This window comes from Thamnophis sirtalis, unplaced genomic scaffold (assembly GCF_051295495.1).
Source record: "Thamnophis sirtalis isolate CommonGarterSnake01/CBP01778 unplaced genomic scaffold, rThaSir2_p1.2 scaffold_3, whole genome shotgun sequence".
Lineage (NCBI taxonomy): Eukaryota > Metazoa > Chordata > Lepidosauria > Squamata > Natricidae > Thamnophis > Thamnophis sirtalis.
The window spans coordinates 10,457,527-10,599,564 of record NW_028261383.1 but is presented as its reverse complement, the minus strand read 5'-3'; the positions used below and the strand labels follow the sequence as shown (position 1 = coordinate 10,599,564).

Here is a 142,038-nt window from a genome sequence, read left to right as displayed (position 1 = left end):
GACGTAGATCTCTTGTGAGTGTGAAGGGATTCAAGACTGATGACATGCTTGACCCCTCCCTTGGGCTCAGCCAAATCATCTCCTACAGATTCCTGGTTTCATACCCATGTAATGATTTCAATATCAGTTAAGTCTCCATTCAAGGACTTCAAAACCTAAATTTCCCCAGCGAACATTTGGCTTTGTTAACAGCCACAGCTACTCCTCAATGTGTGTTTGTGTGTATGTGTCTAAAGGTGAGGATGGTGCTCTGAGTAGCATTTCCAACTTTAGGGTTTAATGGTCCCATATTTATATAGAGGGATAGATCAAACTTCCAACTCTTAAATATTTCAGAAGGTAACTTCCATCACAAAATGGTATCATGTCTTTGAACCTGACCTGATGACTTTTATTAAAGCAGTTTATTAGGTTTTCTTAAAAGATAACTTTTTTTAAAAAAATGTGATTCATTCAGAATGGACCTGAGGTGAGATGGTAGTCACTTACTTTCCCTACCGGTTCACAAATATGAGTGTGCTTACACACTTGCTTCACTCACAAGTGCCCCGTCCGCACATGCGCTCAGTCTTCCACCATGTGCTTTGGCTTGAAAGCATGCCTAAATAGGACAGCATAGAGCTGGAGCAAGTGGATGGGCTGACCCCTGGTTTCCACTATCAGTTCAGCTGAACCGGTCTGAACCGGCTGAATACCACCTCTGGACCTGAGTCAATTATGCATTTTATAATAAAAAAAAGTGAAATCAAATGCGTTTTATTGATTGCGTTCTAATATGTTGATATTTGCAGGAGAGCATTTCCAGAATACTGGAAAAGGCTCTCCTTCCTTTTTGCTGTCCAGGAGATCAACAAGGAATCCAATCTCTTGCCCAACATCACCCTGGGTTACAATATTTATGAACAATATTTCAGTGCACAAATGACTTCGGATGCTCTGCTGGACCTGCTTTCAGATGGGGAAGCCAATGTTCCCAACTACAGCTGTGGAAGACAGAGAAATGTCATGGCCCTTCTAGAAGGGGCTGAAATAGATGTTTCTATCCAAATTTCAACCCTATCAGGGATCTACAAAGTCCCACAGGTGTGTTTGTGCTGGGAAGAGAAATTTTAGTTCTGTAACAGTCACTCAGAGGTCTATTAAAAGTGAACAAAAGGAAGAATTAGGAGTGATGCTAGGATGTGAGGTAGTTTAAAAAGTCAAAAGTCAAATATCTTGGAGTTAACATTTTAACTTCAAATGGGAAATTATATAAGCATAATTATGAACCACTTTGGCATAGTATACAGACGGAGATGAAAAAATGGGAGAAATTGCACTTATCTTTGCTGGGTAGGATAGCGGCAGTGAAAATGAACATTTTACCAAAAATTTTATTTCTTTTCCAAATGTTACCTATACTTAAAAAAGATGCGAATCTTTTAGAATGGCAGAAGGGTATCAACAAATTTGTATGGGCAGGAAAGAAGCCGAGGGTAAAGATGAAAATAATGCAAGATGTACGTGAGAGAGGAGGATTGAAACTACCTAATTTAAAACTATATTATGATGCAGTGGCATTATCTGTAATTAGTGATTGGACTCATTTAACCAATGATAGAATATTGAATATTGAGGGACACGATCTGGTATATGGTTGGCATGCTTACCTGTTATTCAACAAAAAATTGGATAAGAATTTTAAAAGTCATATTTTAAGAAATGCTTTACTGCGGGCCTGGAAAAAATACCAATATAAATTAAATGACAAGATACCCATGTGGGCAATTCCTAGACACGCAATTGAAAATATGAATATAGCACAAAAACAGGATAGAATTACTTACAGACAGCTTCTTACCTCAGAAAGGGGGGTATTACAATTAAAATCCTTAGAGGTATTAAAAGAGGAGAAGGTAGTACAAACATGGTTCCAGTATGGGCAATTACAGGCTAGGTGGAAAATAGATCAAAAAATTGGTTTTATCCAAGTTGAGGATAATTTGTTTAAACAAATAAGAGATCAAAGCTTAATGCATATAAAGAGGATATATAATGTATTAATACAGATGGATTCGGAAACAGAATTAGTCAAAGATTGTATGATAAAATGGGCTCAAAATATTGAAGAACCAATAATGTTGGAGACATGGGAAAGAATCTGGGTAAGAAATGTGAAATTTACACAAGCTCAAAATCTGAGAGAAAATTTTTACAAGATGTTCTATAGATGGCATTTAGATCCTAAAAAGTTGGCTTCTATGTATCCGAATGTACAGCCTAAATGTTGGAGGTGTGGTTCTCTCGATGCTACATACTATCATATATGGTGGACCTGCCAAAAGGTTAAGGCATTCTGGATAAAAATATGGTGGGTTATGCAAAATATCTTTAAAAGAAGGATAAAGTTTACTCAGTTATTTTTACTAGGTATATGTACTGATTTTACAGTGGTAGAGACTAACTTGATTCTGCACCTAATAACGGCAGCAAGACTGTTGGTGGCGCAATACTGGAGGAAGGAAGACTTGCCTACAATCCAAGAATGGACATTGAAAGTCACAAACTTAGCCGAGATGGCTAAAATATCGGCATATCTTAAAGATCACTCAAATGAGAGATATAAACAAGACTGGAAAAAATGGATTGACTATATACAAAATAAATATGGGACCAAGAAATTCCAGTTAGCCTATGCTTAACATCAGAAATTATTTAAATTGTTTAAAGTTAGTTCAGCAAGAAGAAGCTAAGGTCAAGGTAGAATGTCATTGATTTCTTTATTTCTTTTTTCTCAATAGATTTTAGACTGTGTTAGTTAAAAATCCACACCGTGTACAGGTTCTGGGAAGTCAGGGGGGAAGGAGGAGGGGGGTTGGGGGGTGGAGGGAGGGAGGGGCATACAAAAAAATTGTACTTCAATGTTTTAATGATTGACGAATGATGAAATATTTGTGTTTTTTTAAAGAAATAAAACCTTTGGAACAGAAAAAAAAGTGAACAAAAGAGTTATATTATGTACTGTATTAAGTATAACGGCTCAATATGCAAACGGAGGGAAGGATTAGAAGAGACATATTCCCTCTCACTCCAAGAGTTTTCATCCTAATTTAATCACTGGAATGGTTTGCCATCAAAGATTGTAGATGCTCAATCACTGGAGGTTTTAAAGAAGAGATTGGATATAAACACCATTTATATGGTACAAGGTCTCCTGCTTGAGCAGAGAACTGAACTAGAAGATGTCCAAGGTTTCTTCTAATTCTGTCATTGTTAGTTTGAAAGATTCTCCACCAGAGAAGCTAAAGCCAATGAAATCAATTCATAAACATTTGCTAGGAATCAAATCGTTGTTTCAATCAAGCCAGAATTCTTTTCTTTAATTTTGGATGGGCATTAAATAAGAGACACCTTTTGTTGCTTTTCAGATCAGCTACAGTTTTGTTTCCCAGACCTCAAGTGATAAAATTCACTCTCCTTTCTTCTACCCGATGCTCCCTGCTGAAGGACTCCAGTACCCAGGGATGGTCAAGCTGCTCCTTCATTACAGGTGGACTTTGGTTGGCCTGATGGCTCCAGACACTGACCAGGGAGAGAGGTTCAGGAGGATATTAACTTCTATGTTGCTAAGGAATGGCATTTGTCCAGTTTTAACACAAACGTTTTCCAAAACAATTTATAAGGTGTCCATAAATATTGATCCATACAAAAACTGGAGACAGGTGAATGTGTTTCTTTATGGGGCGGAGGATTATTCATTCAATATAGGGCTGAAGATCATACAACTAGTATTTGAAACTTTGAAGGAGTCGGTTAGAGGAAAAGTCCTGATCACGACAATACGATGGGATTTCACCATTTTCTTGGCACACGATGACTTTCCCGTTCAATTCCTTCATAGCATTTTTTCCTTTCTGATGAAGAGGAGCCACATGGGAAAATACGGTGGGTTTACACATTTGTACCCCACCATGCATTACCTTGCACAGACATCTTTTATATGCTCCTACATCACGGATGCCTTTTCTGTGAAAGTTTGGAAACGGTGCAGAGAGAGAGAAGAACTGGAGGTTGTGCCCCTGCAGGAGATGGATCAGATCCTGTCTCTGGATAATTATTTCATTTACAACACTGTCTGGGCTGTAGCCCGGGCCTTACATGCAACCTATTTATCCAGATCTAAGAGGGCAAGGATCAAAGGGGGGAAGCGCTCAGAGTCTCCAAGGCTGAAGGCTTGGCAGGTATTTTTTTCTGCTACTCATCATTTTCTGCAGATAAGAATCAGTTTTATACATGGGAGAACTATATATATTCTCATGTATGTGTGTGTCTGTGTGTGTATTATAATAATTATATATTCTATATATATTCCTATATTGAAAGATAAACATTAAATTGGATCCCAACTTTCCAGATCATCTCTCGTTTGAATCCCTTTCTCTTGTTTCCTTTCTTTATCAATAGGTTCTTTAATAAAGGAGAATATTTGTAACTCAGGGTTGAAATGAGATAATACAATACAATAGCAGAGTTGGAAGGGACCTTGGAGGTCTTCTAGTCCAACCCTCTGCCTAGGCAGGAAACCCTATACCGTTTCAGACAAATGGCTATCCAACATCTTCTTAAAGACTTCCAGTGTTGGGGCATTCACAACTTCTGGAGGCAAGCTGTTCCACTGGTTAATTGTTCTAACTGTCAGGAAATTTCTCCTTGGTTCTAAGTTGCTTCTCTCCTTGATTAGTTTCCACCCATTGCTTCTTGTTCTACCCTCAAGTGCCTTGGAAAATAGTTTGACTCCCTCTTCTTTGTGGCACCCCTGAGATATTGGAACACTGCTATCATGTCTCTCCTAGTCCTTCTTTCTATTAAACTAGACATACCCAGTTCCTGCAACCATTCTTCATATGTTTTAGTCTCCAGTCCCCTAATCCTTTTTGTTACTCTTCTCTGCACTCTTTCTAGAGTCTCCACATCTTTTCTACATCATGGCAACCAAAACTGAATGCAGTATTCCAAGTGTGGCCTTACCAAGGGATTATAAAGTGGTATTAACACTTCACATGATCTTGATTCTATCCCTCTGTTTATGCAGCCCAGAATTGTGTTGGCTTTTTTGGCAGATGTCAGACCTGCCTCAGTTTGAGTCTCCATATGAGAATGAGCCTTAACTCCATTTATCAGGAAAGGTAGGGGGGGTCAGCAATATTAAGTATCTGAGGGTTCAGATAACCAATAATCTGAATTGGTCTCTCCACACGTCATCTTTAGTGAAGCGTGCAAACCAGCGTTTCCATTTCCTGTCTTGGATGAGAATAGCAAATCTTTCTCCTTCTCTCCTGGCCACTTTTTACAGCGATATGACTGAGAACATTTTAACAAACTGCATCACTATTTGGTTTGGTGGTAGCAGTGCCTCAGATAGAAAGTATATACGGAGAGTGGTGAGGACAGCAGAGAAGATTACAGGAAGCTTGCTTTCCATTATTCAGGATGCTGCTTATAAGCGCTATGCACTTAGAGCTCAAAGCATCATTAGAGACCCCACACACTCACTTTATGGTCTGTTTCTGTTGTTCCCCTCTGGGACAAGGTTCCGAAGTATTTTGAGCAGGACTACTAGATTCTGTAACAGCTTTGTTCCCTATGCCATCCGTGTTGCAAAATTCATTTTTCTTGCCATGTACATCTATACATCTGAACTAGACTGATTTATGTTCCTTGCAGCCATCTAATCATTAGCACTCTTTCTGAAAGCTTCTGCCTTAGTGTATTTTTGGGTTTAAAGTGTGTTTATATATTGTGTTGGTTGAAAATCCTCCTGAGCTTTTCAGATATTCATGCAATGTATGGACATAAAGTTTCTTTTTGGGCTTCATTTTACTTGGAAAATTTATCTGATTATCTTCATTTGGTATGTAGACAGTGAGATCTTCTGTTTATCCCCAACACACCATAGAATGTTGGGTATCCATTGTAAGAATAATCATTCTATCTTCTATGCCAGCTTCACTCCTTCCTTCAAAGTTCTCAGTTTTACAATAATTCCATAGAAGGAGTTTATTTGAATGAAAATGGAGACCTGGCATCGGACCTGGACCTTATGAACTGGGTGATTTTCTCCAAAACCTTTATTAACAAAGTAAAGTTTGGAAGTCTAGAAAGACAAGGATCAAAGGATTTCACATTTATGATCAATCCAAATTTGTCCTCTGAGATGGAAGGGTTGAAGGTGGGAATATGTTTATTTCATGCTTGCTGAACCTCTTACCAATTAGATTGCATTCTTTGGACAGGAACTGTCCAATTTCTCTTGGACAAATTGAATCTCATCAATTTGTCCAAGACAATTCTTTGTTTAACTGTCTAGCTTTTCATAAGAAATGTACCCTTATGTATTTATTATAATTAGAAGATAGAATAATGGAGTTGAAAGGGACCTCAGAGGTCCTCAACCTGCTGCTCGAGCAGGCAACCCCATATTATTTCAGACAAATGGTTATCCATTCTCTTTTTGAAAGCCTTCAGTAATGGATCACTTGCAACTTCTGGAGGTGAACCATTCCACTGGTTTATTGTCCTCACTGTTAGGAAGTTTCTCCTTAATTCCAGGTTGCTTCTCTCCTTGGTTAGTTTCCAACCATTGTTTCTTGTTTGGGGGCTTTGGAAAATAGTTTTGAACAGTGCTATCACTGTTCCCTTAGTCTTTCTTTTCATTAGACTAGACATACCCCAATTCCTGTAATTGTTCTTCATGTTTATTTATGTTTATTAGTTTCACTAATTTATCTATTAGTAGTTATTATTTGGTTTATTTATTTATTATTTATTAGTCCTGTTAAATGTAGTTAGATTTGATTCATGGGCAACAGGATTAATTTTACCAAAGCAAAATATCCATTCTATTTTTCCTTAAGTAATTACGTGTATATAAATGTAGAGTGTGAATCTAAAACTTGCAGTCTGAAAAATGAGGATAACATGGAAGCAATATCCACCTGAATCTGTTGGATGAGCTCCAGCATTTTTATAGCCTTCAAAATAAGTGAAACTCAGTCTTGAATTTCAGATCACCAAGTCCTTCTGCCTTCTTTGTCTCCTTTCATGAAATAAATTTATTTTCTGAATGTTTTTCTCTCTCTCTCTCTCCTCAGCCCTTACCTCCTTCCAGATGTGTAGAAAGCTGTCATCCTGGATTTGTGAAAGTAGCCCGGGAAGGGGAGCCCATCTGCTGCTATGATTGTCTTCCTTGTGCAAAAGGAACCATCTCCACCCAGGAAGGTAGGTAAGACTTTAGGAAGAAGAGAGACTCTAGTCATTTTCTGTGCAAGGTCCTAGTACGGAAGTAATAAACAAGTTTGATGAACACAAGTTCTTTCTAAGGTATTAATCTCATGGAGTTTATCAAACTGTCTTCTGATTTCAGATTCTGGGTTCCCCTCCTGGGATCTCCTCACATCTTCTCAGCATTATTTGGTCTTCTAAAGGTTTGGTAACTGAGATAATGATTTTGCTTCCTTCCTATCCTTTATCTTTATCATCCAATCTATATAATGGTCTTATGACTGAACTGACAGTTTTGGTTTCTTTGGAACATAAAGTTGTGTCAGGGAGTTGTTTTCCCTGGAAAGACATCTTTTGATTTGTTGCTTGGGTCTAAAATTCTCCTTCCTTGCTCATGGTGGTGGCGCAGTAGTTAGAATGCAGTATTGCAGGCTGACTCTGCCCATATCCAGGAGTTCGATCTTGATCTGGTCAAGGTTGATTCAGCCTTCCATCCTTTCAAGATCATTAAAATGAGGACCCAGATTGTTTGGGGTAATATACTGACATTGTACACTTCTCAAAGTGCTATAAAGCAGAATTTTTTCTCCTAGGTATAATACCGGAAGAGTTTAAGAAAGATACACTTTATCTAATTATACATGTACTAACTGCAGCACGCATAACTTATGCACAATATTGGAAAAAAGAAAATATACCATCAGAGCTAGATATAATCAGAAAAGTGTTGGCCTGTGTGAAAGCAGATAGTCTCACTCTTGAACTTAAAAATAAAGGGGAATCAGAATATTTTAAAGTCTGGAACAGATTTTATGATTGGTATAAGACAAGGTGACAACTGGAACAAACTGTATATATTGTGATTGGACAGAAGGATAGACAATGTATTAAGTAGGCTAATAGTTAATGGTTGAGACTAGTTGTATATAATGTGAATGTATGGTCACTTCGACTTCGTGGTACTGCATTGTTTCAAATGTAAAAATAATAAAAATATATTCCAAAAAAAGTGCTGTAAAGCACTGTAGAGTGGTATATACGTGTTTTTGCTATTTCTGAAAACCAAATTAAATATACTCAGCAGAAGTTCATCCTCTATGTGAACAGCGGAAGACAGTCCCCATTTTTTTCTTATTGCACATTCATTTCCTTCACATACAATTATTCATGCTTTTCCTATTTCCCAATACATTAAAATATGTGACTTATGAGAAATCTTACTTTTACTTCTTACAGATGCAGAAAAATGTACCAAATGTCCAGAAGATCGACATCCAAACATCCTTCGAGATAATTGTATTCCCAAGATTAAAACCTTCCTATCCTATCAAGAGAATCTGGGGATCATCCTGGCGTTTTTTGCTTTCTTCCTCTCTTTCCTCACAGCCTTTGTCTTGGGAATCTTCATTAAATTCCAAGACACTCCAATTGTCAAAGCCAACAATCGGGACCTCTCTTACATCCTCCTGGTCTCCCTCCTGTTTTCTTTCTTCACCTCCTTCTTGTTCATTGGCCAGCCAATCAGAGCCACCTGCCTTCTCCGACAGATAACCTTCAGCATCATCTTCTCAGTTGCCATTTCTTCTGTCTTGGCCAAAACAATCACAGTGGTGCTGGTTTTCTTGGCCACAAAACCAGGGAATAAAGTTCAGAAATGGCTGGGGAAGAGCTTGACCATCTCTATTGTCCTTTCTTGCTCTGGTGCCCAAATAGTCATATGCAGCAGCTGGCTTGGCACTTCTCCCCCATTTCCTGAGTCTGCTCTGCACTCTCAGCCTGGAGAGATCATCCAACAATGCAATGAAGGATCCATCACCATATTTTACTGTGCCCTCAGCTATATGGGCTTCCTGTCTGCTATCTGCTTCGTGGTGGCTTTTATGGCCAGGAATCTGCCTGGGGCCTTCAACGAAGCCAAGCTGATCACGTTCAGCATGCTGGTCTTCTGCAGTGTCTGGATCTCCTTTGTGCCCACCTACCTAAGCACCAAAGGAAAATACATGGTGGCCGTGCAGGTCTTCTCCATCTTGGCCTCCAGTGCTGGATTGCTGAGCTTCATTTTTTTTCCCAAATGCTACATTATTTTCCTAAGACCAGATTTGAATACAAAAGAACATTTAATGTCAAAATAAAGTAATCAAGTGCATTTTGTATAGCTGGTTCCCAAAAATTCATATTTTACCAGTATTGGACACTTTATTGAGCTTTTTTTTTTTTTTAAGTAAACGAAAGCTGAACAACATTGTTTTTTCCTCTATTTCTCCATTATTTCAACTTTATTATGTCTTCAGATGATGGAAATAGTCTACCAGCTTTTTAATAAATGTGATTTTCCCTTTCTCTTTGCTACTGGGTGTTTAGAAAAGTTCATAGGTGTGTATGGATGCTTTGGGTGAGCGTGTAACAGAATTTTCTCAACCAACGACACAAATATTTTGAAGCACATTTTTTAATTTGATTGCAAAAAGTGGGGCTAATGTGATCTGGAATCCCACCTTATGCTCTTATGTAAATTGGAGCAGAGTGGTGATAAGATAAAGAAGCAAGTTATCTGAACTGCTAGAAACAACAAGAATTTGATTGGATATAGAATCAATATCTAGTGAGGTTGATGAAACAATTGATTATGTGTCATTATGCCAGCTCTTATAAAATTTTCTCCATGACAAACCATGCTTAAAAAATAGACTCCCGAGCTCCAATTTTGACTGTGACAATCTCCTGCAACCCTCTGCCAGCAAAAACAGAGCTTGGGAATGTTGCCCACAGCCCTCACGAGCTCCAGTTTTAGCTGCAATGTCCTCCTGAAACTCTCTGCCAATGAAAACGGAGCTCAGGAGGGCTGTATGCAGCTCTCACAAGCTCCATTTTTTGCTGTCAGAGGCAACACAGGCTGGTCCACTGTTTCCAGGCCAGCCCTGTGGGCCAGAACTAACCACCCCATAGACCCCGAATCTGGGCCCCGGGCACACATGCAATAGATGCTTTGCAGATTCCTCAGCATGGTCCTGAATGTGAATCTCAGGATCCCCTTTACCCAAAAGGATCTGGGTCATTTTCAACAGGGCTGCCAATTGGCTATCTGTAGGTGTAATAAGGGAGGAGAAATATTTGTGCTTTTCCACATTTAGCACCATGAAATAGGTAGGCATTAACAATGGCTGTCACTTGTGTTCATTTTTTTTGTTCTGTGCCAGCAGTACTCCAGACATCTTGTAACCCAGAGATCTGGAATACCTAACTGGTATAAGACATTAGAATCAGGTTTCCCGGAAACATACTGCCCCATCACCCACCCTACCACCCCTGATCTTTAATCACTGAGATGATTTATGGTTCTTGTAGATCAGGGGTATCAAACTCAAAGCCTGGGGGCTGGATCCAGCCCATGAGGTGCTTAGATCCAGCCCACAGGGCTGCCCTGGAAATAGTAAAGGACCAGCCTGTGGTGCCTCCACTAGCTAAAATGGAGCTCGTGAGGGTCATGTGTAGACCTCTCCCAAGCTCCATTTTTGCTGGCAGAGGGTTTCAGGAGGCTATCACAGCCAAAAACAGAACTCAGGAGCCTGCTTTTTCTGCCAGAGTGCTCAGGCCACCACAGGCACCCCTGACACAAGTGACATCATGCTAGGCATGGCCACAATCCTGATGCAGCCCTCAATGAAATCACCTCTGTTGTAGATTCTTAGGAGATCCTAATCAAAGAGGAGGTGACAGCAAGAGTGGGTTCTTAGTCACTGCCACTCACACTTTGATCACCTCCTGTCTGGACTATTACAAGGCACTCTACATGAACTCTGACTATCCAGATCCTAGTTTTGAGCAATCTTTTACATGGTCAAAGATCCTAATATTTTCCCCCTATCAATCCACGTCAAGCCAAACAGCATTGCATCAGCAAGCTCTTGCAAACATGTTTTTCTCCAGATGTACCTGTGACCATGGAGTGACAGAGAAAGTTGGCGATGTCACCAAGGAGAAGCTTCTCCTTATAATTAGCAAAACCATAGCAATTGCTCTTTCTCCTGGTCCTCACCAACCCTCCAAAGTTTGCCCAAAAGAATCAGACTCAAGAACAACCCATGTGGCAATTTGCATCAGCCTGTAAAGCAAGGGAATAAATGTCTCCCCTCTTACTTAAGAGCCAGGAACAAGTTGTTCAAAGGTAGAATTGAGTTCTTCCCAAACCCTGAAATATGTGGAAACCATGAGTGGCTCCATCTGCATTGAGAAAGACACCTAATGTGTCTTCAAGTGGGCTTTACTTGCCTCCAACTTTCCTTCTGATTGAGAAGAGGGGTTGCAAGGCCATAGAAAGGATGAACCTGCAGCATTTGTTTCTGATGCTAATTCTGACCCACACTGCCTATGGGGTGCAGAGGGTAAAGTGTCCTTTGACATTGGAACAGTATGGAATGGAGCTATTGAATCACTACAGGACAGGAGATTATCTCATTGGGGGCCTACTCTCTCTAAGAAAAATTCAGTTCCGACTGTACAATTTTGACATCTCTCCCTCAAGCATACTTCATATGTAAGTTTCCCATAGTTGCTACTGATTTCAGCTGGTTCAACTATCAAGAATCATTGCCTCAATTCTCTGCCTGCCTTAGATAGCAGAATTCTCTGTTGACTTTAGGGAAAATACATTAGGAACATACATATTTCTATGAAAGCTATACAGGAATGAATGCAGCACGGAGGAAGAAGATGAATTAAATCCTGAGGAATTGTGAGATCATTCTGCTCTTATTCTGGTTAGGATCCTCCCTCTGTGAATCCATCAGAGTTGCCCATGTTAGACTAAGGGGAAAAACATGTTTTGAGAAATGTTTCAAAGAGCAATAGTTAGTTTGGCAATGAGAAGGAACTGCTGGGTCTCCACGGTTCATTAAAGGGATGGAACTGATTTTTGCTCTAACAGAGCAAAAGATAGAAGTGCAAAAGGTAGAAGTGGATCCAACAGGAATAAATATAAAGTAACAGATTTCTGCAAAACATTCAGAAATCCTTCATCATGATAGTTGCTCAGATAAGCCTAACAGATGGATATTGCCACCATTTCTTTCCACCGGTGAGCCTGTCTTGGATGAATACAAGCTGGTGTTTGATATGATTAGGAACATTGTGACACTGTCTTCCCAGGCCTTTAGCAGCCTGAAGTGAGGTGCCATTTAGTTTCAGACAACCTCTTTCCTACCATTTGATGTTGATTGCTAACATACTTGTTATTTTCCCAGACTCCCCATAATCTCCTAAATGGATTAGGGGCTGGGAAACACAGGACCAAGTCTATCCATCACCCTGGAAGCTCAGTGGGTGACTTTGGGGCAATCACTGATTCTTACTCAAACTACTTAGCAAGTTGTTGTTAGGAGATACTGCTACATGTGCCATTCTGGGTTTCTGGGGTCAAGGTAGTATTGTAGTTAAGGTGTTGGATTGACAAGAGGGATGGAAGACCAAGGTTCTACCCTCATTTGTGGACTGAATTACTTTGAGCCAGTCCTTGTCTCTTAGCCCAATCTAGCTGATGGGTTTATTTTGCAGAAGAACTGCCAATATACATGTGAACTTCCTATCCTTCTTATTTGCCCTGCGAGGTGTCAACCAGGATCCCCAGATCTTATCCAATGTCACCCTAGGCTACAGCCTTCATGAGAATTATTTTGACACAAAAATAACTACGGATGCTTTGTTCAACCTTCTCTCAGCTGGACAAGCAAACATCCCAAACTACAAATGTGAAAGAAGTCAGAATCATCTTCTGGCTATCCTTGAAGGAACTGACTCTGAGATCTCCATCCAGGTTTCAACCATGTTGAGCATCTACAAAATCCCACAGGTATTTTGGGGGGGGGGGGGATTTACAAACTAATTTAGGTACTCATTAGGCATCTCTTTATACTCCTGCATCACAAAGTATTCAGGACTCTCCTCCAAACTCCTTCTAGCTGATCAATTTCCTACTGGAAAGATCATGTCCAGAATCTTACACAATACTCCAGACTCATCGAGACCTAGCTTTACATGTTCCAAGAATGGGCCACCGATATACCTTCCCTCCAGCACCCTTGAGGTAAGACTTTGAGTCTTCCTAGGGAAAAAAACTAATAAATAGCCACACTGAAGTGGATGGGCAAAGAAAAATGAGATTGCATAAAGATTTTCCATTACAAGGGCAAAATAAGATTCTGCAATGTTTTTAACATATTTATTTTTCTTTTATCACCAAAGAGAAAATGCAAAAAAGAAAAAGGGAGGAAAACAGATTAACAAACATCCAACATTAACAATGAAAAAAGGGATCTTATGTACAAAAGAAAAAGTAACATTAGACAAAAAAAATCCATCATGGCTGAATGCTGAAAGATACATCAAAAATTAATATGTATTCCTCTCCTTATCTAACAGGTCTACAGATAATTATAAACTTTCCCATCTCTATTTAACCAAAATTCTATATTAGATAAACGAATATCCCAGATGTGGAAATCTATTTGTCTAATAATTGAATTGACTCAACATGACTATATACAGTATGTTAAAAAAAAAAAGCCAGTGAACAGATTACCGCAAAGGTAAAATTAATCCCTCTGTTAGCCATCTGCACCATTTAACATGTAGAAATCCACAAATGGCTTCCAGTCTATTATACAATTGTCTAATCCATTGTGTTTCAAAATTTTCTAATGCCTTGATCTGCAGTACAGGGGAGATGGATGACATAAAAATTTAATTCATTCATTCATTAATATGCAATCCTCCATCCATGGCAGGAATCTTCATGCTATTCTAAACAAATGGTTTTGTTTGAAAATGTCCAGTGATACTATAGGTCCTCATGGCTTCAGGAGACAGGCTGTTCCTCTCTCATGGTCCTCCTTATTTCAAGTCTGAATCTCCTTCTGCAAAGATTCCATCTCTTGCTTTTTGTCTTGGATCCATACCTTCTTCCCTGTGATACCCCATCAAACATTGGAAAACTGTTATCATGTCTCCCCTTAGCTTTCTCCTTGATCAGTTCTTTTAGCCATTTTAATAGGATCCTGACAGTTGGAAAACATGAAGAAAATTCTTTAACTTCACAATATATGGACAGATTTAACCAGAGTTTCAATTGGGAAAAATCTGACCATCCTAGACCAGGCCAAGTCCAAAAATGTGGAGCATCATCCAGATGAGAAGGACACTCCCAAGCAAGGGAAAAAGCATTCCCCACAAAAGGAAAGAAACTCTCTCCTTACACTCATGGTCTACCTAGGAATGGAAGAATCTTTCCTCCTTCATAAAGATCATTATTTTTCCCCTTAAAAATCTGAATCACCCATATGTCAAAAATGTGGATCAACTTTCCCTTTCTTTGTCAGGTGACTTATGCTTTTGTTTCTCAAGTTCTGAGCGATAAAAACCAGTTCCCCTTTTTCTACCGGACAGTTCCTGAAGAAGGAACACACTATTGGGGTATTGTCAAACTGCTCCAGCATTTCAAGTGGACATTAACTGGACTAATCGCTGCTGACACAGAGAATGGAGACCGATTCATAAAGTCCTTCTCAGCTCAACTGGTCAGAGTTGGGGTTTGTGTGATTTTCTCAAAAAGATTCTCGAGACTGAATAAGTACAGTCTGGTCCAGAACCATCCCATTCTATTTCACAAGTGGAGGCAAGTCAATGTATTGATTCATTACACGGAAACTTATGACTTCTATGATGGATTGCTGATGATTCAACAGTTGACGGTTGGCTTGATAGAGCCCATAGCTGGTAAAGTATGGATCACAACAGCTTTGTGGGATTTGACCCGTGACTTGACTTTTTTTGAATTTCTACTTTTCCAACACATCCATGGTATTTTTTCCTTCATGATCCAGACAAAGCAAAGGACAACATACGACTTATCCTTTTATTATTCTTGTGAAAGGTTTGCAGATCATGCATTCCATTGTTCCTACACAAAGCACCCTCTGTCTGTGAAAGCTTATAAAAAATGCACGGAGAAAGAAGTGGCAAACATCCCTCAAGAAGAGATAGAAAATATCTACTCCCTGGATAGCAACCGCATTTACAATGCCATCTGGACTGTGACACGGGCGTTCAATGCAGCCTATTCCTCTCTTTCCAAGAGGATAATCAAGGACAATGGAGACGGGGAGGAAGTTCAAAGGATGCAACCATGGCAGGTATTTCCCTTCTCAGCACAGAGACTTCCACTGAATAAAGACTCTAATTGTTCTGACCCAGGCTTCCTTAGAAAGCAAGAAACTAAGTTTGGTCCCTGCAAAACCTCTTTTATTTACACGACAGTGGATTCCTTTCATTCACAGCCAGCAAGGCTTAGCAAACAGTCTTTCAGAGGAATGTTTATCCACATGCACCTTATCTCATTTGGAGTGCTGCCAGATACCTAGTTTTCAAACTCAGGCCAAGGCAAACTTGGCACAGAGTCTCTTAAAGTCACAAACAGAATTTTCCACTCTTGAACTGACCAAATGAACAAATTGGAAGGGTCCAATCACCCCCAAGGTGTGGCTTTACTCCTAAGTCCACCATTCTTTCTTAATTGTCCTTGTTTTCCTGCAGTTCAGCATATGCGCACACTGGGAACAGGCTCCAGCTGTTCTTCTGCCTCACTGCTAACTCCCTTTTTGCCTCTGACACAGAGCCCTCGTCTGAGCTTTCCTCAACCCCCAGGTCTGGCCCATGTTCCTCCCCAACCTCTTCACTGTCTGACTCTGCTGCCAGGTCCACTGGCTGTTGGAGAGCCATAACACTAATAGCCAGTTCTATAACTGTGATCTCAAGAATCTAATCAACTATAACCTTCAGGTCCATACTAATCACTGAGCTGAATAAGGACATGCTTCCCAGCCCACCTCAAATTGGACTGAAAGAAAAAAGAAAGTCATTAAGGTGAGAAAAATAGAAGGCACAACATTTAGGGAGAAAAATAAATCAAGCATACATACAAGAGGAGAATTCTTGGCTTGGAAACACCATATCTGAGAAAAGCTTGGATGTCCCCATTTACAACAAGCCCAAACATGAGTCAGCAGTATAACAGAGCTGCTTAAAAGGGCTAGAACAGTTCTGACCTGCCTGAGAAAAAACATTATATCAAAGAGAATTCATCTCCTTCCTTTCAGCACTAGTGAGTCATGCTTGATGTATTATGCACAATCATGGGCACCATATTTCTAGAGGATTTTGATGGGATAGTGAGGATATGGTGTTGACCACTATTTTAGAGGCTTTAAGGTGTGTACATTCATAAGGAAAACATATATCAAGGGTTCACTATCTTGAAGAGTTGAGGTCAAATATTAGTTGGAGGCACCATATCTCCAAATGCAAATCCATGGGAACAGAAAAGTTTTCTATCTTCTACTCAGCTTGCTTATTTGTTGAATTATTGGTTTTAACTTAAACTGTGGCCACATTGAAGCAGAACACACTCCTTCAACCAGTAATTGCACCAGAGCTTCAGTGAATTAATATGTGATCTGTTCCACCGATTAATTGTTTGTAGCTATTAGAATATTTCTCCTTAATTCCAGGTTAGTTCTCTCCTTGATTAGTTTCCATCCATTGTTTATTGTCCTGTCCTCTAGTGCTTTGAAGAATTATTTGATGCCCTCTTCTTTGTGGCAGCCCCTAAAGTACCTGAACACTGCTATCATGTTACCCCTAGTCCTTCTTTTCTCTAGACTGGCCAAACCCAAACCCTGCAACTGTTCTTCATATGATCTTTCACTTGTGGTGGGGGAAAGAGACAGATGGAGCCCCTTGGTTGTTGCAGGAGATCTGAACCATCCAAGATTCAAAAGGGGTATTTGCAGAAATAAAATGTCAAGGTTTTTTTTGTTATTTATTCCAACTTTCTTTTTGCTTTGCTTTGCCAGCTTCACCCTTTCTTGCAAAACTCCCAATTCTACAACAGCTCTATGAGTGAAGTGTATTTGGAGAAGAATGGAGAACTGGTAGCTGATTTCAACATTGTGAACTGGGTGAGGTTTCCAAATAGGTCTGTTGTTCGAGTGAAATTTGGGAGTCTACGAAGACACAAATCCTCAGGACTCAAGTTCACTATCAATGAGGATGACATTGTGTGGCCAAATTGGCTTAACCAGGTGAGGGGAAATTATTTCAGATCATTTCAATGCATTGATTGTATCTGAAGGGCACAAAATTTTATAGTTCAATTTCTGTTGATCAGTTTTAGCTTTGCTAGTTTATTGTGGGAGGAACCAATCCCGAGCAACGTTCAGATAAGTGAGAAAGGGTGAATTATATGGAGGAGATAAGAGGTTCTCAACCTGTGTCTGTGGACTCCTAGAGGCTGTGATGTCATCACGGGGGGTCCACAAATGTTTGATAAAGCAATCTAGCACTTTAAATCTTGAGTTACGTCTTGGTGGTCCATGGACATGGTCCCTGGCCATAAAAAAGTATTTAAAAGGGGTCTGTGGTGAAAAAAAGTTTGAAAACCATTAGCATAGATGTCGCCTAACTGAACAGAAAAAGTGGGAGAAAAAGCTTTTAGATTTAAATCCTAGAGTTGAGACAAATCTCTATGAGATAGAGAGAAAATCAGAAAGAAATGATTAAATAGAAATTAGATGATAGGGGAGGGGCTTAACATCATTGTGAAATGATGGACTTTTCCAGGGCTCTGGGATCACCGTCAAATTCAAGTTGCCTGGACGGTCCAATTGGACCTAAACCGTCCCGTAGAGACGGTGATAGGTAGGGGTATATCCTGCTGATCCCAGAGACACCCGCAAAGTTTGTGGTGATCCGGGAAAAAGCCCCTCTTCCCAGTGACTTTGAGTCAGCCATTAGGCTGCTGAAATGGCAGTCAGCTCTGTAACGCAAGGGCAGGAGAGAAGCATGTCATTTTGGTGAGAGTTTTAATTTTCTTTTTCTATTGGAGAGAGAACACCCTAAAATTGGAAATTTTATTTAAAAATAAAGACTGATGAGAGAACAAGCAGCTTAATGCATAGATAATTGAAGGTTTCCTTTTTTCCCTCTTTACTGCCGGAAGCCGGATTGTACTTTCATTGCAACTTACTTTTTAAAATGGACTGATACTTTACCTTTTTCTTTTTTCTTTAGTGGGCATTTTGGAAACATTGATATAATTAAGTTTGAACTGTTTAAAAATTTCCCTCTTTTTACCTTTGCTTAATGAATTATTGTATTTTTCTTTTCTCAGCTTTCCTTTTTTTAGTTGTTTTTTTTTTTTAATAAAAGGTGGAGTGTAAGAGAAAGACTGAGAGTGGGTAACAAGTATCACTGCCACCAAGTGGATTTGAAACAATGTTTTTATTTTTATATGAATGTTTGGAGAGAAGCTGTTTCCTTGTTCAAGGTTGTCTAGTTAAGACTTGATAGTGAGAGGAACACAATTGTTTATACAGGTGTCCCTTGTGAAACTTTCAATGTCTAGAAACCTACCTTGAAAGAATTTTTTTTTTTAAGGGAAAGCCCAGAGTGACCTTGGAAAGACTTTCACACTACAAAAGCTTTGAACTCCTTTTTTTGGTGGCAGTATTTACCTTACTCTGTTATGGAAGCTGTGACTCCTTTCTGTCTCCCTCTTCATTTTTGAATTTTTGATATATTTTTTTGAAGCATTTTGCGAGCTTGTTTTAAGTGGATTGGACCAAAGCAACACTTAAATATTTTTTTCCTCTTTCTATCTACAATTTTTGCATTTTCATATTTCTAATTTTTTTATTTGGGAATTGTTCCCTTATTCTAATTTTTTTTCCTTGTTCCCCTTTTTTAGTTTCTTACTTTTTCTTTTTTCCTATTTTTAATTGGAACCAATCGGATAAGGGCATACAAGAGACCAAAGATTTTTACTCTTTTGGTTTTTTATATTATTTTATATTTTTCTCTTTCCTGTGTGGTTCTTCTGTTGCCCCCTAATCCCTTTTTGGTGTTCTATTTTTTATTTTTTGATGTCCCCATGGATACGTGGGACCACAATTTCAGCTTACACTACATGGATTAAAATACAGAAAAGAAAAAATTTGGAAGATGAGTAAAGATGGCCCTGCCCCTGCCTATTTTTGGTCCTTTTTTGGCCTCTTTTGCACGCTGTTTTTCGGCCTGAAAAATGGCCCAAAAAAGCCCCCAAAACCAGCCAAAAAATGGGCAGGATCAGCCTGTGATGGGATTAGCCTGAACCAGTCAAATCCCAGCTCTGTTGTGAACTGTCAGCTTCAAGTATCAAAATACTTTGTTTTGCCTTTGGCCCAATGCACCTCTAATTAGACGGTGACAGGTTTCACCTAAGGTTGTTTAAAATACAAAAAAAGAAAGCAAGAAGGTGAGTGGCTGGGAGGCAGGGATGAGTGACATTGGGTTGGCCACACCCACCCAGTCACATGGCGACCCGGTCATGCTTACCCCCAAGCCTGAGAACTGGTTGTTAAATAATTTAAATCCCGCAGGCAGGCAGGTAGGCAGGCAGGCAAGCAGGCAGATGAGAAAGCAAGATAAACAGAAATGACAGACAGAAAGATGAGAGAGACAGAGACAGAGAGAGGGGGGAATTTCTAGCTGTGCCAGGTTTAAACTTGATCCCAGAATATTTATGGTTCATGGTCCACTTCATCAGATGCATGCAGTATGTTCACAAGAGAGATGGACTTCTACCTGAGGCTCTACATTAATTGCAAACCAAAAATCCAATGCTCAGTAGGATGAATTTTCTATCTTAATTATGATAAAGGGAATAAAACAAAAAGTAGGAAGGAAGTAACGGAGGAGTGGAAACAAAGAAGCAAAGTTTATTGTCTTCGTTGAATAGATCTGGATTTTATGGTCAGCTTGGCAAAGCTCCAATGGTTGGCCAAACCATCACTATGTGTCATTTCCTTAGCTAAATCTGTCCCAAGATTTTTAAAAAACAAATGAACGTTTATTCTTTTAGAGTCTGCCACCTTCTCGGTGTGTGGATAGCTGCCGTGCAGGATTTGTTAAGGTAATTAGGGAAGGTGAACCAATTTGTTGCTACGACTGTGTTTCCTGTATGGAAGGGACCATCTCTTCTCAAGAAGGTGGGTAGTTTGATTTGATTTTAAAATTTACCAAAAAGGTTTTTGTTTTCCTAAACTTGAATACTCTCTTGTTTGGCTTCTTAATTCACAAATTGAATTGCTGTCAGCCATTGGGAGCTCATAAGGTCATCAGACGGAGACAGGAAGGTCTTCTTTCAGAGGTGCTCTAGTGCAGCAGGCCCAACCCTTTTGGGTCTGTGGCCTGGCAATGGGGGGGGGGGGGGTTTGGTAGGGAATAGTTGCATGCATGCAACATATTGTGCATGTGCAAATAAACCTTTGTACACTTGCCCAGTGCTTGAGCAGACTGGTTCCAACAGGCCACAGACCAGCAGCAGGCTGTGGATAAGGGGTTGGGGACCCCTGCTCTAGTGAATTTTGCAATAAATATAGTATTAGGTGGTTTCAAAGGTACATTCCAATTCTTATGATTTGTAGGGAGTCATGGAGTTGACCTTGGAGAAGGCATCTGAAAGCTCTTAGGCCATCAACAAGTGAATAAGCAGCATTTGTTGAGCAAGACTGCAGAAAAGTATTAGGAATAGGATGCCTTCCACCCCATAAACTCCATCATATACTGTATACTGTAAATCTTTGTATCTACAGTATTTGTATCAATGTTCATTTCTAGCCTTTTCTGAAGTCCATTTACTGCAGGCCATTCTTAGATGTTCTGGCTCTTTCATTTCAAAAGGTATCTTTTATTTATTTAGTGTAGGGCATTGTTACATTAGCTAGGAGACTCTCATGCCAATGCAGAGTAGTATTTTGGTTGCCTAAGACTGATAGCGCTGTTTAGCTTGTGGACTTTCCAAAGTATGACTGGGGGGGCTCTGCACCACCAAGAAAGATGAGTGTGGCTTTCCTGCAATGTCATTAGGGCCCTCTCCTTCTACTGAAGCTACCTTGTGAATGTGTGTCTCAATCAGGAAGGTCCAGTGCCAGCAGGAATCTAACCCACTGCACAAAGTAGCAGCTCATCTCCCCACCCAAGTGGTACCTATTTATCCACTTGAAAATAACATGCTTGTGAACTGCTGGGTTGGCAGAAGTTGAGGCGAGTGACAGGAGTTCACCCCACCCCACAGTCCTAGGACTCAAACTGCTGGAGCAAAGACCATCTCCAGTGTCATTAAGTCTGACTTTAGCTGACAGACCTAAAAGGCATCCCTCAGATGATATAAAAGAATTGGAAACAGGATTAAATAAAAGAAAGGTTGCTTTGATTCTTTGCAGATGCTGAGCGTTGTACTAGATGTCCAGAAGACCAATATCCAAACAAAAATCAGGATGAGTGCATTCCAAAGATTATAACCTTCCTGTCCTATAATGAACCTTTGGGAATCCTCCTGGCTTCCTTTGCCCTTTTGCTCTCTTTCACCACACTCTTTGTCTTAGGAATCTTCACCAAATTCTTGGAAACTCCCATAGTCAGGGCCAATAACCGGGATCTCTCCTACATCCTCCTCATTTCCCTCCTGGGTTCCTTCTTGACCTCCTTCCTCTTCATTGGCCATCCAAAGAGAGCCACCTGCCTTCTCCGACAGACAACGTTCAGCATCATCTTCTCAGTGGCTGTTTCATCTCTCTTGGCCAAAACAGTCACAGTGGTCTTGGCCTTCTTGGCCACAAAACCAGGGAATGGAGTGAGGAGATGGTTGGGGAAGACTTTAACCTACTCCATTGTCTTTGCCTGTTCTGGCGTCCAAGTGATCATCTGTATTCTTTGGTTGGGAATTTCTCATCCATTCCCTGATTCTGACATGAACTCCCAGCCTAGAGAGATTATTCTGCAATGCAATGATGGAAAGATTGCCATGTTTTACACTGCCTTAGGATACATGGGCTTTCTGTCTGCCATCTGCTTCACAGTGGCTTTCCTGGCCAGGAATCTACCTGGGGCCTTCAATGAAGCCAAGCTAATCACCTTCAGCATGCTGATCTTCTGCAGTGTTTGGGTGTCCTTTGTGCCTGCATATTTGAGTACCAAAGGGAAGTACTTGATAGCTGTGCAGGTCTTCTCCATCTTGGTTTCTAGTGCTGGCCTGCTGGGATGCATCTTCATCCCTAAGTGTTACATTATTGTCCTGAGGCCTGATCTCAATATGAAGGAGAAACTAACAATGAAAAATAAAATAGAAACATAACTGACAACATTATTTCTTCGGAGTCCAATTTTCACACAAGATTTTCAATCATAAATGACCATTCCTTAATGGAAAGTTCTATGTCTCTGCCCAGTTTTATGCAAAACACCTGACATGTTCATACAGAACATAAATTTGTCTTTATATGATCCCTCTCATGGTGGATCTTATTTCCTTGGCAGCCTCACAAAATATTATATTCACCTGTCAAATAAAAGCAATTAACTGATAATAAGATTTATACATTCTGTCTTTGTTCACGATGTAATTGGACTGCCATTTGATGTAAAAAAAGAGAAATGTGATTTTTATGAAGCTGTTTTTCAAAATGATATTTATTAAGTCCAGCTGCCAATGTTTGGCTATTTAATATTATTCCAAAAATGAAACAAAATGTAACTTTCTATTTCTTTTCCATGCCATGATATAAATGAACTATCATTTGTTATTACATATGACTTTTCCTCTTCTCTTTACTGTTGAGTCCATTGAATTTGCGGGGGGGGGGGTTGGGAGGTGTTTGCCAAGAGGGTCGATTCAAACATTCATTTTTTTAAGAGAACAGCCTACCTGCATTGGCAACGTAGAATGAGCAAGATTTCTCAGGCCTTTTGCTGGGCTTGGGGAAAGCTAAAAGAAATCAGACATAATAAAACCAATTGGAAATGTTTTGGCTGTTCTCCATTTTTCTTTACATAAATAGGAAAAGCAGTGGCTCTCGTCAGCTGAGGATTGTCCCCAGCTAACTGTATACTGAAAGCCACATTGCTCACAAGTCAAGACCAACTAAACCTATATTGATGTATGACCATCCACATCCATCTTTAAAACCTCTCTTGATACTGGACAGTATAGAGCATGGGTGTCAAACTTGCTATGTCAAGTTACTGTCATGTGACATTTCACAATGTTTTTCTCAGTGGTGGGATTCAATTTTTTTTACTACTGGTTCTTTGTGCATGGCTTGGTGGGCGTGGCAGGGGAGGGATACTGTAAAATCTCCCTTCCCTCCCCACTCCAGGGGAAAATTACTGCAAAATCCCCATTTCCTTCCAATCAGCTGGAACTCAGAAGGTAGAGAATAGATGGGGGCGGGGCCAGTCAGAGGTGGTATTTACCAGTTCTCCAAACTACTCAAAATTTTCGCTACCGGTTCTCCAGGACTGATCAGAACCTGCTGAATATCCATTTTTCCCTTTCACAGAGTGGGGTGGGCATGGCCTGTGCATGACGCATCGAGCCTGTGGACCGCCAATTCAAAACCCCTACTATTGAAGCATTTTAGAAGAGATATTTGTGCTTCTCTTCTTCTCTTAACTCGCTCATTGTTCCATTTTCAAAGCCATATCTATGAATTCTCCCTTTGTGCACCTACCTATAGAGCAGGGGTGAAATCGACACCTTTGCTACGAGTTCGCAAATGTGTGTCCTACGCATGCTCAGGATCTTCTGTGCATGCACAGAGCATCAAAAACAGGATGTGATGACGTCCAGGTGGAGCCTGCTACCAAGCGTGCCTGCAAAGTTAAGTAGAACAGCGAGGGTGGGGAATCCACCGAGCCATGCGATGTAGATTAGCTAGAAAGCAGGAAATCTAACAATTGTAGCTAATATAAATCGTGTGTCACAGCTCATTGTCAGTAATACCAGTTCACCCAAACTGGTAGCATTTTTTTACTACTGGTTTTGGCAAACTGGCAGCATTTTTTACTACCAGTTCAGGCAAACCAGTCCAAACCGGTAGCATTTCTCCCCTGCTGTAGTGTCATTCAGAGTTCAAACAGACAATGGTTCTCTTCCCTGCAATTATCAAAATCACAGTAATTTATTTCTTGTCTTATAATCCCAAGAGACATTTCTGCAAACTTTCAGAAAATGTAATACAAGGATATTTTTCGATATCAGTGTCAGACTCCAAAGCAAAGTTGGAAGGTGTCTACATTAGGAATGATGTATGTATAAATACTTCTGAAGAGAAAGAGTGAGCCTAGGAAGGATGTTAGGATGGGCAGAGGCTGTGTGTATTTTTGTCCCCTTCAGAAGTAAAGAGTTGGGTGGATTCTGTTTGGATTTTAAAAGAACCCTCTGTTGCTCCTGTCTTGGAAATAGGCTTGGTTTCTTCTACCTTTCTTCTCATTCCTTGAAAGAAGCCATTGCGACGCAGGAGGTTGGATCAGGCTACCAAGACAGGCTGTTGCTGTTTCTACTTCTGCTGCTGTTGTGCCCACCAACAGTCTATGGGAAGCGGAAAGCCAAATGCTTCCTGACTTTGGGTCAAGACGAAACAGACCCACAAAACCATGTCAGGCCAGGAGAGCTTTTCACCACTGGCATAGTCTCTGCAACCAAGGCTCGGTTTCTACCATTAACCTTCAACACAGTTCCTTTGACTCAGATTTCCCTGTAAGTCCATTTTTCTGCACTGAACTACAGCAGTTCCATTTCTGATAGTGTCCTAGAATTCCTGCCTTTATTTCTGGAAAGAGAGAAGTTCCCTGAGGAGGGACTTCCAGCACAAGTCTGAAAGCTTGGAAGATTAAACCTCTAGTCCTGGTGACCGACTCAGATTGGATCCTGCAATTCCAGCATTAAATTGTCAGACATATATTTCTTGACTTGCTACTTTACTGCCTTAATTTATCTTTCAGGATCCATGATACACACTACAATTAATGGGGCTCCTTTGCAACAGTCAAGTGCAGTGGCCAGGTAGAGATCAAATGTGCAAATTAAACAATCAGTTTGTTTTAGCTAATTAAGTAGAGCTAGACTATACATAAAAAGACATAGCTTGACCCTTGTCTTTTACCTGGTCCCTAGACAAAATGCAAAGGTTTCCTCAAGTTGAATTTTGACTAGCGAAGATAACATGGACAAAAGAATAAAAAAATTACACATTTTTCCCTACATTAGAGAAGGCCACGATATTTTTTCGATAACACAATTATCTGATAGTCTGAAGGTCCACAAAATAGGACAATTGGTTCATCGGTTCATCGGTCATTCATTCATTGATTCATTCATTGATTCATTCATTGATCTTGCAGAGGTGTATTCCGAACCTTTGAGAGAACCTTTTTGTGTCTCATATCCTCAAAAATGAAGATCTGGTGGGAAAAACCAGCAGGAATATATCAAAGCAGGTTATGAAATAGCAGTCTAGGAGAAGTCATGAAATTCATTTTTTAAAAAAAGCTAATTATATCCCTTATTATCAACATTTCTGATAATATAATTTGAATAATATGCAAAACTTTGGGTGTAATGTTTTAATTTGAGAATGGTATGATGTTCTTTGAGTCAGTTCGAAGACAGAATTTGTTCTGGACAATAACTTTAAAATACTATTTCTTCACTGTCCATGTTTGACAGTTTGACAAAAAAAAACAATTTTCTCTGTGTGTGTGAAAAAGGGATACGACTGGGTAGAAATTGTAATTTAATTTTATTTTTTAAAATATCCTTGAGTTTCTGAATAATATGACATATCTCACAGTATCCCCCACATTTATTAGGAGAATGAAAACAGGCTATTCAAATGAGTGATAAAATTGTAAAGCAGAAGAAAAAGAAAATTACCACTTATAGTATTTTTCTTTTCCTGTATTTTAATATTTTACTATTTTATAGAACTATAGTACAAATACTACTTTAATATTTTTAGGAAACTACAGAGACCTAGAAAAATAATTTAATAGAATGGTTGTTGTAATTCAGGCATGCAAACTTTTGTTCTTGACTCAATTAGAAATATAGTAGTGAATAATTTTAAACAAAGCACTGCTTTCACTAGTTTTATGATATATTTAAACTTTCAGGAGCACATCCACAAAATACTGGAAAATTCTTTCCTACCTTTTTGCTGTTCAGGAGATCAACCAGGATCCTCATCTCCTGCCTAATTTGACATTGGGTTACAATATCTATGAAGGTTATTTCAACACACGAATGACTGCAGATGGTTTGCTTGACCTGCTTTCAGCCGGGGAGGCCAATGTTCCCAATTACAGCTGTGGACGTGAGAAAACCCCATTGGTGGTTCTTGAAGGGGCAGAAACTGACATCGCCATCCAGATCTCAACCTTTCTGAATGCCTACAAAATCCCTCAGGTCTGTCTTTGCTGATGATGACTGTCAGTCATGCAATTTTCAATCAGAGCTAAATTGAGAACAGAGTTTGATAATTGAAAATGATAAGGAAAGTTTTGAAAGCTTCCAGTGATGGAGCATCCACAACTTCTGAAGGCCAGCAATGCTTTTTCTCCCCTCGTGTCTCCTGTATGGGCCCAAAGAAATACATTTAAATGAACAGAAATTACCACTTGGTACAGATTTAATAAAACCCGGTCGAATGAAATATGTGTTACAATGTAATTCCTTCAAAAGGCACCTAGGAGATTGGGCTCCAATGTATAGCACCTGCAACTATAGAGAGGGCTGATTTCTCAAGATCCCACATAATATTAATCAGAAGAATGACTTGCCTCCAGATGTTGTGAATGCTACAATACTGGAGGTTCTTAAGGAGAGATTGGACATCTTTTTGTCTGAAATGATATATGGTTTTCTGCCTAAGCAGGGGTTTAGATTAGAATACTTCCAAGATCCCTTCCACTTCCGTTATTCTGTTATTGCTTTTTATATCATTGTTAATTTTAACTGCATTTTCTATATTTTCATCTCTTGTATTAATGTTTGGCCACTTTTGTGAAATTTTAGGACCAGTGGTCCAAAAAAGAAATTGATTGATTGATTGATTGATTGATTGATTGATTGGCTCTAGTGGTTCTTTGTGATAGGAAAGTGCTGGATTCAAAGAGCAGTGAGAAGAGGAGCAATGTATAAGCCAAAGCATCAGAAAAGTCCCCCACCCAAGGGTCTTCACGGCAAGAGGTGGTCTTCCTATGGATAAGCATCTTCATATTTGATCTTTATGAATATCAAATGATAGTCTACTTGTTTTCTCTCCTTTTCAGATCAGTTATACATTTGCTTCACACATTCTGAGTGACAAGACTCGGTTTCCTTTTTTCTATCCAATGGTCCCCATTGAAGGAGTCCAGTATCCAGTAATTATCAAACTTCTCCTCCATTTCAAGTGGACGCTGGTTGGTTTGGTTGCTCCAGACACTAGCAATGGCCAGAGGTTCATGAACATGTTGATTTCTATGCTGACAGAGAAAGGCATTTGTGCAGTTATATCACAAAGGTTTACAGTGGTTGCCAGTGAATTAAAAATAAAGTTTCGTCAATACTACAAGTGGAAACAAGTCAATGTCTTTGTTTACCATGCAGAGACAAGTTATTTCCTAGAAGGCATAGCAGTTATAGAAAAAGTGCTGACTGCCTTTAAAAAGCCCATTGTAGGAAAAATTTGGATCACAACAGCCCGATGGGACCTCACTTTAGGTTTGAAGGTTTCCATCTCTTCTTTGCCCAACGTCCATGCCATTTTTTCCTTTCTCATGAAAACAAAGAAAGTGGCAAACTATGATGAATTTAAGCTCTTGTATTCTTTCATGGATCAGTTTCTAGAGGAAGCCTTCCAATGTTCCTATGGAAAGGCTGCATCATCTGTGAAAGTCTGGAGACGATGCAGAGAGAGAGAAGACCTGGAGCCTCTGCCCAGAGAGAAGATAGAACAGATCCTGGCTCTAGACAGCTATTTCATTTATAACACGATCTGGGCTGTGGCACGGGCTTTGAATTCGGCCAATTTATCCCAATCTAGGAGAGGCATGAGAAAACCTGTCAAGTGGTTGGAGATTCAAAGCCTAAAGCCTTGGCAGGTATTTCCTCTCCATGATATACACCTCTCCTGTGCAATTATTTTGAAAAAAAAATAACTTACCATATTTTTCAGATTACAAAACGCTCTGGACTATAAGACGCATCTAGCTTTTGGGATGGAAAACAGGGGGGGGGGAATCTGCGTCTGCCTCCCAGCATCCATCTGGTATTCATCTGACTTATTTGCTGCAGCCCTTTCACTGCAGCCCATTTGCCGCGACCCATTCAGTGCAGCCCATTCGCCATCACTTGTTCGCCATGGGCCATTTGCCACGGGCTGTTTGCCACCACCTGTTTGCCGCCGCCTGTTTGCTGTGGTGGCAAACTAGCACCATATCAACACCCTCCCACTTTTGTGGGTAGGAAAGGTGCATCTTATACTCCAAAAAATACAGTATTCTAAAGAAAAAATTAATCTATAATGAAAATATGTTATCTTCCTTACCAGGCCATCTTTGTTCTTCATTTCATAGAACAACATCTGCTTCTTGAGAACACACTGTATCTCCTTTTTTTACTTTTTCTCTTTGCACACTGTTGCACGGCTGTGCCCTACCCATTATAAAGCTCTCTCCACTGATGTAGTGCACATGTCTGCTAGAGAGTAGAAGCTCTCTGGCTCCACCACCTCTGGCTGCAGTCAGTTCTCTTAATCTAAATCTGATTAGAAACAACCCATGAGGAAGGATCTGAACAAGCATCAGCCCCAGACCAGTCAGGCTGGATCTTTCTTGGAAGGGAGACTCTCAGAGGTGAAGGAGAGACTGCCAGAATAACTAGGGGTCTTCCATTCTAATCCCTTACTCAAGGAGGAAACCCCTGAGTCACAGCCAGTACCAGACTGTGGACCATTTGGAACTGGACCATGGAAATGGCAGGCAAGCATGCAAACACCTATGAGAATTTGAAAGATTATTCAGTTCAGTGAAGTTCAGAATGTGGAAAAAAAACTGCAGAGGATTCACCGAGATTTATACATTGTGCTTTCTGTGATAAGGATTTTTTCCTCAGCTACAGCAGTGTCTTATGCAAAAAAAAAATCAGAACCACATAGGGAAATTCAATTAAACTGATGTATTCCTAAACAGCCTATGCACAGGAATCTTCAAGACTAATGGTTAGCACTTGCTGCGAGTTTGATAAGGGTTCATGGAATTCAAGGGGAATTGGAGCTTGGAGCTACATAGGGATTCTAGTGTGATCCCCCTGTTAACTGTCACCCAAAGATCTGCCAGTCAATCTCCTACAAGCATCCAATTCATCAATATGTGGAGCCATTGTATCTTCTTCCCAAACTTCTTTAATAAAAGCCAAACTATAATAGCCTAGAAAAGAAAGCTTATCAGTGCAAGTGATGTTCAACTTCCTTCAAAAAGCACAGGAAGTGCAGTGAAGAGATGGCTACGGCATAGATAGAAGAAATGTTGACTTACTTTCTAAACCTTGTTTTCTCTTTTCCATCCCAGCTTCACTCCTTCCTCCAGAAGCCCCAGTTTTATAATAATTCCATAGAAGGTGTATACTTGGATGAGAAAGGAGATCTGGCGGCTAACTTAGACATCCTAAACTCTGTAGTTTCTGCCAATAAAACCATCACTAGAATGACATTGGGGCATCTAGGAAGGCATACATTTGCAATTAATCAAAATAGTATTGCACGGATGGAAATGCTGAGCAAAGTGAGTATTGCTTTCATTTCATACCTTCTAATGCCTTTAATAACGAGTTGCTCTTGATTTGGGAAGGGGAGATTGAACTGCCAGTCAATTTTATCTCATTAGTTCTTGATGGTAAATAATATATTATTTGATGCTGATATATTATTTACTGCAGTTGTTAAGTGAATCATGTCGTTGTTAAGCAAATAGAGCTCCACATTGAGTTTGCATGTCAGTAGACCAGTGTTTTTCAACCACTGTGCCGCGGCACACTAGTGTGCCATGACATAGTGTAAGGTGTGCCGTGGGAGAATTACTTTATATATAGTCAATATAGGCACAGAGTTAAAATTTTTTAACATTTTCTAATGGTGGTGTGCCTCGTGATTTTTTTCATGAAAAAAGTGTGCCTTTGCTCAAAAAAGGTTGAAAAACACTGCAGTAGACAACTTGGAAGGTCATAAATGGTATTCACAGGACCCAGGATGATGCTAACCTCTTAAATACGTGCCCAAATTTTGATTGTGTAACCTTGGGGATCCTGCAATAGTTGTTAGTGTGAGGACCGGTAGCCAATCACTTTTTTTCAGTCCCATTGTAACATCAAACTAGTGCTAAATAAATAGTTGTAAGTGAAGGACTACCTGTATTCCATCCAACCTACATTGAAATAATGTAACATTAATCAGAATCAATCAGAATAGAGCTGTAGGGGATCTTGGAGGTCTTCTAGCCCAGGTGTCCCCAACCTTTTGGACCTCAGGGACCACTAAATTCATAATTTTAAATCCCGAGGACCACTAATATGATCTGCCTAAGGACCGGCTGGGTAGGTGTGGCCAACTCGATATCACTCAATTCAAGGGGCGCCTTGCCAGCCTCTACTTGCCCCTCCCCTCCTAGTTACTCCTTGCCCACCTGCCCAGGCTCCTTAGGGCCCCAACGTGAAGCAGTTGTTGAAGCTAAGCAGCCACCCTGAGAAAGGGTTGGCAAAACAGCTGGCTCATTTCAAATTGGATCTGATCAATAAGGAGGCTCAGCAGAAGCACCTCCCTGAGGACTACGAGCATAGACTTTCCAAGCAGAAGGAAGACCTGCGGGAGTGCAAGGTCAGGCACTGGAGCCTGGAGGTTCAGTGAGCTGAGATAGTCAGTCAGTTCTAGGCCATGATACAGTCCCACTGGAACAAGGCCCTCCGGCTTTTCACCACCACTGGCACTTCCCTCCAGCCTTCACCCAAAGCCCCACACAAGGAAGCTGAAGCAGACCCCAAGTCAGAGTTTCTCCCCCTTCTGACCTGCACAAAAAGATTCCAAAGGGGGAGACTCTCTGCAGCAACACAAACATTCATTGCCCGTATCCATCCCTGAGGTCGTAGTTTAAGGACTTCTAATTTAGTGCAATATAAAAAATGCAAATAATTTTTCTGTGGGCCACCAAAATTTTCTCACGGACCACCAGTGGTCCACAGACCACCAGTTGGTGACCGCTGTTCTAGTCCAACCTGATGGTCAAGCAGGAGCCCCTATATCATTTCAGACAAGAGGCTGTCAAGTCTCTTCTAAAAAAGCCTCCAGTGATGAAGCACCCACAACTTCTGAAGACAAACTGCTCAACAGGTTGATTGTCCTCAATGTTAGGAAGTTTCTCCTTAGTTCCAGGTTGCTTTTCTCCTTGATTAGTTTCCATCTATTGTTTCCTGTCCTGCCCTTTGGTGCTTTGGAAAATAAACTGACTCTGCCTCTTTGTGACAATCTGTCAAATACTATAATACTGCTATCATTTCCCCCCTAATCCTTATTTTCTCTAGATTAACCTAATGTAGAATGTCAATGGAGATTCTCAAACATGGTTTTCTCAAAGGTCCTTTTTCACAGGTCAACTGGGCTTTTGTGGATTTTTTCCCCTTGAAAACATTTCGATTCTCATCGAAGAAGCTTCAGATTTGAAGAAAGTTCTGGAATGAAAAGCAAAACATTTTCATGGGGAAAAAAACCCCTAGAAAGTCCAGTTGTCCTCTGTAAAAATACATTTGGGCCATTAATGTAGACCCTAAAGCTAGAAAGTATAGTGTGAAATTTCAGAAGAGGAGAGGTAAGCAAGATATAACTGAATCAGTTAGATGACCTCCACGTTTTGGATAGGCTTAGAATTAAGCAAAGCTAAATCTTAAACTGAAGATCATTATTCGTTCCTTACTATGCTCTCTCCTTCTCTCTCTTGAAGTAAATTCATTTCTTGAATATTCTTCTTTTTTCTCTGCTTAGCCATTGCCTCCTTCCAGGTGTGTAGAAAGCTGCCGTCCTGGGTTTGTGAAGGTGGCTCGTGAAGGAGAACCCATTTGCTGCTACAACTGTTTTCCATGTGCAGAAGGAACCATCTCAACCAAAGAAGGTGGGTGACAACAGGAAAATCTTGAGGAAAGCACCAACATTCTACCTTGAAAGGCTATAGAAAGGCAATCCTAAGTTTGGTTCTTTTCTTAACATTTTTTTAAACCTAATATGCAGAATTTATTTCACAATTTCGCAGACTAAGAAGTAAGATATGACATTGGATGTTAAACTTGGGCAGCACATAAAAATATTGTGGGACAATGAGGGGGTCTGGGATTATAAGGAAAGGTAGCACAGTAGTTAGAATGCAGTATTGCAGGCTAACTCTGCCCTGTGCCGGGAGTTTGATCCTGATGAGGCTCAAGGTTGACTCAGACTTCCATCCTTCTGAGGTCAATAAAAAGATTGTTGGGGGCAATATGTTGACTCTGTAAAACCGCTTAGAGAGGGCTGTAAAGTACTGTAAAGCAGTATATAAGTCTAAGGGCTATTGCTATTGTTGTCCCAAGCTGCTTTTCAAAAAGCAGCTGGATTTTCTTGGTTTTCCTCCTTAAAGACATTTTGCTTCTCATTCAAGAAGCTTTTTCAGTTCTCAGCAGCTTCAGCTTCTTGTTAGCTTTTGAACAGGACCTTTGAAATTACCATGACCTGGATGAATGAGAATCTCCATAGACATATTGCTATTGCCATTTAGACAGTTTCTCTGAGTAGTGAGAATCTGAGAGAGAAGGATTAAGTCTTAGGGCTTCTCTAGCACTGCTACTCCATCAACTCAACAGGAGAACAGCAGCTGATGGAGTAGGAGAGTTATAGCAGAGTCTACCACCCTTCGTTTGCTTTCACTATTATTACAGTGCCAATGTTTTCCTTCTGTAGTGTGGAAGTAGGCAATTACTCCTATGGAATGGAGATTTTACACTATCCTTCCCCTGCCATGTCCACCAAACCACACCCACCAACCCACAGAACCGGTAGTAAAAATTTTGGAATCACAGCACTGTTCTAAGAGTATGGAGAAGAGAGGGTCCTTTCACTTTCCAGAATCATTGGCCATCACCACCCAAAACTTATATTTTGCTTGCCTAACCGAGATATTTTAAGGTCTTCCACCACATACATCAATTCATATTATCACGTCTTCCTTTCCAGTCCCTCAACGTCATCTCTCACCCAACAAGTGTCTTTCATATAAGAATATTTATTTTCTTTCTTTTTGTTATGGATGTTCCTTATAGATGCAGAATCTTGCACCAAATGTTCAGAAGATCAGTATCCAAACATAAACCAAGATCGCTGCATCTCCAAGGCTGTAACCTTCTTATCCTATAAAGACTTTTGGGGAATTGTCCTAGCAACCATTGCCCTCTTCTTGTCATTAATCTCGGGCTTTGTTTTGGTAATCTTCATTAAACACTTAAAAACTCCAATTGTCAAAGCAAACAACCAGGACCTTTCCTTCATCCTCCTGATCTCACTCCTCCTTTCTTTCTTGACCCCCTTCCTCTTCATTGGTCAGCCAACCAAACCAACCTGTCTCCTGCAGCAAATGGTCTTCAGCATCATCTTCTCAACTGCCATCTCTTCTGTCCTAGCAAAGACAATCACAGTAGTAGTGGCCTTTTTGGCCACAAAACCAGGGAATAAACTGAAGAAATGGTTAGGGAAGAGCTTGGCCAACTCCATCGTTCTTGGTTGTTCCAGTGTCCAAGTTTTCATTTGCATCAGCTGGCTGGCCACTTCTGCCCCATTCCCTGACTCTGACCTGCACTCTCAACCTGGAGAGATCATCCTGCAATGCAATGAAGGCTCTGCTGCCATGTTTTATGTTGCTCTTAGCTACATGGGCTTCTTGGCTGCAGTCTGCTTTATGGTGGCTTTCCTAGCCAGGAACCTCCCAGGGGCTTTCAATGAAGCCAAGCTGATCACCTTCAGCATGCTGATCTTCTGCAGTGTTTGGGTGTCCTTCGTGCCGACCTACCTGAGCACCAAAGGGAAGTATATGGTGGTCGTGCAGATCTTCTCCATCTTGGCTTCCAATGCTGGCCTGCTCGGCTGCATCTTCATCCCCAAGTGCTATATTATCATTCTGAAGCCAAATGTGAATACAAAAGAACATCTGATGTTAAAATAAAACAGTAACTATTATAAATTACCTCTTAATCATGTTGTGTGATAAATCCAAGTGAATCATAATGTTATTTGACTAAAAGTAAATAAATAATGGGTTTCTCATGTATTTTTCCAGTTGAATATTTAGAATTATTGCGTGTTTCTACATCTCAATGCATACATTTCTTTAATTTTGGGGCCACTCATCTTTCAAATTGTTACTATAGGCATTATATTTAATAAAGGCCTTATTAATTGAAGAAATATATAATCAAGCTTTCTTCTAGCTGCACAAAGAGCAGTGACTTTTTCAAACCAAGAACAGGGTATTTATTGTTGCTTTATGGAACGAGATGAATTGTCCTTGAACTAACTGAGGCCAACAATGAAACATCTCATGCCAAGCATCCTCCCCTTCTCTTCAGTTTTGTTGAATTTTAAAAGGAGAAATAGGAATAAAATTAACAAGAAATGCATTTGATGATCCCCAATTTGTCAGCATGATTAGAATGCAGTATTTCAGGCTAACTCACTGCTCACTCCAGCAGTTCGATCCTGACCATCTCAAGGTTGACTCAGCCTTCCATCTTTCCAAGGTTGGTAAAATGAGGATCCAGATTCTTAGGGGCAATAGCCTGACTCTTATACACTGCAATATATTGCAATAATGAGGCAATATATACTGTAAGACTAAAATGTATTGCTATTGCTCTTCAAAACAACAGCTACTGGCTATCTCAGTTGCTCATCCTTCTCTGCTAACTAGACCAATGAAGCTCAACTCCCCTAAAAATCGTAATCTACAGAGATTATAGAGGAAAAGAGAAAGCTCTGAGACTCACTTAAGGGCAGGAAAGGTCATAGAAAAATCTCAGATAGTTAAGAAAAACAAACAGATTCAGGTTTAATCTTATTGGAGAAAAGAGCACAGGCTCACAAGCTGGAAAAAAGATTCACACAATTCAAAGAGACTTGGCTTTAATGAATTCACTGATAAAAGACAGGGGTTTTTCTTATTCATTTTTCAAGATTCTTTGTATGTTTTTATTTCGTGGTCGTTAAAACTGGTTAAAAAGGCTATGGGTAGTCTCTGTCCTACAATAGTTCATTTGATGACTGTTTGAAGTAACAATGGTACTGAGGAAAGTGACTTAAGACCATTTTTTTACACTTACAACCACTGCAGCATCCCCAGGGTCACGTGATCAAAATTTAGATGCTTGACAACTGACTCATATTTATCATGGATACCATATCCCGGGATAATGTGATCCCCGTTTGTAACTTCCTGACAAACAAAGTCAATGGGGAAGCCAGATTCACTTAATAACTGTTGTGACTAATTTCACAACTGCAGTGATTCACTTAACAACTATGGCAAGAAGGGTCGTAAAATAAGGCAAGCCTCACCTAACAAATGTCTCACTTAGCAAAATAATTTTTGGATTCAAATGTGGTCGTAAGTTGAGGACTGCCTGTACTCTTGAATCTTTCTTTTTCAATTGTACAGCTGTATAGAAGAACAGGTGGCTCAACGGTTAAGACGCTGAGCTTGTCGATCAGAAAGATTGGCAGTTTGGCGGTTCGAATCCCTAGCGCCATGTAATGGAGGGACCTCCTGTTACTTGTCCCAGCTTCTGCCAACCGAGCAGTTCGAAAGAACATAAAAATTCAAGTAGAAAAATAGGAACTCCCTTTGGTGGGAAAGTAACAGCATTCTGTGCGCTTTCAGCATTTAGACATGCCGGCCACATGACCATGGAGACATCTTCGGACAGCTCTGGCTCTTCAGCTTTGAAATGGATATGAGCACTGCCCCCTAGAGTTGCGAACAACTAGCACATATATGCAAGGGGAACCTTTACCTTTACCTATAGAAGAACATGGACAAGACATAAATTTGCATTGCTGTGAGCCTATTCATATTCATGACCATGCCAAAAGTTTGGGGGTCAAATTCTCCACTGTCCCGTTTTCTAAGTTTGAAGCCACATCTATGAGTTCTCCCTTTGGGTGCCTTCTAACTGAATAATTCAAAGCTTCTAGAGGGGATTTCTCCATTCCTTGCAATTATCCTAATCATTGAGTTTTATCTGGTGTCTTTCTATTAAGTCTCAAGGGACCTTTCTGGAATTATGGAATAAATTGATCAACAAGCACATCAAAAACATGTTTTGATGTCAAAAGCCAGGCACCAGAGTAATCCTGCACTGCATCTTCTCATCAAAAAAGTTGGTTGATAAATGGTTATGGAGAAAAAGAGGGCATGGGAAGATTTTTAAGGCAGGGAGGAGCTGCGTTTATTTCCCTCTCCTTCAGATGTGAAGCCTAGTCTGGCCTCTGAATTAGGAAAGCCAGTGAAGCTTGTATTTCAGAAGAGAGCTTTCATTTCTTTGACCTCTTCACCTCATCCTTTGAGAAGAAGTTTGCAATGCACCACAGTGGATCAAGCGAGGAAGTCAGGTTGCTGCTACTTCTCTTTGTGCTTCTTTTGTGGCCTCAGGGAGCTTCCCAGCAGCGCAGAGCCAAATGCCTCTTGACTCTGGAGCAGGAAGAGGTTTATTCACAGAATTATTACAAGCCAGGACATTATCTCATTAGTGGCATAATCTCTGCAACCCAGGCTAGATTTCTACCCTTTAGCTTCAACAAAACTCCTTCCATTCAATTATTCTTGTAAGTCAGTTCCAGCCCTGTAAAATTGACCAGCTATTTTCCCTTTGAACTGCTACTTATGCTCTCTTTCTGTCCTGTTATATCTGGGGGACCCATTCTACATCCTGCAGTTGATGAGGCTCCTCAAGACCTATCAAGGAAGATGATCAAAGAAGAGATCTTTGCTGTCATTTCAACATAGAAAACAAACATTCCCTTTCTTCGCTTCCTTTAAGCAGAGCTACATTGGGCCCATGGAGTATGGAATGATTCTCCCTTACTCCTCTCTGGTCCATGAAGAAAAGAAGAAAGCCATCCTCAAAGTGATCTTGATTCCTGAAAATGACATGGCTGCAAGTTCTTAGAAATACTCTATTTTCTCCTTCAATTGTGATGGGAAAAACCTTCCTAAAAACCTTCACAGTTGAAATGAAAGTCCCAAAGGTGCTTTTCAAAAGGCAACAGAATAACAGACTACAGAATAACAGAGCTGCAAAGGAACCTTGGGGGTCTTCTAGTCCTACCTGCTCAGGTAGGATGCCCTATAACATTTCAGACAAATGGTTATCCAATTTCATCTTTAAAATTTCCAATGTTGGAGCACCCACAACTTCTGGAGGCAAGTCGTTCCACAGATTAATTGTTCTAAGTGTCAGGAAATTTATCCTTAGTTCTAGGTTGCTTCTCTCCATTGATTAGTTTCTATTCACTGTTCCTTGTCTTGCTTTCGGCTGCTTTGGAGAATAGGTTGTGCCCTTCTTCTTTGTGGTAACCCCTTAGATATTGGAACACTACTATCATGTCACTGAAGAAGGAACTGAAAACGCTTCTTGGATGGGAAGAGAAACGTTTTCAAAGAAAAAAAGTCAAATTGCCTTTTGAAAAATACCTTTCGGACAACCATGACCTGGATGATTGAGAATGTCCATAGATATTGAGATGAGAGAATCACGGTTAAGAATGGACTTATTCACTGGTTTTGCAAATGTATGATTCTCATCAATGAAATAAGGTCAAATATTTAATGCTCCCAAGCTCAACAAAAATGAAATTCTAAACACAATAGAATTGTTCTTCTAAATTCACTTTCCACCTTTATGATTCTATACTTAATACTGATGAATACGTAAAATTTCCAAATTTTACAAAAGAGTGAAAAAGAGAGAAATCTTTAAACTAGATTGAATTCTTGGTCCAACTTTGAAGGTATTTATAAAACCAGAGTAAACAAAAGCCAATATTATTTAGATTTGTTTAGAGATAACATGAATTCAGTATGTTAAGTATTACATTTATGCAAGATATTTCAGGATATCAAGAACCCATAATAGGAGAGATTAAACAATTGATTCTAAAATGCTATGAAATATCATCAATCTGTTTTCTATATTAATATGTCAGGGTAATGATGATTTAAAGCTGACCAGCCAATGTAAGGCTGTAACTTAAGATGATGAAATGAGGATGAGACAGCACTGCTGCTTTAAGAAGCCGGGCTATTGCCACTTTAAGACACTGTCTATATAAAGGAGGCGATGAGATGACGTATCTCTTCTCCTAGTGTATTGAACAATAAGTTTTGTGTGCTGCACTGGCAGTAATGCCCGCAGTAACCCACCACTGAGATACACACACACACACACACACACACACACACACACACACACACACACACATCCATCCTGTATGCCTTGTATACAGAAGTCTTGTATATAAACCACTGTTTGTAAGATGAACCTCTGTGTCCTGTATTTTGCTTCTGGGTTGTCTCGAAATAGTAGTCACGCAGTGTACACTGTGACATAATATTTTTAGGAAAGTTTTAATTTTCACATAAGAACTCTTGATACCAGGTTAAGTAGAATATTGAATAGTGTTTCAGTAAAATGTTCTTTTGATTCATTTTCTAATACATGCAGGGGACAATACACAAAATACTGGAAAATGCTCTCCTTCCTTTCTGCTGTCCACCAGTTCAACCATGATTCTAGGAGTCTCTTACTTAACATCACTCTAGGTTATAATATCTATGAAAACTATTTCAGTGAGCAAATTACTTTGGATGCTCTTCTGGACGTGCTTTCAGATGGAGAGGCCAATGTTCCCAACTACAGATGTGGGAAGCAGAAAACCACACTCGCCGTTCTCGAAGGGGCCAACGCGGACCTCTCCATCCTCGTTTCAAACATGTTGGGCACCTACAAAGTCCCACAGGTATTTCTTTATATATTTATCTAGACTCTTTTCAGTCGGGTTTCAGGCCTGGTTACAGCACGGAAACTGCTTTGGTCGCGCTGATCGATGATCTCTGGCGGGCCAGGGATAGGGGTCACCCCTCTATCCCTGTGCTTCTTGACCTCTCAGCGGCCTTCGATACCATCGACCATGGTATCCTTCTGCGACGGTTGCGAGAGGTGGGGGTGGGAGGCACCGTTTTGCGGTGGTTCTCCTCCTACCTCTCGGACAGGTCGCAGTCGGTGTTGGTCGGAGGGCAGAGATCGACCCCAAGGCCCCTCAAGTATGGGGTGCCACAGGGTTCGGTCCTGTCCCCCCTCCTATTTAACATCTACATGAAGCCGCTGGGTGAGATCATACGCCAGCATGGGATTAAGTATCACCAATATGCAGACGATACGCAGCTGTATCTGTCTGCCCCGTGCCAACTCAGCGAAGCAGTAGAAGTGATGTGCCAGTGCCTGGAGGCTGTTAGAGTCTAGATGGGAGCAAACAAGTTGGCACTCCATCCAGACAAGACCGAGTGGCTTCTTATGTTCCCTCCCAAAGATTGTCCAACTGTTCCATCTCTCAGGCTGGGGGGCGAAATTATACGCCCCTCAGAGAGGGTTCGCAATTTGGGAGTCCTCCTGGACCCACAGCTGACTCTAGAACACCATCTGTCGGCTGTGACCAGGGGGACCTTTGCCCAGGTTCGCCTGGTGCACCAATTGCAACACTACCTGGATCGGGAGGCCCTTCAGACAGTCACTCACGCCCTTGTGACCTCAAGACTGGATTATTGTAATGCGCTCTACATGGGGCTGCCCTTGAAGAGTGTTTGAAGACTCTAATTAGTCCAGAATGCAGCCGCACGAGCAATTGTGGGTGCACCAAGGTACACCCACGTTACACCTATCCTCCGCGAGCTGCACTGGCTACCTATTAGTCTCCGAATCCGGTTCAAGGTGCTGGTCGCTACCTATAAAGCCCTACATGGCATCGGACCTGGGTACCTGAGAGACCACCTCCTGCCGATTACCTCTCTCAGACCAATTAGATCGCACAGGTTGGGTCTCCTCCGGATTCCATCTGCCAGCCAATGTCGGCTGGCGACTCCCCGGGGGAGAGCCTTCTCTGTTGCAGCTCCGGCCCTCTGGAACGAGCTCCCTGTTGAGATCTGGATCCTTACTACCCTCCCGGCCTTCCGCAAAGCCACCAAGTCCTGGCTGTTCCAGCAGGCTGGGGGGAGCTGAGAAGCATCTACCTCCATAGAAATTGTGAATGTTGGTTTTGTATTTAATATGTTGTCTTTGTCTTGTTCCCCCCTTTCCCTTGTCTTTTGTGAGCCGCCCGGAGTCTTCCGGGAGTGGGCGGCATACAATAAATAAATAAATAAATAAATAAATAAATAAATAAATAAATAAATAAATAAATAAATAAATAAATAAATAAATAATTTGCTGAGAGGATAATACAGCCATAGAATTTCAAATTCAAGAGCAGAGTTTTATCATGGCTATTGGAGATGAGTGATTAGTATTTCCAAAGGCAAGACAAGAAACAATGGAGAGAAGCAAAATAGAACTAAGGAGAAATTTCCCGACAGTTAAAACAATTAATCCATGGAACAATATGCCTCCAGAAATTGTGAATGCTCCAAAACTGGAAGTTTTAAAGAAAAGTTTAGACAACATTATCTGTCGGAAATGGTATACGGCAGGAGTCGGCAATCTTAAACACTCAAAGAACCACAAAGGTCCTAACCCGAAGCCCTCCGTTTGATTCCGGAGTCAACCGGAAGTCTGGTTTCCCCACCTTAGAATCTCCTCCTAGGGCAGCGTCTTTTTTCCTCTACCTGTCCTAATCGAAAGCTCTTTCAACTGTGGAGCTGAGCAGAAAACCCACCCCTTGCCATAGTGTCTCTCCTGGCACGGTCTGCTTTCTCCACTCCCCCCAAATCGGAAGCTCCTCTCAAAATTCAGCTGATGACTGGAGACAGCAGAGGGTTGAAAGAGCCACATGTGGCTCCAGAGCCATGGGTTGCTGACTCCTGGTATAGGGTTTCCTGCCTGAGCAGGGGGTTGGACAAGAAGACCAAGGTCCCTTCCAACTCTCTTATTCTGTTAAAGGGAGAAAAGACAGTAGACATCTTCATCTGTCTATGAAGATTCTCAGTCTTCCAAGTCATGGTTGTCCCAATGGTGCTTTTTCAAAGGGCAACTGGACTTTGTTTCTCCTTAAAGATATTTTGTTTCTCATCCAAGAAGCTTCTTCAGGACTGAGAGACAAAACAGAGAAGCAAACCATCTTTAAGGAAAAACAAAGTCCAATTGCCTTTGAAAAAGCACCTTTGAGATCTTCCCTTTGGCTATGGTCCCAAACCAGATATGAGGACTCTTCTGACGCCTTGGACCAGCAAAATGGTGCACTTAGGGAGCAAGTGGAAAGAAAAGCCATACCTGAGCAGAGAAGGTATCCATCAAAGGATCTTTATTTCAGAAGTGTTCGGTGGGAAGAGAATTGCTATTTGGGGGCTAATATGGGTCACTTAATAAATTTGTCTTTCTTTTTCAGATCAGTTACAGTTTTGTTTCCCCAATTCTGAGGGATAAAACTCAGTTTCCTTTCTTCTATCCAATGCTCCCCGCTGAAGGGATCCAGTACCCAGGGATGGTCAAACTGCTCCTCCATTTCAGGTGGACCTTGGTTGGCCTGATGGCTCCAGACACGGACCAGGGGGAGAGGTTCATGAGGACAATGACTTCCATGCTGATCAAGAATGGCATTTGTCCAGTTTTGTCTCAAGTGTTTTCCATAAAAATCAGAAACCTGGTGTTGAATTTGGAACCATTTGCCAAGTGGAGTCAAGTGAACGTTTTTCTTTATGGTACAGAGATTAGTTCATTCCAAATAGGAATCTTCATTGTGCATGGAATCCTTAAAAATCTTAAGCAACCTGTTTCAGGAAAAGTCTGGATCATGGCAGCCTGCTGGGATCTCACTTGGGATTTCATAGAAAGTAGCATCTCTACCTTCCAAAACATTTGTGGCTTTTTTTCTTTTCTTGTGCAGACAAATCAAAGGGTGGCCTTTGATGCTTTCAAGCAATTTCACTCCTCCATGAAACGCTTTGTAGAGAAATCCTTTACGTGTTCCTCCATCAAGGATGTCTTGTCTGTGAAGGTCTGGAGATGGTGCAGGGAAAAAGAAGAACTGGAGCTACTTCCACAGGGAGAGATGCAGCGAATCCTGTCTCTTGACAGCTTTTTCACTTACAACATAATCTGGGCTGTGGGCCTGGCCTTGCATTCAGCCTATTTCTCCAAATCCAAGTGGCCAGTGAGAAACAGTGGTGAGAACCTGGGAGGTCCAAGGCTGAAGGCTTGGCAGGTATTTTCAGGGGTGGGCTTCAAAAATTTTAACAGAGGGTTCTATGCCCGGTTGCTGGGTGGGCGTGGTCATGATGGGCGTGGCCTAGTTGGCATCCTGCACCATGGCAGGGGGACATTTATGCCCTCCCTGGGTTCTGGAGGCTTTCTTTGAGCCTCCAGGAGGGCGAAAATGGCCTCCCCAGTCTCCGTAGGCCTCTGGAGGCCTTCCTGAACTTTCAGTAGGTGGGAAGGTAACAGTGTTCCATGCGCCTTCGGCATTTAGTCATGCCACATGACCATGGAAACATCTTCAGACAGTGGCGGCTCTTTAGCTTTGAAACAGATGAGCACATATGTGCTAGTCGTTCCTGACTAGCACATATGTGCAAGAGGAACCTTTATCTTTACCTTAAGCAGAAAATTAATAGCTGTTATGGTTTAAATATTTACAGCTTCTGCCTTGAAAGAGTAAATAAATCTAGAACCTGGGCTTTGTGTAGAGAAATATTCAGTTCACCCATAAGGCAAATCTTATCATAGGACTTCTGGTTTCCTTTCCAAATATACCCCATTTCTCTTCCTTTCCAGTTTCATGCTTTCCTTCAAAAACCCCAGTTTTATAATCACTCCATTGATGGGGTTTATTTTGATGAGAATGGAGACCCAGCTGTTGACTTGGACATTGTGAACTGGATAGTTTACACCAACAAGTCCGTCACCAGGATTCAATCTGGGCATCTAGAAAGACAGGGAATCCAGGGTTCCAAACTGGTAATCAACCAGAACAAGATTGCTCAGATGGAAAAGATGAACAAGGTGAAGAAACCTCTTTATTTCATGCTTTCCATTATTCTCTTAATGGGGTTGATAGTGGCTCAAAGGACTTCCGATTTCACTTCAGAAAGTTTGTCTTTTTCTTGACCTTTCCTTGAAGAAGTCAATATCTAAACTACTCAAATTCTGAAACTTGTGTGTGTTCTCATCTTTAAATGGGAGCAGGGATGAAATGCTACTGGTTTGGGCCGGTTCGCCTAAAGTAAAAAATAGCAATAGAAATAGCAGTAGACTTACATACCGCTTCATAGGGCTTTCAGCCCTCTCTAAGCGGTTTGCAGAGAGTCAGCATATTGCCCCCAACAATCTGGGTCCTCATTTTACCCACCTCGGAAGGATGGAAGGCTGAGTCAACCCTGAGCCGGTGAGATTTGAACTGCTGAACTGCTGATCTAGCAGTAGCCTGCAGTGCTGCATTTAACCACTGCGCCACCTTGGCTTTTAAAATGCTTTTAAAAGCTTTAAAAAAAGTTTCAACAATTATTTGTGCAACAATCAGCTGTACCGCACAATCCATGGAACTTTTTTTTTAGCATTTTAGTACCTATTTGCCCGAACCGATAGTAAAAAAATTCAAAAACAAAGTTTTTAAAAAAGTTCTGATGATCAGCTGTGTGACAATCAGCTGTGTCTGATTGTCTGTGAGGCTCCTGATTGTCGCAGGGGCCATTTTGTGTGAAGTCCAGCTGCTTTTACATTGTGTGTGAGTCAGTTGTGCAGCCACACTCGCCCAGTCACATGACCAACAAGCCACGCCCACAGAACCAGTAGGGAAAATTTCACCACTCGATGCGTGGATAGGTTAGCGAGATGCCTGCAAGTTATTCTTTAGATGAGGTTATCGATCCTTCCCTACTTTTCTTAAAATAAATTCATTTTTCTGGATGTTCTTCTTCTCCTTCCTCAGCCCCTGCCTCCTTCAAGGTGTGTGGAAAGCTGCCATCCAGGATTCAGGAAGGTAGCTCAGGAAGGGAGGCCCATCTGCTGCTATGATTGTATTCCTTGTGCAGAAGGAACCATCTCCACCCAGGAAGGTGGGTGACATTGGGGACCTCAGATTTTCTTTCATATAATTTTAAAGGTATCATTTCAGGATGTATGCTTTGCAAGTAACGCTGCCGTTTGCAACTGACTGAGTGTAATTTTGTCAATACCGATAATATTCAAGTTGTGCTCCAGTTGTTTTGGGATTGCTCCCAAGACTCTGATTACTATTGGTACCATCTTTACAGTTGTGCTTTTATTTGCACACTTTATATTTTGTGGTTTTCTCCCATTTTGTTATGGCCTGTCAGTGGCCAGCAGAGCTGGCAGCAGAGTCAGACAGTGAGGAGGTTGGGGATGAACATGGGGCAGACTTGGGGGTTGAGGAAAGTTCAGAGGAGGGCTCTGCATCAGAGGCAGAGAGAGAGTTAGACAGCAGTGAGGCAGAAGGACAGCTGGAGCCAGTTCCCAGTGCGCACTTGTGCAGAGCTTCCAGAAGACAAGAACAACCAAGAAAGCAAAATCAACTTAAAAGCCATACCTTGGTGGTGATTGGCCACTCCCATAGGAAACAAAAGAGGAAGAAAGGGGGAGTGGGCTTTTGCAGGAAACAATTCATTCATTCGGTCTGGAAAGTTGTTTGTGATTGTAAGAGACTCTGTGCCAAGTTTTGTTTTGTCTGTGTTTGGAAACTAGTTATCTGGCAACACTCCAAATGAGATAAGGTCCGTGTGTATAAGCATTCCTCGGAAAAACTGTTTGCTAATATCTTGCTGACTGTGAATGAAAGGAATTCACAGTCATGTAAATAAAAGAGGTTTTGTTGGGACCAAGATTTTGCTTCTTGGTTTCTAAGGAAGCCTGGGTCAGAACATGTTTCCCTTCTTCTGTTCTACTGTATTGCAACATCTGTCATCTGTTCTGTCTTTCTTACCAACAATTGTTAAGTCTGGGTTATGTGGCAGTTGGTTATCTGTTTGAATTCTAAACTCCCAGAGCACTTTAGCTTCCTCATTTTATATTTCTACTTTCTCTATGTTACGATCTCACCAATTCTTGCTTGCAGACAAATGGCATTTCTTGCAATGCACCATTGTTGCTATTTTGTCATACTATTATTGGTAGTCAGTGTGGGTGATCCTCTTGCAGCAGCTAACTAGGAGGTCCATTGTTTCATCAGCTTCTTTACAGTGGCATCATTTGCTGTCTGTTGCGATCTTCACAGTTCTGGTTTTGAATGCATTTGTTTTTTAAGGCTTGGTTTTGTGCAGCAAGAATTAGCTCCTCTGACTCTTCAAATGCCCTGCTCGTAACCATTGCCAGATCTTGCTGGTATTCTCTCTCTCTCCCTCTCTCTCTCTCTCTCTCTCTCTCTCTCTCTCTCTCTTTCTCTCTTTCTCTCTCTCTCTCTCTCTTTGTCTCTCTCTCTGTCTCTTTCCCCCCTTGCTGGCCATGTCTCTTTTCTGCTCTTCATTTGTAGGCCAGTTTGGTCTTTCAAATTACATAGTAATGTGTACTAGTGTCAGTACATCTTCATCATTCTTCAGATAATCTTCCAAATGCCCTTTTTTTCTTCAACCATCTTATATGACATTCCATGCCCACCTATGCTCCTTTGTAAGTAGAGCCCATCAATATTGCGGCGTGGATGAAGGGCATGATTCATTGTCATTATTTTGGGGTCTTCCAATTGTTGGGGAGAAAATTTGGTCTGGTTCCAAGTCAGGAGAAAGGTACTGGAAATAAAATGGAGGCTGACTGGAAAGAAGGACTCTGTTTATTGATGAGCAGAACTAACAACAGCATGTAGTTCTGGGACAGCTGACAAATTGGTTTGACGAGTAAATGGATTTTTATAAGGTTCTGAGATGCTGCAGGGGATTGTGCAATTAAGTGAACCTTATGCCTTTTGCTATTCTAAAGGTGATGGGTTAATCCTATTATGTCCCAAAAGTCATGTCCTATCTATCAGCTGGAGCTGACAGTGTTTTGTTTGTGACTAGATCTTCTTTAATGGGCACAAAATATCCCTCTCTAAAGACTTCAGGCATCTGCTGGAAGTTGTTTCACTACACAGGATGACTGGGGCTGCTTTCTGCCTTTAAGAACATGTGTCTCTATTTCTCCTTTGGTATTCTGCCTCTAGCACTGAGCATTCCGCATCTTTATTCTTAACTGCTTATATGTCAACATTCAATTCTTATTAATTTTATGCAAATAATAGCTTCAGTAAAAGGTGAAAGAACCAGTGGTAATACTCTTGTTCTTTTCAGATTCAGAAAAATGCACCCCTTGTCCAGAAGATCAACATCCAAATATCAGTCAAAATGACTGCATTCCTAAGATTAAAACCTTCCTAAATTATAAAGACTATTTAGGGATCATGTTAATTTCCATTGCCGTGTTCCTGTCTTTAACCACAGCCATTGTCTTGGGAATCTTCATTAAATTCCTAGACACTCCAATCATCAAAGCCAACAACAGAGATCTCTCCTACATCCTCCTGATCTCTCTCCTGCTTTCCTTCTTCACTTCCTTCCTCTTCATTGGCCAGCCAAGGAGAGCCACCTGCCTTCTCCGACAGATAACCTTCAGCATCATCTTCTCTGTTGCCATTTCTTCTGTCCTGGCCAAAACCATCACGGTGGTGCTAGTTTTCCTGGCCACCAAGCCAGGGAATAAAGTTCAGAAATGGCTGGGGAAGAGTTTGTCCAACTTTATTATCCTTTCTTGCTCTGGTCTTCAAATTGTCATTTGCAGCAGCTGGCTTGGCACTTCTCCCCCGTTTCCTGAGTCTGATCTACATTCTCAGCCTGGAGAGATCATCCTGCAATGCAATGAAGGATCCGTCACCATGTTTTACTGTGCTCTCGGCTACATGGGCATCCTGGCAGCCATTTGTTTCACGGTGGCTTTTATGGCCAGGAATCTGCCTGGGACCTTCAACGAAGCCAAGCTGATCACCTTCAGCATGCTGGTCTTCTGTAGTGTCTGGATCTCCTTTGTGCCCACCTATCTCAGTACCAAAGGGAAGTACATGGTAGCTGTGCAGGTCACCTCCATTTTGGCCTCCAGTGCTGGCCTGCTGGGCTGCATCTTTATCCCCAAGTGCTACATTATTATTTTGAGGCCAGAGCTCAATACTAAGGAACAACTAATCATGAAAGCTAAAAGAGAAAAGTGATTCTAACGAGTGGTTTTTATATCACAAACAGCAGAAGAACTCTTTCTCTTCCCCTACTTCTTTCCCTTGTCCCCATTCAATGGTTTGGATTTATCAAGACATTCCTCAATTAAATGAACTTGTTTGCTTTTCTTCCCATCTGAAAGACATCTGATTGTTTATTACTTTTGTTTTCCTAGCCACATGGACATTTTATATTGGTTTTAAATCTTACATCATCCAAGAAGTCCCAACGAGCTGTAGATAGGAAGGATTGAGATATAGGGCCATCAATCAAACAAATGCATTCTAATAACAAATTTTATTAAAGGGTATGGCTGGCTTCCATTGCCATTTTGGGCACACAGCTCACTAAAAATCTATATACCAGTAGTGGGATTCAAAAAAATTTACTACCAGTTCTGTGAGCATGGCTTAGTGGGTGTGGTGTGTCTTGGTGGGCATGGCAGGGGAAGGATACTGCAAAATCCCCATTCCCTCCTGATAACCTGGGAGTCAGGAGGCAGAGAATAGGTGGGGGTGGGACCTGTCAGAGGTGGTATTTACGGGTTCTCCGAACTACTCAAAATTTCTGCTACCAGTTCTCCAAAACTGGTCAAAACCTGCTGAATACCACCTCTGCTCTGTACCCCATGGACAGCAAGAGCTCAGAGAAGATCCATGATTCAGCAGTTTCTCCAATGGGATAGCAATAACAATAGCACTTTGGTTTATATACCACTTTACAGTGCTATACAATCTTCTATAAGCAGTTTACAGAGTCAGCCTATTGCCCCCAACAATCTGGGTCCTCATTTTACCAACATTGGAAGGTGGAAGGCTTAGTCAACCTTGAGCCAGTGAGATTCGAACTGCCAAACTGCTGGCAGTCAGCAGAAGTAGCCTGCAGTACTGCATTGTAACGACTGCACCACCATGGCTCTTTTAAGGATCCAGGTTGGATGCCCAGTATTGTCTATGGAGACCACATTGGGGGGGATTTTGCCCTCGCCAGATTCTGGAGGCTTTCCTCAAGCCTTCAGGAGAGTGAAAACGGCCTCCCCCTGGCTCTGGAGGCCTTCTGGAGGCTGGAAACAGGCCCATTTCTGGACTTCCTGAACTTCCAGGAGTCCTGTTTGTGCTCTCCCCAGGCTCCGGTGGCTTTCCTCAAGCCTCGGGGAGGATGATAACAGTGTCCTCAGAGCTCCAGAGGCCCTCTGGAAGCCAGAAACAGCCCTGTGGGAGGCCCATTTTTGCCCTTCCAGAACCTCCACACAGGCGCTACACTTATCTGGCATGAGACTCCTAGGAAGGCAAGGGCAGGGTGAGAAGGGCCAGACAGTCCTTCTAACTACCAGTTCAGCAAACTAGATGTAAAATTAGCATCCAGTTCGCCCAAACCAGTCCAAACTGACTGAATCCCACCTCTGTTTATAATCTTCAGAAGGGAGTTCTTACGAGCGTGAAATGAGATGATCTTTTCTACAACTCTACAACTTTGAGGGCCACATCAGTGCTGTGTTTGACCCTGCGGTGGCAGGATGGGTGTGGCTAGGTGCGCATGGCCTGCCCAACTTCACTTGTGTTGGGAGCACCTGTGGTGGCCCAAGTGCTTTGCCAGTGAAAATAGACTCCTGAGCTTCATTTTTGGCTACAACGATCTCCTGCAACCCTCTGTGAGTGCTTCCCGCAGCCCTCACGAGCTCCATTTTCAATTGCAATGACCTCTGCAACTCTCTGTCAATGAAAATGGAGCAAGATGCATGCAGCCCTCACAAGCTCCATTTTCGCTGGCAGAGGCACCACAGGCTGGTCCATTGTTTCCAGGCCAGCCCTGTGGGCCAGAACTAACCACCCCATAGGCCCCGAATCTGGGCCCCGGGCACCCATGCAATAGATGCTCTGCAGATTCCTCAGCATGATCCTGAATGTGAATCTCAGGATCCCCTTTACCCAAAAGGATCTTCAACAGGGCTCTCAGTTGGCTATCTATAGATGCAATAAGGGAGGAGAAATATTTGTGCTTTTCCACCTTTAGTGCCATGAAATAGGTAGGCATTAACAATGGCTGTCACTTGTGTTCCTTTTTTTTGTTGTTCTGTGCAGTACTCTAGAACTCTTGTAACCCAGAGATCTAGAATACCTAACTGGTATAAGACATTGGAATTATGTTTCCCAGCAACATACTGCCCCATCACCCACCCTACCACCCCTGATCTTTAATCACTGGGTTGATTTATGGTTCTTGTAGATCAGGGGTATCAAAACTCAAAGCCTGGGGGCTGGATATGGCCCATGGGGTGCTTACATCCAGCCCACAAGGCTGCCCTGGAAATAGTAAAGGACCAGCCCGTCGTGCCTCCACAAGCTAAAATGGAGCTCGTGAGGGTCATGTGTAGCCTTCCCCCAAGCTCCGTTTTCACTGGCAGAGGGTTGCAGGAGGCCGTCACAGCCAAAAACAGAACTCAGGAGCCTGTTTTTTCTGCCAGAGTGCTCAGGCCACCACAGGCACCCCTGACACAAGTGACATCATGCTGGGCATGGCCACAATCCTGATGCGGCTCTCAATGAAATCGAGTTATACACCTCTGTTGTAGATTCTTAGGAAATCCTAATCAAAGAGCAGGTGACAGCAGGGGTGGGTTCTGGCAGCCGCTACTGCCAGTTTGCTAAGTGGTGTACAATACGACTAAAATTGCTCTGTGCATGTGCAGAAGCAAAAAACAAGATGTCGGAAGAAGTGGTTCAGGGGTGTGGCAGGCCTGGGTCGCTGCCAGTTCAAGTGACCCAGGCCACCAAGTTACTACTGGTTCAGCCAAACCAGTCATAACCGGTAGGAACCCACCTCTGGGTGACAGCCACAGTAGAAGTACTTTTACACAGATGCAAGATGTTTACCAGTTACACCCACTATTAGACTGGAAACTCTTAGTCACTGTCACTCACACTTTGATCACCTCCTGTCTGGACTATTACAAGGCACTCTAAATGAACTCTGACTATCCGGATCCTAGTTTTGAGCAATCTTTTACATGGTCAAAGATCCTAATATTTTCCCCATATCAATCCACGTCAAGCCAAACAGCATTGCATCAGCAAGCTCTTGCAAACATGTTTTTCTCCAGATGTACCTGTGATCATGGAGAGACAGAGAAAGTTGGTTATGTCACCAAGGAGAAGCTTCTTCTTGTAATTAGCAAAACCATAGCAATTGCTCTTTCTCCTGCTCCTCACCAACCCTCCAAAGTTTCCCCAAAAGAATCAGACTCAGACCAACCCATGTGACAATTTGCATCAGCCTGTAAAGCAAGGGAATAAATGTCTCCCCTTTTACTTGAGAGCCAGGAACAAGTTGTTCAAAGGTAGAATTGAGTTCTTCCCAAACCCTGAAATATGTGGAAACCATGGGTGGCTCCATCTCCTTTGAGAAAGACACCTAATGGCCTCGGTCTTCAAGGGGCTTTCAGTTGCCTCCAACTTTCCTTCTGACTGATTGAGAAGAGGGGTTGCAAGGCCATAGAAAGGATGAACCTGCAGCATCTGTTTCTGATGCTAATTCTGACCCACACTGCCTATGGGGTGCAGAGGGTGAAGTGTCCTTTGACATTAGAACAGTATGGAATGGAGCTATTGAATCACTACAGGACAGGAGATTATCTCATTGGGGGCCTACTCTCTACAAAAAAAACTCAGTTCCGACTGTACAATTTTGACATCTCTCCTTCAAGCATACTTCATATGTAAGTTTCCCACAGTTGCTACTGATTTCAACTGCTTCAACTATCAAGAATTATCGCCTCAATTCTCTGCCTGCCTTAGATAGCAGAATTCTCTGTTGACTTTAGGGAAAATACATTAGGAACATACATATTTCTATGAAAGCTATACAGGAATTAATGCAGCACGGAGGAAGAAGATGAATTAAATCCTGAGGAATTGTGACATCATTCTGCTCTTATTGTGGTTAGGATCCTCCCTCCATGAATCCATCAGAGTTGCCCATTTTAGACTAGGGGGGGAATATGTTTTGTGGAATGTTTCAAAGAGCAACAGTTAGTTTGCCAATGAAAAGGAACTGCTGGGTCTCCATTGGCTATTCAAGGGATGGATAGAAGTGCAAAAGGTAGAAGTGGATCCAACAGGAATAAATATAAAGTAGCAGATTTCTGCAAAACATTCAGAAATCCTTTATCGTGATAGTTGCTCAGATAAGCGTAGCAGATGGATATTGCCACCATTTCTTTCCACCGATGAGTCTGTCTTGGACGAATACAAGCTGATATTTGATATGATTAGGGAAGATCAGATGGTTTTGCCCTAAGTAAGAGAACTGAGGCAGCTGGTGAAGGTGGGCTCCCCTCTTAGTAGTTGCAGAAAGACTGATGGTTTTATCAGAAGAATTGGGAGTAAAGTAACAGTATAACACAGCTGGAAGGGCCCTTAGAGGTCTTCTAATACAACCCCCTGCTCAAGCAGGAGATCCTATACCATTTTAGGCAAGTAGTTGTCCAGACCTTTCTTTAAAACCTCCAGTGTTGCAGGATCCACACCTTCTGAAGGCAAATTGTTCCACTGGTTGATTGTTCTCACTGTTGATTAGTTTAGTCTTGTCAGTTTATTTTAGTCTCCTTCATGTAGTCTCCTAAGTATTTCAGCTTTCTTTCATTACTGAGTTCCTTATTAAGTCTTAGGAACATTGTGACATATCTTCCCAGGCCTTTATCAGCCTGAAGTGAGGTGCCATTTAGTTTCAGACAACCTCTTTCCTATCATTTGATGTTGATTACTAACATATTTGTTATTTTCCCAGACTCCCCATAATCTCCTAAATGGATTAGGGGCTGGGAAACTCAGGACCAAGTCTATCCATCACCCTGGAAGCTCAGTGGGTGACTTTGGGGCAATCACTGATTCTTACTCATTTATTTCATTTTCATTTATTGAACATTTATAGGCCGCCCTTTTCCCTGAGGGGACTCAGGGCGGCTTACTCAAACTACTTAGCAAGTTGTTGTTAGGAGATACTGCTACATGTGCCGTTCTGGGTTTCTGGGGACAAGGTAGTATTGTAGTTAAGGTGTCGGATTGGCAAGAGGGATGGAAGACCAAGGTTCTACCCTCACTTGTGGACTGAATTACTTTGAGCCAGTCCTTGTCTCTTACCCCAATCTAGCTGATGGGTTTATTTTGCAGAAGAACTGCCAATATACATGTGAACTTCCTATCCTTCTTATTTGCCCTGCGAGGTGTCAACCAGGATCCCCAGATCTTACCCAATGTCACCCTAGGCTACAGCCTTCATGAGAATTATTTTGACACAAGAATAACTACGGATGCTTTGTTCAACCTTCTCTCAGCTGGACAAGCAAACATCCCAAACTACAAATGTGAAAGAAGTCAGAATCATCTTCTGGCTGTCCTTGAAGGAACTGACTCTGATATCTCCATCCAGGTTTCAACCATGTTGAGCATCTACAAAATCCCACAGGTATTTGTGGGGGGGGGGGGGTTTACAAACTAATTTAGGTACTCATTAGGCATCTCGTTATACTCCTGCATCACAAAGTATTCAGGACCCTCCTCCAAACTCCTTCTAGCTGATCAATGTCCTACTGACATGTCCAGAATCTTACCCAATACTCCAGACTCATCTAGTCCTAGCTTTACATGTTCCAAGAATGGGCCACCGCTATACCCTCCCTCCAGCACCCTTGAGGTAAGACTTTGAGTCTTGCTAGGGGGGAAAAACTAATAAATAGCCATACTGAAATGGATGGGCAAAGAAAAATGAGATTGCATAAAGATTTTCCATTACAAGGGCAAAATAAAATTCTGCAATGTTTTTAACATATTTATTTTTCTTTTATCACCAAAGAGAAAATGCAAAACAGAAAAAGGGAGGAAAACAGATTAACAAACATTCAACATTAACAATGAAAAAATCTTATGTACAAAAGAAGAAATAACATTAGACAAAAAACTATCCATCATGGCTGAATGCTGAAAGATACATCAAAAAATTAATATGCATTCCTCTCCTTATCTAAGATAAGGATAACCCCAACGTTAATCTATAGAATACAGCATCCATTTTTGTTCGCCACATTCCTTTTGTGGGAATGCTTCTTCCCTTGCTTGGGAGTGTCCTTCTCATCCTGATGATGCCCCACATCCCCTTCCACAAGCTTCCACAAGAAGCTCATAAAGCTTCTTGAATATATTTTATAGTGGTCACCACAATGTAAAAAAGATATGGCAACTCTCGAAAGAATGCAGAGAAGAGCAACAAAGATAATTAGGGGACTTGGGGCTAAAACATATGAAGAATGGTTGCAGGAACTGGGTATGTCTAGTCTGATAAAAAGAAGCAATGGGTGGAAACTAATTAAGGAGACAAGCAACTTAGAACTAATGAGAAATTCTCTGACAGTTACTACAATTAATAAGTGGAACAACTTGCCTCCAGAAGATGTGAATGCCCCAACACTGGAAGTTTTAAAGAAGAGATTGGACAACCATTTGTCTGAAGTGGTGTAGGGTTTCCTGTCTATGCAGAGAGTTAGACTAGAAGACTTCCAAGGTTCCTTCCAACTCTGTTATTCTATTCTAAGATTAACTTCAGGCCAACCATCAATTAAGCAGTATCTGAATCAAGAAACTTCCAAAGATCCATCACTAAACAGCCCAACCAAAGAATCTCTAAGACCACCCTCACCCACACAGACAAGCAAGTCACCAGAAAATAAACTGACAGCAAACAGCACTCCTTACTAGCACTGATGACGTAACCTAGTTAGAGTAATGAAATGTCTGCAAGAAAACAGACATTTTCAGAGAGCACACCAAGAACCTCTCATTTCAACCCTAAGCAACAAATATTCTCCTTTATCAATAGGATTCAGCCTCCAAGCTATCTACTCTTTTCAGTTCCTGTGCACTAGATTCCAGATGTGACCAGTGGAGCTATGATATGCTGTGATCACACCAGATCTCTGCAGCCTAAACTTCCATTGGTTCTTTTGACAGTTGTAATACATACATGGTCCATGCATAATTTGTGATCTATTGGTCCACACCCAAAGTCTGAATGAAATATGGTAGAAGCTTTATGATTTTTTCACCTACACCAGTTGGAAGGGGATGTGGAGCATCATCCAGATGAGGAGGACACTCCCAAGCAAGGGAAGAAGCATTCCCCACAAAAGGAAAGAAACTCTCTCCTTACACTCATGGTCTACCTAGGAATGGAAGAATCTTTCCTACTTTATAAAGATCATTATTTTTCCCCTTAAAAATCTAAGTCACCCATATGTCAAAAATGTGAATCAACTTTCCCTTTCTTTATCAGGTGACTTATGCTTTTGTTTCTCAAGTTCTGAGCAATGAAAAGCAGTTCCCCTTTTTCTACCGGACAGTTCCTGAAGAAGGAACACACTATTGGGGTATTGTCAAACTGCTCCAGCATTTCAAGTGGACATTAACTGGACTAATCGCTGCTGACACAGAGAATGGAGACCGATTCATAAAGTCCTTCTCAGCTCAACTGGTCAGAGTTGGGGTTTGTGTGATTTTCTCAAAAAGATTCTCGAGACTGAATAAGTACAGTGTGGTCCAGAACCATCCCATTCTATTTCATAAGTGGAGGCAAGTCAATGTATTGATTCATTACACAGAAACTTATGACTTCTATGATGGATTGCTGATGATTCAACAGTTGACGGTTGGCTTGATAGAGCCCATAGCTGGTAAAGTATGGATCACAACAGCTTTGTGGGATTTGACCCGTGACTTGACTCTTTTTGAATTTCTACTTTTCCAACACATCCATGGTATTTTTTCCTTCATGATCCAGACAAAGCAAAGGACAACATACGACTTATCCTTTTATTATTCTTGTGAAAGGTTTGCAGATTACGCATTCCATTGTTCCTACACAAAGCACCCTCTGTCTGTGAAAGCTTACAAAAAATGCACGGAGAAAGAAGTGGCAAACCTCCCTCAAGAAGAGATAGAAAATATCTACTCCCTGGATAGCAACCGCATTTACAATGCCATCTGGACTGTGACACGGGCATTCAATGCAGCCTATTCCTCTCTTTCCAAGAGGATGATCAAGGACAATGGAGATGGGGAGGAAGTTCGAAGGATGCAACCATGGCAGGTATTTCCCTTCTCAGCACAGAGACTTCACTGAACAAAGACTTTAATAGACAGTTCGCTAACTGTATAACTGTTCTATAACTGTATAACTGTTCTATAACTCAATTCCTGGCAAAGTATGGGGAGGAAATAGACAGATTTTATTTTCCTGGGCTCCAAGATCACTGTAGATGGGGACTAAAGCCAAGAAATTAAAAGACACTTGCTCCTGGGGAAGAAAGCTATGGCAAGTCTAGACAGCATATTAAAAAGCAGAGATATCACCCTGCCAACAAAAGTGTGTATAGTCAAAGCTATGGTTTTCCAGTTACAATGTATGGCTGTAAAAGGTGGACCATAAGAAAAGCTGAGCACCAAAGAATGGAGGCCTTTGAACTCTGGTGCTGGAGAAGACTCCTGTGAGTCCCCTGGACTGCAAGGTGATCAAACCGGTCAGTCCTAGAGGAGATCAACCCTGACTGCTCTTTAAATGGCTAAATCCTGAAGATGAAACTCAAAAACTCTGGCCACTTAATGAGAAGGAAGGACTCACTGGAGAAGAGCCTAATTCTGGGAACGATTGAGGGCAAAAGAAGGAGGGCAGGACAGAGAATGAGGTGGCTGGATAGAGTCGCTGAAGTAGTAGGCGTGAGCTTAAATAGACTCCAGAGGGTGGTAGAGGACAGGAAGGCCTGGAGGAATGATGACCATGGGGTCGCAATGGGTCAGACATGATTTTGCAACTAACAACAACAACAAATAACTGTGATCTCAAGAATCTAATCAACTATAATCTTCAGGTCCATACTAATCACTGAGCTGAATAAGGACATGCTTCCCAGCCCACCTCAAATTGGACTGAAAGAAAAAAGAAAGTCATTAAGGTGAGAAAAATAGAAGGCACAACATTTAGGGAGAAAAATAAATCAATAGAGGAAAATTCATGGCTTGGAAACACCATATCTGACAAAAGTTTGGATGTCCCCATTTACAACAAGCCCAAACATTTTACAGCAGGGTAAGAGAGCTGCTTAAAAGGGCTAGAACATTTCTGACCTGCCTGAGAAGAAACATTTTATCAAAGAGAATTCATCTCTCTCCACTCAGCACTAGTGAGTCATGCCCGAGGTGGTATGCACAATCATGGGCACCATATTTCTAGAGGATTTTGATGGGATAGTGAGGATATGGTGTTGACCAGTATTTTAAAGGCTTTAAGGTATGTACATTCATAAGGGAACATCTATCAAGGATTCACTGTCTTGAAGAGCTGAGGTCAACTCTCAGTTGGAGGCACCCTATCTCCAAATGCAAATCCAGGAGAACAAAAAAGTTTTCCATCTTCTACTCAGCTTGCTTATTTGTTGGTTTTAACTAAAACTGTGGCCATATTGAAGCAGAACACATTCCTTCAACCCAGTGGTGGGTTGCAAGTGGTACGCCCTGGTACGAGCGTACCGGAGCCTGCCCGGAGCACCAGATATCGTTCTGGTACGGTGCTCTGGAGGGCCCACTCACCCGCCGGTCTTTTAAAGCTAACGCGCTTCCGCGCACAGGCATGGCGCATACAGTGCCTGCGCGATGCTCTGTGTAGCAGCTGGAGTGTCTATGTGGAACCCACCACTGCTTCAACCAGAAATTTCATCAGAGTTTCATTGAATTAATATGTGATTTAGAAAAGTAGGCCACACCCCCAGAGAAAATGTAAATTCAATTCAGAATAAAACTGGAAACGACCTTGGTGGTCTTCTAGTCTAACTCCCTGTTCAAACAGGAGACCCTATTCCATTTCAGACAAGTGGCTGTCCAGTCTCTTTTGCAAAACCTCCAGTAATTAAGTGTTCACAACTTCTGGAGGAAACTTCTGTTCCACCGATTAATTGTTGTAACTATTAGAATATTTCTTCTTAATTCCAGGTTGGTTCTCTCCTTGATTAGTTTCCATCCATTGTTTCTTGTCCTGTCCTCTAATGCTTTGAAGAATTATTTGATGCCCTCTTCTTTTCTCTAGACTGGCCAAACCCAAATCATGCAACTGTTCTTCATATGATCTTTCACTTGTGGTGGGGGAAAAAGATAGATGGAACCCCTTGATTGTTGCAGGAGATCTGAACCATCCAAGATTTCAAAGGGGTATTTGCAGAAATAAAATGTCAACGGTTTGTTTTTGTTTTTTTTTGCTATTTATTCTAACCTTCTCTTTTCTTTGCTTTGCCAGCTTCACCCTTTCTTGCAAAACTCCCAATTCTACAACATCTCTATGAGTGGAGTGTATTTGGAGAAGAATGGAGAGCTGGCAGCTGATTTCAACATTGTGAACTGGGTGAGGTTTCCAAATAGGTCTGTTGTTCGAGTGAAATTTGGGAGTCTACAAAGACACGGATCCTCAGGACTCAAGTTCACTATCAATGAGGATGACATTGTGTGGCCAAATTGGCTTAACCAGGTGAGGGGAACTTATTTCAGATCATTTCAATGCATTGATTGTATCTGAAGGGCACAAAATTTTGTAGTCCAATTTCCATTTATCAGTTTTAGCTTTGCTAGTTTACTGTGGGAGGAACTAATTCTGAGCAATGTTCAGATAAGTGAGAAAGGGTGAGTTATATCGAGAAGATCAGAGGTTCTCAATCTGTGTCTGCAGACTCCTAGGGAGTTGTGATGTCATCACAGGGGGTCCACAAATGTTTGATAAAGCTGTCTAGCACTTTATATCTTGAGTTACGTCTTAGTGGTCCATGGACATGGTCCATGGCCACAAAAGATATTTAAAAGGGGTCCGTGGTGAAAAAAAGTTTGAGAACCATTAGCATAGATGTCGCCTAACTGAACAGAATAAGTGGGAGAAAAAGCCTTAAGATTTAAATCCTAGAGTTGAGACAGATCTCTATGAGATAGAGAGAAAATAAGGAAGAAATGATTAAATAGAGGATAGATGATATATAGGTAGGTAGGTAGGTAGGTAGGTAGGTAGATGATAGATAGATAGATAGATAACCTCCCAAAGACCTATCAAATCCCACAGACTAGGCCTCCTCCGAATTCCATCCACCAGCCAATGCCAATTGTCAACCACCCGGAGGAGGGCCTTCTCTGTGGCTGCTCCGGCCCTCTGGAATGACCTCCCCGTGGAGATACGGACCCTCACCACCCTTCAGGCTTTCCGCAAAGCCGTCAAAATCTGGCTGTTCCAACAGGCTGGGGCTGATGAGTTCCCATCTCCACTCAAATTGTGTGGCTGTTGACTGCTTTTAAATTGTTTCCGTATTTTGTTTGTTTGTTGTTTGTTTTTTTGCTTTTTGTCTGTATTATTCCCTTCCCTTTCGGTTTGTTAGCCGCCCTGAGTCCCTCCGGGAATAGGGCGGCATACAAGTTTAATAAACCTTGAAACCTAGATAGATAGATAGATAGATAGATAGATAGATAGATAGATAGATAGATAGATAGATAGATAGATAGATAGATAGAGGCAGGCAGGCAGGCAGGCAGGCAGGCAGATAGACAGACAGACAGACAGACAGACAGACATAGATAATAGATAGATGAGAAAGCAAGATAGACAGAAATGACAGACAGAAAGATGAGAGAGACAGAGACAGAGAGGGGGGGGATTTCTAGCTATGCCAGGTTTGAACTTGATCCCAGAGCTTTTATAGTTCAAGGTCTACTTCCTCAGATGTATGCAGTATGTTCACAAGAGAGAGATGGGCTTCTACCTGAGACTCTACATTAATTGCAAACCAAAATTCAATTCTCAGTAGGATGAGTTTCCTATATCAAATATGATAAAGGAAATAAAACAAAAAATAGGAAGGAAGTAGTGGAGGGGTGGAAACAGAGATAGAAGAGAAGGGAAGGGAAGGGAAGGGAAGGGAAGAGAAGAGAAGAGAATTCTTTATTGGCTAAATGTGATTGGACAAATAAGGAATTTGTCTTTGGTGCATATTTTGGTGCAGTGTTTACTATCTCCATTGCATAGATCTGGATTTTACAGTCAGTTTGGCAAAGCTGCAAGGCACAAGATTGGCCAATGACACTATGTGTCATTTCCTTAGCTAAACCTATCCCAAGCTTTTTTTAAAACAAATGAACATTTATTCTTTTAGAGTCTGCCACCTTCTCGGTGTGTGGATAGATGCCGTGCAGGATTTGTTAAGGTAATTCGGGAAGGTGAGCCCATTTGTTGCTATGACTGTGTTACCTGTATGGATGGGACCATCTCTACTCAAGAAGGTGGGTAGCCCTGAAGAGGCTGATTTTTAGTATTTAGTATTATTATTTTTTAGTATTTTATTAGGATTTATAGGCCACCCTTTTCCCTGAGGGGACTCAGGGCGGCTTACAATCATTAGGGAGGGGGTGCAATTAAAAAAAAAACAATATGTGAGCAAAATAAAATAATAAAAACACAACTTGTATTCAACATTCAACACTCGGGTGGGGCAAATTAGAGGCTTATCCCCAGGCCTGTTGGGATAGCCAGGTCTTGAGGGCTGCGCGGAAGGCCTGGACGGTGGTGAGGGTGCGTATCTCGACGAGGAGATCGTTCCACAGGGTCGGAGCTGCAACAGAAAAGGCTCTCCTCCGTGTAGTCGCCAGTCGACATTGACTGGCGGATGGAATTCGGAGGAGGCCCAGTCTGTGCGATCTTATCGGTCGGAGGGAGGTAATCGGCAGAAGGCGGTCTCTCAAGTACTCAGATCCACTACCATGAAGGGCTTTAAAGATGGTCAACAGCACCCTGAAGCGCACCCGGAGATCAACAGGTAGCCAGTGCAGCTCGCGGAGGATGGGTGTTATGTGGGCGAACCGAGGTGCGCCCACTATCACTCGCGCGGCCGCATTCTGAACTAACTGCAGTCGCCGGATGCACTTCAGGGGCAGCCCCATGTAGAGCACATTGCAGTATTCCAGCCTAGAGATCACAAGGGCTCGAGTGACTGTTGTGAGAGCCTCCCGATTCAGGTAGGGTCGTAACTGGCGGACCAGGCGAACCTGGGCAAATGCCCCCCTGGTCACAGCCGACAGATGATGGTCGAGAGTCAGCTGTGGATCCAGGAGGACTCCTAAGTTACGAACCCTATCTGAGGGGTATAAAATTTGACCCCCCAGCCTGATAGATGGAACATTAGCCAAATTGTTGGGAGGGAAACACAACAGCCACTCGGTCTTGTCCGGGTTGAGTACCAGTTTGTTAGCGCTCATCCAGTTCTTAACGGCTTCAAGACCCTGGTTCATCACGTCCACCGCTTCATTGAGTTGGCACGGGGCGGACAGATACAATTGCATATCGTCCGCATATTGATGGTATTTTATCCCGTGCCTCCGAATGATCTCGCCCAGCGGTTTCATGCATATGTTAAATAGTAGGGGGGATAAGACCGAACCCTGCGGCACCCCATATTTTAGGGGCCTCAGGGACGATCTCTGCCCCCCGACCAACACCCACTGCGACCTGTCCGAGAGGTAGGAGGAGAACCACTGCAAGACAGTGCCTCCCACCCCCACCTCCCGCAGTCGTCGCAGAAGGATACCATGGTCGATGGTATTGAAAGCCGCTGAGAGGTCAAGGAGAACCAGGATGGACGCATGGCCTCCATCTCTGGCCCTCCAGAGATCATCGGTCAATGCGACCAAAGCAGTTTCTGTGCTGTAACCGGGTCTGAAGCCGGACTGGAAGGGGTCAAGGTAGCTAGCTTCCTCCAAGGCCCGTTGAAGCTGGAAGGCCACCACCTTCTCAACAACCTTCCCAACAAAGGGAAGGTTGGAGACAGGACGGTAGTTATTTAAAATGGCTGGATCCAAGGATGGTTTCTTCAGGAGGGGTCTCACCACCGCCGTTTTAAGTGCGGCGGGGAAGTGCCCCTCCTGAAGGGAGGCGGTTACGACCGCCTGGATCCAGCCACGTGTCACCTCACTGCTGTTGGCAACCAGCCAGGAGGGACACGGGTCCAGAATACAGGTGGAGGCACTCACAGCTCGAATGGCCTTGTCCACATCCCCAGAGGCAACATCCTGAAACTCAACCCAGAGATGGTTTGCCAAGTGATCCTCTTGTGTCCCGGCTGGATCTGCAGTGGTGGAGTCCAAGTCCGACTGAAATCGAGCAACTTTGTCCGCTAAGAATTGGGCATAATCCTCAGCTCTACCCTGCAAGGGTTCCCCCGTATCCCTCCTATTTAGGAGGGAACGGGTTATCCTAAATAGGGCGGCTGGGCGGGACTCAGCGGACGCAACCAAGGTGGCAATATGAGATCTTTTTGCTGCCCTAAGTGCCCTGATGTACTCCTTGGTGCAAGTTGTTAGGAGTGCTCGGTTCGACTCGGACTTATCGGACCTCCACAAGTGCTCTAGGCGTCTCCTCCGGCGCTTCTTCTCCCGGAGCTCCTCGGTGAACCAAGGAGGTCTCCGGGATCTGCTGACCCGGAGGGGCTGTAGTGGCGCAATCCGGTCAAGAGACTCCGATGCCGCCGAGTACCAGGCAGCAGCCAGGGTCTCCGCCGAACTGTGGGCGAGGGTATCAGGAATAACCCCAAGCTCCGTCTGGAACCTCAAAGGGTCCATCAGTCGCCTGGGGCGGAACCACCTGGTCGGTTCCTCCTCCCTACGGTGGGGGTTTGGCCTCCGGAAGTCAAGCCTCAGTAGGCAGTGGTCTGACCACGACAGGGGTATGGTCTCATTACCCCTCAGACCAAGATCACACATCCACTGCTCCGAGAGAAATACAAGGTCGAGCATGTGACCCGCTGAGTGGGTTGGGCCCCGAATTACCTGGGTCAAGCCCATGGCTGTCATGGAAGCCATGAACTCCTGCGCCCCATCAGAGTGTTCACCGAGCGATGGCAAATTGAAGTCCCCCAGAACCATAAGCCTGGGGAACTCAATTGCCAGCTCGGCTACTGACTCGAGGAGCGAGGGGAGGGCTGCTGCAACGCAGTTGGGAGGCAGGTACGTTAGCAGCAGACCCACTTGACCCTTGAGGTCCAACTTCACCAGCAGTTTGGCAATTTTAAAAATTGCCAAAAGGTTTTCAGTTTTCCTAAATTTGAATCTTCTCTTGTTTGGCTTATTCTTTGTTTTTTATAAAGAAGTTTTTATTTTTAAACAAACAGACATAAACACACACAAAATAAAAAACCCTTCTCCAATTACTTACAGCATGTTGATTGGTTACAAAACCTTTGTGCTTTCTCCCAATAGTCTTCACTTGCAATTTACATAAAGGCTCATATCATCATTCTAACATGTATATATACAATTGTTATGGTTATTAAACATTCATTTGAATATAACTATTATTACATCCTTTTTATGTAAAATATTCTAAATTTGAAATAAATTTATATTATTGGTATTTCATTACATCATCCTGAAATCATCCAATAGTATTACATCTTTATATTCTATTCTGTATAGAATTATTTATCTTTTGTAACAAAGTTTTTCAACATCCTCTCCATAGTCTTCATTTACAATTTATATAAAATTTCATATTATTAATTTAGTATATATGTGATTATTATCATTAATAATTTATTTAGCTATAACTATTATTACTTTATTTTATACATAATACTCTAAATTTAACTAAGTTTAACTTAATTTTTATTCTAACATTTCATTTCATCATCCTGTATCCTTCTAGTAATAGTGCAGTCCTATATCTCTTGCCATTTGTGGTGTTTGTATTCTAATTGTTTTCTTGATAAGTCTTATATGAACTTCTCTTGGCATCTTGTTGTTCATTGCGTATCTTGTAAAAACTCAAAACCCTCCATCTGTTCCTTCCATCTGCTTGTCTTTAGTTATCACCAGTGCTTCTGCCAGAATTTCTCTCATTGTTTCTGCCAAATTTTCTCCCTTTTCTTTTTCCATGTTTTGAGGTTTGAGATAAGGTTCCAGTTCATTAATCTCTCCTTTCAACATTCCATTCCTGTTGTTTCCAACCACGCTCAATTTGCTGTCAGTATCAACAATTTTCTTATCACTTTGTTTGGCTTATTCTTAATTACCAAATTGAATTGCTGTCAGCCAGTGGGATTAGCTGCCACGTGAGATGCTGAGCTCATGAGGTCATCAGACGGATACAGGAAGGTCTTCTTTCAGAGGTGCTCTAGTGCAGCAGCCCCAACCCTTTTGGACCTGTGGACTGGCAATGATGGGGGAAGGGAATAGTTGCATGCATGTAACATATTGTGCATGTGCAAATAAAACTTTGTACACTTGTCCAGTGCTTGAGCAGACTGGTTCCAACAGGATGCAAACCAGAAGCAGGCTGTGGACAAGTGGTTGGGGACCCCTGCTCTAGTGCATCTTGCAATAAATATAGTATTAGGTGGTTTCAAAGGTACATTCCAATACTTATGATTTGTAGGGAGTCATAGAGTTGACCTTGGAGAAGGCATCTGAAAACTGTTAGGCCATCAACAAGTGCATAAGCAGCATTTGTTGAGCAAGGCTGCAGAAATTTATTAGGAATAGGATGCACTCCACCCCATAAACTCCATTATATACTATATAGTGTAAATCTTTGTATCTATAGTATTTGTATCAATGTTCATTTCTAGCCTTTTCTGAAATCCATTTACTGCAGGCCATTCTTAGATGTTCTGGCACTTTCATTTCAAAAGGTATCTTTTATTTATTTAGCATAGGGCATTGTTACATTAGCTAGGAGACTCTCATGTCAATGCAGAATAGCAGTTTGGTTGCCTAAGACTGATAGCCCTGCTTAGCTTGTGGGCTTTCCAAAGCGTGGCTTGTGGGGGGTGGGCTCTGCACCACCAAGAAAGATGAGTGTGGCTTTCCTGCAATGTCATTAGGGCCCTCTCCTTCTACTGAAGCCATCTTGTTAATGTGTGTCTCAATCAGGAAGGTCTAGTGCCAGTAGCAGTCTAACCCTATGCACAAAGTATCGGCTCATCTCCCCACCCAAGTGGTACCTATTTATCCATTTGCAAATAACATGCTTTCAAACTGCTGGATGGGCAGAAGTTGAGGCAAGTGACAAGAGCTCACCCCACCCCACAGTCCTAGGACTCAAACTGCTGGAGCAAAGACCATCTCCAGTGTCATTAAGTCACTAAGCGGACAGACCTAAAAGGCATCCCTCAGATAATGTAAAAGAATTGGAAACAGGATGAAATAAAAGAAAGGTTTCTTTGCAGATGCTGAGCGTTGTACTAGATGCCCAGAAGACCAATATCCAAACAAAAATCAGGATGAGTGCATTCCAAAGATTATAACTTTCCTGTCTTATAATGAACCTTTGGGAATCCTCCTGGCTTCCTTTGCCCTTTTGCTCTCCTTCACCACGCTCTTTGTCTTAGGAATCTTCACCAAATTCTTGGAAACTCCCATAGTCAGGGCCAATAACCGTGATCTCTCCTACATCCTCCTCATTTCCCTCCTGGGTTCCTTCTTGACCTCCTTCCTCTTCATTGGACATCCAAAGAGAGCCACCTGCCTTCTTCGACAGACAACCTTCAGCATCATCTTCTCAGTGGCTGTTTCATCTCTCTTGGCCAAAACAGTCACAGTGGTCTTGGCCTTCTTGGCCACAAAACCAGGGAATGGAGTGAGGAGATGGTTGGGGAAGACTTTAACCTACTCCATTGTCTTTGCCTGTTCTGGCGTCCAAGTGATCATCTGTATTCTTTGGTTGGGAATTTCTCATCCATTCCCTGATTCTGACATGAACTCCCAGCCTAGAGAGATTATTCTACAATGCAATGATGGAAAGATTGCCATGTTTTACACTGCCTTCGGATACATGGGCTTCCTGGCTGCCATCTGCTTCACAGTGGCTTTCCTGGCCAGGAATCTACCTGGGGCCTTCAATGAAGCCAAGCTAATCACCTTCAGCATGCTGATCTTCTGCAGTGTTTGGGTGTCCTTTGTGCCTGCATATTTGAGTACCAAAGGGAAGTACTTGGTAGCTGTGCAGGTCTTCTCCATCTTGGTTTCTAGTGCTGGCCTGCTGGGATGCATCTTCATCCCTAAGTGTTACATTATTGTCCTGAGGCCTGATCTCAATATGAAGGAGAAACTAACAATGAAAAATAAAATAGAAACATAACTGACAACATTATTTCTTCGGAGCCCAATTATCATACAAGCTTTTCAATCATAAATGACCATTCCTTAAGGGAAAGTTCTATGTCTCTGCCCAGTTTTATGCAAAACACCTGACATGTTCATACAGAACATAAATTTGTCTTTATATGATCCCTCTCATGGTGGATCTTATTTACTTGGCAGGCTCATAAAATATTATATTCACCTGTCAAATAAAAGCAATTAACTGATTATAAGATTTATAAATTCTGTCTTTGTTCACGATGTAATTGGACTGCCATTTGATATAAAAAAAGAGAAATGTGATTTTTATGAAGCTGTTTCTCAGAATGATATTTACTAAGTCCAGCTGCCATTGTTTGACTATTTAATATTACTCAAAAAATGAAACAAAATGTAACTTTATATTTCTTTTCCATGCCATGATATAAATGAACTATCATTTGTTATTACATATGACTTTTCCTCTTCTGTATACTCTTGAGTCCACTGAATTTGCGGGGGGGGGGGGTTGGGAGGTGTTTGCCAAGAGGGTCGATTCAAACATTCATTTTTTTAATGGAACAGCCTACCTGCATTGGCAACGTAGAATGAGCAAGACTTCTCAGGCCTTTTGCTGGGCTTGGGGAAAGCTAAAAGAAATCGGACATAATAAAACCAATTGGAAATGTTTTGGCTGTTCTCCATTTTTCTTTACATATATAGGAAAAGCGGTGGATTGTCCCCAGCTAACTGTATACTGAAAGCCACATTGCTCACAAGTCAAGACCAACTAAATCTATATTGATGTATGACCATCCACATCCATGTTTAAAACCTCTCTTGATACTGGACAGTATAGAGCATGGGTGTCAAACTTGCTATGTCAAGTTACTGTCATGTGACATTTCACAATGTTTTTCTCGGTGGTGGGATTCAATTTTTTTTACTACCGGTTCTTTGTGCATGGCTTGGTGGGCATGGCCGGGGAGGAATACTGTAAAATCTCCCTTCCCTCCCCACTCCAGGGGAAAGTTACTGCAAAATCCTCATTTCCTTCCAATCAGCTGGAACTCAAGAGGTAGAGAATAGATGGGGGTGGGGCCAATTCAGATGTGGTATTTACCGGTTCTCCAAACTACTCAAAATTTCTGCTACCAGTTCGCCAGAACTGGTCAGAACCTGCTGAATACCCATGTTTCCCCTTCACAGAGTGGGGTGGGCATGGCTTGTGCATGATGCATCCAGCCTGTGGACCGCCAATTCAAAACCCCTACTATTGAAGCATTTTAGAAGAGATATTTGTGCTTCTCTTCTTCTTTAACTCACTCATTGTTCCATCTTCAAAGCCATATCTATGAATTCTCCCTTTGTGCACCTACCTATAGAGCAGGGGTGAAATCAACACCGTCGCTATGAGTTCGCAAATGTGTGTCCTACACATGTTCAGGACCTTCTGTGCATGCGCAGAGCATCAAAACCAGGATGTGATGATGTCCAGGTGGAGCCTGCTACCAAGCATGCCTGCAAACTGCTACCAAGCGTGACTGCTACTTGGGAGCCTGCTACCAAGTGTGCCTGCAAAGTTAAGTAGAACAGCGAGGGTGGGGAATCCGCCGAGCCATGCGATTTAGATTAGCTAGAAAGCAGGAAATCCAACAATTGTAACTAATATAAATCATGTGTCACAGCTAATTGTCAGAAATACCGGTTCACCCAAACTGGTAGCATTTTTTTACTACCGGTTTTGGCAAACTGGTAGCATTTTTTACTACCAGTTCAGGCAAACCAGTCCAAGGCAAACCAGTCAGACAGGGTTCGCAATTTGGGAGTCCTCCTGGACCCACAGCTGACTCTAGATCATCATTTGTCGGCTGTGACCAGGGGGGCATTTGCCCAGGTTCGCCTGGTGCACCAATTGCGTTCCTACCTGAACGGGAGGATCTTACAACAGTCACTCATGCCCTCGTGACCTCAAGACTGGACTACTGCAATGCTCTCTACATGGGGCAGCCCTTGAAGAGTGTTCGGAGACTCCAGCTGGTCCAGAATGCAGCTGCACGAGCGATCGTGGGTGCACTTCGGTACAGCCACGTTACACCTATCCTCCGCGAGCTGCACTGGCTACCTATTGGTCTCCGGATACGCTTCAGGGTGCTAGTTATTACTTATAAAGCCCTACATGGTATTGGACCTGGGTACTTGAGAGACCGCCTTCTGCCGATTACCTCCCACAGACCCATTCGATCCCACAGATTAGGCCTCCTCCGTATTCCATCTGCTGGCCAATGTCGGCTGGCGACCACTCAGAGGAGGGCCTTCTCTGTGGCTGCTCTGGCCCTTTGGAATGGGCTCCCCATGGAGATTTGGACCCTCGCCACCCTTCGGGCCTTCCGGACGGCCGTGAAGACCTGGCTGTCCCAGCAAGCCTGGGGTTGAGTTCCCCCCCCCTACTCGAATTTGCTATGTTTGTTGTGCTTTTAAATCGTTTGTATTGTCTGATTGTTTTTGTCTTACTTTTTGTAATTTCCCCTCCCTTGGCTTTTGTTCAGCCGCCCTGAGTCCCCTCGGGGAATAGGGTGGCCTACAAATTGAATAAATTCCAATTCCAATTCCAAACCAGTAGCATTTCACCCCTGCTGTAGAATCATTCAGAGTTCAAACAGACAATGGTTCTCTTCACTGCAATTATCAAAATCACAGTAATTTATTTCTTGCCTTGTAATCCCAAGAGACATTTCTGCAAACTTTCAGAAAATGTAATACAAGGATATTTTTCGATATCAGTGTCAGACTCCAAAGCAAAGTTGGAAGGTGTCCACATTAGGAATGCTGTATGCATAAATACTTCTGAAGAGAAAGAGTGAGCCTAGGAAGGATGTTAGGATGGGCAGAGGCTGTGTATATTTTTGTCCCCTTCGGAAATAAAGAGTTGGGTGGATTCTGTTTGGATTTTAAAAGAAACCTCTGTTGCTTCTGTCTTGGAAGCAGGCTTGGTTTCTTCTACCTTTCTTCTCATTCCTTGAAAGAAGCCATTGCGACGCAGGAGGCTGGATCAGGCTACAGAGACAGGCTGTTGCTGTTTCTACTTCTGCTGCTGTTGTGCCCACCAACAGTCTATGGGAAGCGGGAAGCCAAATGCTTCCTGACTTTGGGTCAAGACGAAACAGACCCACAAAACCATGTCAGGCCAGGAGAGCTTTTCACCACTGGCATAGTCTCTGCAACCAAGGCTCGGTTTCTACCATTAACCTTCAACACAGTTCCTTTGACTCGGATTTCCCTGTAAGTCCACTTTTCTGCACTGAACTACAGCAGTTCCATTTCTGATAGTGTCCTAGAATTCCTGCCTTTATTTCTGGAGAAAAAGAAGTTCATTTTGTAAGGGCTTCAACACATGTCCGAAAGCTTGAAAAATTAAACCTCTGGTCCTGGTGAACAGCTCAGATTGGATCCTGCAATTCCAGCCTTAAATTACCAGGCATAATTCTTTGACCTGCTACTTTACTGCCTTAATTTACCTTTCAGGATCCATGATACACACTGTAATTGATGAGGCTCCTTTGCAACAGTCAAGTCAGTGGCCAGGTAGAGATTGAATATGTAAATTAAACCATCAGTTTGTTTTAGCTAATCTAAGCAGAGCTAGACCACACATAAAAAGACAGAGTGATACTCATCCTTTACCTGGCCCTCCACAAAATACAAAGATTTCCTCGGGTTGGATTTTGATTACTCAGGAAAACATGGACTAAAGAATGTAAAAAAAATACAGGTTTTCTCCCTATGCAATAGATTAGAGGAACCCACAATATTTTTTCCATAACAAAATTACCTGATAGTCTGAAGTTCCACAAAATAGGAAAATTGGTTCATTGATTCATTCATTCAGTCAGTCATTCATTCATTCATTCATCTTGCAGATATCTTTGAATCCCAATCACAAAATCATACCAGGTTCTTCACCTTCCCAACCTTTGAGAGACATTTTTGTATGTCATGTCATCACAATTGAGGATCCAGTAGGAAAGCATCAGGGATAGATTGAAGCCTGTTATGAAACAGCTGTCTAGGAGGAGTCATGAATTACTTTAGTTTAATGAAAAGAAGGACTAGGAGAGATGTGGTAGCAGTGTTCCAATATCTCAGGGGCTGCCACAAAGAACAGAGAGTCAACCTATTCTCCAAAACACCTATGGGTAGGACAAGAAACAATAGATGGAAACGAATCAAGGAGAGAAGCAACTAAGGAGAACTAAGGAGAGATATATACAAAACTCCTGGTGTAATATTTTAATTATGAGAATGGTATAATGTGCCTTGAGTCTGTTGAATATTTTTGAGTGGTAAAAGAGAGACAGCATTTCTCCTAGAGAATAATTTTAAAACACTAATTATTTCACTGTCCAGGTTTGACATTTTGACAAGCAATTAAAACAGTTATATGTTGTAATTGAGGCATAGAACTTTTTAAAATATATATATATATATTTATTCTTTTTAAACAAAACAACACATACAAACCAAAGCAAGAGAAGAAAAAAGAACAACCTTCCTCCATTTCATCAAGCATGTCGTTTGGTTACAAGTTTTTGTGCATCAATTCTTAAATTTAGGATTAACATCACTGGTTTACATTAAACATAACTAAATGTTTCACTGTCATTGAGCATTATGTGTTCAAATTACCATTAATATTCTTTCATTTGTAAGAATCCTTATTTCCTTGAGTTCATAATTATCTATCAAATAACTATGAGTCTTTGAAGTATTATAGTATCACCTATCTCTAAGGAGAAAAAGCGAAGATTGGAACAAAGAATTCCTATTGGTTTATAATATACATTCATATTTTCAATTAACCATAGTGTCACCAATCATCTAGAATTCCAAAAATAGTTTCTCATTATTAATTATTAATCCATATAGTGATTAAGTATTTCAATTCATGTATATATCAATTATTCCTTACATCATCATTGTTCCGTTTAATATAGAAAGATCCTTCTAATATAAAATGATCACTACATACAATTATACCAAGGTATTCAAATCATCCCACTCTTAAACATTAAAATCATTATTGTCCTTTATATATCATATAAGTAGTACTCTATATCGTAACAGAGAGGATAAAAAAAGACAAAAAACAAAAAACTACAACAACATAAGTAAACAGTTTCATTCCCAGGTTTTTTTATCTAACCATTGGTAAAACAAGTCCCACATTTTATAATATTGCTCATCCTCTTGTTCTCTAATTTCAAATGTAAGTTTACCCATTTTGGCACATTCCATTATTTTCCAAATAGTTTCCTCCTGTGATGGTACTTTCTCATTTTTCCAATTTTTGACAAATACAATTCTAGCAGCTGTTGATACATTCACGATCAGATATTTCAAGTCCTTATTGTATGTTTCTGGTATTATTCCCAATAAAAAGAGTTCCGGTTTTAAATCTATATGTTTATGTATCATTTTCTCCAACCACATGTGGATTTTAGTCCAATATATTTTTGCTTCAGTACAAGTCCACCACATGTGATAGTATGTGCCTGGCGTAGGCATGGAACTTTTTGTTGTTCATTGAATTAGAAGCATAACAATGAATAATTTTAATCAAAGCATTGTTTTCACTGATTTATGATGTATTTAAACTTTCAGGAGCGCATCCAAAAAATACTGGAAAATGCTTTCCTACCTTTTTGCTGTTCAGGAGATCAACCAGGATCCTCATCTCCTGCCTAATTTGACATTGGGTTATAATATCTATGAAGGTTATTTCAACACACGAATGACTACAGAGGGTTTGTTGGACCTGCTTTCAGCTGGGGAGGTCAACGTTCCCAATTACAGCTGTGGACATGAGAAAACCCCATTGGTGGTTCTTGAAGGGGCAGAAACTGATATCTCCATCCAAATGTCAACCTTTCTGGATGCCTACAAAATCCCACAGGTGTGTCTTTGCTGAGAAGACAATTGTCAGTAAAGTGATAGGCTTTAAAGATGAAAGTTCAAGTTGCTTGGAGGAAAGGATGTACCAGGTCATAGACCATAGAATAATAGAGTGGGAAGGAACCTTGCAGGTCTTCTAGTCCAAACCCCTGCTTGAGTAGGAGACCCTCTACCATTTCAGACAAATGGTTGTCCAATCTCTTTTTGAAAGCGTCCAGTGACGGAGCACCCAAAGCTTCTGAAGGCGAGCTGTGCTTTTTCTCCCATTGTAGTCCCTATCCAGACTGAGTCACCCTTGTGTGCCCAAAGAAATGCATTTAATTTATCCCAAAATAAAATTCTTTCAAGAGGCACTTAGGAGATTGGGCTCCAGCAAATACAACCTGCTACTATAGAGAGGACTGAATTCTCAAGATCCCATATAGTATGTGCTTCCCCCCTTGCTCCAAGGAAATTATAGAAGATTATTTACTGTACTACTCAATTTGCGCTTCAGCTTCTGTACTACTCTATTTGTGCTTCAATTGTGTTGAAAATTTCTGTACCCGCTCTTGTTTAAAAAAATCATATTGGCCTGACACATGCAAAATTGAATATTTAATGTACCAAAAGGCAGGACAAGAAGCAATGGATGGAAACTAATCAAAGAGAGGAGCAACCTGGAACTAAGGAGAAATTTCCTGATAGTTCAAACAATTAATCAGTGGAATAACTTGCCTCCGGAAGTTGTGAGTGCTCCAAAACTAGAGGTTTTCAAGAAGAGATTGGACAACCATTTGCCTGAAATGGAATAGGGTCCCCTGCTTGACCAGGAGATTGGATTAGAAAGGTTCCTTCCATCTCTGTTATTCTAGTAATGGGTTTAGACAAGGAAATAATGCTATGGAAATTAGTAAGTCCCCCACCCAAGGGTCTTCACGGCAAGAGATGGTCTTCCTATGGATAAGATCTTCATATTTGATCTTTATGAATATCAAATGATATTCTACTTGTTTTCTCTCCTTTTCAGATCAGTTACACATTTGCTTCACACATTCTGAGTGACAAGACTCGGTTTCCTTTTTTCTATCCAATGGTCCCCATTGAAGGAGTCCAATATCCAGGAATTCTCAAACTGCTCCTCCATTTCAAGTGGACGCTGGTTGGTTTGGTTGCTCCAGACACTAGCAATGGCCAGAGGTTCATGAACAGGTTGATTTCTATGCTGACAGAGAAAGGAATTTGTGCAGTTATATCACAAAGGTTTACAGTGGTTGCCAGTGAATTAAAAATAAAGCTTCGTCAATACTACAAATGGAAACAAGTCAATGTCTTTGTTTACCATGCAGAGACAAGTTCTTTCCTAGAAGGCATAGCAGTTATAGAAAAAGTGCTGACTGCCTTTAAAAAGCCCATTGTAGGAAAAATTTGGATCACAACAGCCCGCTGGGACCTCACTTTAGGTTTGAAGGTTTCCATCTCTTCTTTGCCCAACGTCCATGCCATTTTTTCCTTTCTCATGAAAACAAAGAAAGTGGCAAACTATGATGGATTTAAGCTCTTGTATTCTTTCATGGATCAGGTTCTAGAGGAAGCCTTCCAATGTTCCTATGGAAAGGCTGCATCATCTGTGAAAGTCTGGAGACGATGCAGAGAGAGAGAAGACCTGGAGCCTCTGCCCAGAGAGAAGATAGAACAGATCCTGGCTCTAGACAGCTATTTCATTTATAACACGATCTGGGCTGTGGCACGGGCTTTGAATTCGGCCAATTTATCCCAATCTAGGAGAGGCATGAGAAAACCTGTCAAGTGGTTGGAGATTCAAAGCCTAAAGCCTTGGCAGGTATTTCCTCTCCATGATTTACACCTCTCCTGTGCAATTATTTTGGAAAAACAAATAACTTAGTGTATTTTTCAGATTATAAAATGCTCCGGACTATGAGACGCACCTAGCTTTTGGGATGGGAAACAAGGGGGGGGGATCTGCCTCTGCCTCCCAGCATCCATCTGGTATTCATCTGGCTTATTTGCTGCAGCCCATTCACTGCAGCCCATTTGCCGCAACCCATTCGGTGCAGCCCTTGTTCGCCATGGCCCATTCTCCACAGCCTGTTTGCCACCGACACCACATGTTTGCCGCCGCCTGCTTTCCATGGTGGCAAACCAGTGCCATATCAACACCCTCCCACTTTTGTGGGTAGGAAAAGTACACCTTATGCTCCAAAAAATACAGTATTCTAAAGAAAAAATGAATCTATAATGAAAATATGTTATCTTCCCTACCAGGCCATCTTTGTTCTTCATTTCATAGAAGAACATCTGCTTCTTCAGAACACACTGTATCTCCTTTTTTACTTTTTCTCTTTGCACACTGTCGCACGGCTGTGCCCTATCCACTTAAAAGCTCTCCCCACTGATGTAGTGCACACGTCTGCTAGGGAGTAGAAGCTCTCTGGCTCCACTACCTCTGGCTGCAGTCAGTTCTCTTAATCTAAATCTGATTAGAAACAACCCATGAGGAAGGATCTGAACAAGCATCAGCCCCAGACCAGTCAGGCTGGATCTTTCTTGGAAAGGAGACTCTCAGGGGTGAAGGAGAGATTGCCAGAATAACAGAATAACAGAATTGAAAGGGACTTTAGAGATCTTCAAGTTTAATCCCTTATTCAAGGAGGAAACCCCATACTTGGGGTCCCCAACCCCTGAGCCACAGCCAGTACCAGACTGTGGCCCATTTGGAACTGGGCCATGGAAATGGCAGGCAAGCATGCAAACACCTATGAGAATTTGAAAGATTATTCAGTTCAGTGAAGTTCAGAATGTGGCAAAAAAAAAACTGCAGAGGATTCACTGAGATTACACATTGTGCTTTCTGTGATAAATATTTTTTCCTCAGCTACATCAGTGTCTTATGCAAAAAAAAATCAGATCCACATAAGGAAATTCAATTGATGTATTCCTAAACAGCCTATGCACAGGAATCGTCAAGACTAATGGTTAGCACTTGCCTGGAGTTTGATAAGTGTTCATGGAATTCATGAAGGGGAATTGGAGCTTGGAGCTACATAGGGATTCTAGTGTGATCCCCCTGTTAACTGTCACCCAAAGATCTGCCAATCAATCTCCTACAAGCATCCAATTCATCAATATGTGGAGCCATTGTATCTTCTTCCCAAACTTCTTTAATAAAAGCCAAACTATAATAGCCTAGAAAAGAAAGCTTATCAGTGCAAGTGATGTTCAACTTCCTTCAAAAAGCACAGGAAGTGCGAACTGAAGCAGTGAAGAGATGGCTACGGCATAGATAGAAGAAATGTTGACTTACTTTCTAAACATTGTTTTCTCTTTTCCATCCCAGCTTCACTCCTTCCTCCAGAAGCCCCAGTTTTATAATAATTCCATGGAAGGTGTATACTTGGATGAGAAAGGAGATCTGGCGGCTAACTTAGACATCCTAAATTCTGTAGTTTCTGCCAATAAAACCATCACTAGAATGGCATTGGGGCATCTAGGAAGGCATACATTTGCAATTAATCAAAATAATATTGCACGGATGGAAATGCTGAGCAAAGTGAGTATTGCTTTCATTTCATACCTTCTAATGCCTTTAATAACGGAGTTGCTCTTGATTTGGGAAGGGGAGATTGAACTGCCGGTCAATTTTATCTCATTAATTCTTGACGGTAAATAATATATTGTTTGATGCTGATATATTATTCACTGCAGTTGTTAAGTGAATCATGTGGTTGTTACGCAAATACAGCTTTCCCCCATTGAGTTTGCATGTCAGTAGACAACTTGGAAGGTCATAAATGGCATTCACAGGACCCAGGGTGAGGCTAACCTCTTAAATACGTGCCCAAATTTTGATTGTGTGACCTTGGGGATCCTGCAATAGTTGTTAGTGTGAGGACCAGTGGCCAATCACTTTTTTTCAGTCCCATTATAACATCAAACTATTGCTAAATAAATAGTTGTAAGTGAAGGACTACCTGTATTCAATCAACCTACATTGAAATAATGTAACATTAATCAGAATCAATCAGAATAGAGCTGTAGGGGATCTTGGAGGTCTTCTAGCCCAGGGGTCCCTAACCTTTTGGACCTCAGGGATCACTAAATTCATAATTTTAAATCCCACTGATCACTAATATGATCTGCCTAATGACCGGCTGGGTGGGTGTGGCCAACTCAATGTCACTCAATTCAATGGGTGCCTTGCCAGCCTCTACTTGCCCCTCCCCTCCTAGCTACTCCTTGCCCACCTGCCCAGGCTCCTTAGGGCCCCAACATGAATCAGTTTTTGAAGCTAAGCAGCCACCTGAGAAAGGGTTGGCAAAACAGCTGGTTCATTTCAAATTTGATCTGACCAAGAAGGAGGCTCAGCAGAAGCACCTCCCTGAGGATATGAGCATAGACTTTCCAAGCAAAGGGAAGACCTGAGGGAATGCAAGGTCAGGCATTGGGACCTGGAGGCTCAGTGAGCTGAGATAGTCAGTCAGTTCTAGGCCATGATACAGTCCCACTGGAACAAGGCCCTCCGGCTCTTCACCACCAGTGGCACTTCCCTCCAGCCTTCACCCAAAACCCCACACAAGGAAGCTGAAGCAGACCCCAAGTCAGAATTTCTCTCCCTTCTGACCTGCACAAAAAGACTCCAAAGGGGGAGACTCTCTGCAGCAACACAAACGTTCATTGCACATATCCATCCCAGGGGTCGTAGTTTAAAGGCTTCTGATTTAGTGCAATATAAAAAATGCAAATAATTTTTCTGTGGATCACCAAAATTTTCTCACAGACCACCAGTGGTCCACAGACCACCAGTTGGTGACTGCTGTTCTAGTCCAACCTGATGGTCAAGCATTTAAGACAAGAGGCTGTCAAGTCTCTTCTAAAAAAGCCTCCAGTGATGAAGCACCCACAACTTCTGAAGACAAGCTGCTCAACAGGTTGATTGTCCTCAATGTTAGGAAGTTTCTCCTTAGTTCCAGGTTGCTTTTCTCCTTGATTACTTTTCATCCATTGCTTCCTGTCCTGCCCTTTGGTGCTTTGGAAAATAAATTGACCCCCGCCTCTTTGTGCCAATCTGTCAAATACTATAATACTGCTATCCAGTGACATGCGGTGAGGTTTATGCCTGGTGAGGCTCAGCTGAGCATCCTTTTGCAAAGCAGGGCAGCGTTCGGCCCTGGCGGGGGGGGGGAATTTGCATCACGGGAGCCGCCAAGCGCCCGGGTCTGCAGCAAAGGCGCTTGGCGGCTCCTGCGATGCAAAGTGCCCCACTGCCCCCGATGCCTCCGCCCACCCGCTGACCCAGCCTGTGGCCGCTGCTTCTCCAAGCTCCGCCACTGGAAGTCTCGGATCACCTCTGGGGGAAAGCCGAGTGAGAAGCGAAGCGAAGCTTCTCCGTGGCCTCCCGGCTGCCTCGCTCCACTTCTCACTCAGCTTTCCCCCAGAGGCGATCCGAGACTTCCAGCGGCGGAGTTTGGAGAAGCAGCGGCCGCAGGCCGGGTCAGCGGGTGGGTGGTGGGGCACTTTGAATTGAATTTGAATTTGAATTTATTAAAATTTATAGGCCGCCCTTTTCCCTGAGGGGACTCAGGGCGGCTTACAATCACAAGGGAGGGAAGTGCAACATCAAAAACAAAACAAAATGTGAACAAAGAAAAAAATAGTAAAACACAACTTTCGTTCAACAATCAAACACTCGGGCGGGTGAATTAGGAACCTATCCCCAGGCCTGCTGGGAGAGCCAGATCTTGAGGGCTGCGCGGAAGGTCTGGACGGTGGTGAGGGTACGGATCTCAGCGGGGAGATCGTTCCACAGGGTCGGAGCTGCAACAGAAAAGGCTCTCCTCCGTGTGGTCGCCAGTCGGCATTGACTGGCAGATGGGATTCGGAGGAGGCCCAGTCTGTGCGATCGAATTGGTCGAAGGGAGGTAATCGGCAGGAGGCGGTCTCTCAAGTACCCAGATCCACTACCATGGAGTGCTTTAAAGGTGGTCATCAGTACCCTGAAGCGCACCCGGAGGCCAACAGGTAGCCAGTGCAGCTCGCGGAGGACAGGTGTAACGTGGGCGAACCGCGGTGCGCCCACTATCACTCGTGCGGCTGCATTCTGGACTAACTGTAGTCGCCGGATGCACTTCAAGGGCAACCCCATGTAGAGCCCATTGCAGTATTCCAGCCTAGAGATCACAAGGGCTCGAGTGACTGTTGTGAGAGCCTCCCGGTCTAGGTAGGGCCGCAACTGGCGGACCAGTCTGCAGTAAAGGCGCTTTGCAGCTCCCGCGATGCAAAGTGCCCATCTCCACAAGAAAGAAGCGAGGGCTTCTCCCGCCTGGCTCTTGTAAGGAAACCCCCGGCTAAGCGTTTTGTGGCTGGCTGAAATGCGCGGACATTTCCAGCCACCCACAGGGGGACTAGGAGGGAAGGAGTCACTCCTCGGGAGTCTATCTAGCCAGCAGCCCCAGGAGACACCCCCCGCCCCCCAGAGAAGAATTGGGGCCACCAAAGCTCCCACACCCACCCACCTTTGGGATGCAAGAGACAGCAAAGCTTGCAGCGAAGGGAATCTGGACCCTGGGAAGGTTAGGGAGGGGTGAAGAGCGAGCCTCCTCCTTCTCCCCCACTCCTCTCTCCTCTGAAGCGCGCCCTCCGAAATAACCCGCCCAACATAAGCGTGCTCAAGAAGACATGATTGGCTGCTTCCAGATCAGGAGGCGGAAGAATTAGTGCCTCTTTTCCATCTGAACTTCTTTGCCTTTTAACTCTTTCTTAACTTTTAGAAGGCGAAAAATTCCTTATGGTAAAGAGGCCCTGAGTTCTCTCGCCTCCTGCTTTGGTTAACACTAAGCAGACACCAAGCCACTGTGACCTGGAATCTGGTAGCAACTATCTTGGCTTTAATTATTTAAAAAAAATATTTAAATTTCTTTTGTTTTCCTGAGGAGAGTGGTGAGGCTCCGCCTCCCTTGCCTCTAGTGACTGCACATCCCTGCTGCTATCATTTCCCCCCTAATCCTTATTTTCTCTAGATTAACCTAATGTAGAATATCAATGGAGATTCTCAAACATGGTTTTCTCAAAGGTCCTTTTTCACAGCTCAACTGGACTTTCGTGGATTTTTCCCCTTGAAAACATTTCGATTCTCATCCAAGAAGCTTCAGATTTGAAGAAAGTTCTGGAATGAAAAGCAAAACATTTTCATGGGGAAAAAAACCCTAGAAAGTCCAGTTGTCCTCTGTAAAAATACATTTGGGCCATTAATGTAGAACCTAAATCTAGAAAGTGTAGTGTGAAATTTCAGAAGAGGAGATATAAGCAATATATAACTGAATCAGTAAGATGACTTCCATGTTTTGGATAGGCTTAGAATTAAGCAAAGCTAAACCTTAAACTGAAAATCATTATTCGTTCCTTACTATGCTCTCTCCTTCTCTCTCTTAAAGTAAATTCATTTCTTGGATATTCTTCTTCTTTTTTTTTCTCTGCTTAGCCATTGCCTCCTTCCAGGTGTGTAGAAAGCTGCCGTCCTGGGTTTGTGAAGGTGGCTCGTGAAGGAAAACCCATTTGCTGCTACAACTGTTTTCCATGCGCAGAAGGAACCATCTCAACCAAAGAAGGTGGGTGACAACAGGAAAATCTTGAGGAAAGCACCAACATTCTACCTTGAAAGGCTATAGAAAGGCAATTCTAAGTTTGGTTCTTTTCTTGACAATTTTTTAACCTAATATGCAGAATTTATTTCACCATTTCTGAGACTAAGAAGTAAGAGATGAGATTGGATGTTAAACTTGGGCAGCACATAAAAATATTGTGGGACAATGAGGGGGTCTGGGATTATAAGAAAAGGTAGCACAGTAGTTAGAATGCTATATTGCAGGCTAACTCTGCTCAGTGCCGGGAGTTTGATCCTGATGAGGCTCAAGGTTGACTCAGACTTCCATCCTTCTGAGGTCAGTAAAATGAGGACCCAGATTGTTGGGGGCAATATGTTGACTCTGTAAAACTGCTTAGAGAGGGCTGTAAAGTACTGTAAAGCAGTATATAAGTCTATGGGCTATTGCTGTCTCAAGCTGCTTTTCAAAAAGCAGCTGGATTTTCTTGGTTTTCTTCCTTAAAGACATTTTGCGTCTCATTCAAGAAGCTTCTTCAGTTCTCAGCAGCTTCAGCTTCTTGTTAACTTTTGAACAGGACCTTTGAAATTACCATGACCGGATGAATGAGAATCTCCATAGACATATTGCTGTTGCCATTTAGACAGTTTCTCTGAGTAGTGAGAATCTGAGAGAGGAGGATTAAGTCTTAGGGCTTCTCTAGCACTGCTACTCCATCAACTCACAGGAGAACAGAGAGCTGATGGAGTAGGAGAGTTATAGCAGAGTCTGCCACCCTTCATTTGCTTTCACTATTATTACAGTGCCAATGTTTTCCTTCTGTAGTGTGGAACTAGACAATTTCTCCTATGGAATGGAGATTTTACAGTATCCTTCCCCTGCCATGTCCACCAAACCACACCCACCAAGCCACAGAACCGGTAGTAAAAATTTTGGAATCCCAGCACTATTCTAAGGTATGGAGAAGAGAGGGAGTATATCTCAGGTCCTTTCACTTTCCAGAATCATTGGCCATCACCACCCAAAACTTATATTTGGCTTGCCTAACCGAGATATTTTAAGGTCTTCCACCACATACATCAATTCATATTATCACGTCTTCCTTTCCAGTCCCTCAACATCATCTCTCACCCAACCAGTGTCTTTTATATAAGAATATTTATTTTCTTTCTTTTTGTTATGGATGTTCCTTATAGATGCAGAATCTTGCACCAAATGTCCAGAAGATCAGTATCCAAACATAAACCAAGATCGCTGCATCTCCAAGGCTATAACCTTCTTATCCTATAAAGACTTTTGGGGAATTGTCCTAGCAACCATTGCCCTCTTCTTGTCATTAATCTCGGGCTTTGTTTTGGTAATCTTCATTAAACACTTAAAAACTCCAATTGTCAAAGCAAACAACCAGGACCTTTCCTTCATCCTCCTGATCTCACTCCTCCTTTCTTTCTTGACCCCCTTCCTCTTCATTGGTCAGCCAACCAAACCAACCTGTCTCCTGCAGCAAATGGTCTTCAGCATCATCTTCTCAACTGCCATCTCTTCTGTCCTAGCAAAGACAATCACAGTAGCAATGGCCTTTTTGGCCACAAAACCAGGGAATAAACTGAAGAAATGGTTAGGGAAGAGCTTGGCCAACTCCATCGTTCTTGGTTGTTCCAGTGTCCAAGTTTTCATTTGCATCAGCTGGCTGGCCACTTCTGCCCCATTCCCTGACTCTGACCTGCACTCTCAACCTGGAGAGATCATCCTGCAATGCAATGAAGGCTCTGCTGCCATGTTTTATGTTGCTCTTAGCTACATGGGCTTCTTGGCTGCTGTCTGCTTTATGGTGGCTTTCCTAGCCAGGAACCTCCCAGGGGCTTTCAATGAAGCCAAGCTGATCACCTTCAGCATGCTGATCTTCTGCAGTGTTTGGGTGTCCTTCGTGCCGACCTACCTGAGCACCAAAGGGAAGTATATGGTGGTTGTGCAGATCTTCTCCATCTTGGCTTCCAATGCTGGCCTGCTCGGCTGCATCTTCATCCCCAAGTGCTATATTATCATTCTAAAGCCAAATCTGAATACAAAAGAACATCTGATGTTAAAATAAAACAGTAACTATTATAAATTATCTCTTAATCATGTTGTGTGATAAATCCAAGTGAATCATAATGTTATTTGACTAAAAGTAAATAAATAATGGGTTTCTCATGTATTTTTCCAGTTGAATATTTAGAATTATTGTGTGTCTCTACCTCAATGCATACATTTCTTTAATTTTTGGGCCACTCATCTTTCAAATTGTTACTATAGGCATTATATTTAATAAAGGCCTTATTAATTGAAGAAATATATAATCAAGGTTTCTTCTAGCTTCACAAAGAGCAGTGACTTTTTCAAACCAAGAACAGGGGATTTATTGTTGCTTTATGGAACGAGATGAATTGTCCTTGAACTAACTGAGGCCAACAATGAAACATCTCATGCCAAGCATCCTCTCCTTCTCTTCAGTTTTGTTGAATTTTAAAAGGAGAAATAGGAATAAAATTAACAAGAAATGCATTTGATGATCCCCAATTTGTCAGCATGGTTAGAATGCAGTATTTCAGGCTAACTCACTGCTCACTCCAGCAGTTCAATCCTGACTATCTGAAGGTTGACTCAGCCTTCCATCTTTCCAAGGTTGGTAAAATGAGGATCCAGATTCTTAGGGGCAATATCCCGACTCTTATATACTGCAATATATTGCAATAATGAGGCAATATATACTGTAAGACTAAAATGTATTGCTATTACTCTTCAAAACAAAAGCTACTGGCTATCTCAGTTGCTCATCCTTCTCTGCTAACTAGACCAATGAAGCTCAACTCCCCTAAAAATCGTAATCTACAGAGATTATAGAGGAGAAGAGAAAGCTCTGAGACTCACTTAAGGGCAGGAAAGGTCATAGAAAAATCTCAGATAGTTAAGAAAAAACAAACAGATTCAGGTTTAATCTTATTGGAGAAAAGAGCACAGGCTCACAAGCTGGAAAAAAGATTCACACAATTCAAAGAGACTTGGCTTTAATGAATTCACTGATGAAAGACAGGAGTTTTTCTTATTCAGTTTTCAAGATTCTTTGTAAGTTCTTATTTCTTGGTCGTTAAAACTGGTTAAAAAGGCTATGGGTAGCCTACAATAGTTCATTTGATGACTGTTTGAAGTGACAATGGTACTGGGGAAAGTGACTTAAGACCATTTTTTACATATACAACCACTGCAGAGACCACCCCCTGCCAATTACCTCCCTTTATCCCATCAGATCGCATAGAGTAGGCCTCCTCCGAATTCCATCCGCCAGTCAGTGCTGACTGGCGACTACGCGGAGGAGAGCCTTCTCAGTTGCAGCTCCGACGCTTTGGAACGATCTCCCCGTGGAGATTCGTACCCTCACCACCGTCCAGACCTTCCACACAGCCCTCAAGATCTGACTATCCCGTCAGGCCTGGGGATAAGACCCTAACCTCGCCCCACCCGAATGCTGAATGAATGTTGTGTTTTATCGGTTTATTTTTTTTATTCACATTTTTTTTCTTGTGTTTTGCCTTGCACTCCCTTCCCATTAATTGTAAGCCGCCCTGCGTCCCCTCAGGGAAAAGGGCGGCCTATAAATGTCAAATAAATGACTAAAAATGACTAAAAAATGCAGCATCCCCAGGGTCACGTGATCAAAATTTAGATGCTTGACAACTGACTCATATTTATCATGGATGCCATATCCCGGGATAATGTGATCCCCTTTTGTAACTTCCTGACAAACAAAGTCGATGGGGAAGCCAGATTCACTTAATAATTGTTGTGACTAATTTCACAACTGCAGTGATTCACTTAACAACTATGGCAAGAAGGGTTGTAAAATGAGGCAAGCCTCACCTAACAAATGTCTAACTTAGCAACATAATTTTTGGGTTCAATTGTGGTCGTAAATTGAGGACTGCCTGTACTCTTGAATCTTTCTTTTTCAATTGTACAGCTGTATAGAAGAACAGGTGGCTCAACGGTTAAGACGCTGAGCTTGTCGATCAGAAAGGTTGACAGTTTGGCGGTTCGAATCCCTAGTGCCATGTAATGGAGGGACTTCCTGTTACTTGTCCCAGCTTCTGCCAACCTAACAGTTCGAAAGAACATAAAAATGCAAGTAGAAAAATAGGAACTCCCTTTGGTGGGAAGGTAACAGCATTCTGTGTGCTTTCAGCATTTAGACATGCCGGCCACATGACCATGGAGACATCTTCGGACAGCACTGGCTCTTCAGCTTTGAAATGGATATGAGCACTGCCCCCTAGAGTTGCGAACAACTAGCACATATATGCGAGGGGAACCTTTACCTTTACCTATAGAAGAACATGGACAGGACATAAATTTGCATTGCTGTGAGCCTATTCATATTCATGACCATGCCAAAAGTTTGGGGGTCAAATTCTCCACTGTCCCGTTTTCTAAGTTTGAAGCCACATCTGCGAGTTCTCCCTTTGGGTGCCTTCTTACTGAATAATTCAAAGCTTCTAGAGGGGATTTCTCCATTCCTTGCAATTATCCTAATCATTGAGTGTCTTTCTATTAAGTCTCAAGAGACCTTTCTGGAATTATGGAATAAATTGATCAACAAGCACATCAAAAACATGTTTTGATGTCAAAAGCCAGGCACCAGAGTAATCCTGCACTGCATCTTCTCATCAAAAAAGTTGGTTGATAAATGGTTATGGAGAAAAAGAGAGCATGGGAAGATTTTTAAGGCAGGGAGGAGCTGCGTTTATTTCCCTCTCCTTCAGATGTGAAGCCTAGTCTGGCCTCTGAATTAGGAAAGCCAGTGAAGCTTGTATTTCAGAAGAGAGCTTTCATTTCTTTGACCTCTTCACCTCATCCTTTGAGAAGAAGTTTGCAATGCACCACAGTGGATCAAGCGAGGAAGTCAGGTTGCTGCTACTTCTCTTTGTGCTTCTTTTGTGGCCTCAGGGAGCTTCCCAGCAGCGCAGAGCCAAATGCCTCTTGACTCTGGAGCAGGAAGAGGTTTATTCGCAGAATTATTACAAGCCAGGACATTATCTCATTAGTGGCATAATCTCTGCAACCCAGGCTAGATTTCTACCCTTTAGCTTCAACAAAACTCCTTCCATTCAATTATTCTTGTAAGTCAGTTCCAGCCCTGTAAAATTGACCAGCTATTTTCCCTTTGAACTGCTACTTATGCTCTCTTTCTGTCCTGTTATATCTGGGGGACCCATTCTACATCCTGCAGTTGATGAGGCTCCTCAAGACTATCAAGGAAGATGATCAAAGAAGAGATCTTTGCTGTCATTTCAACATAGAAAACAAACATTCCCTTTCTTCGCTTCCTTTAAGCAGAGCTACATTGGGCCCATGGAGTATGGAATGATTCTCCCTTACTCCTCTCTGGTCCATGAAGAAAAGAAGAAAGCCATCCTCAAAGTGATCTTGATTCCTGAAAATGACATGGCTGCAAGTTCTTAGAAATACTCTATTTTCTCCTTCAATTGTGATGGGAAAAACCTTCCTAAAAACCTTCATGGTTGAAATGAAAGTCCCAAAGGTGCTTTTCAAAAGGCAACAGAATAACAGACTACAGAATAACAGAGCTGCAAAGGAACCTTGGGGGTCTTCTAGTCCTACCTGCTCAGGTAGGATGCCCTATAACATTTCAGACAAATGGTTATCCAATTTCATCTTTAAAATTTCCAATGTTGGAGCACCCACAACTTCTGGAGGCAAGTCGTTCCACAGATTAATTGTTCTAAGTGTCAGGAAATTTATCCTTAGTTCTAGGTTGCTTCTCTCCATTGATTAGTTTCTATTCACTGTTCCTTGTCTTGCTTTCGGCTGCTTTGGAGAATAGGTTGTGCCCTTCTTCTTTGTGGTAACCCCTTAGATATTGGAATACTACTATCATGTCACTGAAGAAGGAACTGAAAACGCTTCTTGGATGGGAAGAGAAACGTTTTCAAAGAAAAAAAGTCAAATTGCCTTTTGAAAAATACCTTTCGGACAACCATGACCTGGATGATTGAGAATGTCCATAGATATTGAGATGAGAGAATCACGGTTAAGAATGGACTTATTCACTGGTTTTGCAAATGTATGATTCTCATCAATGAAATAAGGTCAAATATTTAATGCTCCCAAGCTCAACAAAAATGAAATTCTAAACACAATAGAATTGTTCTTCTAAATTCACTTTCCACCTTTATGATTCTATACTTAATACTGATGAATACGTAAAATTTCCAAATTTTACAAAAGAGTGAAAAAGAGAGAAAGCTTTAAACTAGATTGAATTCTTGGTCCAACTTTGAAGGTATTTATAAAACCAGAGTAAACAAAAGCCAATATTATTTAGATTTGTTTAGAGATAACATGAATTCAGTATGTTAAGTATTACATTTATGCAAGATATTTCAGGATATCAAGAACCCTTAATAGGAGAGATTAAACAATTGATTCTAAAATGCTATGAAATATCATCAATCTGTTTTCTATATTAATATGTCAGGGTAATGATGATTTAAAGCTGACCAGCCAATGTAAGGCTGTAACTTAAGATGATGAAATGAGGATGAGACAGCACTGCTGCTTTAAGAAGCCGGGCTATTGCCACTTTAAGAAGCTGTGTATATAAAGGAGGCGATGAGATGACGTATCTCTTCTCCTAGTGTATTGAACAATAAGTTTTGTGTGCTGCACTGGCAGTAATGCCCGCAGTAACCCACCACTGAGATACACACACACACACACACACACACACATCCATCCTGTATGCCTTGTATACAGAAGTCTTGTATATAAACCACTGTTTGTAAGACGAACCTCTGTGTCCTGTATTTTGCTTCTGGGTTGTCTCGAAATAGTAGTCACGCAGTGTACACTGTGACATAATATTTTTAGGAAAGTTTTAATTTTCACATAAGAACTCTTGATACCAGGTTAAGTAGAATATTGAATAGTGTTTCAGTAAAATGTTCTTTTGGTTCATTTTCTAATACATGCAGGGGACAATACACAAAATACTGGAAAATGCTCTCCTTCCTTTCTGCTGTCCACCAGTTCAACCATGATTCTAGGAGTCTCTTACTTAACATCACTCTAGGTTATAATATCTATGAAAACTATTTCAGTGAGCAAATTACTTTGGATGCTCTTCTGGACGTGCTTTCAGATGGAGAGGCCAATGTTCCCAACTACAGATGTGGGAAGCAGAAAACCACACTCGCCGTTCTCGAAGGGGCCAACGCGGACCTCTCCATCCTCGTTTCAAACATGTTGAGCACCTACAAAGTCCCACAGGTATTTCTTTATATATTTATCTAGACTCTTTTCAGTCGGGTTTCAGGCCTGGTTACAGCACGGAAACTGCTTTGGTCGCGCTGATCGATGATCTCTGGCGGGCCAGGGATAGGGGTCACCCCTCTATCCCTGTGCTTCTTGACCTCTCAGCGGCCTTCGATACCATCGACCATGGTATCCTTCTGCGACGGTTGCGAGAGGTGGGGGTGGGAGGCACCGTTTTGCGGTGGTTCTCCTCCTACCTCTCGGACAGGTCGCAGTCGGTGTTGGTCGGAGGGCAGAGATCGACCCCAAGGCCCCTCAAGTATGGGGTGCCGCAGGGTTCGGTCCTGTCCCCCCTCCTATTTAACATCTACATGAAGCCGCTGGGTGAGATCATACGCCAGCACGGGATTAAGTATCACCAATATGCAGACGATACGCAGCTGTATCTGTCTGCCCCGTGCCAACTCAGCGAAGCTGTAGAAGTGATGTGCCAGTGCCTGGAGGCTGTTAGAGTCTAGATGGGAGCAAACAAGTTGGCACTCAATCCAGACAAGACCGAGTGGCTTCTTATGTTCCCTCCCAAAGATTGTCCAACTGTTCCATCTCTCAGGCTGGGGGGCGAAATTATACGCCCCTCAGAGAGGGTTCGCAATTTGGGAGTCCTCCTGGACCCACAGCTGACTCTAGAACACCATCTGTCGGCTGTGACCAGGGGGACCTTTGCCCAGGTTCGCCTGGTGCACCAATTGCAACACTACCTGGATCGGGAGGCCCTTCAGACAGTCACTCACGCCCTTGTGACCTCAAGACTGGATTATTGTAATGCGCTCTACATGGGGCTGCCCTTGAAGAGTGTTTGAAGACTCCAATTAGTCCAGAATGCAGCCGCACGAGCAATTGTGGGTGCACCAAGGTACACCCACGTTACACCTATCCTCCGTGAGCTGCACTGGCTACCTATTAGTCTCCGAATCCGGTTCAAGGTGCTGGTCGCTACCTATAAAGCCCTACATGGCATCGGACCTGGGTACCTGAGAGACCGCCTCCTGCCGATTACCTCTCTCAGACCAATTAGATCGCACAGGTTGGGTCTCCTCCGGATTCCATCTGCCAGCCAATGTCGGCTGGCGACTCCCCGGGGGAGAGCCTTCTCTGTTGCAGCTCCGGCCCTCTGGAACGAGCTCCCTGTTGAGATCTGGATCCTTACTACCCTCCCGGCCTTCCGCAAAGCCACCAAGTCCTGGCTGTTCCAGCAGGCTGGGGGGAGCTGAGAAGCATCTACCTCCATAGAAATTGTGAATGTTGGTTTTGTATTTAATATGTTGTCTTTGTCTTGTTCCCCCCTTTCCCTTGTCTTTTGTGAGCCGCCCGGAGTCTTCCGGGAGTGGGCGGCATACAATAAATAAATAAATAAATAAATAAATAAATAAATAAATAAATAAATAAATAAATAAATAAATAATTTGCTGAGAGGATAACACAGCCATAGAATTTTAAATTCAAGAGCAGCGTTTTATCATGGATATTGGAGATGAGTGATTAGTATTTCCAAAGGCAAGACAAGAAACAATGGAGAGAAGCAAAATAGAACTAAGGAGAAATTTCCCGACAGTTAAAACAATTAATCCATGGAACAATATGCCTCCAGAAATTGTGAATGCTCCAAAACTGGAAGTTTTAAAGAAAAGTTTAAACAACATTATCTGTCTGAAATGGTATACGGCAGGAGTCGACAATCTTAAACACTCAAAGAACCACAAAGGTCCTAACCCGAAGCCCTCCATTTGATTCCGGAGTCAACCGGAAGTCTGGTTTCCCCACCTTAGAATCTCCTCCTAGGGCAGCGCCTTTTTTCCTCTACCTGTCCTAATCGAAAGCCCTTTCAACTGTGGAGCTGAGCAGAAAACCCACCCCTTGCCATAGTGTCTCTCCTGGCACGGTCTGCTTTCTCCACTCCCCCCAAATCGGAAGCTCCTCTCAAAATTCAGCTGATGACTGGAGACAGCAGAGGGTTGAAAGAGCCACATGTGGCTCCAGAGCCATGGGTTGCTGACTCCTGGTATAGGGTTTCCTGCCTGAGCAGGGGGTTGGACAAGAAGACCAAGGTCCCTTCCAACTCTCTTATTCTGTTAAAGGGAGAAAAGACAGTAGACATCTTCATCTGTCTATGAAGATTCTCAGTCTTCCAAGTCATGGTTGTCCCAATGGTGCTTTTTCAAAGGGCAACTGGACTTTGTTTCTCCTTAAAGATATTTTGTTTCTCATCCAAGAAGCTTCTTCAGGCTGAGAGACAAAACAGAGAAGCAAACCATCTTTAAGGAAAAACAAAGTCCAATTGCCTTTGAAAAAGCACCTTTGAGATCTTCCCTTTGGCTATGGTCCCAAACCAGATATGAGGACTCTTCTGACGCCTTGGACCAGCAAAATGGTGCACTTAGGGAGCAAGTGGAAAGAAAAGCCATACCTGAGCAGAGAAGTAAAGTCTCCATCAAAGGATCTTTATTTCAGAAGTGTTCGGTGGGAAGAGAATTGCTATTTGGGGGCTAATATGGGTCACTTAATAAATTTGTCTTTCTTTTTCAGATCAGTTACAGTTTTGTTTCCCCAATTCTGAGGGATAAAACTCAGTTTCCTTTCTTAAGGTTTAAGGTTTAAGGTTTATTGGGATTTATATGCCGCCCTTTTCCCTGAGGGGACTCAGGGCGGCTTACAACCACAGGACTCAGGGCGGCTTACAACCACAGGATTGGTTCTATCCAATGCTCCCCGCTGAAGGGATCCAGTACCCAGGGATGGTCAAACTGCTCCTCCATTTCAGGTGGACCTTGGTTGGCCTGATGGCTCCAGACACGGACCAGGGGGAGAGGTTCATGAGGACAATGACTTCCATGCTGATCAAGAATGGCATTTGTCCAGTTTTGTCTCAAGTGTTTTCCATAAAAATCAGAAACCTGGTGTTGAATTTGGAACCATTTGCCAAGTGGAGTCAAGTGAACATTTTTCTTTATGGTACAGAGATTAGTTCATTCCAAATAGGAATCTTCATTGTGCATGGAATCCTTAAAAATCTTAAGCAACCTGTTTCAGGAAAAGTCTGGATCATGGCAGCCTGCTGGGATCTCACTTGGGATTTCATAGAAAGTAGCATCTCTACCTTCCAAAACATTTGTGGCTTTTTTTCTTTTCTTGTGCAGACAAATCAAAGGGTGGCCTTTGATGCTTTCAAGCAATTTCACTCCTCCATGAAACACTTTGTAGAGAAATCCTTTACGTGTTCCTCCATCAAGGATGTCTTGTCTGTGAAGGTCTGGAGAAGGTGCAGGGAAAAAGAAGAACTGGAGCTACTTCCACAGGGAGAGATGCAGCGAATCCTGTCTCTTGACAGTTTTTTCACTTACAACATAATCTGGGCTGTGGGCCTGGCCTTGCATTCAGCCTATTTCTCCAAATCCAAGTGGCCAGTGAGAAACAGTGGTGAGAACCTGGGAGGTCCAAGGCTGAAGGCTTGGCAGGTATTTTCAGGGGTGGGCTTCAAAAATTTTAACAGGGTGCCCGGTTGCTGGGTGGGCGTGGTCATGATGGTCGTGGCCTAGTTGGCATCCTGCACCATGGCAGGGGGACATTTATGCCCTCCCTGGGTTCTGGAGGCTTTCTTTGAGCCTCCAGGAGGGCGAAAATGGCCTCCCCAGTCTCCGTAGGCCCTCTGGAGGCCTTCCTGAACTTCCAGTAGGTGGGAAGGTAACAGTGTTCCATGCGCCTTCGGCATTTAGTCATGCCACATGACCATGGAAACATCTTCAGACAGTGGTGGCTCTTTAGCTTTGAAACAGATGAGCACATATGTGCTAGTCGTTCCTGACTAGCACATATGTGCAAGAGGAACCTTTATCTTTACCTTAAGCAGAAAATTAATAGCTGTTATGGTTTAAATATTTACAGCTTCTGCCTTGAAAGAGTAAATAAATCTAGAACCTGGGCTTTGTGTAGAGAAATATTCAGTTCACCCATAAGGCAAATCTTATCATAGGACTTCTGGTTTCCTTTCCAAATATACCCCATTTCTCTTCCTTTCCAGTTTCATGCTTTCCTTCAAAAACCCCAGTTTTATAATCACTCCATTGATGGGGTTTATTTTGATGAGAATGGAGACCCAGCTGTTGACTTGGACATTGTGAACTGGATAGTTTACACCAACAAGTCCGTCACCAGGATTCAATCTGGGCATCTAGAAAGACAGGGAATCCAGGGTTCCAAACTGGTAATCAACCAGAACAAGATTGCTCAGATGGAAAAGATGAACAAGGTGAAGAAACCTCTTTATTTCATGCTTTCCGTTATTCTCTTAATGGGGTTGATAGTGGCTCAAAGGACTTCCGATTTCACTTCAGAAAGTTTGTCTTTTTCTTGACCTTTCCTTGAAGAAGTCAATATCTAAACTACTCAAATTCTGAAACTTGTGTGTGTTCTCATCTTTAAATGGGAGCAGGGATGAAATGCTACTGGTTTGGGCCGGTTCGCCTAAAGTAAAAAATGCTTTTAAAAGCTTTAAAAAAAAGTTTCAACAATTATTTGTGCAACAATCAGCTGTACCGCACAATCCATGGAACTTTTTTTTTAGCATTTTAGTACCTATTTGCCCGAACCGATAGTAAAAAAATTCAAAAACAAAATTTTGTAGGGAAAATTTCACCACTCGATGCGTGGATAGGTTAGCGAGATGCCTGCAAGTTATTCTTTAGATGAGGTTATCGATCCTTCCCTACTTTTCTTAAAATAAATTCATTTTTCTGGATGTTCTTCTTATCCTTCCTCAGCCCCTGCCTCCTTCAAGGTGTGTGGAAAGCTGCCATCCAGGATTCAGGAAGGTAGCTCAGGAAGGGAGGCCCATCTGCTGCTATGATTGTATTCCTTGTGCAGAAGGAACCATCTCCACCCAGGAAGGTGGGTGACATTGGGGACCTCAGATTTTCTTTCATATAATTTTAAAGGTATCATTTCAGGATGTATGCTGTTGCAAGTAACGCTGCCGTTTGCAACTGACTGAGTGTAATTTTGTCAATACCGATAATATTCAAGTTGTGCTCCAGTTGTTTTGGGATTGCTCCCAAGACGCTGATTACTATTGGTACCGTCTTTACTTTATTTTGCCACAGTTGTGCTTTTATTTGCAGGGCTTTATATTTTGTGGTTTTCTCCCATTTTGTTATGGCCTTCCAGTGGCCAGCAGAGCTGGCAGCAGAGTCATACAGTGAGACGGTTGGGGAGGAACATGGGGCAGACTTGGGGGTTGAGGAAAGTTCAGAGGAGGGCTCTGCATCAGAGGCAGAGAGAGAGTTAGACAGCAGTGAGGCAGAAGAACAGCTGGAGCCAGTTCCCAGTGCGCACTTGTGCAGAGCTTCCAGAAGACAAGAACAACCAAGAAAGCAAAATCAGCTTAAGAGTAAAGCCATACCTTGGTGGTGATTGGCCACTCCCATAGGAAACAAAAGAGGAACAAAGGGGGAGTGGGCTTTTGCAGGAAACAATTCATTCATTCGGTCTGGAAAGTTGTTTGTGATTGTAAGAGACTCTGTGCCAAGTTTTGTTTTGTCTGTATTTGGAAACTAGTTATCTGGCAACACTTCAAACGAGATAAGATCCGTGTGTATAAGCATTCCTCGGAAAAACTGTTTGCTAATATCTTGCTGACTGTGAATGAAAGGAATTCACAGTCATGTAAATAAAAGAGGTTTTGTTGGGACCAAGATTTTGCTTCTTGGTTTCTAAGGAAGCCTGCGTCAGAACATGTTTCCCTTCTTCTGTTCTACTGTACTGCAACATCTGTCATCCAAACCTTTTGTCTTTCTTACCAACAATTGTTAAGTCTGGGTTATGTGGCAGTTGGTTATCTGTTTGAATTCTAAACTCCCAGAGCACTTTAGCTTCTTCATTTTATATTTCTACTTTCTCTATGTTACGATCTCACCAATTCTTGCTTGCAGACAAATGGCATTTCTTGCAGATCTTCCAATGCATCATTGTTGCTATTTTGTCATACTATTATTGGTAGTCAGTGTGGGTGATCCTCTTGCAGCAGCTAACTAGGAGGTCCATTGTTTCATAAGCTTCTTTAGAGTGGCATCATTTGCTGTCTGTTGCGATCTTCACAACAATTCTGGTTTTGAATGCATTTGTTTTTTAAGGCTTAGTTTTATGCAGCAAAAATTAGCTCCTCTGACTCTTCAAATGCCCTGCTCGTAACCATTGCCAGATCTTGCTGGTATTCTCTCTCTCTCTCTCTCTCTCTCTCTCTCTCTCTCTCTCTCTCTCTCTCTCTCTCTCTCTCTTTCTCTCTCTCTCTCTCTTTGTCTCTCTCTCTGTCTCTTTCCCCCCTTGCTGGCCATGTCTCTTTTCTGCTCTTCATTTGTAGGCCAGTTTGGTCTTTCAAATTACATAGTAATGTGTACTAGTGTCAGTACATCTTCATCATTCTTCAGATAATCTTCCAAATGCCCTTTTTTTCTTCAACCATCTTATATGACATTCCATGCCCTTTATAAGTAGAGCCCATCAATATTGCTGCGTGGATGAAGGGCATGATTCATTGTCATTATTTTGGGGTCTTCCAATTGTTGGGGAGAAAATTTGGTCTGGTTCCAAGTCAGGAGAAAGGTACTGGAAATAAAATGGAGGCTGACTGGAAAGAAGGACTCTATTTATTGATGAGCAGAACTAACAACAGCATGTAGTTCTGGGACAGCTGACAAATTGGTTTGATGAGTAAATGGATTTTTATAAGGTTCTGAGATGCTGCAGGGGATTGTGCAATTAAGTGAACCTTATGCCTTTTGCTATTCTAAAGGTGATGGGTTAATCCTATTATGTCCCAAAAGTCATGTCCTATCTATCAGCTGGAGCTGACAGTGTTTTGTTTGTGACTAGATCTTCCTTAATGGGCACAAAATATCCCTCTCTAAAGACTTCAGGCATCTGCTGGAAGTTGTTTCACTATACAGGATGACTGGGGCTGCTTTCTGCCTTTAAGAACATGTGTCTCTATTTCTCCTTTGGTATTCTGCCTCTAGCACTGAGCATTCCGCATCTTTATTCTTAACTGCTTATATGTCAACATTCAATTCTTATTAATTTTATGCAAATAATAGCTTCAGTAAAAGGTGAAAAAACCAGTGGTAATACTCTTGTTCTTTTCAGATTCAGAAAAATGCACCCCTTGTCCAGAAGATCAACATCCAAATATCAGTCAAAATGACTGCATTCCTAAGATTAAAACCTTCCTAAATTATAAAGACTATTTAGGGATCATGTTAATTTCCATTGCCGTGTTCCTGTCTTTAACCACAGCCATTGTCTTGGGAATCTTCATTAAATTCCTAGACACTCCAATCATCAAAGCCAACAACAGAGATCTCTCCTACATCCTCCTGGTCTCTCTCCTGCTTTCCTTCTTCACTTCCTTCCTCTTCATTGGCCAGCCAAGGAGAGCCACCTGCCTTCTCCGACAGATAACCTTCAGCATCATCTTCTCTGTTGCCATTTCTTCTGTCCTGGCCAAAACCATCACAGTGGTGCTGGTTTTCCTGGCCACCAAGCCAGGGAATAAAGTTCAGAAATGGCTGGGGAAAAGTTTGTCCAACTTTATTATCCTTTCTTGCTCTGGTCTTCAAATTGTCATTTGCAGCAGCTGGCTTGGTACTTCTCCCCCGTTTCCTGAGTCTGATCTACATTCTCAGCCTGGAGAGATCATCCTGCAATGCAATGAAGGATCCGTCACCATGTTTTACTGTGCTCTCGGCTACATGGGCATCCTGGCAGCCATTTGTTTCACGGTGGCTTTTATGGCCAGGAATCTGCCTGGGAACTTCAACGAAGCCAAGCTGATCACCTTCAGCATGCTGGTCTTCTGTAGTGTCTGGATCTCCTTTGTGCCCACCTATCTCAGTACAAAAGGGAAGTACATGGTAGCTGTGCAGGTCACCTCCATTTTGGCCTCCAGTGCTGGCCTGCTGGGCTGCATCTTTATCCCCAAGTGCTACATTATTATTTTGAAGCCAGAGCTCAATACTAAGGAACAACTAATCATGAAAGCTAAAAGAGAAAAGTGATTCTAACGAGTGGTTTTTATATCACAAACAGCAGGAGAACTCTTTCTCTTCCCCTACTTCTTTCCCTTGTCCCCATTCAATGGTTTGGATTTATCAAGACATTCCTCAATTAAAAGAACTTGTTTGCTTTTCTTCCCATCTGAAAGACATCTGATTGTTTATTACTTTTGTTTTCCTAGCCACATGGACATTTTATATTGGTTTTAAATCTTACATCATCCAAGAAGTCCCAACGAGCTGTGGATAGGAAGGATTGAGATATAGGACCATCAATCAAACAAATGCATTTTAATAACAAATTTTATTAAAGGGTATGGCTGGCTTCCATTGCCATTTTGGGCACACAGCTCACTAAAAATCTATATACCAGTAGTGGGATTCAAAAAAATTTACTACCAGTTCTGTGAGCATGGCTTAGTGGGTGTGGTGTGTCTTGGTGGGCATGGCAGGGGAAGGATATTGTAAAATCTCCATTCCCTCCCCACTCCAGGGGAAGGATACTGCAAAATCCCCATTCCCTCCCCACTCCAGGGGAAGAATACTGCAAAATCCCCATTCCCTCCTGATAACCTGGGAGTCAGGAGGCAGAGAATAGGTGGGGGTGAGACCTGTCAGAGGTGGTATTTACGGGTTCTCCGAACTGCTCAAAATTTCTGCTACCAGTTCTCCAAAACTGGTCAAAACCTGCTGAATACCACCTCTGCTCTGTACCCCATGGACAGCAAGAGCTCAGAGAAGATCCATGATTCAGCAGTTTCTCCAATGGGATAGCAATAACAATAGCACTTTGGTTTATATACCACTTTACAGTGCTATACAATCTTCTATAAGCAGTTTACAGAGTCAGCCTATTGCCCCCAACAATCTGGGTCCTCATTTTACCAACATTGGAAGGTGGAAGGCTTAGTCAACCTTGAGCCAGTGAGATTCAAACTGCCAAACTGCTGGCAGTCAGCAGAAGTAGCCTGCAGTACTGCATTGTAACGACTGCACCACCATGGCTCTTTTAAGGATCCAGGTTGGATGCCCAGTATTGTCTATGGAGACCACATTGGGGGGGATTTTGCCCTCCCCAGATTCTGGAGGCTTTCCTCAAGCCTTCAGGAGAGTGAAAACGGCCTCCCCCTGGCTCTGGAGGCCTTCTGGAGGCTGGAAACAGGCCCATTTCTGGACTTCCTGAACTTCCAGGAGTCCTGTTTGTGCTCTCCCCAGGCTCCGGTGGCTTTCCTCAAGCCTCGGGGAGGATGATAACAGTGTCCTCAGAGCTCCAGAGGCCCTCTGGAAGCCAGAAACAGCCCTGTGGGAGGCCCATTTTTGCCCTTCCAGAACCTCCACACAGGCGCTACACTTATCTGGCATGAGACTCCTAGGAAGGCAAGGGCAGGGTGAGAAGGGCCAGACAGTCCTTCTAACTACCAGTTCAGGAAACTAGATGTAAAATTAGCATCCGGTTCGCCCAAACCAGTCCAAACTTTTTTTTTTTTCTTCAACACATTTTATTTATTTCATTTTCATTTTCATTTTATACAATCACTTATATACTGTGCGTAACAAAAAAACAAAAAAAAAGGAAAAAATCCACCATAAAAAAAAAAACCAACATAACACTTCAATCCCCCATACACCCTTTCTTCTCCCCCTCCAACTTTCATTTCTCCCCTCCAGCATTCCCCTCTTCTACTTCCCTTCCCCCTCAGACATCTCCCCCTCCCTCCATCTCACCCTCCTTACATTCCCCTCTCGCTCCCTCTTTACTTCTCCCTCTTCTTTCCCTCTTCTCCTCACTTTGGTGTATCCCTACAATTAATCTATTCAGTTTATTTTTTGGAAAATGAAAGAGAAAAAGAAAAAAAAGAAAAGAAAAACGAGCAGCAGTATACAAGTGAATTCTTATTGTTCTAAGAATTGAAACTGTATTTCCACCCTCCCCCCTCCCCCCTATAATCCCCCCTCCCTAACCCCCTTACGGCTTCCCAGGTCCCATACCCGGCATAGTTCTTTAACAAGCACTGGAGTATAATAAAACCAACTAACTTTAAAGTTAAAAGATAAAAAATAAAGAAAAACAAAAAAAGGGAATAGTAAAAAATAGAAAAGAAAAAGACACACACAAAAAAAGAAAAACAAGAAAGATCAATAAACCCACTACATTAACACAGCTTCCCATTATCTGTAAATCTTAAACAATGTGGCTCATTCCAAATTTCGGTTATTTTACTACTTGCAGGGTTTCAAACTATATTAAAGCCAGGTAAGTTAATCAATTGGGGTTCCCCAACTAAAAGTCTCATTGCTTTATCTATCTATTCAGACCTTTAATTTATCTCTTTTTTATCCAAATATCCAAACCTTTCTATAAAACCATTAAACTCAAGTACTTCTTTCATTTTTCATTTCCAACACCTCCCATTCTGTCCTTACCCACATCCACGTGTAAATTTTTTACCTTCCACCCTGCCTTTACCCATGTCCACATATATATTTTATCCGCGTCCATTGCTCCTCACATATTTACTCCACCTTCCTGGAGACTCTCTGACTAATCTTTCTTAACCTTATATTGAAATAGCAATTCATACAAACATCAGCTTGCATTCTAGCCCCAAGTAGTCTAGTTAAGCTTTCGCTACCCTTCCATCTCCCACGCACCTCCCAACTCCGTTCGTCCCAGACCACAACTCAAGAAGATCGCGATCTCCGCTCTCCTCGCCTAGGAAAATAATTCATGCGCAATTTGAGTTAGAGTTCAAACAAATCTTATATACAATATGTGTCCACAATCAGCAGCGCTTCCTTCAGCCTCCATGTCTCATCATCGATATACAACTTTTCCATTTTATACCAGGCAGAAATCATGAAGTTTTAAAAACATCGCTAAGTCTTTATTCTTTACTCTTCTGCCCTTCCGGAAGAGGAAAGCAACACCCTCCACCTTGTAGCCACGTATCCCGCTGCTTGTCTTCTCCTTCTCCTTGTCTCTCTCCAGGTCCGGATGAATCAGGAAGTCCCGCCTTCAGAGTCTTATAATAAAATTCTCGGGCTTCACAGACAGAATTAATGCGATGTTTTTGATTCTCAAATGTAACTGTAATGCCAGCTGGGACTTCCCATTTGTATGGAATCTGAGAATTTCTGAGTTCTTCAGTTAAGAAAATGTAGTCTCTCCTTGCTCTTAATATTTGAGATGGTATTTCTTTAAAAACAATCAAGTCCTGTCCATCAATTCTCAGCCTCTTGTTGTAAAGCCTCTGTATTATCACATTTCTGGATTCCCTTGTGGTAAAGTATATAATTATGTCCCTCGGAAGCTGTCGCTGTTTTGCTACCCACAAATTCTGGCGGTAAATTTTTTGAATCTGCCAATCAAAGTTAAGTCCCGGACTTCCCACCGAGCGGCTAAGAGCCTCAAAGAAGATCTGTTTCAAATTCTCCTGTTCGTTTTCGCGCAGTCCTCTAACTCTTATTGCAAACGCAGTCTTATTATAATTTATCATGACAAGTTGTTTTTGAGCATTTTCAATTTCCTGTTGTAACGTTTGAATTTTGGATGTCAAATTAGAGTTGGTTTCTTCCAAAAGTTCCAATTTATCCTCCGTTTCAGCAATATAATCTGTCATGACTGTCATTACTCCGATCATATCCTCCTTTGCTTGAGCAATTTTAGCATCAAATTGATCATATAAATCCGATATCAGTTGATTAATTTCCTGTCTGAAATTATTAAGCGTTTTGAGAAGAAATTCTTGTGTTAACAAATCTCCAGTGGAGGGCGTAGGAGGCAAGGGTAGCGACTTCATAGCAATTTTTTGAGATATGTTATTAAGGAAGCGCTTCTGCTTAGATTTGGGAGCCATTCCCAAAAAAATAAAAATAAAAAACAAGCAATCAAGCAAGCCAACAATCAAAGTCTCTGCTCCCCTCAGTTAATCTTTTAACAGTTAATACGGAGAAGCCTTCAGGAGAGTAGAGCTGACTAAGTACGTCACATCAAACACAAAAGCTATAAGATCGCCATCTTGTGACGCAGCTAGAAAAGGGAGCCTTTTACAAAGTTGAAGCTGGTATTTTGGATAATAATAGAAGAAATTCCTCAGGAATGGTCCCCGCCCGGATTAATTTTTAAATAGCTTAGCTTTGTCCTGGGGGGGGGGGGGCAATCTGCCTAGGGCTTCAAAAAAGCAGCTGCGAAGAACTGGCTGGAGTAAAAGCTCAGCTAATGTTGAACCTCTTCTCCATTCACAGCGGGGGGAAAAAGCTGTGAATTACAAAGAGATCCTAACGACTGACCTTCTCCCTGCCCCTTTCTGCCAGAAAGGGGAGATATCTATAGATCTTATAAGATATACAGACCAGAACCCTGAGAGGAGCTCCGTTGAGCTCCCGACGGCGGCAGGCTCCTCCCAAACCAGTCCAAACTGACTGAATCCCACCTCTGTTTATAATCTTCAGAAGGGAGTTCTTGCGAGTGTGAAATGAGATGATCTTTTCTACAACTCTACAACTTTGAGGGCCACATCAGTGCTGTGTTTGACCCTGGGGCGGCAGGATGGGTGTGGCTAGGTGCGCATGGCCTGCCCAACTTCACTTGTGTTGGGAGCACCTGTGGTGGCCCAAGTGCTTTGCCAGTGAAAATAGACTCCTGAGCTTCATTTTTGGCTATAACGATCTCCTGAAACCCACTGTGAGTGTTTCCCGCAGCCCTCACGAACTCCATTTTCAATTGCAATGACCTCTGCAACTCTCTGTCAATGAAAATGGAGCAAGATGCATGCAGCCCTCACAAGCTCCATTTTCGCTGGCAGAGGCATCACAGGCTGGTCCATTGTTTCCAGGCCAGCCCTGTGGGCCAGAACTAACCACCCCATAGGCCCCGAATCTGGCCCCGGGCACCCATGCAATAGATGCTCTGCAGATTCCTCAGCATGATCCTGAATGTGAATCTCAGGATCCCCTTTACCCAAAAGGATCTTCAACAGGGCTCTCAGTTGGCTATCTATAGATGCAATAAGGGAGGAGAAATATTTGTGCTTTTCCACCTTTAGTGCCATGAAATAGGTAGGCATTAACAATGGCTGTCACTTGTGTTCCTTTTTTGTTGTTGTTCTGTGCAGTACTCTAGAACTCTTGTAACCCAGAGATCTAGAATACCTAACTGGTATAAGACATTGGAATTATGTTTCCCAGCAACATACTGCCCCATCACCCACCCTACCACCCCTGATCTTTAATCACTGGGTTGATTTATGGTTCTTGTAGATCAGGGGTATCAAAACTCAAAGCCTGGGGGCTGGATATGGCCCATGGGGTGCTTACATCCAGCCCACAAGGCTGCCCTGGAAATAGTAAAGGACCAGCCCGTCGTGCCTCCACAAGCTAAAATGGAGCTCGTGAGGGTCATGTGTAGCCTTCCCCCAAGCTCCGTTTTCACTGGCAGAGGGTTGCAGGAGGCCGTCACAGCCAAAAACAGAACTCAGGAGCCTGTTTTTTCTGCCAGAGTGCTCAGGCCACCACAGGCACCCCTGACACAAGTGACATCATGCTGGGCATGGCCACAATCCTGATGCGGCTCTCAATGAAATCGAGTTATACACCTCTGTTGTAGATTCTTAGGAAATCCTAATCAAAGAGCAGGTGACAGCAGGGGTGGGTTCTGGCAGCCGCTACTGCCAGTTTGCTAAGTGGTGTACAATACGACTAAAATTGCTCTCTGCATGTGCAGAAGCAAAAAACAAGATGTCGGAAGAACTGGTTCAGGGGTGTGGCAGGCCTGGGTCGCTGCCAGTTCAAGTGACCCAGGCCACCAAGTTACTACTGGTTCAGCCAAACCAGTCATAACCGGTAGGAACCCACCTCTGGGTGACAGCCACAGTAGAAGTACTTTTACACAGATGCAAGTTGTTTACCAGTTACACCCACTATTAGACTGGAAACTCTTAGTCACTGTCACTCACATTTTGATCACCTCCTGTCTGGACTATTACAAAGCACTCTACATGAACTCTGACTATCCGGATCCTAGTTTTGAGCAATATTTTACATGGTCAAAGATCCTAATATTTTCCCCCTGTCAATCCACGTCAAGCCAAACAGCATTGCATCAGCAAGCTCTTGGAAACATGTTTTTCTCCAGATGTACCTGTGATCATGGAGAGACAGAGAAAGTTGGCGATGTCACCAAGGAGAAGCTTCTCCTTGTAATTAGCAAAAACATAGCAATTGCTCTTTCTCCTGCTCCTCACCAACCCGCCAAAGTTTCCCCAAAAGAATCAGACTCAAGACCAACCCATGTGACAATTTGCATCAGTCTGTAAAGTAAGGGAATAAATGTCTCCCCTCTTACTTAAGAGCCAGGAACAAGTTGTTCAAAGGTAGAATTGAGTTCTTCCCAAACCCTAAAATATGTGGAAACCATGAGTGGTTCCATCTGCTTTAAGAAAGACACCTAATGTGTCTTCAAGAGGCTTTCAGTTGCATCCAAATTTCCTTCTGACTGATTGAGAAGAGGGGTTGCAAGGCCATAGAAAGGATGAACCTGCGGCATCTGTTTCTGATGCTAATTCTGCCCCACACTGCCTATGGGGTGCAGAGGGTGAAGTGTCCTTTGACATTGGAACAGTATGGAATGGAGCTATTGAATCACTACAGGACAGGAGATTATCTCATTGGGGGCCTACTCTCTCTAAGAAAAATTCAGTTCCGACTGTACAATTTTGACATCTCTCCCTCAAGCATACTTCATATGTAAGTTTCCCATAGTTGCTACTGATTTCAGCTGCTTCAATTATCAAGAATAATAGCCTCAATTCTCTGCCTGCCTTAGATAGCAGAATTCTCTGTTGACTTTAGGGAAAATACATTAGGAAAATACATATTTCTATGAAAGCTATACAGGAATGAATGCAGCACGGAGGAAGAAGATGAATTAAATCCTGAGGAATTGTGAGATCATTCTGCTCTTATTCTGGTTAGGATCCTCCCTCCACGAATCCATCAGAATTGCCCCTGTTAGACTAGGGGGAAAAATATGTTTTGTGGAATGTTTCAAAGAGCAACAGTTAGTTTGACAATGAGAAGGAACTGCTGGGTTTCCATTGGCTATTTAAGGGATGGATAGAAGTGCAAAAGGTAGAAGTGGATCCAACAGGAATAAATATAAAGTAGCAGATTTCTGCAAAACATTCAGAAATCCTTCATCATGATAGTTGCTCAGATAAGCCTAGCAGATGGATATTGCTACCATTTCTTTCCACCGGTGAGTCTGTCTTGGACGAATACAAGCTGATGTTTGATATGATTAGGGAAGATCACATGGTTTTGCCCTAAGTAAGAGAACTGAGGCAGCTGGTGAAGGTGGGCTCCCCTCTTAGTAGTTGTAGAAAGATTGATGGTTTTATCAGAAGAATTGGGGGTAAAGTAACAGTATAACACAGCTAGAAGGGCCCTTAGAGGTCTTCTAATACAACACCCTGCTCAAGCAGGAGATCCTATACCATTTTAGGCAAGTAGTTGTCCAGTCCTTTCTTTAAAACCTCCAGTGTTGCAGGATCCACACCTTCTGAAGGCAAATTGTTCCACTGGTTGATTGTTCTCACTGTTGATTAGTTTAGTCTTGTCAGTTTATTTTAGTCTCCTTCATGTAGTTTCCTAAGTATTTCAGCTTTCTTTTATTACTGAGTTCCTTATTAAGTCTTAGGAACATTGTGACTTGTCTTCCCAGGCCTTTAGCAGCCTGAAGTGAGGTGCCATTTAGTTTCAGACAACCTCTTTCCTATCATTTGATGTTGATTACTAACATACTTGTTATTTTCCCAGACTCCCCATAATCTCCTAAATGGATTAGGGGCTGGGAAACACAGGACCAAGTCTATCCATCACCCTGGAAGCTCAGTGGGTGACTTTGGGGCAATCACTGATTCTTACTCAAACTACTTAGCAAGTTGTTGTTAGGAGATACTGCTACATGTGCCATTCTGGGATTCTGGGGACAAGGTAGTATTGTAGTTAAGGTGTCGGATTGGCAAGAGGGATGGAAGACCAAGGTTCTACCCTCACTTGTGGACTGAATTACTTTGAGCCAGTCCTTGTCTCTTAGCCCAATCTAGCTGATGGGTTTATTTTGCAGAAGAACTGCCAATATACATGTGAACTTCCTATCCTTCTTATTTGCCCTGCGAGGTGTCAACCAGGATCCCCAGATCTTATCCAATGTCACCCTAGGCTACAGCCTTCATGAGAATTATTTTGACACAAGAATAACTACGGATGCTTTGTTCAACCTTCTCTCAGCTGGACAAGCAAACATCCCAAACTACAAATGTGAAAGAAGTCAGAATCATCTTCTGGCTGTCCTTGAAGGAACTGACTCTGATATCTCCATCCAGGTTTCAACCATGTTGAGCATCTACAAAATCCCACAGGTATTTGGGGGGGAAAGGAATTTACAAACTAATTTAGGTACTTATTAGGCATCTCTTTATACTCCTGCATCACCAAGGATTAAGAATCCTCCTCCAAACTCCTCCTAGCTGATCAATGTCCTACTGGAAAGATCATGTCCAGAATCTTACACAATACTCCAGACTCATCCAGACCTAGCCTTACATGTTCCAAGAATGGGCTACTGTTATATCTTCCTCCAGCACCCTTGAGGTAAGACTTTGAAACTTGCTAGGGAAAAAAACTAATAAATAGCCATACTGAAGTGGATGGGCAAAGAAAAATGAGATTGCATAAAGATTTTCCATTACAAAGGCAAAATAAGATTCTGCAATGTTTTTAACATATTTATTTTTCTTTTATCACCAAAGAGAAAATGCAAAACAGAAAAAGGGAGGAAAACAAATTAACAAACATCCAACATTAACAATGAAAAAAGGGATCTTATGTACAAAAGAAAAAGTAACATTAGACAAAAAAAATCCATCATGGCTGAATGCTGAAAGATACATCAAAAATTAATATGTATTCCTCTCCTTATCTAACAGGTCTACAGATAAATATAAACTTTCCCATCTCTATTTAACCAAAATTCTATATTAGATAAACGAATATCCCAGATGTGGAAATCTATTTGTCTAATAATTGAATTGACTCAACATGACTATATACAGTATGTTAAAAAAAAAAGCCAGTGAACAGATTACCGCAAAGGTAAAATTAATCCCTCTGTTAGCCATCTGCACCATTTAACATGTAGAAATCCACAAATGGCTTCCAGTCTATTATACAATTGTCTAATCCATTGTGTTTCAAAATTTTCTAATGCCTTGATCTGCAGTACAGGGGAGATGGATGACATAAAAATTTAATTCATTCATTCATTAATATGCAATCCTCCATCCATGGCAGGAATCTTCATGCTATTCTAAACAAATGGTTTTGTTTGAAAATGTCCAGTGATACTATAGGTCCTCATGGCTTCAGGAGACAGGCTGTTCCTCTCTCATGGTCCTCCTTATTTCAAGTCTGAATCTCCTTCTGCAAAGATTCCATCTCTTGCTTTTTGTCTTGGATCCATACCTTCTTCCCTGTGATACCCCATCAAACATTGGAAAACTGTTATCATGTCTCCCCTTAGCTTTCTCCTCAGGCTTTCTCCTTGATCAGTTCTTTTAGCCATTTTAATAGGATCCTGACAGTCGGAAAACATGAAGAAAATTCTTTAACTTCACAATATATGGACAGATTTAACCAGAGTTTCAATTGGGAAAAATCTGACCATCCTAGACCAGGCCAAGTCCAAAAATGTGGAGCATCATCCAGATGAGAAGGACACTCCCAAGCAAGGGAAAAAGCATTCCCCACAAAAGGAAAGAAACTCTCTCCTTACACTCATGGTCTACCTAGGAATGGAAGAATCTTTCCTCCTTCATAAAGATCATTATTTTTCCCCTTAAAAATCTGAATCACCCATATGTCAAAAATGTGGATCAACTTTCCCTTTCTTTGTCAGGTGACTTATGCTTTTGTTTCTCAAGTTCTGAGCGATAAAAACCAGTTCCCCTTTTTCTACCGGACAGTTCCTGAAGAAGGAACACACTATTGGGGTATTGTCAAATTGCTCCAGCATTTCAAGTGGACATTAACTGGACTAATCGCTGCTGACACAGAGAATGGAGACCGATTCATAAAGTCCTTCTCAGCTCAACTGGTCAGAGTTGGGGTTTGTGTGATTTTCTCAAAAAGATTCTCGAGACTGAATAAGTACAGTGTGGTCCAGAACCATCCCATTCTATTTCAAAAGTGGAGGCAAGTCAACGTATTGATTCATTACACGGAAACTTATGACTTCTATGATGGATTGCTGATGATTCAACAGTTGACGGTTGGCTTGATAGAGCCCATAGCTGGTAAAGTATGGATCACAACAGCTTTGTGGGATTTGACCCGTGACTTGACATTTTTTGAATTTCCACTTTTCCAACACATCCATGGTATTTTTTCCTTCATGATCCAGACAAAGCAAAGGATAAGATACGACTTATCCTTTTATCATTCTTGTGAAAGGTTTGCAGATTACGCATTCCATTGTTCCTACACAAAGCACCCTCTGTCTGTGAAAGCTTACAAAAAATGCACGGAGAAAGGAGTGGCAAACCTCCCTCAAGAAGAGATAGAAAATATCTACTCCCTGGATAGCAACCGCATTTACAATGCCATCTGGACTGTGACACGGGCATTCAATGCAGCCTATTCCTCTCTTTCCAAGAGGATAATCAAGGATAATGGAGATGGGGAGGAAGTTCAAAGGATGCAACCATGGCAGGTATTTCCCTTCTCAGCACAGAGACTTCCACTGAATAAAGACTCTAATTGTTCTGACCCAAGCTTCCTTAGAAAGCAAGAAGCTAAGTTTGCTCCCTGCAAAACCTCTTTTATTTCCACGACAGTGGATTCCTTTCATTCACAGTCAGCAAGGCTTAGCAAACAGTCTTTCAGAGGAATGTTTATCCACATGCACCTTATCTCATTTGGAGTGCTGCCAGATAACTAGTATTCAAACTCAGACCAAGGCAAATTTGGCACAGAGTCTCTTAAAGTCACAAACAGAATTTTCCACTCTTGAACTGACCAAATGAACAAATTGTTTCCTGTTGGTTCCTCTTTTTGTTTCCTATGGAAGGGGCCAATCACCCCCAAGGTGTGGCTTTACTCCTAAGTCCACCATGCTTTCTTAGTTGCCCTTGTTTTCCTGCAGCTCAGCACATGCGCACGCTGGGAACAGGCTCCAGCTGTTCTTCTGCCTCAATGCTAACTCCCTTTCTGCCTCTGACACAGAGCCCTCGTCTGAGCTTTCCTCAACCCCCAGGTCTGGCCCATGTTCCTCCCCAACCTCTTCACTGTCTGACTCTGCTGCCAGGTCCACTGGCTGTTGGAGAGCCATAACACTAATAGCCAGTTCTATAACTGTGATCTCAAGAATCTAATCAACTATAATCTTCAGGTCCATACTAATCACTGAGCTGAATAAGGACATGCTTCCCAGCCCACCTCAAATTGGACTGAAAGAAAAAAGAAAGTCATTAAGGTGAGAAAAATAGAAGGCACAACATTTAGGGAGAAAAATAAATCAAGCATACATACAAGAGGAGAATTCTTGGCTTGGAAACACCATGTCTGAGAAAAGCTTGGATGTCCCCATTTACAACAAGCCCAAACATGAGTCAGCAGTATAACAGAGCTGCTTAAAAGGGCTAGAACAGTTCTGACCTGCCTGAGAAAAAACATTATATCAAAGAGAATTCATCTCCTTCCTTTCAGCACTAGTGAGTCATGCTTGATGTATTATGCACAATCATGGGCACCATATTTCTAGAGGATTTTGATGTAATAGTGAGGATATGGTGTTGACCACTATTTTAGAGGCTTTAAGGTGTGTACATTCATAAGGAAAACATATATCAAGGGTTCACTATCTTGAAGAGTTGAGGTCAAATATTAGTTGGAGGCACCATATCTCCAAATGCAAATCCATGGGAACAGAAAAGTTTTCTATCTTCTACTCAGCTTGCTTATTTGTTGAATTATTGGTTTTAACTTAAACTATGGCCACATTGAAGCAGAACACACTCCTTCAACCAGTAATTTCACCAGAGCTTCAGTGAATTAATATGTAATCTAGAAAAGTAGGCCACACCCCCAGAGAAAATGTAAATTCAATTCAGAATAAAACTGGAAGCGACCTTGGTGGTCTTCTAGTCCAACCCCCAGTTCAAACAGATGACCCTATTCCATTTCAGACAAGTGGCTGTCCAGTCTCTTTTGCAAAACCTCCAGTAATTAAGTATTCACAACTTCTGGAGGCAATTTCCGTTTCACCGATTAATTGTTGTAACCATTAGAATATTTCTCCTTAATTCCAGGTTGGTTCTCACCTTGATTAGTTTCCATTCATTGTTTCTTGCCCTGTTCTTTAGTGCTTTGAAGAATTATTTGATGCCCTCTTCTTTGTGGCAGCCCCTAAAGTACCTGAACACTGCTATCATGTTACCCCTAGTCCTTCTTTTCTCTAGACTGGCCAAATCCAAATCCTGCAACTGTTCTTTATATGATCTTTCACTTGTGATGGGAAAAGAGACAGATGGAGTCCCTTGATTGTTGCAGGAGATCTCAACCATCCAAGATTTCAAAGGGGTATTTGGAGAAATAAAATGTCAAGGGGTTTTTTTGTTATTTATTCCAACCTTCTTTTTGCTTTGCTTTGCCAGCTTCACCCTTTCTTGCAAAACTCCCAATTCTACAACATCTCTATGAGTGGAGTGTATTTGGAGAAGAATGGAGAACTGGCAGCTGATTTCAACATTGTGAACTGGGTGAGGTTTCCAAATAGGTCTGTTGTTCGAGTGAAATTTGGGAGTCTACAAAGACACGAATCCTCAGGACTCAAGTTCACTATCAATGAGGATGACATTGTATGGCCAAATTGGCTTAACCAGGTGAGTGGAAATTATTTCAGATCATTTCAATGCATTGATTGTATCTGAAGGACACAAAATGGATGGATGGATGGATGGATGGATGGATGGATGGATGGATGGATGATAGATAGATAGATAGATAGATAGATAGATAGATAGATAGATAGATAGATAGATAGATAGATAGATAGAGGCAGGCAGGCAGGCAGGCAGGCAGGCAGACAGGCAGGCAGGCAGACAGACAGACAGACAGACATAGATAATGGATAGATGAGAAAGCAAGATAGACAGAAATGACAGACAGAAAGATGAGAGAGACAGAGATAGAGAGAGGGGGGAAATTTCTAGCTGTGCCAGGTTTGAACTTGATCCCAGAGCTTTTATGGTTCAAGGTCCACTTCCTCAGATGCATGCAGTATGTTCACAAGAGAGAGATGGGCTTCTACCTCAGACTCTACATTAATTGCAAACCAAAATTCAATTCTCAGTAGGATGAGTTTCCTATATCAAATATGATAAAGGAAATAAAACAAAAAATAGGAAGGAAGTAGTGGAGGAGTGGAAACAAAGATAAAAGAGAAGAGAAGAGAAGAGAAGAGAAGAGAAGAGAAGAGAAGAGAAGAGAAGAGAAGAGAAGAGAAGAGAAGAGAAGAGAAGAGAAGAGAAGAGAATTCTTTATTGGCTAAATGTGATTGGACACATAAGGAGTTTGTCTTTGGTGCATATTTTGGTGCAGTGTTTACTATCTCCATTGCATAGATCTGGATTTTATGGTCAGCTTGGCAAAGCTGCAAGGCACAAGATTGGCCAAGCCATCACTATGTGTCATTTCCTTAGCTAAACCTGTCCCAAGCTTTTTTAAAAACAAATGAACGTTTATTCTTTTAGAGTCTGCCACCTTCTCGGTGTGTGGATAGCTGCCGTGCAGGATTTGTTAAGGTAATTCGGGAAAGTGAACCAATTTGTTGCTACGACTGTGTTACCTGTATGGATGGGACCATCTCTACTCAAGAAGGTGGGTAGCCATGAAGATGCTGATTTTAAAAATTGCCAAAAAGTTTTCAGTTTTCCTAAACTTGAATCTTCTCTTGTTTGGCTTATTCTTTTTTTTTATATATAACGAAGTTTTTATTGTTAAACAAACAGACATAAACACACAAAAAATAAAAACCCTTCTCCAATTACTTACAGTGTGTCGATTGGTTAAAAAACCTTTGTGCATTCTCCCAATAGTCTTCACTTGCAATTTACATAAAGGCTCAAATCATCATTCTAACATGTATATATACAATTGTTATGGTTATTAAACATTCATTTGAATATGACTATTATTACATCCTTTTTATGTAAAATATTCTAAATTTAAAATAAATTTATATTAGGGCATTTCATTACATCATCCTGAAATCATCCAATAGTATTACATCTTTATATTCTATTCTGTATAGAATTATTTATCTTTTGTAACAAAGTTTTTCAACATCCTCTCCATAGTCCTCACTTACAATTTATATAAAATTTCATATTATCAATCAAGTGTATATATGTGATTATTATCATTAATAATCATTTATTTAGCTACAACTATTATTACTTTATTTTATACATAATACTCTAAATTTAACTGTTTAACTTAATTTTTATTCTAACATTTCATTTCATCATCCTGTATCCTTCCAGTAATAATGCAGTCCTATATCTATTGCCATTTGTGGTATTTGTATTCTAATTGTTTTCTTGATAAGTCTTATGTGAGCTTCTCTTGGCACCTTGTTGTTCATTGCGTATCTTGTAAAAACTCAAAACCCTCCATCTGTTCCTTCCATCCTCTTGCCTTTAATTATCACCAGTGCTTCTGCCAGAATTTCTCTCATTGTTTCTGCCAAATTTTCTCCCTTTTCTTCTTCCATGTTTTGAGGTTTGAAATAAGGTTCCAGTTCATTAATCTCTCCTTTCAACATTCCACTCCTGTTGTTTCCAACCACGCTCAATTTGCTGTCAGTATCAACAATTTTCTTATCACTTTGTTTGGCTTATTCTTAATTACCAAATTGAATTGCTGTCAGCCAGTAGGATTAGCTGCCACGTGAGATGCTGAGCTCATGAGGTCATCAGATGGATACAGGAAGGTCTTCTTTCAGAGGTGCTCTAGTGCAGCAGCCCCAACCCTTTTGGGCCTGTGGACTGGCAATGATGGGGGAAGGGAATAGTTGCATGCATGCAACATATTGTGCATGTGCAAATAAACCTTTGTACGCTTGTCCAGTGCTTGAGCAGACTGGTTCCAACAGGCTGCAGACCAGAAGCAGGCTGTGGACAAGTGGTTGGGGACCCCTGCTCTAGTGCATCTTGCAATAAATATAGTATTATATGTGGTTTCAAAGGTACATTCCAATACTTATGATTTGTAGGGAGTCATAGAGTTGACCTTGGAGAAAGCATCTGAAAGCTGTTAGGCCATCAACAAGTGCATAAGCAGCATTTGTTGAGCAAGGCTGCAGGAAAGTATTAGGAATAGGATGCCCTCCACCCCATAAACTCCATTATATACTGTATACTGTAAATCTTTGTATCTATAGTATTTGTATCAATGTTCATTTCTAGCCTTTTCTGAAGTCCATTTACTGCAGGCCATTCTTAGATGTTCTGGCTCTTTCATTTCAAAAGGTATCTTTTATTTATTTAGCATAGGGCATTGTTACATTAGCTAGGAGACTCTCATGCCAATGCAGAATAGTAGTTTGGTTGCCTAAGACTGATAGCCCTGCTTAGCTTGTGGGCTTTCCAAAGTGTGACTTGTGGGAGGGGGGGCTCTGCACCACCAAGAAAGATGAGTGTGGCTTTCCTGCAATGTCATTAGGGCCCTCTCCTTCTACTGAAGCCACCTTGTTAATGTGTGTCTCAATCAGAAAGGTCCAGTGCAAGCAGGAGTCTAACCCACTGCACAAAGTATCGTCTCATCTCCCCACCCAAGTGGTACCTATTTATCCATTTGCAAATAACATGCTTTCAAACTGCTGGGTGGGCAGAAGTTGAGGCAAGTGACAAGAGCTCACCCCACCCCACAGTCCTAGGGCTCAAACTGCTGGAGCAAAGACCATCTCCAGTGTCATTAAGTCACTAAGCTGACAGACCTAAAAGGCATCCCTCAGATAATGTAAAAGAATAGGAAACAGGATGAAATAAAAGAAAGGTTGCCTTGATTCTTTGCAGATGCTGAGCGTTGCACTAGATGCCCAGAAGACCAATATCCAAACAAAAATCAGGATGAGTGCATTCCAAAGATTATAACTTTCCTGTCCTATAATGAACCTTTGGGAATCCTCCTGGCTTCCTTTGCCCTTTTGCTCTCCTTCACCACACTCTTTGTCTTAGGAATCTTCACCAAATTCTTGGAAACTCCCATAGTCAGGGCCAATAACCGAGATCTCTCCTACATCCTCCTCATTTCCCTCCTGGGTTCCTTCTTGACCTCCTTCCTCTTCATTGGCCATCCAAAGAGAGCCACCTGCCTTCTCCGACAGACAACCTTCAGCATCATCTTCTCAGTGGCTGTTTCATCTCTCTTGGCCAAAACAGTCACAGTGGTCTTGGCCTTCTTGGCCACAAAACCAGGGAATGGAGTGAGGAGATGGTTGGGGAAGACTTTAACCTACTCCATTGTCTTTGCCTGTTCTGGCGTCCAAGTGATCATCTGTATTCTTTGGTTGGGAATTTCTCATCCATTCCCTGATTCTGACATGAAGTCCCAGCCTAGAGAGATTATTCTACAATGCAATGATGGAAGGATTGCCATGTTTTACACTGCCTTCGGATACATGGGCTTCCTGGCTGCCATCTGCTTCACAGTGGCTTTCCTGGCCAGGAATCTACCTGGGGCCTTCAATGAAGCCAAGCTAATCACCTTCAGCATGCTGATCTTCTGCAGTGTTTGGGTGTCCTTTGTGCCTGCATATTTGAGTACCAAAGGGAAGTACTTGGTAGCTGTGCAGGTCTTCTCCATCTTGGTTTCTAGTGCTGGCCTGCTGGGTTGCATCTTCATCCCTAAGTGTTACATTATTATCCTGAGGCCTGATCTCAATATGAAGGAGAAACTAACAATGAAAAATAAAATAGAAACATAACTGACAACATTATTTCTTCAGAGTCCAATTTTCACACAAGATTTTCAATCATAAATGATAATTCCTTAAGGGAAAGTTCTATGTCTCTTCCCAGTTTTATGCAAAACACCTGACATGTTCATACAGAACATAAATTTGTCTTTATATGATCCCTCTCAGGGTGGATCTTATTTCCTTGGCAGCCTCACAAAATATTATATTCACCTGTCAAATAAAAGCAATTAACTGATAATAAGATTTATATATTCTATCTTTGTTCATGATGTAATTGGACTGTCATTTGATGTAAAAAAGAGAAATGTGATTTTTATGAAGCTGTTTCTCAAAATGATATTTACTAACTCCAGCTGCCAATGTTTGACTATTTAATATTACTCCAAAAATGAAACAAAATGTAACTTTCTATTTCTTTTCCATATCATGATATAAATGAACTATCATTTGTTATTACATATGACTTTTCCTCTTCTGTTTACTGTTGAGTCCATCGAATTTGGGAGTGGGGTGTTGTGTTTGCCAAGAGGGTCAATTAAGTCTTTTTTTTAATGGAACAGCCCATCTACAATTGCAACATACATTATATTGCCAAAAGTATTCGCTCACCCATCCACATAATCAGAATCAGTTGTGAGTGAATACTTTTGGCAATATAGTGTAGAATGAGCAAGACTTCTCAGGCCTTTTGCTGGGCTTGGGGAAAGCTAAAAGAAATTAGACATAATAAAACGAATTGGAAATGTTTTGGCTGGTCTGCATTTTTCATCACATATATAAGAAAAGCAGTGGCTCTCCTCAGCTGAGGATTGCCCTCAACTAACTAGATACTAAAAGTCACATTCATCACAAATCAAGACAAACTAAATCTATATTGATGTACGACCATCCACATCCATGTTTAAAACCTTTCTTGATACTGGATAGTATAGAGCATGGATGTCAAACCCGCTATATCAAGTTACTGTCATGTGACATTTCACAATGTTTTTCTCGGTGGTGGGATTCAATTTTTTTTACTACCGGTGCTTTGTGCATGGCTTGGTGGGCGTGGCAAGGGAGGGATACTGTAAAATCTCCCTTCCCTCCCCACTCCAGAGGAAAGTTACTGCAAAATCCCCATTTCCTTCCAATCAGCTGGAACTCAGGAGGTAGAGAATAAATGGCGGTGGGGCAAGTTCAGATGTGGTATTTACCGGTTCTCCAAACTACTCAAAATTTCTGCTACCAGTTCGCCAGAACTGGTCAGAACCTGCTGAATACCCGTTTTTCCCCTTCACAGAGCTGGGGTGGGCATGGCCTGTGCATGATGCATCCAGCCTGTGGGCCACCAATTCAAAATCCCTAGTATTAAAGCATTTTAGAAGAGATATTTGTGCTTCTCTTCTTCTCTTAACTCACTCATTGTTCCATCTTCAAAGCCAATCTATGAATTCTCCCTTTGTGCACCTACCTATAGAGTAGGGGTGAAATCAACAAATTCACTAAGAGTTCACAAATGTGTGTCCTACGCATGCTCAGGACCTTCTGCGCATGCGCAGAGCATAAAAAACAGGACGTGATGACATCCAGGTGGGTGGAGGAGCCTGCTACCAAGCGTGCCTGCAAACTGCTACCAAGCGTGCCTGCTACTTGGGAGCCTGCTACCAAGCGTGCCTGCAAAGTTAAATAGAACAGTGAGGGTGGGGAATCCGCCGAACCATGCAATTTAGATTAGCTAGAAAGCAGGAAATCCAACAATTGTAGCTAATATAAATCGTGTGTCACAGCTAATTGTCAGAAATTCCGGTTCACCCAAACTGGTAGCATTTTTTACTACCAGTTCAGGCAAACCAGTCCAAACCGGTAGCATTTCACCCCTGCTGTAGAATCATTCAGAGTTCAAACAGACAATGGTTCTCTTACTGCAATTATCAAAATCACAGTAATTTATTTCTTGTCTTGTAATCCCAAGAGACATTACTGCAAACTTTCAGAAAATGTAATACAAGGATATTTTTCGATATCAGTGTCAGACTCCAAAGCAAAGTTGGAAGGTGTCTACATTAGGAATGCTGTATACATAAATACTTCTGAAGAGAAAGAGTGAGCCTAGGAAGGATGTTAGGATGTGCAGAGGCTGTGTGTATTTTTGTCCCCTTCAGAAGTAAAGAATTGGGTGGATTTTGTTTGGATTTTAAAAGAAACCTCTTTTGCTTCTGTCTTGGAAGCAGGCTTGGTTTCTTCTACCTTTCTTCTCATTCCTTGAAAGAAGCCATTGCGACGGAGGAGGCTGGATCAGGCTACCAAGACAGGCTGCTGCTGTTTCTACTGCTGCTGCTCTTGTGCCCACCAACAGTCTATGGGAAGCGGGAAGCCAAATGCTTCCTGACTTTGGGTCAAGACGAAACAGACCCACAAAACCATGTCAGGCCAGGAGAGCTTTTCACCACTGGCATAGTCTCTGCAACCAAGGCTCGGTTTCTACCATTAACCTTCAACACAGTTCCTTTGACTCGGATTTCCCTGTAAGTCCACTTTTCTGCACTGAACTACAGCAGTTCCATTTCTGATAGTGTCCTAGAATTCCTGCCTTTATTTCTGGAGAAAAAGAAGTTCATTTTGTAAGGGCTTCAACACATGTCCGAAAGCTTGGAAGATTAAAACTCTGGTCCTGGTGAACGGCTCAGATTAGATCCTGCAATTCCAGCCTTAAATTACCAGGCATAATTCTTTGACCTGCTACTTTACTGCCTTAATTTACCTTTCAGGATCCATGATACACACTGTAATTGATGAGGCTCCTTTGCAACAATCAAGTCAGTGGCCAGGTAGAGATTGAATATGTAAATTAAACCATCATTTTGTTTTAGCTAATCTAAGCAGAGCTAGACCACACATAAAAAGACAGAGTGATACTCATCCTTTACCTGGCCCCTCCACAAAATACAAAGGTTTCCTCGGGTTGGATTTTGATTACTCAGGAAAACATGGACTAAAGAAATACATGCAAAAAAAAAATACATGTTTTCTCCCTATGCAATAGATTAGATTTTTCCAATAACAAAATTACCTGATAGTCTGAAGTTCCACAAAATAGAAAAATTGGTTCATTGAGTCATTCAGTCAGTCAGTCAGTCAGTCAGTCATCTTGCAGATATTTTTGAACCCCATTCACAAAATCATGCCAGGTTCTTCACCTTCCCAATCTTTGAGAGACATTTTTGTATGTCATGTTATCACAAATGAGGATCTAGTAGGAAAACATCAGGGATAGATTGAAGCATGTTAAACAGCTGTCTAGGAGGAGTCATGAATTACTTTAGTTTAATGAAAAGAAGGACTAGGGGAGACGTGGTAGCAGTGTTCCAACATCTCAGGGGCTGCCACAAAGAACAGAGAGTCAACCTATTCTCCAAAACACCTGTGGGTAGGACAAGAAACAATAGATGGAAACAAATCAAGGAGAGCAGCAACTAAGGAGAACTAAGGAGAGATATATACAAAACTCCTGGTGTAATATTTTAATTATGAGAATGGTATGATGTGCCTTGAGTCTGTTTAATATTTTTGAGTGGTAAAATAGAAACAGCATTTCTCCTAGAGAATAATTTTAAAACACTAATTATTTCACTGTCCATGTTTGACATTTTGACAAACAGTTAAAACAGTTATATGTTGTAATTGAGGCATGGAACTTTTTGTTCTTCATCAAATTAGAAGCATAACAATGAATAATTTTAATCAAAGCATTGTTTTCACTGATTTATGATATATTTAAACTTGTAGGAGCGCATCCACAAAATACTGGAAAATGCTTTCCTACCTTTTTGCTGTTCAGGAGATCAACCAGGATCCTCATCTCCTGCCTAATTTGACATTGGGTTATAATATCTATGAAGGTTATTTCAACACACGAATGACTGCAGAGGGTTTGCTGGACCTGCTTTCAGCCGGGGAGGCCAACGTTCCCAATTACAGCTGTGGACGTGAGAAAACCCCATTGGTGATTCTTGAAGGTGCAGAAACTGATATCTCCATCCAAATGTCAACCTTTCTGGATGCCTACAAAATCCCACAGGTGTGTCTTTGCTGAGAAGACAATTGTCAGTAAAGTGATAGGCTTTAAAGATGAAAGTTCAAGTTGCTTGGAGGAAAGGATGTACCAGGTCATAGACCATAGAATAATAGAGTGGGAAGGAACCTTGCAGGTCTTCTAGTCCAAACCCCTGCTTGAGTAGGAGACCCTCTACCATTTCAGACAAATGGTTGTCCAATCTCTTTTTGAAAGCGTCCAGTGATGGAGCACCCAAAGCTTCTGAAGGCGAGCTGTGCTTTTTCTCCCATTGTAGTCCCTATCCAGACTGAGTCACCCTTGTGTGCCCAAAGAAATGCATTTAATTTATCCCAAAATAAAATTCTTTCAAGAGGCACTTAGGAGATTGGGCCCCAGCAAATACAACCTGCTACTATAGAGAGGACTGAATTCTCAAGATCCCATAGAGTATGTGCTTCCCCCCTTGCTCCAAGGAAATTATAGAAGATTATTTACTGTTCTACTCTATTTGCGTTTCAACTTCTGTACTACTCTATTTGTGCTTCAATTGTGTTGAAAATTTCTGTACCCGCTCTTGTTTAAAAATATCATATTGGCCTGACTCATGCAAAATTGAATATTTAATGTACCAAAAGGCAGGACTAGAAGCAATGGATGGAAACTAATCAAAGAGAGGAGCAACCTGGAACTAAGGAGAAATTTCCTGATAGTTCAAACAATTAATCAGTGGAACAACTTGCCTCCGGAAGTTGTGAGTGCTCCAAAACTGGAAGTTTTCAAGAAGAGATTGGACAACCATTCGCCTGAAATGGAATAGGGTCCCCTGCTTGACCAGGGGATTGGATTAGAAAGGTTCCTTCCATCTCTGTGATTCTAGTAATGGGTTTAGACAAGGAAATAATGCTATGGAAATTAGTAAGTCCCCCCACCCAAGGGTCTTCACAGCAAGAGATGGTCTTCCTATGGATAAGATCTTCATATTTGATCTTTATGAATATCAAATGATATTCTACTTGTTTTCTCTCCTTTTCAGATCAGTTACACATTTGCTTCACACATTCTGAGTGACAAGACTCGGTTTCCTTTTTTCTATCCAATGGTCCCCATTGAAGGAGTCCAGTATCCAGGAATTCTCAAACTGCTCCTCCATTTCAAGTGGACGCTGGTTGGTTTGGTTGCTCCAGACACTAGCAATGGCCAGAGGTTCATGAACATGTTGATTTCTATGCTGACAGAGAAAGGCATTTGTGCAGTTATATCACAAAGGTTTACAGTGGTTGCCAGTGAATTAAAAGTAAAGCTTCGTCAATACTACAAGTGGAAACAAGTCAATGTCTTTGTTTACCATGCAGAGACAAGTTCTTTCCTAGAAGGCATAGCAGTTATAGAAAAAGTGCTGACTGCCTTTAAAAAGCCCATTGTAGGAAAAATTTGGATCACAACAGCCCGCTGGGACCTTACTTTAAGTTTGAAGGTTTCCATCTCTTCTTTGCCCAACGTCCATGCCATTTTTTCCTTTCTCATGAAAACAAAGGAAGTGGCAAACTATGATGGATTTAAGCTCTTCTATTTTTTCATGGATCAGGTTCTAGAGGAAGCTTTCCAATGTTCCTATGGAAAGGCTGCATCATCTGTGAAAGTCTGGAGACGATGCAGAGAGAGAGAAGACCTGGAGCCTCTGCCCAGAGAGAAGATAGAACAGATCCTGGCTCTAGACAGCTATTTCATTTATAACACGATCTGGGCTGTGGCACGGGCTTTGAATTCAGCCAATTTATCCCAATCTAGAAGAGGCATGAGAAAAGTTGTCAAGTGGTTAGAGATTCAAAGCCTAAAACCTTGGCAGGTATTTCCTCTCCATGATTTACACCTCTCCTGTGCAATTATTTTGGAAAAACAAATAACTTAGCGTATTTTTCAGATTATAAAACGCTCCGGACTATGAGACGCACCTAGCTTTTGGGATGGGAAACAAGGGGGGGGGGGAATCTGCCTCTGCCTCCCAGCATCCATCTGGTATTCATCTGGCTTATTTGCTGCAGCCCATTCACTGCAGCCCATTTGCCGCAACCCATTCGGTGCAGCCCTTGTTCGCCATGGCCCATTTGCCACAGCCTGTTTGCCACCACCACCACATGTTTGCCGCCTGTTTTCCATGGTGGCAAACCAGTGCCATATCAACACCCTCCCACTTTTGTGGGTAGGAAAAGTGCACCTTATGCTCCAAAAAATACAGTATTCTAAAGAAAAAATGAATCTATAATGAAAATATGTTATCTTCCCTACCAGGCCATCTTTGTTCTTCATTTCATAGAAGAACATCTGCTTCTTGAGAACACACTGTATCTCCTTTTTTACTTTTTCTCTTTGCACACTGTCGCACGGCTGTGCCCTATCCACTTAAAAGCTCTCCCCACTGGTGCAGTGCACACGTCTGCTAGGGAGTAGAAGCTCTCTGGTTCCACCACCTCTGGCTGCAGTCAGTTCTCTTAATCTAAATCTGATTAGAAACAACCCATGAGGAAGGATCTGAACAAGCGTCAGCCCCAGACCAGTCAGGCTGGATCTTTCTTGGAAAGGAGACTCTCAGGGGTGAAGGAGAGACTGACAGAATAACAGAATAACAGAATTGAAAGGGACTTTAGAGATCTTCAAGTTTAATCCCTTATTCAAGGAGGAAACCCCATACTTGGGGTCCCCAACCCCTGAGCCACAGCCAGTACCAGACTGTGGCCCATTTGGAACTGGGCCATGGAAATGGCAGGCAAGCATGCAAACACCTATGAGAATTTGAAAGATTATTCAGTTCAGTGAAGTTCAGAATGTGGCAAAAAAAAACTGCAGAGGATTCACTGAGATTTACACATTGTGCTTTCTGTGATAAATATTTTTTCCTCAGCTACATCAGTGTCTTATGCAAAAAAAAAATCAGATCCACATAAGGAAATTCAATTAAACTGATGTATTCCTAAACAGCCTATGCACAGGAATCGTCAAGACTAATGGTTAGCACTTGCCTGGAGTTTGATAAGTGTTCATGGAATTCATGAAGGGGAATTGGAGCTTGGAGCTACATAGGGATTCTAGTGTGATCCCCCTGTTAACTGTCACCCAAAGATCTGCCAGTCAATCTCCTACAAGCATCCAATTCATCAATATGTGGAGCCATTGTATCTTCTTCCCAAACTTCTTTAATAAAAGCCAAACTATAATAGCCTAGAAAAGAAAGCTTATCAGTGCAAGTGATGTTCATCTTCCTTCAAAAAGCACAGGAAGTGCGAACTGAAGCAGTGAAGAGATAGCTACGGCATAGATAGAAGAAATGTTGACTTACTTTCTAAACCTTGTTTTCTCTTTTCCATCCCAGCTTCACTCCTTCCTCCAGAAGCCCCAGTTTTATAATAATTCCATGGAAGGTGTATACTTGGATGAGAAAGGAGATCTGGCAGCTAACTTAGACATCCTAAATTCTGTAGTTTCTGCCAATAAAACCATCACTAGAATGGCATTGGGGCATCTAGGAAGGCATACATTTGCAATTAATCAAAATAGTATTGCACGGATGGAAATGCTGAGCAAAGTGAGTATTGCTTTCATTTCATACCTTCTAATGCATTTAACAATGGAGTTGCTCTTGATTTGGGAAGGGGAGATTGAACTGCCGGTCAATTTTATCTCATTAATTCTTGACAGTAAATAATATATTGTTTGATGCTGATATATTATTCACTGCAGTTGTTAAGTGAATCATGTGGTTGTTAAGCAAATACAGCTTCCCCCCATTGAGTTTGCATGTCAGTAGACAACTTGGAAGGTCATAAATGGCATTCACAGGACCCAGGGTGAGGCTAACCTCTTAAATATGTGCCCAAATTTTGATTGTGTGACCTTGGGGATCCTGCAATAGTTGTTAGTGTGAGGACCAGTGGCCAATCACTTTTTTTCAGTCCCATTATAACATCAAACTATTGCTAAATAAATAGTTGTAAGTGAAGGACTACCTGTATTCAATCAACCTAAGAGCCAAGGTGGCGCAGTGGTTAAATGCAGCACTGCAGGCTACTGCTAGATCAGCAGGTCAGCGGTTCAAATCTCACCAGCTCAGGGTTGACTCAGCCTTCCATCCTTCCGAGGTGGGTAAAATGAGGACCCAGATTGTTGGGGGCAATATGCTGACTCTCTGTAAACCGCTTAGAGAGGCCTGAAAGGCCTATGAAGCGGTATATAAGTCTACTGCTATTGCTATTGCTATTGAAATAATGTAACATTAATCAGAATCAATCAGAATAGAGCTGTAGGGGATCTTGGAGGTCTTCTAGCCCAGGGGTCCCTAACCTTTTGGACCTCAGGGATCACTAAATTCATAATTTTAAATCCCACTGACCACTAATATGATCTGCCTAATGACCGGCTGGGTGGGTGTGGCCAACTCAATGTCACTCAATTCAATGGGCGCCTTGCCAGCCTCTACTTGCCCCTCCCCTCCTAGCTACTCCTTGCCCACCTGCCCAGGCTCCTTAGGGCCCCAACATGAATCAGTTTTTGAAGCTAAGCAGCCACCTGAGAAAGGGTTGGCAAAACAGCTGGTTCATTTCAAATTGGATCTGACCAAGAAAGAGGCTCAGCAGAAGCACCTCCCTGAGGATACGAGCATAGACTTTCCAAGCAAAGGGAAGACCTGAGGGAATGCAAGGTCAGGCATTGGGACCTGGAGGCTCAGTGAGCTGAGATAGTCAGTCAGATCTAGGCCGTGATACAGTCCCACTGGAACAAGGCCCTCCGGCTCTTCACCACCAGTGGCACTTCCCTCCAGCCTTCACCCAAAACCCCACACAAGGAAGCTGAAGCAGACCCCAAGTCAGAATTTCTCTCCCTTCTGACCTGCACAAAAAGACTCCAAAGGGGGAGACTCTCTGCAGCAACACAAACGTTCATTGCACATATCCATCCCAGGGGTCGTAGTTTAAAGGCTTCTGATTTAGTGCAATATAAAAAATGCAAATAATTTTTCTGTGGATCACCAAAAGTTTCTCACAGACCACCAGTGGTCCACAGACCACCAGTTGGTGACTGCTGTTCTAGTCCAACCTGATGGTCAAGCATTTAAGACAAGAGGCTGTCAAGTCTCTTCTAAAAAAGCCTCCAGTGATGAACACCCACAACTTCTGAAGACAAGCTGCTCAACAGGTTGATTGTCCTCAATGTTAGGAAGTTTCTCCTTAGTTCCAGGTTGCTTTTCTCCTTGATTACTTTCCATCCATTGCTTCCTGTCCTGCCCTTTGGTGCTTTGGAAAATAAATTGACCCCCGCCTCTTTGTGACAATCTGTCAAATACTATAATACTGCTATCCAGTGACATGCGGTGAGGTTTATGCCTGGTGAGGCTCAGCTGAGCATCCTTTTGCGAAGCAGGGCAGCGTTCAGCCCCGGTGGGGGGGGAATTTGCATCACGGGAGCCACCAAGCGCCCGGGTCTGCAGCAAAGGCGCTTGGCGGCTCCTGCGATGCAAAGTGCCCCGCCGCCCCCGATGCCTCCGCCCACCCGCTGACCCGGCCTGCGGCCGCTGCTTCTCCAAGCTCTGCCGCTGGAAGTCTCGGATCGCCTCTGGGGGAAAGCTGAGTGAGAAGCGGAGCGAGGCAGCCGGGAGGCGACAGAGAAGCTTCGCTCCGCTTCTCACTCAGCTTTCCCCCAGAGGCGATCCGAGACTTCCAGCGGCAGAGCTTGGAGAAGCAGCGGCCGCAGGCCAGGTCAGCGGGTGGGCGGCGGGGCACTTTGCATCGTGGGAGCCGCCAAGCACCCAAGTCTGCAGTAAAGGCGCTTCGCAGCTCCCATGATGCAAAGTGCCCATCTCCACAAGAAAGAAGCGAGGGCTTCTCCCACCTGGCTCTTGTAAGGAAACCCCCGGCTAAGCGTTTTGTGGCTGGCTGAAATGCGCGGACATTTCCAGCCACCCACAGGGGGACTAGGAGGGAAGGAGTCACTCCTCGGGAGTCTATCTAGCCAGCAGCCCCAGGAGACACCCCCCGCCCCCCAGAGAAGAATTGGGGCCACCAAAGCTCCCACACCCACCCACCTTTGGGATGCAAGAGACAGCAAAGCTTGCAGCGAAGGGAACCTCGACCCTGGGAAGGTTGGGGAGGGGTGAAGAGTGAGCCTCCTCCTTCTCCCCCACTCCTCTCTCCTCTGAAGCGCGCCCTCCGAAATAACCCGCCCAACGTAAGCGTGCTCAAGAAGACATGATTGGCTGCTTCCAGATCAGGAGGCAGGAGAATTAGTGCCTCTTTTCCATCTGAACTTCTTTGCCTTTTAACTCTTTCTTAACTTTTAGAAGGCGAAAAATTCCTTATGGTAAAGAGGCCCTGAGTTCTCTCGCCTCCTGCTTTGGTTAACACTAAGCAGACACCAAGCCACTGTGACCTGGAATCTGGTAGCAACTATCTTGGCTTTAATTATTTTAAAAAAAAATTAAATTTCTTTTGTTTTCCTGAGGAGAGTGGTGAGGCTCCGCCTCCCTTGCCTCTAGTGACTGCATGTCCCTGCTGCTATCATTTCCCCCCTAATCCTTATTTTCTCTAGATTAACCTAATGTAGAATATCAATGGAGATTCTCAAACATGGTTTTCTCAAAGGTCCTTTTTCACAGCTCAACTGGACTTTCGTGGATTTTTCCCCTTGAAAACATTTTGATTCTCATCCAAGAAGCTTCAGATTTGAAAAAAGTTCTGGAATGAAAAGCAAAACATTTTCATGGGGAAAAAAACCCTAGAAAGTCCAGTTGTCCTCTGTAAAAATACATTTGGGCCATTAATGTAAAACCTAAATCTAGAAAGTGTAGTGTGAAATTTCAGAAGAGGAGATATAAGCAATATATAACTGAATCAGTAAGATAACTTCCATGTTTTGGATAGGCTTAGAATTAAGCAAAGCTAAACCTTAAACTGAAAATCATTATTCGTTCCTTACTATGCTCTCTCCTTCTCTCTCTTGAAGTAAATTCATTTCTTGGATATTCTTCTGTTTTTCTCTGCTTAGCCATTGCCTCCTTCCAGGTGTGTAGAAAGCTGCCGTCCTGGGTTTGTGAAGGTGGCTCGTGAAGGAGAACCCATTTGCTGCTACAACTGTTTTCCATGTGCAGAAGGAACCATCTCAACCAAAGAAGGTGGGTGACAACAGGAAAGAGCCAACATTCTCCCTTGAAAGGCTATAGAAAGGCAATTCTAAGTTTGGTTCTTTTCTTGACAATTTTTTAACCTAATATGCAGAATTTATTTCACCATTTCTGAGACTAAGAAGTAAGAGATGAGATTGGATGTTAAACTTGGGCAGCACATAAAAATATTGTGGGACAATGAGGGGGTCTGGGATTATAAGAAAAGGTAGCACAGTAGTTAGAATGCTATATTGCAGGCTAACTCTGCTCAGTGCCAGGAGTTTGATCCTGATGAGGCTCAAGATTGACTCAGACTTCCATCCTTCTGAGGTCAGTAAAATGAGGACCCAGATTGTTGGGGGCAATATGTTGACTCTGTAAAACCGCTTAGAGAGGGCTGTAAAGTACTGTAAAGCAGTATATGGGCTATTGCTGTCTCAAGCTGCTTTTCAAAAAAGCTTCAGCTTCTTGTTAACTTTTGAACAGGACCTTTGAAATTACCATGACCGGATGAATGAGAATCTCCATAGACATATTGCTGTTGCCATTTAGACAGTTTCTCTGAGTAGTGAGAATCTGAGAGAGGAGGATTAAGTCTTAGGGCTTCTCTAGCACTGCTACTCCATCAACTCACAGGAGAACAGCAGCTGATGGAGTAGGAGAGTTATATCAGAGTCTGCCACCCTTCATTTGCTTTCACTATTATTACAGTGCCAATGTTTTCCTTCTGTAGTGTGGAACTAGACAATTTCTCCTATGGAATGGAGATTTTACAGTATCCTTCCCCTGCCATGTCCACCAAACCACACCCACCAAGCCACAGAACCGGTAGTAAAATTTTTGGAATCCCAGCACTGTTCTAAGAGTATGGAGAAGAGAGGGTCCTTTCACTTTCCAAAATCATTGGCCATCACCACCCAAAACTTATATTTTGCTTGCCTAACCGAGATATTTTAAGGTCTTCCATCACATACATCAATTCATATTATCACGTCTTCCTTTCCAGTCCCTCAACGTCATCTCTCACCCAACCAGTGTCTTTTATATAAGAATATTTATTTTCTTTCTTTTTGTTATGGATGTTCCTTATAGATGCAGAATCTTGCACCAAATGTCCAGAAGATCAGTATCCAAACATAAACCAAGATCGCTGCATCTCCAAGGCTATAACCTTCTTATCCTATAAAGACTTTTGGGGAATTGTCCTAGCAACCATTGCCCTCTTCTTGTCATTAATCTCGGGCTTTGTTTTGGTAATCTTCATTAAACACTTAAAAACTCCAATTGTCAAAGCAAACAACCAGGACCTTTCCTTCATCCTCCTGATCTCACTCCTGCTTTCTTTCTTGACCCCCTTCCTCTTCATTGGTCAGCCAACCAAACCAACCTGTCTCCTGCAGCAAATGGTCTTCAGCATCATCTTCTCAACTGCCATCTCTTCTGTCCTAGCAAAGACAATCACAGTAGCAGTGGCCTTTTTGGCCACAAAACCAGGGAATAAACTGAAGAAATGGTTAGGGAAGAGCTTGGCCAACTCCATCGTTCTTGGTTGTTCCAGTGTCCAAGTTTTCATTTGCATCAGCTGGCTGGCCACTTCTGCCCCATTCCCTGACTCTGACCTGCACTCTCAACCTGGAGAGATCATCCTGCAATGCAATGAAGGCTCTGCTGCCATGTTTTATGTTGCTCTTAGCTACATGGGCTTCTTGGCTGCTGTCTGCTTTATGGTGGCTTTCCTAGCCAGGAACCTCCCAGGGGCTTTCAATGAAGCCAAGCTGATCACCTTCAGCATGTTGATTTTCTGCAGTGTTTGGGTATCCTTCGTGCCGACCTACCTGAGTACCAAAGGGAAATATATGGTGGTCGTGCAGATTTTCTCCATCTTGGCTTCCAATGCTGGCCTGCTCGGCTGCATCTTCCTCCCCAAGTGCTATATTATCATTCTGAAGCCAAATCTGAATACAAAAGAACATCTGATGTTAAAATAAAACAGTAACTATTATAAATTACCTGTTAATCATGTCGTGTGATAAATCAAAGTGAATCATAATGTTATTTGACTAAAAGTAAATAAATAATGGGTTTGTCATGTATTTATCCAATTGAGTACTTAGAATTATTGTGTGTCTCTACATCTCAATGCATACATTTCTTTAATTTTGGGGCCACTCATCTTTCAAATTGTTACTATAGGCATTATATTTAATAAAGGCCTTATTAATTGAAGAAATATATAATCAAGGTTTCTTCTAGCTTCACAAAGAGCAGTGACTTTTTCAAACCAAGAACAGGGTATTTATTGTTGCTTTATGGAACGAGATGAATTGTTCTTGAACTAACTGAGGCCAACAATGAAACATCTCATGCCAAGCATCCTCCCTTTCTCTTCAGTTTTGCTGAATTTTAAAAGGAGAAATAGGAATAAAATTAACAAGAAATGCATTTGATGATCCCCAATTTGTCAGCATGGTTAGAATGCAGTATTTCAGGCTAACTCACTGCTCACTCCAGCAGTTCGATCCTGACCAGCTCAAGGTTGACTCAGCCTTCCATCTTTCCAAGGTTGGTAAAATGAGGATCCAGATTCTTGGGGGCAATAGCCTGACTCTTATATACTGCACTGTGAGGCAATATATACTGTAAGACTAAAATGTATTGCTATTACTCTTCAAAGCAACAGCTACTGGCTATCTCAGTTGCTCATCCTTCTCTGCTAACCAGACCAATGAAGCTCAAATCCCCTAAAAATCATAATCTACAGAGATTATAGAGGAGAAGAGAAAGCTCTGAGACTCACTAAAAGGCAGGAAAAGTCATAGAAAAATCTCAAATAGTTAAGAACAACAAACAGATTTAGATTTAATCTTATTGGAGAAAAGAGCACAGGCTCACTTGCTGGAAAAAAGATTCACACAACTCAAAGAGACTTGGCTTTAATGAATTCACTGACAGGAGTTTTTCTTATTCAGTTTTCAAGATTCTTTGTAAATTCTAATTTCTTGGTCGTTAAAACTGGTTAAAAAGGCTATGGGTAGTCCCTGACCTACAATAGTTCATTTGATGACTGTTTGAAGTGACAATGGTACTGGGGAAAGTGACTTAAGGCCATTTTTTATACTTACAACCACTGCAGCATCCCCAGGGTCACGTGAACAAAATTTAGACACTTGACAACTGACTCATATTTATCATGGATGCCATATCCCGGGATAATGTGATCCCCTTTTGTAACTTCATGACAAACAAAGTCGATGGGGAAGCCAGATTCACTTAATAACTGTTGTGACTAATTTCACAATTGCAGTGATTCACTTAACAACTATGGCAAGAAGGGTCATAAAATGAGGCAAGCCTCACCTAACAAATGTCTAACTTAGCAATATAATTTTTGGGTTCAATTGTGGTCGTAAATTGAGGACTGCCTGTACTCTTGAATCTTTCTTTTTCAATTGTACAGCTGTATAGAAGAACAGGTGGCTCAGTGGTTAAGACATTGAGCTTGTCGATCAGAAAGGTTGGCAGTTTGGCGGTTCGAATCCCTAGCGCCACGTAATGGAGGGAGCTTCTGTACTTTTCCCAGCTTCTGCCAACCTATGTTCAAAAGAACATAAAAATTCAAGTAGAAAAATATGAACCCCCTTTGGTGGAAAGGTAACAACGTTCCGTGGCTTTCAGCATTTAGACATGCCAGCCACATGACCATAGAGACATCTTCGGACAACGCTGGCTCTTCGGCTTTGAAACAGAGATGAGCACTGCCCCCTAGAATTGGGAACGACTAGCACATATATACGAGGGGAACCTTTACCTTTACCTATAGAAGAACACCGACAGGACATAAATTTACATTGCTGTGACCCTGTTAATATTCATGACCATGCTGAAAGTTTGGGGGTCAAATTCTCCACTGTCCCATTTTCTAAGTTTGAAGCCACATCTGTGAGTTCTCCCTTTGGGTGCCTTCTTACTTAATAATTCAAAGCTTCTAGAGGGGATTTTTCCATTCCTTGCAATTATCCTAATCATTGAGTTTTATCTGGTGTCTTTCTATTAAGTCTCAAGGGACCTTTCTGGAATTATGGAGTAAATTGATCAACAAGCACATCAAAAACATGTTTTGATGTCAAAAGCCAGGCACCAGAGTAATCCTGCATTGCATTTTCTCATCAGATAGGTTGGTTGATAAATGCTTATGGAGAAAAAGAGAGCATGGGAAGATTTTTAAGGCAGGGAGGAGCTGCGTTTATTTCCCTCTCCTTCAGATGTGAAGCCTAGTCTGGCCTCTGAATTAGGAAAGCCAGCGAAGCTTGTATTTCAGAAGAGAGCTTTCATTTCTTCGACCTCTTCACCTCATCCTTTGAGAAGAAGTTTGCAATGCATCACAGTGGATCAAGCGAGGAAGTCAGGTTGCTGCTACTTCTCTTTGTGCTTCTTTTGTGGCCTCAAGGAGCTTCCCAGCAGCGCAGAGCCAAATGCCTCTTGACTCTGGAGCAGGAAGAGGTTTATTCACAGAATTATTACAAGCCAGGACATTATCTCATTAGTGGCATAATCTCTGCAACCCAGGCTAGATTTCTACCCTTTAGCTTCAACAAAACTCCTTCCATTCAATTATTCTTGTAAGTCAGTTCCAGCCCTGTGAAATTGACCAGCTATTTTCCCTTTGAACTGCTACTTATGCTCTCTTTCTGTCCTGTTATATCTGGGGGACCCATTCTACATCCTGCAGTTGATGAGGCTCCTCAAGACCTATCAAGGAAGATGATCAAAGAAGAGATCTTTGCTGTCATTTCAACATAGAAAACAAACATTCCCTTTCTCCGCTTCCTTTAAGCAGAGCTACATTGGGCCCATGGAGTATGGAATGATTCTTCCTTACTGCTCTCTGGTCCATGAAGAAAAGAAGAAAGCCATCCTCAAAGTGATCTTGATTCCTGAAAATGATATGGCTGCAAGTTCTCAGAAATACTCTATTTTCTCCTTCAATTGTGATGGGAAAAACCTTCCTAAAAACCTTCACGGTTGAAATGAAAGTCCCAAAGGTGCTTTTCAAAAGGCAACAGAATAACAGAATATAGAATAACAGAGCTGTAAAGGAACCTTGGAGGTCTTCTAGTCCTACCTGCTCAGGTAGGATACCCTATAACATTTCAGACAAATGGTTATCCAATTTCATCTTTAAAATTTCCAATGTTGGAGCGCCCACAACTTCTGGAGGCAAGTCATTCCACAGATTAATTGTTCTAAGTGTCAAGAAATTTATCCTTAGTTCTAGGTTGCTTCTCTCCATTGATTAGTTTCTATTCACTGTTCCTCGTCTTGCTTTCAGCTGCTTTGGAGAATAGGTTGTCCCCTTCTTCTTTGTGGTAATGTCTTAGATATTGGAACACTACTATCATGTCACTGAAGAAGGAACTGAAAACACTTCTTGGATGGGAAGTGAAACGTTTTCAAAGAAAAAAAAGTCCAATTGCCTTTTGAAAAATACCTTTGGGACAACCATGACACACACACACATCCATCCTCTATGCCTTGTATACAGAACTCTTGTATATAAACCACTGTTTGTAAGATGAACCTCTGTGTCCTTTATTTTGCTCCTGGGTTGTCTCAAAATAGTAGTCACGCTGTGCGCACTCTGACAATGTTTTTAGGGAAGTTTTAATTCTCACATAAGAACTCTTGATACCAGGTGAAGTAGAATATTGAATAGTATTTCAGTAAAATGTTCTTTTGATTCATTTTCTAATACATGCAGGGGACAATACACAAAATCCTGGAAAATGCTCTCCTTCCTTTCTGCTGTCCACCAGTTCAACCATGATTCTAGGAGTCTCTTACTTAACATCACTCTAGGTTATAATATCTATGAAAACTATTTCAGTGAGCAAATTACTTTGGATGCTCTTCTGGACGTGCTTTCAGATGGAGAGGCCAATGTTCCCAACTACAGATGTGGGAAGCAGAAAAACACGCTCGCCGTTCTCGAAGGGGCCAACGCGGACCTCTCCATCCTCGTTTCAAACATGTTGGGCACCTACAAAGTCCCACAGGTATTTATTTACTGAGAGGATAACACAGCCATAGAATTTTAAATTCAAGAGCAGCATTTTATCATGGATATTGGAGATGAGGTATTAGGATTTCCAAAGGCAAGACAAGAAACAATGGTGAGAAGCAAAATAGAACTAAGGAGAAATTTCCCGACAGTTAAAACAATTAATCAATGGAACAATTTGCCTCCAGAAATTGTGAATGCTCCAACACTGGAAGTTTTTAAGAAAAGATTGGACGACAATATCTGTCTGAAATGGTATACGGCAGGAGTCAGCAACCTTAAACACTCAAAGACCCACAAAGGTCCTAACCGGAAGCCCTCCATTCAATTCCAGAGTCGACCGGAAGTCCGGTTTCCCCACCTAAGAATCTCCTCCTAGGGCAGCATCTTTTTTCCTCTACCTGTCCTAATCGAAAGCCCTTTCAACTGTGGAGCTGAGCAAAAAACCCACCCCTTGCCACAGTGTTTCTCCTGGCACGGTCTGCTTTCTCCACTCCCCCAAATCAGAAGCTCCTCTCAAAATTGGGCTGATGACTGGTGACAGCAGAGGGTTGAAAGAGCTAGATGTGACTCCAGAGCCATGGGTTGCTGACTCCTGGTATAGGGTTTCCTGCCTGAGCAGGGGGTTGGACAAGAAGACCAAGGTCCCTTCCAACTCTGTTATTCTGTTAAAGGGAGAAAAGAGAGTAGACATCTTCATCTATCTATGAAGATTCTCAGTCTTCCAAGTCATGGTTGTCCCAATGGTGCTTTTTCAAAGGGCAACTGGACTTTGTTTCTCCTTAAAGATACTTTGTTTCTCATTCAAGAAGCTTCTTCAGAACTGAGAGACAAAACAGAGAATCGAACCATCTTTAAGGAAAAACAAAGTCCAATTGCCTTTTGAAAAAGCACCTTTGAGATCTTCCCTTTGGCTATGGTGCCAAACCAGATATGAGGACTCTTCTGACAACTTGGACCAGCAAAATGGTGCACTTAGGGAGCAAGTGGAAAGAAAAGCCATACCTGAGCAGAGAAGTAAAGTCTCCATCAAAGGATCTTTATTTCAGAAGTGTTCGGTGGGAAGAGAATTGCTATTTGGGGGCTAATATGGGTCACTTAATAAATTTGTCTTTCTTTTTCAGATCAGTTACAGTTTTGTTTCCCCAATTCTGAGGGATAAAACTCAGTTTCCTTTCTTCTACACGATGCTCCCCACTGAAGGGGTCCAGTACCCAGGGATGGTCAAACTGCTCCTCCATTTCAGGTGGACCTTGGTTGGTCTGATGGCTCCAGAAACGGACCAGGGGGAGAGGTTCATGAGGACAATGACTTCCATGCTGATCAAGAATGGCATTTGTCCAGTTTTGTCTCAAGTGTTTTCCATAAAAATCAGAAACCTGGTGTTGGATTTGGAACCATTTGCCAAGTGGAGTCAAGTGAACGTCTTTCTTTACGGTACAGAGATTAGTTCATTCCAGATAGGAATATTCATTATGCACGTTATGCTTATGCATCTTAAGCAACCTGTTTCAGGAAAAGTCTGGATCATGGCAGCCTGCTGGGATCTCACTTGGGATTTCATAGAAAGTAGTGTCTCTACCTTCCAAAACATTTGTGGCTTATTTTCTTTTCTTGTGCAGACAAATCAAAGGGTGGCCTTTGATGCTTTCAAGCAATTTCACTCCTCCATGAAACGCTTTGTAGAGAAATCCTTTACGTGTTCCTCCATCAAGGATGTCTTGTCTGTGAAGGTCTGGAGACGGTGCAGGGAAAGAGAAGAACTGACGCTACTTCCTCAGGGAGAGATGCAGCGAATCCTGTCTCTTGACAGCTTTTTCACTTACAACATAATCTGGGCTGTGGGCCAGGCGTTGCATTCAGCCTATTTCTCCAAATCCAAGCGGCCAGTGAGAAACAGTGGTGAGAACCTGGGAGGTCCAAGGCTGAAGGCTTGGCAGGTATTTTCAGGGGTGGGCTTCAAAAATTTTAGCAGGGGGTTCTATGCCCGGTTGCTGGGTGGGCGTGGTCATGATGGGCGTGGCCTAGTTGGCATCCTGCACCATGGCAGGGGGACATTTATGCCCTCCCCGGGTTCTGGATGCTTTCTTTGAGCCTCCAGGAGGGCGAAAATGGCCTCCCCAGTCTCCGTAGGCCTCTGGAGGCCTTCCTGAACTTCCAGTAGGTGGGAAGGTAAAAGTGTTCCATGCGCCTTCGACATTTAGTCATGCCAGCCACATGACCATGGAAACATCTTCAGACAGTGGTGGCTCTTTAGCTTTGAAACAGATGAGCACATATGTGCTAGTCATTCCTGACTAGCACATATGTGCAAGAGGAACCTCTTTACCTTAAGCAGAAAATTAGTAGCTATTATGGTTTAAATATTTACAGTTTCTGCCTTGAAAGAGTAAATAAATCTAGAACCTGGGCTTTGTGTAGAGAAATATTCAGTTCACCCATAAGGCAAACCTTATCATAGGACTTCTGGTTTCCTTTCCAAATATACCCCATTTCTCTTCCTTTCCAGTTTCATGCTTTCCTTCAAAAACCCCAGTTTTATAATCATTCCATTGATGGGGTTTATTTTGATGAGAATGGAGACCCAGCTGTTGACTTGGATATTGTGAACTGGATAGTTTACACCAACAAGTCCGTCACCAGGATTCAATCTGGGCATCTAGAAAGACAGGGAATCCAGGGTTCCAAACTGGTAATCAACCAGAACAAGATTGCTCAGATGGAAAAGATGAACAAGGTGAAGAAACCTCTTTATTTCATGCTTTCCATTATTCTCTTAATGGGGTTGATAGTGGCTCGAAGGACTTCTGATTTCACTTCAGTTTGTCTTTTTCTTGACCTTTCCTTGAAGAAGTCAATATCTAAACTACTCAAATTCTGAAACTTGTGTGTGTTCTCATCTTTAAATGGGAGCAGGGATGAAATGCTATTGGTTTGGGCCGGTTCGCCTAAAGTAAAAAATGCTTTTAAAAGCTTTTTTAAAAGTTCCAACAATTATTTGTGCAACAATCAGCTGTGCCGCACAATCCATGGAACTTTTTTTTTAGCATTTTAGTACCGATAGTAAAAAAATTCAAAAACAAAGTTTTTTAAAAAGTTCTGATGATCAGCTGTGTGACAATCAGCTGTGTCTGATTGTCTGTGAGGTTCCTGATTGTCTCAGGGGCCATTTTGTGTGAAGTCCAGCTGCTTTTACATTGTGTGTGAGTCAGTTGTGCAGCCACACTCGCCCAGTCACATGACCAACAAGCCACGCCCACAGAACCAGTAGGGAAAATTTCACCACTCGATGGGAGGATAGGTTAGCGAGATGCCTGCAAGTTATTCTTTAGATGAGGTTATCGATCCTTCCCTACTTTTCTTAAAATAAATTCATTTTTCTGGATGTTCTTCTTCTCCTTCCTCAGCCCCTGCCTCCTTCAAGGTGTGTGGAAAGCTGCCATCCAGGATTCAGGAAGGTAGCTCAGGAAGGGAGGCCCATCTGCTGCTATGATTGTATTCCTTGTGCAGAAGGAACCATCTCCACCCAGGAAGGTGGGTGACATTGGGGATCTCAGATATTCTTTCATATAATTTTAAAGGTATCATTTCAGGATGTATGCTGTTGCAAGTAACGCTGCCGTTTGCAACTGACTGAGTGTAATTTTGTCAATACCGATAATATTCAAGTTGTGCTCCAGTTGTTTTGGGATTGCTCCCAAGACGCTGATTACTATTACTTTATTTTGCCACAGTTGTGATTTTATTTCCAGGGCTTTATATTTTGTGGTATTCTCCCATTTTGTTATGGCCTGCCGGTGACCAGCAGAGCTGGCAGCAGAGTCATACAGTGAGGAGGTTGGGGAGGAACATGGGGCAGACTTGGGGGTTGAGGAAAGCTCAGAGGAGGGCTCTGCATCAGAGGCAGAGAGAGAGTTAGACAGCAGTGAGGCAGAAGAACAGTTGGAGCCAGTTCCCAGTGCGCACTTGTGCAGAGCTTCCAGAAGACAAGAACAACTAAGAAAGCAAAATCAACTTAAGAGTAAAGCCATACCTTGGTGGTGATTGGCCACTCCCATAGGAAACAAAAGAGGAACAAAGGGGGAGTGGGCTTTTGCAGGAAACAATTCATTCATTCGGTCTGGAAAGTTGTTTGTGATTATAAGAGACTCTGTGCCAAGTTTTGTTTTGTCTCTGTTTGGAAACTAGTTATCTGGCAACACTCCAAGTGAGATAAAGTTCGTGCGGATAAGCATTCCTCTGAAAGACTGTTTGCTAACATCTTGCTGACTGGAAATGAAAGGAACTTCCAGAGCAGTTTAGCATCTTCATTTTATATTTCTACTTTCTGTATTTTATGGTCCCACCAGTTCTTGCTTGTAGACAATTGGTATTTCTTGCAGATCTTACAATGGACCATTGTTGCTATTTTGTCATGCTGTTATTGGTAGTGAGTGTGGGTGATCTTCTTGCAGCAGCTAACCAGGCAGTCCATTGTTTCATCAGCTTCTTTGCAGAGGCATCGTTTGCTCTCTGTTGCGATCTTCACAGTTCTGGTTTTGAATGCATTTGTTTTTTAAGGCTTGGTTTTCTGCAGCCAGAATTAGCCCCTCTGACTCTTCAAATGCCCTGCTTGTAACCATTGCCAGATCTTGCTGATATCTGCTTTGCCTCTCCCTCCCCTTCCCCCTCCCCCTCTCCCCTCTCTCTTTCTCAGTCTCTCTGTGTCTCTGTCTCTGTCTCTCCCCCCCCTTTGTTGGCCATATCTCTTTTCTGCTCCTCATTTGGTCTTTCCTGTAGGCCAGTTTGGTCTTTCAAATTACTTAGTAAACCTTCGTGTGTACTAGTGTCAGTACATTTTCTTCATCATTCTTCAGATAATCTTCCAAATGCCCTTTTTTTCTTCAACCATCTTATGTAACATTCCATGCCCACCTATGCTCCTTTGTAAGTAGAGTCCATCAATATTGCTGCTTGATTCATTGTCATTATTTTTTAGTCTTTCAATTGTTGGGGGGGGGAATCCAGTCCAGTTCCAAATCGGGAGAAAGGTACTGGAAATAAAATGGAGTCTGACTGGAAAGAAAGACTCTGTTTATTGATGAGCAGAACTAACAACAGCATGTAGTTCTGGGACAGCTGACAAATTGGTTTGATGAGTAAATGGATTTTTATAAGGTTCTGAGATGCTGCAGGGGATTGTGCAATTAAGTGAACCTTGTGCCTTTTGCTATTCTAAAGGTGATGGGATTAAATACCATCAATATGCGGACGATACACAGCTATATCTGTCCACCCCGTGCCAACTCAGTGAAGCGGTAGAAGTGATGGGCCAGTGCCTGGAGGCTGTTAGAGTCTGGATGGGAATGAACAAGCTGGCGCTCAACCCCGACAAGACCAAGTGGCTATTGATGCTCCCTCCCAAAGATGGTCCAGCTATTCCATCTCTCAGGCTGGGGGGTGAAATTATACGCCCCTCAGAGAGGGCTCACAATTTGGGAGTCCTCCTGGATCCGCAGCTGACTCTAGAACATCATCTGTCGGCTGTGACCAGGGGGACCTTTGCCCAGGTTCACCTGGTGCACCAATTGCGGCCCTACCTGGACCGGGAGGCCCTTCAGATAGTCACTCATGCCCTCATCACCTCAAGACTGGATTACTGTAACACGCTCTACATGGGGCTGCCCTTGAAGAGTGTTCAAAGACTTCAGCTGTCCAGAACGCAGCCGCGCAAGCGATTGTGGGTGCTCCTCGGTACACCCACTTTACACCTATCCTCCGCGAGCTGCACTGGCTGCCTATTGGTCTCCGGACATGCTTCAAGTTGCTAGTCGTTACTTTTAAAGCCCTACATGGTTATTGGACCTGGGTACTTGAGAGACCGCCTCCTGCCAGTTACCTCCCAAAGACCTATTAGATCCCACAGATTAGGCCTCCTCCGAATTCCATCTGCCAGCCAATGTCGGCTAGTGACTCCTCGGGGGAGGGCCTTCTCTGTGGCTGCTCCGGCCCTCTGGAATGATCTCCCCGTGGAGATCCGGACCCTTACTACACTTCCGGCCTTCCACAAAGCGGTTAAGACCTGGCTGTTCCAGAAGGCCTGGGGCTGTTGAACTATCCAACCCCATCCGAGGTTATGGCTGTTGTAGAATTTTAAATTATTGTTTTTATTTTATTTTTTGTATCCCCTCCCTTTTTTATTGTGAGCCGCCCTGAGTCTCTTGAGAATAGGGCAGCATACAAACTCAATAAATTGAATTGAATTATCTTATTATGTCCCAAAAGTCATGTCCTATCCATCAGCTGGAGCTGACAGTGTTTTGTTTGTGACTAGATCTTCCTTAATGGGCACAAACTATTCATCTCTAAAGACTTCAGGCATCTGCTAGAAGTTGTTTTACTATATAGGATGACTGGGGCTGCTTTCTGCCTTTAAGAACATGTTTCTCTATTTCTCCTTTGGAGAAATATAATATTCTGCCTCTAGCACTGAGCATTCCGCATCTTTATTCTTAACTGTTTATGTGTCAACATTCAATTCTTATTAATTTTATGCAAATAATAGCTTCAGTAAAAGGTGAAAGAACCAGTGGTAATACTCTTGTTCTTTTCAGATTCAGAAAAATGCACCCCTTGTCCAGAAGATCAACATCCAAATATCAGTCGAGATGACTGCATTCCTAAGATTAAAACCTTCCTAAATTATAAAGACTATTTAGGGATCATGCTAATTTCCATTGCTGTGTTCCTGTCTTTAACCACAGCCATTGTCTTGGGAATCTTCATTAAATTCCTAGACACTCCAATCATCAAAGCCAACAACAGAGATCTCTCCTACATCCTCCTGGTCTCTCTCCTGCTTTCTTTCTTCACTTCCTTCCTCTTCATTGGCCAACCAAGGAGAGCCACCTGCCTTCTCCGACAGATAACCTTCAGCATCATCTTCTCTGTTGCCATTTCTTCTGTCCTGGCCAAAACCATCATGGTGGTGCTGGTTTTCCTGGCCACCAAGCCAGGGAATAAAGTTCAGAAATGGCTGGGGAAGAGTTTGTCCAACTTTATTATCCTTTCTTGCTCTGGTCTTCAAATTGTCATTTGCAGCAGCTGGCTTGGCACTTCTCCCCCATTTCCTGAGTCTAACCTACACTCTCAGCCTGGAGAGATCATCCTGCAATGCAATGAAGGATCCGTCACCATGTTTTACTGTGCTCTCAGCTACATGGGCGTCCTGGCAGCCATTTGTTTCATGGTGGCTTTTATGGCCAGGAATCTTCCTGGGACCTTCAACGAAGCCAAGCTGATCACCTTCAGCATGCTGGTCTTCTGTAGTGTCTGGATCTCCTTTGTGCCCACCTATCTCAGTACAAAAGGGAAGTACATGGTAGCTGTGCAGGTCACCTCCATTTTGGCCTCCAGTGCTGGGCTGCTGGGCTGCATCTTCATCCCCAAGTGCTACATTATTATTTTGAGGCCAGAGCTCAATACTAAGGAACAACTAATTATGAAAGCTAAAAGAGAAAAGTGATTCTAACAAATGGTATTTATATCACAAACAGCAGGAGAACTCTTTCTCTTCCCCTACTTCTTTCCCTTGTCCCCATTCAATGGTTTGGCTTTATCAAGACATTCCTCAATTAAAAGAACTTGTTTGCTCTGAAAGAAATCTAAGATTGTTTATTACTTTTGTTTTCCAAGCCACTTATGGGCATTTTAGTAATTAAACATTGTTTTATTTTTTTAAATGGTGACAGGTAGATAATAGGTACAATAGATAGAAAGACAGACTTCTCAAGAACTTTAAATCCTGTTTACAATGTAATGAACTCTCTTTTCATGTTGCTGTTTTAGTCCTGATCCAAAACAGAGCTTTTATATTAGTTTTAAGTATTACATCATCCAGGAAGTCCCAATGAGCTGTGGATAGGAAGGATTGAGATATAGGGCCATCAATCAAACAAATGCATTCTAATAACAAATTTTATTAAAGGGTATGGCTGGCTTCCATTGCCATTTTGGGCACACAGCTCACTAAAACTCTCTGTACCCCATGGACAGCAACAGCTCAGAGAAGATCCATGGCTCAGCATTTTCTCCAATAGGATAGCAATAGCAATACCACTTAGGCTTATATATCACTTCACAGTATTTTAGAGCCCTCTCTAAGCAGTTTACAGAGTCAGCCTATTGCCCCCAACAATCTGGGTCCTCATTTTACCAACCTCAGAAGGCTGGAAGGCTGAGTCAACCTTGAGCCAGTGAAATTCGAACAGCAGTTTGGCAGTTCAAATCTCACCGGCTCAAGGCTGACTCAACTTTCCAGCCTTCCAAGGTTGGCAGTCAGCAGAAGTAGCCTGCATTGTAACCACTGCACCACCATGACGCTTTTAAGGATCCAGGTTGGATGCCCAGAATTGTCTCTGAAGATTCTCAATCATTCAGGTCAAAAGTTGACTAGATTTCTTTTGTTTTTGTTTTTTGTTTTCTTGAAAATATTTTCCTTCTCATCCAAGAAGCTTCTTCAGTTCTGAAGAAATGGAAAAGCTTCTTGGATGCAAAGCAAAACATTTTCAAGAAGAAACAAAGAAAATCCAGTTAAGTTTTGAAAAGTACCTGTGGGACGATGCCCAGAATTGCAGAAGGAAGTACAGTGGTGGGATTCAAATAACTTAACTATTGGTTCATCCAGGGCCAGGTTGGCTGTGGTGGGAGGCATGGCCCAACCTGACCCTGGGTGAACCAGTTGTTAAATTACCCACCCACCCACCACTATCAAAGTGGATCCTGGATGCTGAGCTGCACTGCAATGGAGAAATGAACAACAGAGCGGCTGGCAGGAGGGAAGGAGAAGAAGGAGCAGGGAGAAGAAAGGGGGAAAGCAGCCTCTCCTTTCTTTGAGCCGGCCGCTTCATTGCTGTTTCTCCATTGCAGTGTAGCACAATGCCCAGAATCCACTTTGATAGTGGGGGGAATGGTAATTTAGCAACCAGTTCACCCAAACCGGTGCAAACCAGCTGAATCCCACCACTGGCGAAGTAGAATCACTGGACAAAAGTTAGAATTGTGCAAAGACTGAAGGCTGCCAGTCCAAGCTAATCTGAATCTCCATCTTGGATTGACCAGCCCCAAAATGGTGTTAAGGAGAATATGATATATGCCCTCCAGAATATTGTGCTTAATCACTGAATCTGATTCAGAGCTTAAGGTAAACATTGAAGACACAAGAAGCTGGTAGAGCCCTACCCTTTTTAGTTACTCACTGAGTTAAAACACTTTGTAGATTGTACCAGTTTGGTGTGGAATGCTAGTATCTAAAGTTGATTACTTTAGAGCAACCAACATTGAATTTTGCTTTAGGGGATTTTTTTTCCGATTAAGCAACAACAAAACCCTGTAGTGTCTATGCACATATATCTGAAAATAATTAGTAAAAATAATATTAGCAAGCACTTAGTATTTATGTTTTACTTGGGTTTTTGTTTTTAATTTTAATTTTCACACCCATTTCTGCCTTTTCTTTTATTGGCTCCTATTGACAATATCAGGACAATATCAGGAAGTGCTTTCTTTCTTTGGTATCTGTTAAACTAAAGAGCATGAATTAGAAAAACTCAACCACAGCATGAGAAAACTCAACCACAGAATGGAAAAACTCAACTATAGCATGAGATGAGTTATGTTCTCTCCAGAAATATTAGCATCCTTCACATGTGTCCATTTTTAATCACAAAATAATGACAAAAAGTGCACTCTTTTGGGACTTACCTCATGAGGTCACACATCTGTATGTAAGAAACAGAATTTACTCCTAGGCTGCATTAAGAGAGTGATAGAATCAAGATCCTGTGAAGCAGTGGTGGGTTTCAAAAATTTTTAGAACCTCTTCTGTAGATGTGTCCTGCTTTAGTATTTTTTAGTATTTTTTTTTAGTATTTTATTAAGGATTTATATGCCGCCCTTTTCCCTGAGGGGACTCAGGGCGGCTTACAACAATGAAGGGAAGGGAGTGCAAGACAAGACTTGAAAAAAGAATCGTGATTAAAAGAAATTAAACCATAAAAATACAACATTCACTCAACATTCGGGCGGGGTGAGAAACAATCCTATCCCCAGGCCTGACGGGATAGCCAGATCTTGAGGGCTGTGCGGAAGGCCTGGACTGTGGTGAGGGTACGGATCTCCACGGGGAGGTTGTTCCATAATGTCGGAGCTGCAACAGAGAAGGCTCTCCTCCGCGTAGTCGCCAGTCGGCACTGGCTGGCGGATGGAATTCGGAGGAGGCCTACTCTGTGCGATCTGATGGGACGCAGGGAGGTGATTGGCAGGAGGCGGTCTCTCAAATAGTCAGATCCACTACCATGGAGCGCTTTATAGGTAGTAAGTAAGACCTTGAAGTGCACCCGACGATCCACAGGTAGCCAGCGCAGCTCACGGAGGATTGGTGTAATATGGGCGAACCGTGGTGCGCCCATAATCACTCGCGCGGCCGCGTTCTGGACTAGCTGAAGTCGCCGGATGCTCTTCAAGGGCAGCCCCATGTAGAGCACATTGCAGTATTCCAGCCTAGAGATCACAAGGGCTCGAGTGACTGTTGTGAGAGCCTCCCGGTTCAGGTAGGGCCGCAACTGGCGCACCAGGCGAACCTGGGCAAATGCCCCCCTGGTCACAGCCGACAAGTGGTGGTCAAAACTCAGCTGTGGGTCCAGGAGGACTCCCAAGTTGTGGACCCTGTCTGAGGGGAACAGATTTTGCCCCCCCAGCCTGATCGATGGAACGTCAGCCAAATTTTTGGGAGGAAAACACAACAGCCACTCGGTCTTTTCCGGGTTGAGTACCAGTTTGTTAGCTCTCATCCAGTCTTTAACAGCCTCAAGGCCCCGGTTCATCACGTCCACCGCTTCATTGAGTTGGCACGGGGCGGACAGATACAACTGCGTATCGTCCGCATATTGATGGTACTTAATCCCGTGCCTCCGAATGATCTCGCCCAGCGGTTTCATGTATATGTTAAATAGCAGGGGGGACAGAACCGAGCCCTGCGGCACCCCACAGGTTAGGGGCCTCGGGGACGATCTCTCCCTCCCCACTAACACCGACTGCGACCTGTCTGAGAGGTAGGAGGAGAACCACTGTAAAACAGTGCCGCCCACCCCCACCTCCCGCAGTCGTCGCAGAAGGATACCATGGTCGATGGTATCGAAAGCCGCTGAGAGGTCGAGGAGAACCAGGATGGACGCATAGCCTCCATCTCTGGCTCTCCAGAGATCATCGGTCAATGCGACCAAAGCGGTTTCAGTGCTGTAACCGGGCCTGAAGCCAGACTGGAAGGGGTCAAGATAGTTAGCTTCCTCCAAGGTACGCTGAAGCTGTAAGGCCACCACCTTCTCAACAACCTTCCCCAGAGAGGGGAGGTTGGAGACTGGACGATAGTTGTTAAGAATTGCTGGATCCAAGGACGGTTTCTTCAGGAGGGGCCTCACCACCGCCGCCTTAAGCGCGGTGGGGAGGTGTCCCTCCCGAAGAGAGGCGGTGACAACCGCCTGGATCCAGCCTCGTGTCACCTCTCTGCTGTTGGCAGTCAGCCAGGAGGGACACGGGTCCAGTATACAGGTGGAGGAACTCACAGCTCGCATAGCCTTGTCCACATCCCCAGAGGCAACATCCTGGAACTCAACCCAGAGATGGTCTACCAAGTTGTTCCCCTGTGTCCCGGCTGGATCTGCGGGGGTGGAGTCCAGTTCCGATCGAAACCGAGCAATTTTGTCCGCCAAGAACTGACTATATTCCTCAGCCTTACCCTGCAGGGGGTTCCCCGTCTCCCTCCTATTTAGGAGGGAGCGGGTTATCCTGAACAGGGCGGCTGGGCGAGACTCGGCGGACGCTACCAAGGAGGCAATATGTGATCTTTTGGCAGTTCTCAATGCCCAAATATACTCCTTGGTGCAAGCTGTCAACAGTGCTCGGTTCGATGCGGACCTATCGGACCTCCACAGGTGCTCTAGGCGTCTCCTCCGGCGCTTTATCTCACGGAGCTCCTCGGTAAACCAAGGGGGTCTCCGCGAGCCGCTGACCCGGAGGGGCCGTAGTGGCGCAATTCGGTCCAGAGACTCTGATGCCGCCGAGTGCCAGGCCGCAGCAATAGTCTCCGCCGAACTGTGGGCGAGAGCATCTGGAATGACCCCAAGCTCCGTCTGGAACCTAACAGGGTCCATCAGTCGCCTGGGGCGGAACCACCTGGTCGGTTCCTCCTCCCCACGGTGGGGGTTTGGCCTCCGGAAGTCTAGCCTCAGTAGGTAGTGGTCTGACCACGACAGGGGAATGGTCTCATTTCCCCTCAGACCAAGATCATAACTCCACTGCTCCGAGAGGAATACGAGGTCGAGTGTATGTGGGAGTGACTTGCCAGCCATGTGACTGGGTGGGAGTGGCTTGCTGGCCATGTGACCAAGTGGGAGTGGCTTGCCAGTCATGTGACTGGGTGGGCGTGACCAACTTGTAAAATGTGATGAAACTCACTTAACAATGTTTTTGCTTAGCAACCAAAATGTTGGCTCATAAACTCTGCCATTTGAAGCACGCAAGTCTTAAAGCTGTCAAGTTACAAGACCCTTGCACCCCTAACCCTTTAGAAAAAAAGCTCCCAAGAGGTGTTCAAACTTGACAACTTTAAGACTTCAACTTCCAGAATTCCTCCTCCAGTCATGTTGGCTCAGGAATGCTGGCATTAAAGTGTGCAAGTGTGCAAGTCTTAAACTGTCAAATTACAAGACCCTTGCACCCCTAACCCTTTAGAAAAAAAACCCAGGGATGTTCAAACTTGACAGCTTTAAGACTTTAAGGTTTAGATAGGACTCTTAGAGGCGGACGGGGTGATTGGTGAGCCAGCCATTCAGTGAGCGGTGGGCGGAGCAAGCGTGGTGCGGATGGGCAGGGGGCGGGAGCTGGAACTGGCTCTAAACAGCATGGTAGATTTTTGGAATCTCTTCTTTAGAAGAGGTTAGAACTGGCAGGAATCCACTGCTGCTGTG

The 142,038-nt window shown here is 42.4% G+C and overlaps 9 protein-coding genes across 9 annotated transcripts in view; all 9 read left to right on the top strand.

Annotated features, from left to right (window-relative positions):
- Positions 1-22,480, top strand: part of LOC106553152 (vomeronasal type-2 receptor 26-like) — a 23,682-nt gene extending 1,202 nt beyond the window's left edge. Inside the window, exons 2-10 of the mRNA XM_087707963.1 lie at positions 792-1,083; positions 3,408-3,529; positions 5,100-5,165; positions 10,942-11,189; positions 12,864-13,105; positions 14,631-15,443; positions 17,163-17,390; positions 20,207-20,333; positions 21,570-22,480. Of these exons, the coding sequence (XP_087564089.1) occupies positions 792-1,083; positions 3,408-3,529; positions 5,100-5,165; positions 10,942-11,189; positions 12,864-13,105; positions 14,631-15,443; positions 17,163-17,390; positions 20,207-20,333; positions 21,570-22,480 (3,049 nt within the window). The remainder of the gene's footprint in view (positions 1-791; positions 1,084-3,407; positions 3,530-5,099; positions 5,166-10,941; positions 11,190-12,863; positions 13,106-14,630; positions 15,444-17,162; positions 17,391-20,206; positions 20,334-21,569) is intronic.
- A 1,562-nt stretch (positions 22,481-24,042) lies between these two features.
- Positions 24,043-34,395, top strand: LOC106553151 (vomeronasal type-2 receptor 26-like). The gene is made up of 7 exons (XM_087707962.1): positions 24,043-24,049; positions 24,715-24,883; positions 26,299-26,590; positions 27,457-28,269; positions 29,737-29,949; positions 32,196-32,322; positions 33,500-34,395. The coding sequence occupies exons 1-7, from the start codon at positions 24,043-24,045 to the stop codon at positions 34,393-34,395; spliced, it is 2,517 nt and encodes an 838-aa protein (XP_087564088.1).
- Positions 34,396-37,282: 2,887 nt separating this feature from the next.
- On the top strand, positions 37,283-47,618 carry LOC106553150 (vomeronasal type-2 receptor 26-like). The gene is made up of 6 exons (XM_087707961.1): positions 37,283-37,381; positions 39,003-39,242; positions 41,820-42,635; positions 43,205-43,432; positions 44,358-44,484; positions 46,708-47,618. Exons 1-6 carry the CDS (start codon positions 37,283-37,285, stop codon positions 47,616-47,618), a joined length of 2,421 nt encoding a protein of 806 aa, XP_087564087.1.
- A 3,504-nt stretch (positions 47,619-51,122) lies between these two features.
- On the top strand, positions 51,123-65,814 carry LOC148047149 (vomeronasal type-2 receptor 26-like). Its single transcript, XM_087707960.1, has 6 exons — positions 51,123-51,337; positions 52,791-53,085; positions 54,946-55,758; positions 57,955-58,182; positions 59,843-59,969; positions 64,904-65,814. The coding sequence occupies exons 1-6, from the start codon at positions 51,123-51,125 to the stop codon at positions 65,812-65,814; spliced, it is 2,589 nt and encodes an 862-aa protein (XP_087564086.1).
- Positions 65,815-71,481: 5,667 nt separating this feature from the next.
- LOC148047148 (vomeronasal type-2 receptor 26-like) lies at positions 71,482-84,841 on the top strand. Its single transcript, XM_087707959.1, has 4 exons — positions 71,482-71,748; positions 72,757-73,569; positions 84,326-84,445; positions 84,713-84,841. Exons 1-4 carry the CDS (start codon positions 71,482-71,484, stop codon positions 84,839-84,841), a joined length of 1,329 nt encoding a protein of 442 aa, XP_087564085.1.
- Positions 84,842-86,398: 1,557 nt separating this feature from the next.
- Positions 86,399-94,755, top strand: LOC148047147 (vomeronasal type-2 receptor 26-like). Its single transcript, XM_087707957.1, has 3 exons — positions 86,399-86,668; positions 91,468-91,594; positions 93,845-94,755. The coding sequence occupies exons 1-3, from the start codon at positions 86,399-86,401 to the stop codon at positions 94,753-94,755; spliced, it is 1,308 nt and encodes a 435-aa protein (XP_087564083.1).
- A 6,526-nt stretch (positions 94,756-101,281) lies between these two features.
- LOC148047146 (vomeronasal type-2 receptor 26-like) lies at positions 101,282-111,796 on the top strand. Its single transcript, XM_087707956.1, has 6 exons — positions 101,282-101,496; positions 102,878-103,172; positions 104,708-105,520; positions 107,463-107,690; positions 108,561-108,687; positions 110,886-111,796. Exons 1-6 carry the CDS (start codon positions 101,282-101,284, stop codon positions 111,794-111,796), a joined length of 2,589 nt encoding a protein of 862 aa, XP_087564082.1.
- A 3,787-nt stretch (positions 111,797-115,583) lies between these two features.
- On the top strand, positions 115,584-124,964 carry LOC148047145 (vomeronasal type-2 receptor 26-like). Its single transcript, XM_087707955.1, has 3 exons — positions 115,584-115,850; positions 122,859-122,985; positions 124,069-124,964. Exons 1-3 carry the CDS (start codon positions 115,584-115,586, stop codon positions 124,962-124,964), a joined length of 1,290 nt encoding a protein of 429 aa, XP_087564081.1.
- Positions 124,965-127,828: 2,864 nt separating this feature from the next.
- Positions 127,829-135,714, top strand: LOC148047144 (vomeronasal type-2 receptor 26-like). Its single transcript, XM_087707954.1, has 5 exons — positions 127,829-127,997; positions 128,833-129,029; positions 130,159-130,974; positions 131,544-131,771; positions 135,628-135,714. The coding sequence occupies exons 1-5, from the start codon at positions 127,829-127,831 to the stop codon at positions 135,712-135,714; spliced, it is 1,497 nt and encodes a 498-aa protein (XP_087564080.1).
- Positions 135,715-142,038: the final 6,324 nt, after the last annotated feature.

Coding starts and splice junctions, on each gene's coding strand:
- LOC148047146 (XM_087707956.1), top strand. CDS start 101,282: ATGAACCTGCGGCATCTGTTTCTGATGCTAATTCTGCCCCACACTGCC. Junction 103,173..104,707: donor GCATCTACAAAATCCCACAG/GTATTTGGGGGG, acceptor TTTCTTTGTCAG/GTGACTTATGCTTTTGTTTC. Junction 105,521..107,462: donor AAAGGATGCAACCATGGCAG/GTATTTCCCTTC, acceptor TTGCTTTGCCAG/CTTCACCCTTTCTTGCAAAA.
- LOC148047148 (XM_087707959.1), top strand. CDS start 71,482: ATGCTTTCCTACCTTTTTGCTGTTCAGGAGATCAACCAGGATCCTCAT. Junction 71,749..72,756: donor ATGCCTACAAAATCCCACAG/GTGTGTCTTTGC, acceptor TCTCCTTTTCAG/ATCAGTTACACATTTGCTTC. Junction 84,446..84,712: donor GCATAATCTCTGCAACCCAG/GCTAGATTTCTA, acceptor GCTTCCTTTAAG/CAGAGCTACATTGGGCCCAT.
- LOC148047147 (XM_087707957.1), top strand. CDS start 86,399: ATGCTCTCCTTCCTTTCTGCTGTCCACCAGTTCAACCATGATTCTAGG. Junction 86,669..91,467: donor GCACCTACAAAGTCCCACAG/GTATTTCTTTAT, acceptor ATCCTTCCTCAG/CCCCTGCCTCCTTCAAGGTG. Junction 91,595..93,844: donor AACCATCTCCACCCAGGAAG/GTGGGTGACATT, acceptor TGTTCTTTTCAG/ATTCAGAAAAATGCACCCCT.
- LOC148047145 (XM_087707955.1), top strand. CDS start 115,584: ATGCTTTCCTACCTTTTTGCTGTTCAGGAGATCAACCAGGATCCTCAT. Junction 115,851..122,858: donor ATGCCTACAAAATCCCACAG/GTGTGTCTTTGC, acceptor TTCTCTGCTTAG/CCATTGCCTCCTTCCAGGTG. Junction 122,986..124,068: donor AACCATCTCAACCAAAGAAG/GTGGGTGACAAC, acceptor TGTTCCTTATAG/ATGCAGAATCTTGCACCAAA.
- LOC106553151 (XM_087707962.1), top strand. Junction 26,591..27,456: donor ATGCCTACAAAATCCCTCAG/GTCTGTCTTTGC, acceptor TCTCCTTTTCAG/ATCAGTTATACATTTGCTTC. Junction 29,950..32,195: donor GGATGGAAATGCTGAGCAAA/GTGAGTATTGCT, acceptor TTCTCTGCTTAG/CCATTGCCTCCTTCCAGGTG.
- LOC106553150 (XM_087707961.1), top strand. CDS start 37,283: ATGGAGTATGGAATGATTCTCCCTTACTCCTCTCTGGTCCATGAAGAA. Junction 42,636..43,204: donor CAAGGCTGAAGGCTTGGCAG/GTATTTTCAGGG, acceptor CTTCCTTTCCAG/TTTCATGCTTTCCTTCAAAA. Junction 44,485..46,707: donor AACCATCTCCACCCAGGAAG/GTGGGTGACATT, acceptor TGTTCTTTTCAG/ATTCAGAAAAATGCACCCCT.
- LOC148047144 (XM_087707954.1), top strand. CDS start 127,829: ATGGAGTATGGAATGATTCTTCCTTACTGCTCTCTGGTCCATGAAGAA. Junction 127,998..128,832: donor CCTTCCTAAAAACCTTCACG/GTTGAAATGAAA, acceptor ACATCACTCTAG/GTTATAATATCTATGAAAAC. Junction 130,975..131,543: donor CAAGGCTGAAGGCTTGGCAG/GTATTTTCAGGG, acceptor CTTCCTTTCCAG/TTTCATGCTTTCCTTCAAAA.
- LOC148047149 (XM_087707960.1), top strand. CDS start 51,123: ATGAACCTGCAGCATCTGTTTCTGATGCTAATTCTGACCCACACTGCC. Junction 55,759..57,954: donor GAAGGATGCAACCATGGCAG/GTATTTCCCTTC, acceptor TTGCTTTGCCAG/CTTCACCCTTTCTTGCAAAA. Junction 59,970..64,903: donor GACCATCTCTACTCAAGAAG/GTGGGTAGCCCT, acceptor GTTTCTTTGCAG/ATGCTGAGCGTTGTACTAGA.